Source organism: Chenopodium quinoa, unplaced genomic scaffold (genome assembly GCF_001683475.1).
Source record: "Chenopodium quinoa cultivar QQ74 unplaced genomic scaffold, ASM168347v1, whole genome shotgun sequence".
NCBI lineage: Eukaryota > Viridiplantae > Streptophyta > Magnoliopsida > Caryophyllales > Amaranthaceae > Chenopodium > Chenopodium quinoa.
In genome coordinates, this window is record NW_018744151.1 from 4,076,681 (window position 1) to 4,204,532 (window position 127,852).

Here is a 127,852-nt window from a genome sequence, read left to right on the forward strand (position 1 = left end):
GAAAAAAGCAAAGGGCCTAGAGGATCACCCTGTTGCACTCCCTGACATGACCATAAGGTATGCTCCCCATAAAAAAGCCTGGCTGGAGTAGAGTAACAGAATTCAACCCAACGCGAGAGAGCTGGACAACGGAGACGAACCTCACGCAGCATAGCCGAACGGTCTACCAAATTAAAAGAATTCTTAAAATCCACCAACAACATAGAGAGACCAACATCACCACCACGCGCCTCAACCAAACGATTAACAGCATGAAGAATAGCCTCACCACCCGCCGGCACCCCAACACCAAACTGAAGACCTCCTAGATAGCTTCCTAGATAGCTTCCCAGACGCGGACCAATTAAAGTACCCCCAACCTCTGAAACTAGACGCCTCCAAACTGTACCTACAACAATAGGCCGAATACCACCTCCAGGCTTAACAAGTGGTGTGAGAGGAGCACTAGCAATATACTCTCCCAACTCAGCAGGACATTTCCCGGCGAGAAAAAGATTAACCACCTGCGTAATAGAGTCCACCAACTCATCTGAAATAGCAAGTGCAACACCACTCAAACAATCCATAAGGTGTTGAGCACGCAGGCCGTCTCTACCGCATGACGTACCTCGTGGAAAACCCCTAATCTGATCCAAAACAACAGCAGGAGTAGCAATAAGGTGCTGATCAACTGGAATATCCGGTAAGATAGGAGCCGGAAAGGAAGGGTGCTTAGCTTGCAAATGTGCAAGAGTAGCATCATTGTAAGGGGCAAGACCAGAAGACGAAAGAACCCTAACCGCAGCAGTGTAATGCCCGTCTGAAATCTTTCTCTTACACTGCTTAATATTACGCTCGGACAAATCATGGTCCTCATCAGCGTCCAACAAAGGTGGAGACACATCAGCCAACGTGTCTCGTACAAGTTGCACAGAACCACCAGGCTCACACCAAGAACGAATAGCACCGGTGATACTCTCTTCCTGCCGCAGTCGCCTGACACCCGAAGAACACTCTCGACTACTCCTCGGAGAAAAGGTTTTAAGGAAACATAGAGGCAACACAAGCAATTGAACCCAAAAAGAGATGTCATCAGGCTTGCCAATCACCTTATCTAGGGCCCCTTTGAGAACCCGAGAAAAACCCAAGCGACACTTAGGAGGGATAGATTTTACCGAACGAAACCGCTTAGATAGCAAACTATCTATTAAAGCAACATTAAAAGCAAAATGAGGCTCACTAGGCACCCTAGGAACAGTACCAGATACAGTAGGACCCTGCGGTTTAGGAAAACCATAAAGAACAAACCGAACAACACCATCCCCAGAATCAGGAGGGGCCACGAAGTCATTAGAACCCGTACCATGCCGACACTTTGTACGAAGAGAATGTGTCTTGAAACACTCCCCACAAAGCCAAATGCCCATACGACGAAAAGTTGACTCCGCCTCTAAGAAAATTGCCAAATCAGAAGTAAGTGTATTTCGGGTCAAATCCCGCGCATTCGAACAACAATGGCGGTCACGGGGATGAGTGATCAAAGAAGTTTTAGTGAGCCTATTACCCCTACCATCTTGACACCCATTAAGTCCCACGAACGGGCAATGAAAGAGAACACTAGGAGGCATAACCCCCACCACAACTTGCCACAAGAGAACCGCAATACACCACACGCAAACTGCACAAAAAATGCCCCAAAAACGCAGCAAAGCAGCACCAAAAGAGACCAGAAACTTGCACCCAAAAAGCACCCAAAACAGCACCCAAACTGACCAGAAAAGCACACCAAAAACGAACCAGAAACTGTAGCAAATATAGACCAAAACACGCTTGAAAACTGACCTTAAACACGCTAGAAAATGCAGTAGAAACAGACAGAAAACTGCACCCTAGAGCAGCCAAAACTGCACTAGAAACATCCACAAAACACAACCAAAAACACACGCAGAAACAGCCTGAATTTTGCCTCAGAATCGACCAGAATTTAGCCTGAAAACAGCCCACAAAAAGCCCCAAAAACCAGCCTCAAAAATGCCCGGAAACAACCCCGAAAACGCCGCCAAGAAACTGCCAGAAACACGCCCAGAAACTGCCATAAACCAACTAAAAACAGCCCGTAAAACCGCCAGCCAACTGCACCGAAACAACCCCTAATACTGCCTTAAAAATCGTCGACGGAAAACACCTTAAAGCCACTTTAATTCTGCCGGAAAGCCCCCTTGAAAACCACCTTAGAATTGCACCCAAAAGCCGCCCAGAAACAACCAACGAAACTCACTGAAACTTGGCCGGAAAATGCTTGCTAAACGCCTAGAAAATGACGAGCACAAACCCTGACACCTCGCCGGTGATCATGCCGGAAAAAAGACGTGAAAGATCGGAAAATCCTAAACCTACCCAACCCTAATCGCCCCAAGCCGAGAGAAAAATTAAAATATTATTATTATTATTATTATTATTATTATTATTGTTATTTTTGTTGTAATTGTAAATGTAATTGCACCACTACTACTACTTTTCTTCATTTAGCTGCCGCTGTTTTTGTCTTTATGATTTAATTAATTTGACATTTTTAACTAACTATTGTTGCGCGATAACGACATCCATTTGTTTACTAATCACATTAAAGCTTTTTAGTGTTTTATTTTATTCCTCCCTTCTAGAAAACGGCAAATAATTTGAGTTGGTTTTTTTTTTTTTTTTTTTTTTTTTTTGGAGGAGGATTCAAGTTATTTAATTGATTATTCTTTTTGTTTAGATTTGTGTTAGTTTCACTAGCGACAGAATACATGTTGGGCCAGACCAATTTGATGGGCTGAAAATCCATGCACACTTTTTTATATTGGGTTTCAGCAGACTTTTTATCTAAATATGCATGTTTGTATTGTTCAAAATTAGGATTTTCTTTGAATTTAAAGTCAGTGTGTTTCTCAACTACTTGTATATTTTAAGTATAATAAATCAATATCATATTCACTTAATTTAAGATTTGGTCGGTTCAGATCTGCTCACTATTGATTCAAACCATAATCAAATCATGTAAAAAATGTGCTACGTATATACGATTTATATTAAGTATAGATCGAGTAAAAACTACATATCAACTTCTAAAGTACATTTCCTTCGTCGTTTATTATTGAAGAGCTAAAAAAACATGTTGAAAATGTTAGGTTTTCATCTACATTAATTTGGGTCATATTCTAAAGTTGATCATTCTTTTCAGGTTAAGTTGTTAGTAAGGTCAAAATAGAATTGGTCATAAATGGACTATTGTATACTAGTTTCTAGTTTCTTATAGCTAAATAGCTAATGAATCAATTATAGTCATAATTTAAAAGTACATTTACATGCATATTTTCCAAGTCATAATCTAAAAGTACAGTTACAAGTCAATTTTCCAAGTCTAAAATAGTGTTTAATATACTATTGGATATCCTCCACTCTGGTCTAATCTCTTCACCCAACAGACGTCTAAAAAGCTATACACACAAGGTCAAATAATGTTAAAAGATATGGGCGGAGCCATAGGGGGGCTGGTGGAGCTAAGGACCGGGTTCCACAACACAACTAATTCTTTTTTTTTTCTAAAGTAGTCCCCTTATAAAATATTATCGACCAAGTATATAAACTAATTTTGGGTTTTAAGTCTTTCAACCTTCAGCTCTCTTCTACTCCTCCTTTTAAGTACAATATATTTAGCGTTATGTTAAATACGAGGAGGCCCATCAAGCCCGACGGACTCTCGGGGCCATGATAAAGTATATAAATCTTTAGGCTTTAAGACTCATAATTGTAACCATTTATTGTTGTCGAGTACACAAGCTAAGTATCCCATTATAAACAACCACTCATGCATCGATCATGAAGAGCGAGTGACCATACAGCGGCGTGGCCATCATTTCGAAATTCACAAGTCGAGTCATGGGCAATTTCATCTCACCATCTCTCAAAAGTGACAGAACCATATACACATTATTGGATCCATCATCAATTATTCAACTCTATGATAATAATAATCATAAACATGAATCAATCATTCAAATACACAGATATGACATATGTGCAACAAAGATAGATATTGTCTAACCTTAACAATCACACACAACTACAAGTGCACTAAGGCCCTATTCTCTTCAGTTGAAATTCAGTTCAGTTCAGTTCATTTCAGTTCAGTTCAGCTCTTAATTTACGTCTAATGATATTGCTAATGATATAAAGCCAAATTTCATTCTTTTAAGCTCTTATTACAACGACAACAACAACAACAACAACAACAACAACAACAACAACAACAACAACAACAACAACAATAATAATAATAATAATATTAACAATAATAATAATAATAATAATAATAATAATAAATAATAATAATAATAATAATCATCATCAATAAATAATAATAATAATAATCATCAATAAATAATAATAATAATAATAATAATAATAACAATAATAATTGAAATAATAATACTAATAATAATAATCAATAAATAATAATAATAATCATCAATAAATAATAATAACAATAATAATAATAATAATAATAATACTAATAATACTAATAATAATAAATAATTAATAATAATAATAATCAATAATTATTAATAATAATAATAATAATAATAATAATATTAATATGTACATTTGTATATACACATATGTATAGTAATAAATAATCAATAAATAATCAAAGATCACTAATCCGTAGTTAAAAATCACTAATTAATAAGTTCAGTTCAGTTCAATTCAATTCAGTTCAGTTCAGTTCAGCAGAGTTCAGTCAATCGGAACATGCCCTAAATCTATACACAACTATTATTCTAGTCTATCATCTCAATAATAATGCATATAATTTGTGATCAATTTTGATACTAGACCAAATTTTTAAAACACAGAATCAATAAAACAATTTTAATGATTGCAATTATTACTGTCTTTTTTTTTTTTTTAACCTTATCTTATGGCCTTGGTACTACCACATTATAAACATAATTCCAGCATGTTAGCTAAGTTGTATAATGTCACAGCTTTTTGACAAAATTATGATCTTTGAATACTTTATACTTCACTGAACCATCTTCCCCCAATAATAGTACTACCTCCGTTAAATGTTATGTGCAACTTTGGGGTATTATTTATAAGATCTAAAATATTCTAAAGTTGTACATAACATTTAACGGAGGTAGTAAATAAATTAACAATATGTGTTATTGTCCTTAAGACTTAAATTACTCTTTCTTGCATATGATGTAACGCGCAATCTTTTAGAATGTTATCAGGATGAACATCTAAATTAGCCGCAAGATCAAAGCAACAGCTTGAGTCCCGTGCCACAGCTCTTGAATTGTGGTTCGTATCCACTTAATAAAGATAAATTGCATCTTCCATATACCATTACTCATTCTGCTATTGTACTCTCTCCGTCCCTTAATTATATGTCTATTTCTTTTATTTATTACTCATATAATAGAGAGAAATAGACATATAATTAAGGGACGGAGGGAGTACAAGAGTATATACACGGAGTGCACATGACCGCAAGGAGCATGTCATCTATCAAGGGTAGACTCTGAACTTAACTTGATGCTTGGAGGACTAGCTTGGTGTCCTAAGGAGCGAAATTGCAAAAATATGTTATCTGTTGTAATTGTAATTGCAATCTAATTCTGGTGTCACATACTTCAGATCAGACAATTTATACATTATTCATCATATGAATTGAATAATCAGAATCATTTATTGCTTGTCTATTCCATTAGGATTTAGGAATTTGAATTGGGATTGTATATTGAAATCAACTTTGAGCATAAGAATTAATCCAAGAAACAATGGATTGAATTTGAATTTTCAAGTCAACAGCACTTAATATATTTAAGTTACAAAATTGAGAAGAGAATGAGACGTTGGTCATCATGATTAAATTATACTTCCTCCGTCGGAGTAATATTGCAACAATTGGAATTTGACACTATTCATCAAGCTTGTTTGATCGCATATTATGATGTATACGTAAAGTAAAATATATTCATGTGAAATCTGTTAAATTCGTCTCGTAATATATTTTCACAATATCAACTTTTTATAATTTTACTCTTATTTAATTATAGATATTTAGCATATAAAATATGTTTTAAAATGCGTAATTTCATCTTTATTGCAATATTTGTGGAGCAGAGAAAGTCGAAGTACTTGACTTCTATAAAAACATGTTTTAGAGTGAAACAATAATGTAGACGTACTGGGTGCGGCCCAAAATCTATAGGCCCAATATCTTGATGGAGTGTTTCAATAAATCAATCAAGCAAGGTTCCTATCTGCTCATGATTTCTCCTGAATTATTTACGTGTAAGCTCCTTGAGAATTATAAATAATTCTTGAATAAATTTTAATATGATATTGGAGAAGAAACTACAATTGACATGGCTCCTAAATACTCTAGAATATTATTGCCACAGAATAAGTGAATGAAGTTTTAGAATTATCTAGCTGTTTCTTTCAAACCATCATCTTCAACTATAAATATTGATCATGAGAATTCAGCTAATATAAATAAGAAGCGATATTCATACACAAGTCTTCCTATTAACCCTCTTTGTATTTTATCCATTTAAAAAAAACATTTTATTCATTGTTAATATTATTATTACCTTTATTTTGTAATAATCGCAACAATTTGACTCTTACACTATTTATATGATAATGCTAAACGACAAATGGTGAGGTGGCAGATAAGAGAACGAGAAAGAATAAAAAAATCACAATATTATATATTAGAAAATCATGAATTCCTATCCACTCTAAATAGAAGATTTTTGAAATGTAAAAAATATTAACAAATGTTACTTCCTAATTGTTAACTATGTCTAAAAATTCTTTTATATCAATATTCTTGTCAAAACTTTCTAATAGGGTTATACTAAATCTTGATCATTTAATCTTGAAAAAAAAATTAAAGAAATATATATGAAAAATAAAGTATAAATAGTTAAATTAAAAGTGTTTATTAAAATCACTTTTAGAACAATCTCAAAATTGTGTATCAAAAGATTTTGAGTATAGGTATGAAAAAGAAAATATTTCACAATGCTCATAAAAATATCTAATTAAAAATCAAGTAATATTAATGCTGTGTTCACTATTTCTTTTAGTATAATCTTACAAATATATTACATAACATTTAATTTAACTAATGTTCATTGGGTCTAAAAAGCATTATACATAAAAGAAAATACAAATGACGTAATACATTTTGTCATTTTGTTGATTTGTTTGTTTATATAATGACCTAATACTAATGTTCATTGGGTTTAACTAATGTTCATTGGGTTTAAAGTCTAGTATTACTCATTAATTAATTAATTTCTTTATTTATTTTTTGTACTTTTTCACAAAATTAATATTATACAAATAATATGTAAATCATGCATCATACAAACATTATACTAGGTTATTATGAAATAAAATAAGTATTACGTTTAAAAAATAAATAAAAAAAATGAGCATATATTGAAATAATCAAAATGAATAACTTTTAATTGGATGGTTCAATTTCTAAATTGAACTTTGTCAAAAAAAAAAAAAAAAAAAAAAAAAAAATCTAAATTGAATGAATGAATGAATGTATGTGTTGATTTTGTCAATCAAGCTTTATAAGAGCTAATGTAAATGACATATTTTTCTAGTGGATGTAGGATCGATAGTATATTTAAAGGGATTTAACTATTTAAGGAGACGCTAATGTGTTAGTCGGATAATTTTTTTGTTTTTGTGTTTGTACACGTTTGGTTTGGGTAATTTTACCCGTGCCACGTGGGCCAATCATATAGTGACACATGTCATATCCTGATTGGTTTAAATTGGACCAACCTCCATTTGACACATGTCACTCCCAAAATCTGTGAGAAAAAAGCGGCCCTCAAGGCCCCAAATCCCGAGAAAAACCGTAATTCGATGTATCTCGGTAGGATTAGGTCAGAACGACCTAATCAGGGGCACATTTCCCGACGACCCTATAAATAGGGAGATTTCCCCTATTTTGGGGGCACCTACATTTTATTACAGCATACCCTACATTCTCTTACATCAGAGAAACACCTGATCTCGGAATCCGAGAAGATCTCACCTAAATTTCTGCACCTTTTTCCTTCTCTCATTCAAGTACTAACTTGATCATCGGAGGCGGAGCTCAAACCACCCGGAATCTCCGTTGTTTTGCAGGTACAGGCCGCGAGAATTCACCAGTCTTCGAGATGTAACTCTATCGAGAGACCAAAAACACCCAAAACAACGTTAATGTTATTTTTTTATTCTGTTGTTCAATGTCATGTTTTACTTTGCTTTAATTACTTTATATTCTAGTATTATTATGCTAAAAGAGGTTGTAGAGCCTTTTAAAAAAATAAAAATAGAAACAAAAATATCAATCATTATTATCACTTTATCAGGGTTAATTATACCCCTTAATTGTATCATAAAGGAAATCTAATTAATATATATGGGGAGTTTTTTTCCTAAGATCTTAGAGAGCTATGTAAGATTTTAATTTTTTAAAAAATTATTTAGAGCTAGAGTGCCATGTAGGATTAGTACATTTAAAGTGTTACATATAGAATTATGCATGCCACGTAGGATTATTATTTTAAAGCACCACATAAGATTAAAATTTATTATAAAAATAAAATATTACCACGTATCTTTTAAAATTGAAAATTTTATCAAAGAGAAAAGAAATAAGAAATTGTATTTTGTATATATACAAAAATGCTATTAAACTTAAAAAATAAAATGCATGTTTAGTTGATTTTTTTTTTAAAAAAATGCATAAGATAAAAAAAATGAGAAGTGATTGTAGTAAAATTTTTTTTACAAAAAATACTTATAAAAAATATGAAATCATGCTCAATTATATATATATATGCGACATTTGGCGTTCTAACTTTTTGCCAAGTGTCGCGCCACGTTGGATAGATTTAAATAATATTCATAAGATAAAAGAATCGTAAAAATTTCGCGCCACCTTAGATAGATTTATATAGACTTTATAAGATAAAAACGTTAGTTAAAAATTCCATTTTCAATCAAATTAGGATAGAATTTTACAATAAGATTGTTGTTTAGAGTTTTTTTTTTTTGATGAAATACCAAATAATAAACTTATAATTAGGCCACAAGACAACATCATTTAGCGTTTTAACTTTTCGCCAAGTGTCGTACCACGTTGGATAAATATAGATAGACTTTGTAGCAAAAAAAGTTAATTTAGAATTATATTTTCAATCAAATTGAATTATAAAATAATTTTATCTTAAAAGTCCATAGACAATCCGGACATCGCACGGGGCACAAAACTAGTATATATATAAATCAGTTTTGAATTGGATAAAAAAATTAAGAAAAAATTACTGAAACTAAAAATATATCCTTTCTCTTTTTTAATTTCCAGCAAAAAAAAAATGTTCAATATTTATCATTTATTCAGTTAAAAAATTAAGTTCTACATTAATAAAATTTATCATATGATCATAACTAATAAAATTTATCACCACCTTAAATCTAATATTTTTTTCAATCCTATACAAACTCATCTAATGTTCCACACAAATATATTTTAAAATTTGAACACCATGAAATTCTTAAATGTGATGAGCAATGATCATTATTAAGAAGTCACTCATAACTCATAAGTATTAATTTTGCAATTCAAGGGGGCGGGTTTAATTACACAACTTATCAACTAGCACGATCAACAATTGACAAAAAAGGATGATGAAAACTTGGAAGATTTAAAATTTATTTGTATATGTGTGAACCTTAGTTGTACTCGTATAAGATTAAAAAATAGTAATATTATGTATTAATATTTTGTTATTTTGATTAAATAATATTAAATATTAAGTTTAACTATGAATAATCGCACGGGTTTAAATCTAGTTAGCATAATATCAAAATAAAACAAGTATAGGATAATCAATGTGGAAGAATTTCTCTAAAAAAAATGCATAGAAAACCTTGAACGAGAAAAAAATGTTTCACTATTACTATAATAATGAAGAGTTTATTTGTTTTTGAAGGATTTATGTCTTTCGTCAATTGCAATTACTAGATATATAACATATCATATTATGGAGATAATTATTCGTTCTTTTGGGCCGTCACTATCTGTTGCTAGACATAATCAATGATTTTTGGGCTAGTCAAATAGTCCAAAGCCCAATAGAATGGATCCTATAAGGTCACACAAAGGGTGCTTGATTGAACAAAAGAAAGAAGCCCATTATTGAGCCTCATGGAGTGGCCGACCATATGGGTTGTAAACAGAGAGTATTGTGGGCTTGGTTTGGACTTTAATTATACATATGATGTATAAATAGAGGTTTTGCCTAGGGTTTGACATAACACACTTGAGCAGTCAATTGAGAATAGACTTGCAAGCAACCAAACCCTAGCTTCACGCAATCTCTCTCCTTACTCCCTTCCTCACATCCGTACAACCGTACAACCTCCTTGTGTAAGGTGGTGCACGATGGTGGTTTGGTGGTGTTCGTGGTCGGTTTTCTCCTCCCTTCTATGTATATTGTGGTTCGAAGTGTTCGTGCCCAAGTGCCCAACTGCCTAGCAGTAGTGGAGGTTCAATCCTATCCTGTGGACTAAGTAGAGGAGCAACGTTTGGCGCTCTATTATCTCCCTAATTGTTAGTCAATCGCTTGTGGAAATTACGCGTCAAAGGTATGTATTATGTACTTCTTTATGTGTTATGCTTGTAGATCTTGTTTAGGTGCAAACGAATATGATTCGTGAAATTTCGCATTAAAGTAACTAAAACCCTATAGTTTTTGGAAGGAAATTTACACATAGCACAAAGGTGTAACAAAAAGAGCTTTATCAACATCATCATAAATTAATATGAGTATAAAGTATTTAAACTATTAGCGAAAATAACCTTATGGCGTGTTCGGAAAAATATAGCTGTGAAAGTAGCTGTGAGCTGTGTAGGTAACTTTTAGCTGTCAACAAGTTGTTAGCTGTGAATATAGATGATATAATTTAAGTATGAGTGTTCGGTAAAGTAGCGATTGATTAGCTGTTACATATAAAAATCAATATTTTATTTTAAAACTATAGATTACATTTTCAAAGGCTACCTCTAATTTCAAAAGCTAATATTTCTAACTTTTCATAAAAGCCATCTCCACCACTAAAAGATACCCAAACCACTACTTTGCCAAACACTTACATTTTTTTTTTATTAAGTAGTGGTTTGGCCAAGACAAATTCAACATAAGAGAAGAAGCACATAATAATAGTTATACATAAGACCAACCACTAAAAGCCATCTCCACCACTAAAAGATACCCAAACCACTACTTTGCCAAACACTTACATTTTTTTTTATTAAGTAGTGGTTTGACCAAGACAAATTCAACATAAGAGAAGAAGCACATAATAATAGTTATACATAAGACCAACCCCTAAATTAATATATCTATCAGTGTATAGTTTTTTTTTTGTTTTTTTTTTGTTTTTTTTGTTTTGTTTTTGTTTTTGTTTTTTTTTTTTTTTTACCATATTTATCTATTACTTGTGGCAGTTAAATCAATGTAACATTTGCATAAAGTTGATATCAAGGTATGTTCTATTCTCCTAATTTTCACTTATTTGACCTAATCAAAACTTATTTAGTTATAATTTGAACTTGAGTATCTCTTATCAGAACTTATTTTTTTTTAAATTGAATTTATTAGAACTTTTTTTCTTAAATTGAACTAAACTGAACTTATTAGACTTGAAATAAGTGAAAATAAGGTGAACAGAATAGGTCTGATACAACAAAGCTAGGACAAGAATATGTTTTACTTCCTTTGTTTTTTAAGTTGACTCCTTTCTATTATCACATTTGCCAACGCACATTTTTAACGATTAATATCTCTAATTATCAACATTGTAAAATTATAAAAAGTGAATATTAATATAATAAGCATTGAAACGATTCAAACAAGATCCCACATGAATATGTTTTATCGTATTCATAAACCACAAAATTAAAGCAAGTCAAAGCGTGTTTTGTGAATAGTGTAAAAGTCAAATGGTGTCAACTAAAAAAAAACTGAGGAAGTACGATATAACAGTATGAAATCAGAGGATTGGATTGTGAAAGAACTAGCAAAGAGCAATTCTCATTTAAGGTTGGCAATGATGTTTGGAGTTAATGAGGCTCAAGAATATATTTTTATACTCTATCACTCCTTCTCACATGAGAGCCCTTTGGGCTTGAAATGTGGATGCAACATGAGCCTTTCGCATACCTTGCGTGAAATATTCCACTTGAAAGCGGAGGGGGGGGGGATGAGATTTGATGCATGATAGGGTAAAGTCGTATCCCCTAATCAAAAGTAATTACCTAAGTCCTCTAACTAATGTAGATAGGGAAGTAGGGTCGAACTCCACAGGGAAACAAGTCTTTCTACTCCTAATTAATTATTATAATCTAAATTATCTAAGTAACCAATATTATTGTGAATAAATTCTATACTACGAAGAATAAGGTCGAAAGAAATAAAGAAGGGGAAAATCAAATATTAAAAGATCTAGGGCATAGGTTCACTAATAAACAATATTCCAGGGCAAATCATAATAAGCAATCATCAAGCATTGATTAATCAGATTATAAAGGGCTTTCGCTACGTATTATAATCACAGAGTTAATTTACCGGTATTAAATCTCATCTGTCGAATCTCGACTTAACCATTTATAAATTAGTCCGCCTATTGAAACTAAGCCTGAACACCAATTCTCATTTGTCGAATCTCAAATTAATATTGCTAAACTCATACAATTAAATCTAGCCAAACCTAATTGCATAGCATTAAATCAATCAATAGGAAATTAACCAAGCATTGATAATTAACAATCACAAAATTACCCCTTCATATCATTTATTAAATCCCCATAAACCCTAGAAATAAAACTACTCAAGCATCATCATAACTAAACTAATCAAATAAATAAAGCAAAGCATAATCAAAGAAGTAAGTAAAATAGCTGAAATTAAAAGAGATTAAATTGTTACCAAAAGAAATCTGGATTAATGAAAATAATTAAGAACAAAAGTTGAGAGAGAATTTTAGAGAGAGAAATATCCTAAGTAGAGAGAGAAAGTCTAAAAAAGAAGGTAATCCAAAATTACGTACATAATTCGTACTTAAACATTCCTCAAAACAAAAATTAAAACTAATCTAATCAGCTCTGAGAAAAACACGCGCCCGATCAGGCAAAGGGCCGCCCGATCGGGCCCGCCTTTTTGCCTTGCCCGCTGCTGGTGTGCCGCGCCCGATCGAGCTTACGCTCACCCGATCGGGCGCGCCTCTTCCTTAAGAGTTCTTATGCGCGCAACCGCCTGATCGGGCGTATGCTTGCCCGATCGGGCCCGGTCTTCTTCTTCGAGGCTTGGATTTTTATTGGGCTCAATTCCTCGGCCCAATCTAAGTTTCCTCATCGGGTCTTGATTAATCGATCCAATAGCCCCGGTATCTCATACCGAGCCCTTAATCATCAGCTCTCACTGATCCTGGGCTTCAAGAGTGGTCGTGTCCTTCTAGCTTCCGTAGTTGATCCATGAAAACCCGGGAAAATGCTCCAAGAGTGCAATTTCCTGTAAAATACAACTAAAACTGCGAAAACACTAGAAAACACAAATTAGTAATAAAAGTGGCTCTAAAGAGCCAAAAACACTACTAATTATGACCATGGGACGGGGGTAAAACACTATATAAATTGGACATATCAATGCACCCGTGACCTTTATGTCACGCTGCCTAGCTCTGATACCATGATGCAGGACCAATTCAACCAAAAGTTTAATCTAATGATTGAGGCTTAAGAATATGTTTTTATACTCTATCACTAACCTTGGGATATTTAGATTCCTCATTTGTAAACATATCTTGCTCACAAGGATTTCTGAATCTCTCCATGATTTTCGATTCCTTTGTACCTCTCGCTCTATTAGTGCAGAATGGTACAATATGTAATAATTTATTCTAGTATTTTAAATACATAAGAATATACATACTAGAAAAATTGTTTTTTTTTTTTACAGCAGTAGAAAAGGGAAATTAACCCCTAGGATTTTTAAAGCTTACAGTAATACAATGAAAATAAGGCAGCAGTTCATTAATTTTTCCTTTTATCATCCTATCTCCTTGAATGCTGTTGTAATCAGGTTGCATCCATTTTAGGATATTTCGATCAGTAGACTTAATTTGCAGATGCCACAGTTTCAGCCTGATAGCTCCTTGCAGGCCATCTAAAACAGTTTGGAGAATGTCAGCCTCTCTATTCTGCCTGGCCTGCTGTAACTCCCCTTGCTCAAGAGTAGACCCAGCCTGTTTCACAACCCAACGCCATTTAAATTCTCTTCCTTTGCTCCTGGTGTGAAAGATCCCTAAGGTTGCAGTGTTGCAGACTCCATTCCCTGTCACTAATTCTAAGTTCCTAAGGTGGTGTTTGTCCAGCCTTGTATCAGTCCCCTTTTTCCTTTCAAAACCAGGTGGTTCGGATTACCTATCATCAGAGCTTTGCATCATCTTCCTTTCTGTATCTTCCATCTTCTTGTGTGTGTTGCTCACTCTTCGTTCCATGCTTAAGATAGCAGATCCTGGGCTTGGCATTAAATTCTTAAAAAATTTATTATTCCTTGCTTCCCAGATGCAATCAAGACCTGCTAAGAAAAGTTGATAACTCTCCCCTAAGTCTCTACCCTTATCACTTAGAATTCTCATCCAGTTAAAGATCCATTCTGCTAGTGGAATGTTGTTTTGATTGCTCACATTAATCCCCAATCTGCAACCCTTCCAAACATGACTAGCAAAGTTGCAGTCTCTAAATAAATGATCTAAAGTTTCCAGTTCACATCTGCTAGGATCCTCATGTATACAGCACAAACTACAATGATGATGCACCCCCAATCCTCTTTTCTTCCTTTCACTGCCCACTAAGAGCGCTCCTTTCAAGATTTTCCATATAAAAATCTTTTGTTTGGGATACCATCCTTTCTCCAAAACTGTTTCTAGTTAATGTTGTGCTTCACGTTTATTCCTAGCTTCTTGTCCTGCCTCTGATTGTCCTCAAGGAGAGTTTTATATCCACTTCTAACAGAGTATATTCCACCTCTGTCTTCCGTCCAAACAATCAGATCATCATAGCCTGCATCCATAGCTTTTATTGTGGATATTTTTTGAACTGATTCATCACTGAACCACTCCTTACAGGCATCCAGATTCCAGTCCCCATTTTCCTTCCTTAGATTGGCAACACAATCATTATTTGAGCAGCCTTGATACCTCCAAATTGGGGGAGCACCATAGACCCAGGGATGGTGAATCTTAGCATAGCGACCATCACCTATGGACCAAGCACATCCTTTCTTCAGCATCTGCAGACCCCGTTTGATACCATTCCAACCCCACGAGCCCAAACTTTTCCTACACCATGAGTCTTCAAAAAGAGAATGCCTGTCAATGCCATATTTGGCACTGTAAACTCTGCTGATAAGAGATTCTTTATCATGGATGATACGCCAACCTTGTTTAGCAAGGAGGGCTTGGTTGAAGAAACGAGCATCCAGAATGCCTAGACCCCCTTTCTCCCTTGTCTGAGTAAGATGAGACCAATTTTTCCAATACACACCCTTACCATTTTTGTTGCCCAGCCACCAAAACCTTGCTACAATACTATTAATCTTTTTTAAAATTGTGGCAGGATACTTGAAGGCCGAGAGAACATAGGTTCCTAATTTAAATTCGAGAGCACTGACTTAATCAAAGTTAATCTGCCAGCATGAGAAAGGAACAACGAGTTCCATGCATTCAGTCTCTCTTTCACCTTGTCCACTAAATTGCAGAAAATTTGCTGTTTTGAGGCCCCAAATTCCGAAGGTATTCCCAAGTATATACCAAAACTGTTACCTCTAGTAATACCAAGTATCTCACTGTGCTTCTTTATTTCCTCTTCATTCGAGTTTGGGCAGCCAAAAAAACCGACTTATCCTTGTTTATCACCTGGCTTGAGGCCTTACATTAGATGTCTAGCACTTTCTTCAGGTTTAAAACATTATTTTCCTCTCCTTGGAGGAAAAAAGCCGAGTCATCCGCGAAAAAGAGGTGAGTAATCTTAGGAGCTCCTCGTGCAATATTAATTCCGGCAATGTTACCTCTTGCTTCTTCTTCTCGAATTAGCCCTCAGAGACATTCCATGCATAAAATTGATTAGTATATACATACTAGAAAAATTGAAGGTGTTTCTATGATTGTAAAATGAGTGGAGTATATACTCCATATTTGAGTATGTCGATCCTATTGTTATATTATAATTAAGTTAGTATATTCAGCCATACATGACTTGAATGCTAACTTACGAAAGAAAAAAAAAAAACAAGCTAAAGAAATATTTGTTACTAAAAAACAGCTTGATAATCGGGTCAAGTCACGTATGCCCCAATTAATACGCAAATTAAAGGTCCCCTCAATTAAAAACGACAAAATAAATGATAATGCAAGGCTACTATGCAGCTATGCTACTAATATCATTTACTTAAAGCTTTCATCACTTTCCAATTTGTCAAATATTACAAAAAAAAAAAAAAAAAAAAAAAAAAAAAAAAAAAAAAAAAAGAAAGGAAAGAAAAAACCTAGAAATAAATAAACAAAGAAAGGGGGAAGAAAGTCAAACGCGGGCGTCAAAAACGTGAAAAAACTTCTTAACCACCAAATTGATATTTTTGACCAATCATAATCATATCCCTACATTATTCTATCCGTGATACTAATACCTCACATGCAAACTACCTCAAGTCGTCAACTTTACCTTCATCAATTTAGGTTATGTTATCTTTCCCTCAAATTACGTATTTTAATCTTAATTTATTGGATCCTATATATTTGGAGTATTATACTTGTATACTACCTTCGGTCCGAATTACTCGCAACTTTGGGGTATTATTTGTGAGATATAAAATATTTCAAAGTTGCAAGTAATTCGGACTGAAGGTAGTATATTTTTATCATTCGTTTTAGCCCTTTAACTTAAAAATAGTTGTAAGTTGTACATCATGTCAAACTCATATGTCTTAGAATTCGGTGTTGCTCATGGGCCTACCCTTTAGCTATGTTTAGTGAAATTATTACAAATATGGGTGAAGATAGATTAATAATAAAATTTTAAAATGGTAAGGAGCAAGATTCTAGCCATATCTTAACATTATTGTGTTTTGATCTTGAATTAGGAATGCACTTGAGAATATGAGCAAAAGTTAATTATGAGAATAGAAGATCCTTGCCCTCAAACAAATAAACAGTCTCAGTTACAAGATTCGAACTCAGACCACAAACATTAGAAAATTATCAAATAAATTAGTTTTGCAACAAGAGAGGTATCTACAAATTATAAGATGAGGAGAGAATATAGTCAAATAAAGACATAATATACTCATAATATTAGTGAAAGTTAAGCGAAAACATGTAATTAAAAAAAAAAAAAATTGTTACAATATTTGTGAACCATGTTAATTATTGTAATATTAGAAAAAACAAAAGAAGTACTCTTTTTGTATCAACAATTCTACATGAGATTGTTTGATACGTAGAAGATGTATTTGATATTGCTCTATCCAGTAAGCCTACTTTCTTCTATCCCACAAGCCTCCAAATTAAACAAACAAAAAATTAATTTCCACAACATTTTGAGTTAAATAACGACAACGTTATAATCAAGAGATTCTAGACATTCTTTGCCCTTTTTAACAAGTTAACGTGTATAAAAAAATCCGCGTGAATATTGCTATTGAGTTTAGAATTTCGCAGCCAAACAATTGGCTAGCTAATGGTATTACATTATCGTGTGATAATTCTATATTCATACTTATGTTCATACTTATTATCTGTTCTTTAATAATTGTAATAATTTGATTTTCAATGCTATTTATAGTAATGTTTATATGTATAAATAATTGTTGACTTCAAAAGTTAAATAGTGCATTAGAATGAGTGAAACTACAATTATTGCAATTATTTAACGACAGAACTAAGAAGTAGTTGTATCAATGAGTCATGCATGGCTTTTAGTACTTCAACATGTTCGTCAAGTTGCAATAAACCAAGGCATCTCATCAAGAATTAAGATAGAAGATAAGGTCTACAAGTTGCCATCAACCAAGGCATCCCAAAATTTAAGATAGCTACAAGACTATTAATTACGAGTTTGGGTTGATGCACCCATCATTAAGAGAGAAAGCGCTCCCAAGAAATCATATGGCAATGAAGAATTGAAGGGTAACTAACCCCTTAGCCTTTTCTTCAAAAAAAAAAAAAAAAAAAAAAAAAACCTTAGCCTTTTAAAGTGTTTAATTATCTCATCTTTTATCTAAAGCAGACATTTATGTGGAGCTATACCCAGTTAATTTCCCAGATAAACAAATTTGTTTATCTGGGAGTATAATTGTCTTTTCAAGTACTAATTGAGGGATACATGTATAATTTTCTTACCAAATAGTAAAAGCAAGTTGCAAACCGTAATTGGACAGCTCACCAAAAGTACTGAATATTAACCATATTTTTTCAATATATTTACAAAAATGCCACTAGATTAACAAAATTTCATTTATCTGGCTGATAAACTTGTATTTGCCCATTTATATGTGTTATTTGGAAAGACCTTCAACAAAAATAATAATCTACTGTTGGTAAACTCTATCAAAGGAATTAGAATATGTACCCCGTGGAAAACATTATCACAGACTAATTATTCTTCAAAAGTTCAAGCATTGAGAAATCTACCATTTCTACATATAGAGGAGAAAATTGAGTAGCATATTGGATAAAAAATGTAAGACATCTTGGTAATTAATCCATGTATAGCCTGCAACTTCTCTCAATCCTTCACAATGGTAAAGTTTGGTATACCCCTCGAGAGGATGACCTAATAATTTTAATCTTATTTTACACTTCACTTTGACCATCGTTTTCTAACTATGCAAAATAAAAACATAGTTAAGTTGGCTCTCGTTAAATTTGTATTTATATTTTATTATTTTTAATCTAAAAACTAAGGGTCTGTTCTCATTGACTGAACCCAGCTGAACTGAACTGAATTAAGCTGGACTGAACTGAACTGAACTGAACTGAAATGAATATTTTATAAGAGAAAGAAATTAGGAGCTGAAGTGAAATGAACTGAGCTGAGCTGAACTGAACTGAACTGAGCTGAACTGAACTGAACTGAACTGAATTTCAACGTAAGAGAACAAACCCTAATAAAGCTTAGTTAAGCTATCTTAAGGCCAAATGGGCATATCTTATAAGGTTATACGTAGTATATGGGTAGAACCGTTGACAATAAAATTTTGTCAATTGTGAGATGTCAAGGTGATAATATCCCTTTGTTAAGTTAATCCCTTTTGAAATCTTGAGAGATTCTAATGTTAATGAAATCTTGTATTTAAATCCAAATCGGATTTGAATATCTAAATCTTGAAAATAAATTACAAATTATACTTTCTTCATCCTATCTTATTTTATATCATTTCTGATTTAACAATACATCTTTTCAATCCTTATAAATTTTTACCAATGAATAATCTTGCACTATACTAATTGAACTTGAACATAACCCACTATAAGGGCACGTAATATAAATTCAGGACAAAAATAAACCACGCTCTGAACAATTCTAACGTAGAGATTACGTTGTAGTACTAAAATGGACAAAAAAAAAAAAAAAAAAAAAGAAAAGAAATGTGTAATTATTAAAAAAAAAAACAATAAATATAAATGATTACCAATTCAAATGATTGACCCATGCATATAAAAGTAGTGTACACTCCACTATTCAATCAAACAAAACAGAATTTCAAACCTTAATCAAAGTTTACAGTCAAAACAGAGGAACCTGCATTGAACCTACAATTCCACCCAAAACACGCATCACCCTGACTATTCAACACTCACCCTTTTCTTTCTTTCTCTCTCTTCTCACAGTGTTTTTGTTTACTTTAATAATCACTCGAATTTACACCTTTCTAACAACCCTTTTATAGTTCCAAAACAGAGTTTTTATTAGTGTTTTTGGTTATAGAGAAAATAAAAACATGGGTAGTATGAGAAATATGGACCCTCAATCGATAGCCGAGATGGCGGTTCGAGTAATCGGGTACGGGTATGATCTTACTACGGATCTCCGATTAACTTCTTGTAAAGCTGGACCTTCAGATTCAAGATTGATTGAAATTGATCATAGTTTGACTAGAGATTTGGTTTTGCCTGGTGGAATTGTTGTGCCTAATGTTCCGTCTTCTATCAAGTCTGATAAGGGCGAGCGTACTCGATTTCGGTCCGATGTCTTGTCTTTTAATCAGGTAATAACACTTTTTTTTTTTTTCGTTTTTTTTGACGGAATTTGATTCAGATATAAAAGTATAATACGCTAAAGTTAGTTGATATCTATACAAAGTAGTTAGTTATTTGAGTTATGTTTTTATATTGTATGAAAATTGATTTTAGTACACCCTTAGTTAATTTTGACACACTTTTAGTTAATTTTTATGCTCTTTTCACATAAAGTGTGTTAAAATTAATTTTGGTGTGCCAAAATCATTTCCATTATTCTACGAGAGTATTAATTTGATCAAAATTTGTTTAGAGATCAGAGAAGTAAGTTTTGAAATTTGTGTTTGGTTGAGGAGTTCCTAGGTATCCTAAAGGCCACGTCAGCGTTCTCTAGACCAATAAAAGTGATTGTATTTTGATGGCCAACTTGGCCTACTTGGGACATAAGTCACATAATTAAGGATAGAAAAATATGGTGTAACATGTTATATTGTTGGGTCAAAAAAAAAACATGTTATCGTTTTCGATACATTTGTGGACCTAAGAATTTCGTACAATTGTTGTTGGTATTTTTGTTTATATAGAACTTCATGCTCAATAAGACCAATAAAATGGAAGTATGATAAAAATTCTAGACACTTATTCATATATTGCCACTAATTAAATATACTCGCCCCTAATTTAATAAAATAAACATTTTTTTTACGAGAACTAAGGAGACTAGGAGAATTAGTATTTTGTGTCATTAACCCTATAAAGAAATACGCCAGACTCCATAGTATTCTGTGTCGAAGTACTTGTATATATACTTCTTCCGTTTTTTTAGTTGACACATTTCTTTACTCACGTTTGTCAATGCACAAATTCAACCATCAATATCTTTAATTGTCGATAAGCAAAAATTATAAAAAGTATTGTGTCATTAACCCAATAAAGAAATACGCCGTACTCCATAGTATTATGTGTCGAAATATTTGTATATATACTTCTTTCGTTTTTTTTTAGTTGACACATTTCTTTACTCACGTTTGTCAATGCACAAATTCAACCATCAATAGCTTTAATTGTCGATAAGCAAAAATTATAAAAAGTATTTTGTGTCATTAACCCAATAAAGAAATACGCCGTACTCCATAGTATTATGTGTCGAAGTACTTGTATATATACTTCCTCCGTTTCTTTTTAGTTGACACATTTTTTTACTCACGTTTGTCAATGCACAAATTCAACCATCAATAGCTTTAATTGTCGATAAGCAAAAATTATAAAAAGTTGATATTTTGAAAATATACATTGTGACGAACCTAACAACATCTCACATGACTATATTTTTCATTACATATAAAGCACAAAGGATAGTGTGTGAATACTGCAAAAGTCAAAACGTGTCAACTAATGAAAAACGGTGGTATTATATATTTTCCTATATCTTATACTCTAATGTCTCTAATCACCTTTTTTTTTTTTCAACTTTGGACATAAGGTCTTGACTGTTAGGCATGTTTAACATACTAAGATAACAATCTATGTACTGATGCAAATTGAAAATTAATTCGAAAGTCACTCCTTTGACCAACTAGTTATGTGTATCTACTGTGTGAATGATGCAGTCTTACACTATATTTTGAATTTTTATTAGTCTTGGTCGGTTAGAAAATAAGGACTTGTTCTGATACGATTATTTTTAGTTCAGTTCGGTTCTATTCAGCTCTAATAAGTTCAGTTCAGTTCAGTTCAGTTTTATTCGGCTCTAATAAATTCAGTTGAGTTCACCTCTAATAAGTTTAGTTCACATCAGCTGAGTTCAATCAATCAGAACAGGGCCTAAGGCTGTGTATATAATGTCTGTCCTGAAGAATCCGCGACACAGGGTGGTTGTTAGTTTCATGTATATGTCAATGTATTGCAACATGATACCAAGTATCATGGTATCAAAAGCACGTCTATATAGATGTAAATTGGTGTATAAACTTAAACAAGACGGAACAATAAGAGATAAGCAATTGTGATTATAATCTAACATTACCACAGTAAATTATGTGCAACACTGGTTTACATTGTTCTACAGAGAATTCTATGCCAACTATACTTTTATGATTTAGTTCAATCATGAAATGCCTATCTTCCTTGACAGGCGGCCTGAAGGCAAAGCATTAACCAGCTCCCTGCCAAGACCATGAGAAACAGGGAATTTCCCGTTAATTTATATGGGAAGCTACCCTTTACACGAGGAGTGAGCTCAGGAAGAAAATGCACCTGTAAAATTATTCCCTAATTCTCTGCCTTATTATGTATCGCAGATGTCAGAACGCTTCAACCAAGACCATTCGTTATCTGGTAAAATTCCTTCAGGCCATTTCAATGTTATGTTCAGCTTCAAAGGCTGCTGGCAGAAGGATGCAGGTGTAACGAAAACCCTTGCTTACGATGGTTGTTTCATCACTCTCTACACTATTGAGCTTGGAAAGTCTCTTATTACACTTTCGGAGGATATTAAACGTGAAGTGCCTTTGTCATGGGACCCTGCTGCTCTTGCTGCGTAAGGATCTACTTTTTACATTGTTCTCATTTTATGTTGCATGATTGCTTAATGATAAGCATTCATCTGTTGAAATTTTGTTCTGAAGGGTTAATGAACATAAAATGTAGTGGAACGAGTTTATTTTTCTACTACCTCTGTTACAAATTATGTGCAACTTTTGAATTTTTTATACCTCACAAATAATACCCAAAAGTTGCACATGATATGAAACGGAGGTTGTATTATATTTGAAGTATCTTCTACGGGTTAACCCTGTAGTAAGAGGCTCTTGTTGATGCATGCTACAACAGAAATCTCCACGAGCAGAATGTTATTGCTGAATATAGTTTGATGTTGGGATTAGTTTATGTCTTACCAATCTAGTAACTTGTATTTCAGGTTCATTGAAAAATATGGTACTCATATCGTTGTCGGGGTAAAGATGGGAGGTAAAGATGTAATACACATCAAGCAGCTAAAGAGCTCACCTCTTGAACCAGCTGAGGTGCAGAATGTACTCAAGAAGCTTGCTGATGAAAGATTTTCTGAAGATTTACAGACCCCTAAAGCACATGGAAAGCCGAAGGTACATTGTGTCTTACTGCCTATAAATTTGTTCTTCTTATAAACTTATAATTTCAATTACATAACTTCCTGAATGTTGCTTCAAATGTTTCCACCGTGCATTCGGTTTGCATGTAATTTGACTGGCACAAATCTTACATTGTTGCGGAAAATGACTGCTAATTGGATCCCTGTAAGATAATGCCCTTATCACAGAAGAAAAAGGTCATTTTCTGCTATACAATCACCTCAGACTTCTGCAGAGAAACACACAGCTATATGTCGAGGTTTTAAGCTGAGGGAGGGTTCAAGGGGATGGCTTGCCACAGACTGGATTACACTGTTCCTCGGCTTTTATCCTTAGGAATCCTTGGCTTACAAGGTTCTGCAAGCCGGCATCCTCAAAGCTGAGTAAACTGCTCTGGAAGAAAGCCGTATAAGACATGCTAATCAGCAACCAAAAAGCAGTCTTATGGCCTGATAATGATTGAAAGTCTTTCTTCTAAGCATTTAGTACTAGATCACATGATTTGTTCCTGAGGTCAGAGTCTTGTATCATTCCTCTTGAGGTTCACTGCTTTGAATGCTTGCAACGACTTATAAGTACTTGATCAACCTATGCTTGGATGGATGCTAATTCGGATAATGGTTTTGGGGTACCCTATATCATAGCTAGGGTGTTCTTACTGTTATATCAGTACCTGAAAATAATAAGTTAGGACTCAAGTACTTTAACTTTGTGCTCGGAGTGTAAGAATGACTGTAGGTCAAACCTCTATAAGTTATGACTTCTGTCCTTGAAGTTGTTTTATAGCTCACAGGCTTGAAGGAGCCATTCTAGTTTGAGACTGAGTTACAAATTTCGATAGTCTTTCGAGCTTAAGTTTGAAAATTGGAGGTTTCTTGATCATAAATTAATAAAATCCTCAGATTTATTTCAGTAGAAGCATCAGGCAGACTATCTAGGGTTCACTCAGGACAAAAGACTTTTTGCTAACTGCTAGAGTGTTCTTATGTTTCCTTGCTTAAATCTACACTTTATACAAAGTGTTCAGGTTATCAGACAAGTACCTTAAAATTTCCAGCCTTTAAAGATTTTGCTGGTCTCTTGCTGCATATTTATCGAGTTGTACTATTATATTTCTTTTCTTGGGTTAAATTACCAAAAGAAAGTGCTTGTAGATCACTAACATATCCAATTGTTCGATTATTTTTTATGAAGCTTCTAGGGAAAGAGTTGCAGTCTTAACTCTTCTTGGCTTCCTTTTGTTCTTGTAGGATAAAATGCGGACTAACTGGCAGCTCCAAGCATCTTTGGCTCAATCATTTCGGCCTTCTGTTACTTCACATTCAAAGAATGAGGTGAGACTTATGTGATCCTTTTTTATGTTAGTGAATGTAAATCATATTAAGTAAATAGTGTCACAAGATTAGACATAAACCAGTATTGTCATATATCTGCAGGATCTTCTGAGTATTGCAGTTCGTAGGGGAGGTGTTGATATCGGAAATCACAAACAGTGGGTTTCAACTATAGCCGAGTCACCAAATGTCATATCCATGTCGTTTGTGCCTATAACATCACTGCTATCTGGAGTCCAGGGCTGTGGTTTTCTCAGTCATGCTGTAAATCTGTATCTCAGATGTGAGTGTTCTTGCCACCTTTTCTTTTAATTTTAAGGTTGAAGCGAAACAGCCTACCAAATCTATTGATCAAACTCACCCGGATTTTTAGACCTAAATACCTGGTGGAATTTTATAAGTAACTAGCTTACACAAACATAATAGTGATATCTGAATAATTCGGAAGGATCTCTGTTTCGAATTTTCACATACCTTATTATGTTGAAGATCGAAAAATGGACACATTTTAAAAAGTTTGATCATCTTACTTTAATTAAAGCTGCCTACCCTTATCAGATTGGCATTTCATGTCTCATTTGTATCAACACTAAAAGTAAGTTATGTGCTTATATATGTGCAGATAAGCCACCTATTGATGACCTTGCTGAATTTCTTGAGTACCAGTTGCCTCGGCAGTGGGCTCCTGCATATGGTGATCTTCCATTAAGCCTAAGACGAAAGAAAGATGCATCTCCATCATTGCCATATGCATTAATGGGTCCTAAGCTTTATGTCAATGTTGTGCCAGTGGACACTGGAAATAGACCTGTTACTGGAATACGGCTTTTCCTGGAAGGTAAAAAGAGTGACCGTCTTGCAATCCATCTCCAGCATCTTTCAGCTCTTCCAAAGATCATCCAACTTTCTGATGATCACACCAGCCAACATAGTGATCAACATCTAGAAAAAGACTACATAGAACCTATCAAGTGGAGCATGTTTTCCCATGTTTACACTGCCCCAGTTGAGCATAATCATTTATCTACTGATGATACTGCCCCAATTGTAACAAAGGCATGGTTTGAGGTCAAACCTGTTGGCATGAAAAAGGTTCTGTTTTTGAGGCTTGGATTTTCCATGGTGGCCTCTGCAAAAATTCGCAGATCAGAATGGGATGAATCAACCACCTTATCTCGGAAATCAGGGATGTTCTCAAAGATCAGTGGACGATTTAGTGGAGGATTAACCCCACAACCAGAACCCCAGAAGCCGGATATAAACTCAGGCCTCTATCCTGGTGGCCCTCCTGCTCCTGCTTCAACACCAAAGCTTTCAAGTATTGTTGATTCCAAGGAAATGGTTAGAGGCCCAGAAGATCATCCTGGATATTGGGTGGTCACCGGAGCAAAGCTGTGTATGCAGGGTAGGAAGATCAGCATGAAAGCTAAGTTTTCATTGTTGACCATGATTACAGATTCAGAGGATTCAATGTCTATGTAAATTATGTCTTACATTAGTCAGAGATTTTTTTTATTTTATTTTTTGTAAGTAAATACTGTAGATTCATATACTGGTAGTTGTTTTTCATTAGGTTCCTGAAATTTTTTGTGGCTAACTGTCCTTCAGGAGCAGGTTGCCTATTCTTTTTCCCTTTTTTTTTTTTTTTTTTTTTTTTTTAAATATTTGTGTGTTTGTGGTGGGAGGATACTGCCCAACACCTCTGTATTATACCAGGTTATCAAGGTGCAGACTACATTATGTTTTGTAAATATATGTTTCCATTCAATGTACCAGTAAACTTCTGTAGTTCTATAAGCAATCCAGACACATGTAATGTACTTGCATTTCTGTCTTACTGTCTTTCCAACTAAAGAATATATTTGTACTCTCAAGATGTGCAGAATATGCTATAGTCTATGTTATTCAGACTCGACAGGTATTATGCAAATGGCAAACCCTGCTACAATGTTAAAAAAAAGTCATGCTTATGGTCTGATTTTCAAGTTTCCAATTGCCCAAATTTATGGAGCATCAAGTACCTGACACATATACTAGAGGTAATATATTAGCACATTAGATGCATAAAACTAAGAAAAAGAAGCAAGAAATGGTTAGATCACAGTTTAAAGATTCTTTTGCTACCATTCCCAATAAGCTGATCCTTCCTTGGAACAAAGTGGAGAAACATTTTGAAGCATTTCATCTCTATATCTGTAGATATACAGCAAAACACAACTCTGTATAACATTCAAACAGAGAACTAAAACATTTGTAAGTGAAGGAAAATGTTTTGTTCTTCATTTATGTGATTCCTGTAATCTTCTGCAATTCAATATTACCAGTAATCTCCACAGGAACATGAACCATCTTTAAAATGATGGTACCTGTTTGTATCTCTGACAATAATCTCTCTAGAGACTATCTTACAGATGAACTTGAAAGCTGTATGGCAATCCAAGCAAATCCGAAGATTCTTCTTGATCCTAATGGGAGCACCTGGTGGGGTTGCTATAAGTGCAAAAGCAACAGCGAGTTTTTCACTATGATGAAGCAGCAGCAACTCCTTTTCGCTTTGTTCAACATCATGGAGATCAGTCTCCAGCATAGGTACATACCCTTCCTTCATCATGAGATCTTTAATCTCATTCAACTTTGCATATATTTCCACACTTCTGGGGTGGCTATTATCTCCTACAATAAACGTGTGAATCTTATCTTTCACCTCAACCCAACTCATTCCAGGCTCCTTCTTAACCTTAGTTTCTTTCATCATTTTCCTCATTTCTGAAACATTCTGCCACATTCCAGCTGATGCATACAGGTTGGCCAGCAGAATGTGCGTACCAGATTTATCTGGCTCAAGGGCAAAAAGCTTCTCCGCTGCACGTTGCCCTAGCTCCACGTTCTTGTGAATTTTTGCAGCACCAAGAAGTGCTCCCCATACTGCTCCATTTGCTTCATATGGCATTTTGTTCACGAGCTCTAATGCTTCATCTAATTTCCCAGCTCGACCAAGGATATCAATCATGCAAGCATAATGTTCTTGAGTAGGCTTTATGCCATATAATCTTTCCATTGATTGGAAGTATTCTTTGGTTTCTTCAACCATACCTGTGTGACTGCATGCACATAGGACACTGACTAAAGTAACATGGTTTGGGCAAACACCATCCTCAACCATCTGATCAAATAATCGTAGTGCTTCTTTTCCATGCCCATGTTGAGCAAGTCCTCCGATTATAGCAGACCATGACACTATTCCTTTCTCACTTAGCCTTGAGAAGGAAAGGGTTGCATCATCTATACATCCACATTTAGCATACATGTTAACAAGGGAATTCCCGGCAAAGGTGTCAGACATGTACCCAAGTTTTAATACATGAACATGCATTTGTTTTCCTTGTTCGTAGGCAGATAAATTAGCACATGCATTTAAGAGAGCACTGCAAGCAAAAGGATCTGGCAATACACCTATAGCTTGCATTTCCTTATAAATCTTCAGCGCTTCTTCACCTAGTCCAAACTGAGAATAAGCCGTAATCATGGAAGTAAAAGATGCCAAATCTCCTATTTTAGATTCATGAAATTTCTTTGCCGCATCTTTTATGTTGCCAAGCTTCCCATATGAGTCAACAAGGCTATTCACAACATAATTATCAGATTGAAGACCTGATTTAATGGAAATTGCATGAACCTGCTGACAAACATCAACTTCCTGCAAGCTAGTTATGCATTTGAGGACTGCTGATAATGTAGTCTTATTAAAACCTACTCCCTCTTTATACATCTCAATGAAAATTGTTAAAGCTTCTTTATCATCTCCCTTTGATGAGTAACCTGAGATCATAGCATTCCATGCAATCAAGTCTTTCTCTGATATTGATTTAAAAACAGTCTTTGCCTCGTCCATTGAACCACATTTGGAATACATATCAAGCAGACCAACACCAGTAAACAAATCTGCATTTGTATCCATCTTAATCAAAGTGGAATGAAGCTGTCTACCCAAGTCAATCAGTTCTAATCCTGCACAAGCTTTTAGGGCACTCGATAATGTGAATAAATTTGGATACACACCCAAACTATTCATCAGACCAAACAATTCCAAAGCCAACTCATGTTCTTCGCGAAGCACAGAACCGGCAATAATGGCATTCCAAGTAACAATATCTGGCTCCTTAACATTATCAAATACAAGAAGGGCACCTTTAATATCTCCGACTTTAGCATACATATCAACAAGTGCATTTGCTGAGAACTGATCAGCTTCATGTCCAAACTTTATTAAGTACCCATGAATTTTTCTTCCCAAAGTAACATCCCCTTTTCCTGCACAGGCATTCAGCATACTCGAGAGACTAAATTCATTTGGTCTCATATTAGTCGAAACCATTTCATTGAACAAACAAATCGCCTCTTCGAAAAAATACCCTTGCACATAACAAGAAAACAAAGCATTCCATGAAACAACACTCCTTTCGGAAATTTCATCAAATAACCTCCTCGAATCCTCAAACTCTCTGCATTTTGCATAAACAACCACCAAGGTATTCGCAACAAAAACATCAAAACCAAACCCTGCAACCAATGCCAACTTATGAATTTGCTTCCCATACCTCAAATCCTCCCTAATTCCACAAGCCTTAAGCGCACTCGAAAAAGCGAATTCATTACAAATTATACCCAAAGAGTGCATTTCCTGAAAAGCCAAAAGGGCTTCCTTGGGCATCCCATTTTGGACATACCCAGATATAATAGCTGACCAAGAAACCAAGTCTGGTTCAGGACTTTCGTCGAGCAGTTTGCGGGCATACCCGAATACTCGACATTTTGAGTATAAATTAATCAAATGGTTCCGAAGTTTCACATCGATCAACAACCCAGTTTTAGTTAATTGAGCATGAACTTGTAATCCAGGACCAAGCGACTTGGTTTGGCAACAATATGATAAATGCTCAGAAAAGGGTACAAAGGTAGGAGAAATAAAACCCTTTTCAGATAAATTATTGAAATAATCAGATTGATGATTTTCGCTAAATCTGGGTAATATGTGGCAGTTTTTTGGAGAAAATATTGAATTTGGGGAGAGAAAAAGAGGGAAATTTTTGAATGGCAGGTAAAATCGTTGGTTAAGGGTTGCATGGAGGGAAAATAAACGACGAATGTTCATGATCCATTAGTTGACTCGAACAAAAACTAACGCAATTAAGTAATTCCAAATCAATATGAAACTCTCAATGTTGCAACCTATAATGTGGTATTCAATACTACATACTACCTCTGGTTTACATTGTTCGCAACAAAGGAAATGTAGTGTTTGAGATCCATGCCCGACACTTAGGTAACAACTAACAAGTGAGTGGATGATCGCTAGCTTAAATGCTAAACAAATTTTATTAATTCTATGACAAAACACGTATTCGGCGACCTCGTGATCCTCGTTGCATATCTTGGAGTAACTACGTGTTTTTCATCGTAAGATGATGAGAGTGAGGTAAAATAACGTAGTTTAGTTGCTTAAAGAAAATGTGAAATTCAGTACATGAGATAAAACAGTATCTATATTCTGTTGTGGCTCTCTCGACACTATAGTTTTTTACTTTTTTTTTAACAATATGAAACATAAATGAAAAGCCAATGCATATATGATTCACTATAAGTACTGGAAAGAGTAATTAGGTTCTAATTTTAAGGATCCTGTTACAAAATCTTAACTTCTTTTGATCACTTTGGAATAATTAAAGTCATCTAGACTTATGTCAAGAAAGAATAGTACTACTTAAAAGATTTTCTCTCTCTCTAGAAATTTTCTCTATACTCTCTTTAGAAGTGTAGCCATCGAGGGTTACCCTAGCATCTTGGTGCTTAGGGTCTCGGGAGCTTGCTTCTCTTAGGGAGTTAGAGTTGCTCTCTCCATGCAAATAAGCATTAGACTTAGTTCTTTTCTTTCCTGTTCGGATTCTGTCTATCTCGTCGCGTCTGGTTAGTTTTTTAGGTTAGGCTCATGGCTCATTCATCTGACATGGAGGTAAGTTCAAGTCAGGAGGACGACCTTGTTCATCGTCCAATTGTCAAGTTAGATAATCAATCTAGAGCATCCCTTACAGATGAATGATGAAGTAATGGGAGTGGTAGAGGAGGAGGATGAACTAGTTGTTGGGGAGTGTTCTGAGAACACTACTACAACTAATCCAACAACCCCTATAGTGAAACATGGAGTGTCATTTAGGGAGGCAGTCATGAAATCATCACAATGGTTTAATGAGGCTAGGAAAATAATGGTAAATTCTAATGAATGGGAAGAGGAGGATGAAGATGTCTCTACTCATGTTCATGCGATTAAATTTCCCAAAGAGAAGATCAGAGAGCTTCGAAAACCTTGGAGTTTGACTCTAATAGGAAAGTGCTTAGGTTTAAAAGTTAGAACGGAGTTCATTACATCAAGGGTAAACCGTATGTGGAACCCCAAAAGGGGGTTGGAGGTAATAGAGATGGAAAGTGGAGTCTTTCTTTCCTATGGAGCCGAAGGTGCTTATAACTAGCATTCATGCTCCTTCCTCTCTTCAGGAGAAGAGAAAGCTATGGGAGAATTTAAAAGAGGATATTCCTCCTTCTTTGACTCCTAGACTTGTGATGGGAGATATGAATGAGGTTTTATCTCAAAATGAGAAGATGGGTGGCCGTCCAGTTGCAAACTCTCAAGGTGCCCACTTCTCCGAATGGGTGGATGCTGCAGGGTTAATTGACCTGGGCTCTAATGGGCCTAAATTTACGTGGGATAATGGTCGTGAAGGGATAGACTTAATCAGAGAACGGTTGGATAGAGCCTTGTCTAATGCCGAATGGTTGAGGGCTTACCCGAATACTCAGGTATATCACCTTCCAAAAACTTATTCTGATCACTGTCCTGTGTTAGTAGCAACTAATTCTTTAATTACTACTCGATGTAAATAATCATGGTTAAATTGCTCTGAATTTGGAGATTTTTTTGTTGCCTCCTGGGGAAGGGGTAATAATATTTTTGATAAATCTAGAGATTGTTTTGTTAGAGAAGTTAAAATTTGGAATAAGCGTGTTTTCAATAAATCCATCCTTGATAAAAATAGGTTGTTTGCTCGTATAAATGGGATCCAAAATGCTCTTTGTAATGGTTATAACCCCTATTTAATCATACTAGAAAGGGAGTTACTGCAGCAATTAAATGATGTGCTTAAAATAGAAAGGATTAATATGGCTCAAAAGGCAGGCATTAATTGCCAGAATTAAAAATAGTAGGGGTAAAATTTTGTGTCTTAAGGATAGTAATGGGAACTGGATTAATGATCAGTCGGTTCTAAAAGATATGTGCGTCAATCATTTTTAATTTTTTTTTTTTACCACTGTCCAAATGAGTCTGCCTAGGATTGTTTCTTTCAGTCCTAATTCCCAGATTTCTAGTGAGGACCTTTCCTTCCTGAGCAATGGGGTTAGTGTTTTGGAAATCAGGAATGCCCTTTTCTCAATGGCTCCTATAAAATGCCCTGGCCCTGACGGCATCCAACATATTTTCTTTCAAGAACATTGGAATGTGGTTAGTGAGTCCATCATTAGCCTTGTTTTCAAATGTTTTTTGGAAGGAGAGATTCCTCATTCTATAAATAAATCTTATATCTCTCTGATTCCTAAATCTGAAAATCCGGCCTCAATGAATGATTTTAGACCAATAGGTCTTTGCAACACTATCTATAAACACATTAATAAAATCATTGCTAATAGAGTTAAGCCCATGTTAGGTAACCTCATTAATCCGATCCAATCAAGTTTTATTGAAGGGAGATCAATTGATGAAAATATTCTTGTGGTAAAGGAAATAGCTCACCTTTTTAAAAGATCTAGTAAAAAACATCTAATGGCTTTTAAAATTGACATTTCAAAAGCTTACGATACTTTGGAGTGGGGCTTTATAAGAGAAACCTTGCTAGGTTTTAATTTCCCTGATTCCCTTGTCAAGTTAATTTTGAGTTGTATTACCACTCCTAGTATTTCCATTCTATGGAATGGGGAAATTACTGAGGAATTTACTCCTTCAAGAGGAATAAGACAAGGGAATCCCCTATCTTCCTACATCTTTGTCCTGTGCTTAGAAAGGTTATCACTAATGATTGAGCATAAGTTTAGTCTTGGCCTTTGGTCTCCAATCAAAATTGATAAGGATATTAATATTTCTCACCTTTTCTATGCGGATGATGTTTTTCTCTTTGCTAAGGCTTCGGTGGACAATGTAGAGGTCATTAAGGAAACTCTTGCTGAGTTTGGTGATAAATCGGGCCTCTATATTAGTCCAACAAAGTCCAAAGTGATCTTTCCTCCTAAAATGAGCTTGGCTCTCAAGTCAGTCATCTTGGAGGTTTCCAATATAAAAGGAGCCCCTTCTTTTGGTAAGTACTTCCGGTAGACATACTCTTATCAACTTGGTTATAAATTCCTTTGATAGATCTCACTACCTTCCTAGGACTAGTTGGGAGAAGGTATGTCTACCTAAGGGCATGGGGGGTTTAGGAATTAGGAAGCTTAAAAATTGGAACCTCGCTTTTATGGCCAAACTTGGGTGGCGTATTATTCATGAGCCGGATAAGCTTTGGGTTCGTATCCTTAAGGCTAGATACTTTAAAAATTCTTCATTTCTTAATAGTATTCCAAGCTACAAGGACTCTCCTCTTTGGAGAGATATTCTCTAAGGGAAGGATCTCCTCCTTAGAGGCATCTCCTATAGAATAGGTAATGGGGAGGATATTTGTCTTTGGTATCACCATTGGGTGGGGGAAAGGCCTATATATCTCCTTATTGATACCCCAATTCTGGACTCCATTGCTCATTGGAGGGTTAGTGACATTATTTCTGGTGGTAATTGGAATTTAGAGAGAGTTAGACATATTATTCCAAGTAGTTTGTGTGCCCTTATTGAATCAATTCCCCTTCCTCAAGTTGCTGCCATGAAAGATACTCTTTGTTGGAAAGGTGAGAAAAGTGGTCATTTCACTATAAAGAGTGCTTATAATCTCTGCTCAAAATTTTCTCCTCACCCCTCCTTTCCTTCCATTAGATGGAAGAAGATCTGGAATCTCCCCTTACCTTATAAATATAAATGCTAATATGGAATATTGGTCATCAATTTCTGCCAGTTGGTACTGCCCTTGCTAAAAAAATGCCATTTTTAAATCCGTTGTGTGCTAGGTGCAATCTAGAAAATGTGAATCACTTACACTTATTTAGAGATTGTATTAACTCAAGAGTTTTGTGGTCTCAGATTATGCAATGGATATAGGGTTTAATTATCGCACCTTCTTTAACATTGAGTGGGAGGGTTGGATAAACTATAACCTTAATCAAAACACTAGCTGGAAAACTATGTTTGGAGTTGCTCTTTGGCATATTTGGAAAGCAAGGAATACTGCGGTTTTTCAGCTAGCTATGACTCACCCCATCACTATGTTTAATAGATATATGGTGGATTTGGTTGCTACTATTAAAACCTTTCAGGGCCAGGGGAAGACTGCCAATATTCAGCAGGAGAAAGCAAGGTGGGCAAGGCCATTGGGACAGACTGTCAAGGTTAACACTGATGGTGCCTGACGTAGTGACAACAGAGTTGCTGCTGGTGGGGTGGTTAGAGATTCAGATGGCAGGTGGATCTTTGGAAAATCCTGGAAGACTAAGGCCAGGACTCCAGCAGAAGCTGATCTCCTTGCTATGAGGGGAGGGATGCAGATGGTGATTGATGCAGGCTTTCATTACACGGTGCTAGAAACGGATGCTAAGTCCCTAAAGGCAACAATTGAGGATGTAGGAAAACATGGGACTCATGAACTTGCTGTTAACCTTAATGATATGCAAGAGCTGCTCAATAAAGGTTGTGATTTTCAGTTCAGCTATGTAAAGAGAGATGCTAATGAGGTGGCTCATTACTTGGCAAGGATGGCTATGGAGATGGATGATCTTATGATTATTCATGGTGATCCTCCCCACTGTGCAAAGGAGGTTTATGAGATTGATCTTCAAAATGATGCGGCATAAGTTATTGTTAGGATGGTATGCTCAGCTGGATTTATATTTTGGTACTTCTGTGTTGGCAGAAGGTGTTTTGCCTTTTCTATGTAGTATTACTTGTTTTGCTTGTACCCTTCTTTTGCACTTTCAGGGCAAGCTTTATTGGTCTCTCCTGGCTGTTGCTAGATGTTTTTGCATGGAACAATTTGTAGCTTGGTTACCTAATTAATTATAGTTTCGTTTTCCCCCCTAAAAAACATCTAGACTTATGTCTCTTGGATTTTGTAATTTTTTTTATTTTTTTTAAATGACTTGCTTTTTGTGTTTCAATTTATTAATATTAACATTGGAACAAGAAAAACAAAACCTTAATCTGAACCAAAACTTAAAAACTACTCCCTCAGTCCATTTATTTTTGCCCCATTGCTATTTTTGGAGTCAAATTTGAAAACTTTGACCAATAAATTACCATTAATCTATAAAAGAAAATATAGTCATGCGTAGTCTTATTAGATTCGTCTCATTGTAAATTTTATTAATATCATATCTTTATAATTTTTACGTATATGAAAATAAAGATATAGACATTTTAATATGCATGTTGGAGACTGTGCTCAATCAAATGGGGCAAAAAAATAGGACTAGAGAGAGTACAAAATACTTGTATGAATTTAGTCAAGTACAAAATAATTGGTGAGTGATTAGTCGATTTCACCCATGCCAAGTCATTTTATATCAAACTGAGCCAAAGCTCAATACATTACACTGTAAGTTAAAAATATTGATTTTTTTCCTTTTCCATCATATACCACTGAGTTTTAACGTAATTCAGCATATTCCAAAAATAAATAAATAAATTCAAATTCACCATATAACATTCAATTTAACAATAATGTCACAACATGTCATTAATGACTAGTAGACGTTAAAACCGTTAGTCATTATTAAGGCTAATAAGGTCACGTGACAATATATAGTTTTTGGTTCCCTTTTAAATTATTTAATTTAATTATCAAAAATTATAAAAAAAAAAAAAAAAAACAGCCACTCACGACAACCCAACCAACCACCACCCTATCCTAACACAGCCCGCCGGCGCGAAATTCGATCCACCAGCCACCACCACTATCCCACCACATTAAAATCCTCTCGCTCCCTCCCTTGAAAAACCTCGCTCCTCAATCACCGACGCCCAAACCCATTCCCCGTGCCTGCAAACCTAAGTCACCCCTCCCTCTTCCAATTCGACCCCTTTCCCCCCTTCTGAACCAACACCCCAAAACCCTAAAACTCCAAAATCAAATCCTAAGGTTTCGATTTTGAGTTTTGGGTTGGTTGTTTGCAGCTAAATTGGGCGGCGACCAGTGAGGGAGGGGGATCTGGCCGTCGGCGTTGGGTTCGGCATGGTGGGTTTTGGCTTAGGTGGAAGGGCTGCAAGGGGGAGGCGTTTTTGGCTGGGAGGAGGGAGCATTTAGGTTGGGTATGGTGGTTCAAGGGAGGGATGCGGGCATCGATGCAAGGCTGGGTAAGGGCGGCGTCGGTGCGGTGGTGGTTCAAGACTAGGAGCGGGTGGCAAAGGGTTGGGCTGGGTGGCGGTTGTGGGGGCGCAGAGATGGCTGGTAGTTGGTGGTGGTTTTATTTATTTTTTTCCTTATTTTTGCAAAAGTTTTTTATTTAATTAATTAGTTTAAATAAGAGCCAATTAGAGGATACCACCTAACATATTTAGGGTTAGTTCTCATTGACTGAATTGAGCTGAATATTTTATAAGAGAAGGAAATTGAGAGCTGAACTAAACAGAACTGAATTTCAACGTATGAGAACAAAAACTCTTAATGACTAACGGAGTTAAGAAAAAGGACATGTTGGGGCATTTTTGTTAAATTGAATGGTATACGGAGAGTTACGTTAAAACTTAGTTGATATATGATAAAAAAATTAAAAATTGGTTTTGTTTGTTTATGTAACATATATATACGATGGAGATGAATAATATATCAAAATTATGTACTATTCCCTCGATTTATTTTCAAATGACATACTTAGGTCAAATTAAAGTGTGTAATGCAAAAAAGGGACAGAGTATGAAGTAGGATGAGTTTTAACTAAGAAAATTGATGAAGTGAAGGTGAAAGGTGAAACAAAGGATAATAAATTAATAATTTTTTGGAAGGGTCAAAAGATTAGGAAAGAGAATGTTCAAAAATAATATGAGGGCGGAGATTAAACGATGAAAAATTAGGGGAAGAAAAGAGACATGATAACTTTCTATTACGTAGTAAATATATTAAAATGCGTTTCAAATCAATAAGTTCATACATTATTTGACACTGTTCCGAAAAAAGTGATTTATATAAAAGTTAAAAATTTTAATCTCAAGTTAAAATATTATAAGCTTAACTGGAGCCAAGAAATGCCCGACTTAAAAACTAGTGATTACTTTAAAAAAAAAAAGAAATATAATTATACTAGACATATTGACACATGGCATATACAATCTATTATTATTCTATATATAATTAGTAATATTATTTTTGAAAAAAAAAACATGAATACAGAAAATTATTATTTAATTACTCGTTTTGCATTGCTGTGATTTCTGTTTTTAAGGGTTTTTTATTTTCAAAAATTACATGATATATGTCATATAATTAATAAAAAAATTAGTCAAATTTATTAAAATCATGATAATTTAAAAAATCGACAATAGAAAAGTGAAAATATTTTTTTTCTTGTTTTTTTTTTGAAATAAAATTGATTCATAAATAAGTCATACGACATCTACAAAGAGATTTAGATCTAACAAATACATAATAATTGAATCAAATAAAAACATTATGTAAGCATAGCTACGATCGTTGTTGTAAATCGTACATTCTTCATACCCTCTTTCATATCGCTGTGATTTACAGCCTTCTTCGGCGAGGGGGTATATCGATCTGTTGTAGCCGTGCAGAAAATTTTCGTCTGATTCGTTCGATTGTTGTCGAAATATTAATCTATTTTTCAATTCCGCACAAAATTTTACCCATGAAACAACTCTATAACAATCCATGAAATAAAAAAGCAAATCCTCCCTCAAAAGAGAGAAGAAAAACCCGGTCTTTCGAAGGAGCCAAATCCTCCTAAAGAGGAAGAAAAACCCTGTCTTTCGAGGGAGAAATATTCCTCTTAAAAGAGGAAGAATTATTATAAACCTAAAGCAAGAGAAAAAGCACAAAAGAAACAACGATTGGGGCTTTCCACCGGTAAATCCGATGAAAGCCCCTTCAAAATTCAACAATGGAGGCTAGGGTTTTAGAGAGAGAACAGAGGAAAAAGAGGCTAGGGTTTTTTTTTCACTACGTTTTTTTTCTTGTTTCCCATGTTTGGTTTTTTGTTTTTTTTAAAAAAAAAAAAATACTAAAAACAAAAACGATACCATTGGCCCTATATTTTTCGTTTGGCTTTAATATTCTATATTCTTATTAAAAGAAAAATTAGGCCGAATGTTAAATTGTTTTTTATTTTATATTTTTTGACACAGATTATTAGTTTATTGCAATAGGTTAATTAATTGTCAACTATTATAAAATTAGCTTCTAATTATTGGTTTATAAAATATGCCATGGGCCCTCCCATGTTTGTATAAAATGCAAAGACGTATTGGACCATAATTAATTAGGATTAGGTTGAAATTGTCAGCACCAACTCATTCATGGCATATGATACTTTATACCAATATCTTTAAATTGCAAAATTGCCCAAATAGCCACACCACACATCTCATTTGACTAGTTCACATCATTACATCAACACAACACCACAAAATTAGTAAATTGATTCATAATTTAACACCAACTTTTTGTGTGTTTAGGTTGATGTTTTTAGGAAAATTTTATGAACATATTTAAGTGGTCCTTAAAGGTATGCCATTTAGAAACTCTATAAAGGAGAAAATTCAAGGAGTATAAGTAAATAACACTCTAACTTACTAATGTAATTACTTCCCACTTAAACAACATAACCAACAAGCTACAAGCTACAACTCAATCTTCTTCAAGTACCATGTTGTATGTGCGTGCTTCATTGCCTTCATATACAAGAGGCATTGGTTGTTCGAGTATGAAAATTTTAATTTGTTAGATGTATTCTAAATGGTGTCACTTATACAACAGATTTAGTCACCCTAAATTACATATAGACTATTTGTTAGATGTATTCTACATGGTGTTACTTATACAACAGACTTAGTCACCCTAAATCACATATACACTAAACGTCAAGTATTCATGAAATTTGGGTGACCAAGCAGCATATCACTTTGTATATGGCTATAGTCTATACACATAGTAAAGTACATACCTTTTGTACCAACCACCAAAAACGATGGCTGAACGGAGTTTCGAAATGAAATGCCAACAATCAATAAATAAATAAATAAATAAATAAATAACAGTGAATAACCATTAACCAACCATGAAACAAAATTGAAAGATGAGAACATAGAGGATTAAGCAACTAGTTCGTTAGAATGATAACTCGATGTATGATGGAATTGTGCATCAAAATACGTACCAAGCGCTAAAATATACATAAAGGATGAAATCGTTAGAATGACATTTATTATTATACCAAATGTTTTTTTTTTTTTTTTTTCAAATGGCTTATAATAAATACGGAGTAGTTTTTATTAATTAGTCCTACAAAATAAGAATATTATTGTTATTAATCCAATAAACAGGGATACAAAATGATTATCTACAAAACTAAGTTTATCTTCTGATCAGTGATCACCACCTCTCATCTGTAATCTGTTGAATTCACCATCCAACAAATCCAAGGAAACTGCAATATGTAAATAATGGAGTAAATAAATACATCAAACCCAATTATATTATATGATGAATTTATTTTAAGGAAAAAAAAAAGGGAAGAAGAAAAAACCTGAGAGAACGAAGAGCAACATGAGAAGAGAGGACATGGAAGAGAACATGAGCACCATGAAAGAACATGACCATACCAGTGCATCCTAACACAAACAATTCTACCACCATTTTCAATTTTTAATTTTACTGAATTTTCTTCTTCGATTCCTCACTATTTTATAGATAGAGAAAGGTTAATGGAGAAGTAGTGAGACAGTAGATGAGTTTGCCAGTTTGGCGATGACAGATGCTTGACTTATTTTTAATACTTCTGCTTTTTATGTAATCGTTTAGGGGACCCTTGGGGCATCGGCTATTAACTTTTGAGATCTACTCAGCTTAATTTCAATTCAATTTAGTTTAATTCAATTTAGCTCCAATTATTTTAATTCAGTTCAATTTAGTTTAGCTTCAATCGGAGCAGGCCCTAGTGGCCTAAATTGCCTTATTCAAACCATTACTTAGTAAAACAATATTATTCTCTCTGTTTATAAATAAGTTGAGTCAAATTTGCACATTTGTCGAAACAACTTTGACCATCAATATTTTTAATGAGAGATCAGTAAAAAAATTTACTCGTGAAAATTTTTATTTAGGGTATATTCACATTTACTAAACTGAGTTGAACTAAACTAAACTGAATAAAGCTGAAATGAATATTTTATGAGAGAAAGAAATTAGGAGCTGAACTAGAGTCGTCAAAAGTTGACACGACAATGCAACCTGACACGAAATAAATGGGTTTGGGTCAAGAATTCTCGATTTGTTTAACTAATTAGGCCGACACTAACGCGGCACAAAATTAAACGAGTTAGGTTAGGGTCAAAATTTTTAACCCAAAACTAACACGCCCAACCCTATTATATAAATGGGTTGAACGACAATCTGTTAACTCAAACTCAACACGCTTAACTAGTTTATTATGCATGTAGTACAAGAAATTATTTTTTTTTTTCTCTAAACTTTTAGTTTTGTGAAAAACATTGGTGTTGTTCATAAATATTTAACGGAGGTTTGGATCCTCTAGAGTTAAACTCTATAGAGTTCAATAAATCTAGACCCTCCACAAAAGATCAATGGCTAATATTCATCTTGCATGCATTTCAAAATAAAAAATAAAAGTTCAATAAAAAATAATTTAAAACTCTCACTCTCACAACTCTACAACTCTATAATTTTCAAACTCTAGAGGATCTCAACTCATTTAACGGTTTCCTTAAGCTATGCCCCCCAAGTTCTGCGGTTTCTAAGCTATACCCATGCATTTTCAAAGTTATAAAATGTGCCCTCCATCTCACGATATTCTATCAACAATACCCTTTGACAGCCATATTCGTTCACGAAAGTTAAGTTATTTTATCAATAATATGGTGTCGTGGCGTTATTAATTTGGCACGTGTCCCATTCTAATTGGTTTAACACTTCAAAAAAAAAATTTAAAAAAAAATATAATAATAAAAAAAGAATTTGTTAATGTCAAAGGTTATTGTTAATAAAAATTAGTGAGGTTGAGGGCACAGATTAAACGTTTAAAAAGGCATGATTACAGCTTAGAAACCCAAAAAGTTTGGGGCATAACTTTAGAAAAATTCCATATTTAAATTTTTGGCAGTGAAATTTGGCGAAAAAATGAAAAAATTTAACTAGTAGTGGAAGTGGAGCAACAAGCACACGTTAACCAACTCAACCATAGATGTAATTTAGTTTCATGGATAGGAAATTAATTAATAATCCATGCTTTACAGTAGTTAACAGTTTGTGATGTTGAAGGTTGGGACAATTCTTATGTATGTTTTTGTTGTTATAACCACTAGTTATAAACTTTTGTAATTGCTAAAACTAAGGGTCTGTTAACATTTACTGAACCAAGCTGAGCTGAGCTGAACTAAATAGAGCTGAAATGAATATTTTATGAAAGAAGCAAATTAGGAGCTGAACTGAACTGAATTGAACTGAAATTAAACTGAAATGAACTGAAATTAAACTGAAATGAACAGGCCCTAACTTTAAACTCGTGTCGTTAATGGTGTATTTCTTTTTAATTATTAGTTGAATATTAATTAGTTTATCATATAGTCTTATGTGGGTAAAGGGTTACCTGGGTAACCCGTTAAATAAACGGATTAGGTTTGGGTCAAGGATTTTAAGCCGTTTAATAAACGGGTTAAGTTTGGGTCAAGGGATTTTCAACCCATTTAACATTGACACGAACATGAATCCGACACGACACGACCTGTTTGACAACCTTAAGCTGAACTGGACTGAATTGAACTGATTGGAGCTGAACTGAACTTAACTTAACTGAAATTAAGCTAAGTGAACAAGGCCTTATAAAAGTAGACATTATGACAAATAATCCAACAACATATTATATGATCATATTTATATATAGGAAAATGCTATATACATAGCGCTTAGGGCTACATATAAACATTAAATTTACACTTGAAAATAGTTGAAAGTTCAAAAATCATAAAGATATAAACACTAATTACACTGATTTATGCGTATTTTTGTCATGAATTCCTAATTTTATACAATTTTCAAGAGTGTTTTTAATGTTTAAATATAGCCCTTAGGAATACAAATAGCATTACCCTTATATATAATATATCGGTAAAAAAATTAAGTCAATGATGACATATGAATAGTGAAAAATCTCAACTCTACCTTATAAAAATGGAGGGAGCAATACGTATTTGGTAATGTAGTGGCTGGAGTAGCTTTTTAAATAAGTTAATATCATTAGCTTTTGTGATAAAAACTAGGTAACTATTGGAATTTTTCTTTTATTCTGTATATTTTTAGAATTTCACGACTAATAGCTACTAAACACACTATCCAACAAATCCAAAGAAACTGCAATGTGTAAATAATGGAATTAATAAATAATAGTACCTCGATCTCATCTGTTGTATTACTTTCTCCATTTTTTTATTAGATGCATCACTTTAGTAATTGCAGAATCTTAGATAATTTTTGGAATATATAAAGAGAAATAGAAAGAAAAATAAAGAGGACTCATGTGATAGGAGAGAGATAAAGAGAATTTATTAACTACTTGTAAAAAGGAAAGTAATATATCTAAATTGAAAATTCCATTTAGAAAAAGTGATGCATCTAATAAAAAACGGAGGAAGTGTAATTTTACTAGAAAATTTGAAAATAATCATCTTTAAAAAATCACTAAATAATCACCTCTACATAACGATTTTTGTTTTATAGCATGCAAAAGGAGGCATTTTTATTACTTTTTTTTTTGTTTTTTTTGGAAAAATTGCTGGGAATAATCCCACCTTTGGGGCATCCGCGAAAAATAATCCAACCTTTGGGGTATATTTAAATAATCCTACCTTTATATTACATCCGCTAAAAATGGTCTCAAATGACTTGTAATCGGTTAAATAGGTAATTTTTTTATTTAATTAAGCCTAATCTACACATGTCACAACATTATTGGTCAAAAAAAAAATTTACTTTTATTTTTTAAAAAGAAATAATTATTACTAATTAATCTTAATTAACTTATTTAAAACTAGCCCTCAAAAAAAAAAAAAAAAACACACTTATTTAAAACTAACTTTTTAAAAACTAATTAAAAATTTAAAACAACCACCACCACCTGCCCCAACCCCAGCCACCTCTGCGCCCCACCACTAACCCAGATCGGGCCTCCGTCGTTGACCCGCAGCTCCTCACGCCTATCGCCGCCCCCCTACCCTATTCCGTCACCTCATCTTACAGAAATCAAGGCTGGAAAAAGAGGGGGGTCAAAATCGAGGCATGGGAAGGGTGGTGAAGGCCGAAATCCGGTCGAGGAGAAGGGGAAAAGGTTAAAAAAAAGGGCAAAGGAGGGGGAGAAAACTAAAGGGGAAGTGGGAGGTCGGAATTGGGACGGGGAAGGGTTTCAAATTGAAGGTGTTTGGTGGTTCAAGGGGACGGGGAGGGGTTGGGGTCTTGACGGGAAAGGGGTTTTCAGGGGAGGGGGTCAGTGGTGACGTCGGCACCGGCGCTGGTTGGGGCCTAGGTGGCCGAAACCGTCGGGTAGGGTTTTAGGCTCAGACGCAGCGACAGTGGCTTAGGCAGGTGGCCTGGTGGGTGGTGGGTGATTTTTTTTTTTTTTTCTTTTAAAAAATCTATTTTTAAAAAAATTTATTTTATTTTAATTTATTTTATTTGACCAATCACAAGTTGTCACGTGTCATGTATCTTGTAATAACAGGTTACATGACCGGTTGGGACCGTTTTGAACGGATTGAGTATAAAGGTCGGATTATTTAAAAATATCCTAAAGATGGGATTATTTTTTGCGGATGCTCCAAAGGTGAGATTATTGCCAACAATTTTTCCATTTTCTTAATACAATTCCAAATTTGATTTAGACCCTTAAGTTCCAAAATACCCTTAAAACTTTAATCAAATTTCTCGACTAAAAAAATTTAAAGAGACAAATCAAGACATTTGATTTCTTACTTAGCAAGCAAAACGGGGGATTTCGTTGCAATAATTTACAAGGATGAAAAACGATTTGGGACGAGTGCGAATACCCTTCCCTATAGCCTAGGTACCCACACCCACCATTCACGACAGGTACAAACCTAAAATCCAGGCCATATCCTTTTGAAATTTGTATCGCTTTTACATGAATATCATGACTATGATATTATCTTAAATATTAAACACCAAAGATAGCCCAAGTAAAATATGTTAATAGCAATGTTGCACCTATTTCTAGATGCACTACGTCTATACTTTTGAACATTTAGTAAAAAAAATAAACATTTTATAAAAAAAATAATATAAACACGTCACAAAAACTGAATATAAACATGCAATTTTTATGTTCATATTTTATAAAGAAATATTCATTTTGTATACAATAAATGTTCAGTTTATATTATAAAACTATTGAATTAGTACGAGTCAGACAAACTTTTTTTGAAATTTGTCTGACTCGTAATAATTCAAAATTTGCGATTGTTCGGATTTTTTATTAAATGTTCAAAATTTGTTATTGTTCATAATTTTTTTATTACATATTCAAAAGTATTTGTGTGGTGCATTGCAATTGTTCAGATTTTTTTTATTAAATGTTCAAAATTTGCAATGTTCAGATTTTTAACTAAATGTTCAAAATTCACGATTGTTTAGATTTTTTTACTAAATGTTCAAAAGTATAGGCATGATGCATTGCGATTGTTCAAAATTTTTGACTACATGTTCAAAATTTGCGATGTTAAGATGTTTTTACTACATGTTCAAAATTTGCAATTGTTCAGATTTTTTTACTAAATATTCAAAAGTATAGGCAGGTTAAAGGTGGGCACGGGCGGCCCGGCGGCCCACCTGTGGGTCGTGGCCGTGAACAAAAAAACCAGTTTTTGCACGGGCACGGCACGCGGCACGACGAGCGGCACGGTAGCCGGCACGCCAGCACGGCCCGACACGAGGCCCATATTTACTCACCATTATACACTATTGTACAATTTTTGTAATATCGAACTTCGTATTCCGTATAATAAATGAAGTTATTCACCAAATATTGTACGATTTTTAATTATCATTAATTATTTGTATTATCGATTTATCGTACTGGCTCCCGACATATAATAAAATAAGTTATTCTTCAATTTTTTGTGTTTTCGAATTATCGCACTCGTAAATTTTTTTTTTTTTAACTATATGCATTGTTGTTTTTTTGCAAAATTAGTAAAATTGTTTATTTGTTTATATAAACTTAAACATAATTAGATAAATAATTTATATAACCTTAATTAAAATAAAGTTGTTCTAAACAAAATATATTAACATTAACATAAACATAAATTAATCACATTATTTATATAAAATTAAGTTGTACTAAAAAATATATATCATTTTTTTATTTACATTTATTATTTTAAAAAAATAAAATAAATAAATAATAAAAAAAATTAAAGTGGCACCATGATTAACTTCTTTTCAAAACTTGGAAAAGATGAACAAGTCACATTATGAGCTAAGCTTCAGTTCCCGCCCGTGGTAGTGACCCGGGTTCGAGGCTCATATCCCCCCTCCCCTGTGGGTAATGGGATTTGTTAAACATCGCCCACAAATTACTACATAAAGCCCGCATTTTATAATTTTTTGACAAATTTGCCCTTTTTATAATTTTAACCGAAAACAAATTTTTCGCACTAAAAAAATGTGGATCACCGAAGAGACGTCGTTGGCGGTGATATGCACCGGAGAGTCGCCATCGTCGCCGGAAAACGAGGTTAGTAACGTATCGTAAGGACGAAATGGTGGCTGGCGCCTAGCCGAGAAGGCCATGCCGTGGTTGTGGCGCCTAGCCAGGACGCCGCCACCGTGGCATAGACGCCTGGTGGGGAAGCCTCACCCATGGGAGTGGCGCGTGGCCAGGACGCCGGAGCCACGGCCGGGGCGCCTGGCCAGGACGCTGCCACCATGGCGGCGACGTCCTAGCCAGGCGCCTCCACCGTGGCTCCGGCGTCCTGGCCAGGCGCCACGGGGCTGCTTTAAAATTTTTTTTTTTTTTAATTTAATTTCTCTTTTTTTTTTCTTTTTTTTTTGTTTTGAATTTTTTTTTTGTTTGTTTGTTTGTTTTTGTTTTTTTTTTTGATTTGTTTTTTATAATTATAAAAACTTAAAAAAAGAAGAACATCAAAAATTTTTTTAAGTAAAAAAACAAATTCAAAAAAAAAAAACAAAAACAATAAACAAGAACATAAAATTAAAAAAAAAAAAAGAGGAACATAAAATTTTTTAAAAAAAAAGCAACAAAAAAAATAAAAAAAAATCAGAAAAATAAAATTTAAAATTTAAAACCAAAAAAAAAAAATTATTTTCGAAAATAAAATTTCAAATTTAAAACCAAAAAAAAATTAAAAAAAAAATATATAACGAGGCGCCTAGGCCAGACGCCGTGACGGTGGCGGCGGCGCCTAGCCCAGACGCCACTACCACGGCGGCGGCGCATTGGCCAGACGCTGGTGCCGTGGTGGTGGCGTCTGGGCTAGGCGCCGCCGCCACCGTCACGGCGTCTGGGCTAGGCGCCTCCGCCGTGGTGGTGGCGTCTGGCCTTGGCGCCGCCACCGCCTCCGAACTTTTTTTTTTTATTTTTTAAAAACAAAATTAATAAAAATACCTTCTCGCCGGAAAACCGCTGTCCACCCGCCGCCGGTGCCGCCACTTCCTTGCCGGGCCGCCTCGACATCGCTCGGAAAGTTTTTTAGAGAGAGAAAGTGGAAGTAGAGAATAGAGAGAAGAAATTGTGTTTTTTACTTTGAGGGCAAAAGTGTCATTTCACTCTAATTTTGTGGGCTTTATGTGGAGATTTGCGGGCGATGTTTAGCAATTCACGTGGGTAATACCCCCTTGATATTCCTGTGATAGGAAATTAAGGTGGAGCCCACCCCTTACCCCTAAAATAAAGAAGAAAAGATATGAGTTATAAAAAGTTTCCTAAATACAAAGTTAGCCACATAGCAGCCCCCACCAATGAATTGAGTAGTTTGTAAAACATAGAAAGTTGGAAACATGTTCGGTGCCGCCAAACAAACAATAACCGCACCGAACCGTCCTTATCCCTCACCACTCACCCTCACAGCCATCAATAATTATATACGCCCGCCAACATTACTAACCAATTTTTTTTCCAATAATGTTTGTTATTCTTCCAAGTCTTCAATAATGGCAAAAATGACTCTTTTTATATTCTTATCTAAAGTACTCCAACTATTAAGTACTAATGTTTTTTTTAATGCAAATTAAGAACTTATGTAATGGACTACTAGAAATATCAACCTAAATTATCGGGACACAATATGTTAATGAATGTAAACCGTATTTAAATAATAAGTAAAAATTAGGTACAACTTCTCTAAATTCTATTACTCGTAGGTCGTAGTATATATTGTTTTAGCTTTTCTCAATTATTAACACACTATGATTACGATGTTTTAAGTAATGTGTTAGTTATAACTTACAAATTAGACTTTTTTTTTTTTTTTTTGAATATTCTGAAACATCTATCAACTTCCTATAATGTGAAGGTAACTACACTTTTACAAGCTTGTTTATAATGTCAAGTCAAGTTCATGTCTATAGAAGTCTAAAGAAATACATGAAGTACTAAGGAGCCTGTTCACTTCAGCTTAATTTCACTTCAGTTTAGCTCCTAATTTCCTTCTCCCATAAAATATTCATTTCAACTCTATTCAATTTAGTTTAGTTTAGTTCAGCTCCAATCAAACCAGTATATGTGAACAGACTCCTGTTCTCTTCAGCTTAATTTCAGTTCAGTTCAGTTCCTATTTTCCTTCTCTCATAAACAATTTAGTTTAGCTCAACTCTGCAGCTAATGTAGCCAACTAAACCTTTTATTGCAAAGAGTACCAAAATCTTTTTATTCCATAAAGAGTCTGACCATGCCACATTTGAGACTTAATAAGATACACATGGTTCTAAACACAACTATGTCAGTTCTACTAGGATTTAGTCATCGCATTATTAATTCAAATTACACTATCAAGATGGAAATGCTTCAGCATGTATGATTTACACTGTTATGCTTTGATAAGCACTATAACAAAGTCTGATTTGATAAGATTACAACAATTTAAAGTTACATTTCTGTTATGAACGGATGAAAGAACAAGTCAATTAGCAATTGTTATACAAGCGAAGGTGCAAAACCTATGATCCCTTCTTTTTCCCAAGGAAGCAAAAGAAAACGCAAACAAGCAGGCACAGCCTCCAATTTTGCACGGGGAAGGCTGTTACACCTTTCAACATTTACAAGTACATGTCAATCTTCCTCCGTGCTAATACCCACAAACTAGCAGCAGGAATAAAAGCAAATTGCAAACGGAGAAACTAAAGCCATGAAAGCCTTGTTTCTTTAAAATGTACCTGAGATTTATTTTTTCTTTTTTTCTGAAGGGATGTTTTGATGTAAGCACTAGCTCGGTTAAGCAACTGCATAGAATCTCATCACGTGAGGATTCTAGAAGCCAGCAACAGCAGAAATATTACAATTAATCCCTCCAATATACACTCATTGAGCTACTCGAAATCTCAGTTACCTTTATTTTGATAACCAGGCACTCCACTAATCGCCCAGGAGGGTGCAGAGAATAAGATCTTGTACAAAGCCAGCTCTACCAGCTGCCTGATGTATCCTCTTCTCTTTTTCTTCAGAACTTAATGAAGAATCAAAACTGCAATAATATACAAAGAGAGAGGGATATTAGCTATAGAACTGAGCAATTAAATTTTACAAATTAGGTTCCTCAAATAATAACCTTGCATCATTACTATTCCATAACATCTGACACGTGCTATGTACGAGTACATATCCAAAATCCAACTGTCAACCCAGCCAAGGTGTGGGAACAAAAACATTCATGAAGCATGTTTATGTGTAAAAATCTTTTCGCATGCTTTATACATTACAATTTACAAATACCCACAAGCAATTTAGATCGACTTGCTTTGTTTCCTCATAAAATGTCAATTGTTCTTTCCTCATATTTTCAAGTGTTTTGTTGAGTCCATAGATAAGCTATTCTCTGTGCATGTGAGGCTAGGCCAATGTTGTATTAAAATTCAACATCAAAGAAGAGTTTAGGAGAGAGGTACTATGTTGTATTAATCAGGAATTTCTGCCACTTGTTTTACTGAACTGTTCAATTTTTTTGAATTATTGAAGTCAATTTAAACATTGAATCGATTAACGATAGACTTTTACACATACAGAAAACTGCCACAATAACAGATCTATACAAGGAGTTTGATGTTGGATATAAAGACAAATTGGATACAAAAATGAATGGCAATGAATCTAGTAGTTGATTGTTTAGGCTCATGATAGCGTCGGAGTCTAAAATTTTACTTCTGGTCAATATTCTAGTGTCTATGCATGATGCCAAACACAAGGTCTTCTTTATATCCAATAACAATTTCAAAATGAACATCAATTTGAAAGATGTTCTAATTTTGACTGGTTTGTTAATAAAAGAACAGCAAAATTTGAGGAAAATTCCAAGTACCTTGGTTTCCAATAACGATCTGTTGAGGTATTTTTCGAAGTTGTATCCTCAATGCTGGATGCCACGGACTTAGTAAGTTCATCAACTTCTGATCCAGGGAAGTTTAAGATAAGTGATGAAAGGAATGGATCATTTGCAGCATTAGAGGCATTTGTACTACTTGATCGAAATCCACCTCCTCCTAGAAGCACTTGTAGGTGAGCTTCACGAAGGTCTCGGCCAAGCAGGGACAGTGCTTGGCTATTTGGAATTGCAACTTTACGCAATCTACGACGTCTTTGGATCTTAAATAAATGTGCATGCTGCAACGTGATATGACTTAGCATATCTCGTGTAACTTTAACAGAGCATATTGGGCAAACCTGAAGAATTGGCAAACAAACACACAAATTTCTCGTTAAAATAAATATATATATGCGTTGTTGGAACAAAGTAATTTATCTTAGAACACCTTCAATATAAATTAGGGGCATGCAAGTTTACTGTAAACAATTAAGTTGCAAAACAAGCATTGAGACCAAGAACAAGATGTACTGATGTAGCAAATGGCCCTCGATTGGTCACATGCAAGTGGACAAGAAATGGGAAGAAGTCATCAAAGGATATTGCAGCATAACGCCCAAACTAGCTAAAGAGCATCCCTAATGCTAAGCTACAAGGTATTATAGCTTGGCTCAACGCATCAATTTTTTAAAGCTACAATACTTTCTAGCTAAAAAGTACATAGTATTCCAATATTTAGTTATATGAGCCTATAACACACTATAGCGAGCCAACAACAGCAACAAAAAAGCCTTAGTCCCAAACTGATTTGGGCTCGGCTAACATGAATAAATCATAATGAAACCGTTTGTAAATAAAATAGCTTTTATTATCCACGTCACATTATAAGAGGAGCTTGCTTATCATTTCTTCAATCAAGCTTGTCGCTTGATTAAATGTTTTCTATAACTCAACAAAATTGTTACATAATTATATTCATCTAAAGCAGGCCCATCCCAAATACTAGGAGCCTATTTGAACAATTACGGATATACAAATAAACACCACAAATAACCTATTAGGCCACTCCACCAAATAACAATTGGTAATTTCATCAAAATGTTTGAGTTTCAGCAAGTAAGATTGAGCTCCCTGAACTTATTCACTCCAAATCCTCAAGTAGTGCCACTTATATCAATTTGTTTGGCCCGCCAACAGCACATTTTCACGGAACATTCATCAACCAATATTGACTAAAAGAATACCATTGAAAGTCTTGTAGAACAACCTTCACAGACTAAACCTTAGTAACCCAAGTGGGCTATTCCAAATATTACACATTAGACTTAGGAATGAGGTATGAGATTAGAATGAGCAGAACCCATACCTAATGTTTGTTTAAGAAAAAATCTTATTTCTAAACCCATATCTCAAACCTACGAGGTATGGAGTTTAGAAACTCAAGGGAGGAGGTGGGTGTACCACACCTCTAGGTAACAAATAAAAAGGAAAAATTCATTCCCGACAACAACCTAACACAATTAAGAAATAAGTTCCAATCCCATACCATTTTAGTTTCAAACCTGATTGCAATTTGCAAATCCATACCACTTTGTGACCAAACTCCCCGTAAAAAGGCAATGTTGTGTAGGCTTGGTTTGATGTTTTGAACCAATTATCTATAACATACCCTTCATCAAAGAAAACCTATCCATACCTTCACAGTAGTCAACTCATATCCTAATCAAAACAGTTTATATGTCCTCAACATCTCACTAGGAAGATTTTCAATCAACAAGGAATCTAGGATACATTCCTTTACAGCTCAAAGGGAAATTCTACAAGACTACCGCAAGACCAATGTTGCTCTATGGTACAAAATATTGGATTTCTAAGAAGGAGCACATTAAAAAGATGGAGGTTAAGGAAATGCACATGTTAAGATGAATGTGTAGGTGTTGCAAGAAAGTGGGTGTTGCAAGCATTGCATACTAAGGGAAAATCACCTCCCTGGTTGAGGCATGTAAGACGAACACCCAAGGGTGTACCAATACGAAGAGTAGAAGAGTAGGATCATGGAGGGGTTAAACGAGGGAGAGGGAGACTGAAAATGACTTAGTTAGAACTTAGAAGGAGTTAGAAAGGATAAGAGGCTTGTGGAATTGCATGAGAATAAGACATTTGATCGTAACGGATAGAGGGAAAGATTTTTGTGGATGACTATACGGAATAATCACTTTTAGTACATGCAGTCAATCTCACTTATGCAATTAAGGCTTTGATTGATTGATACATAGGAATCCAAGATACAAAATTCAGTCTGTTACTATCACAAAAATTGCAACTACAATCAATGTTAATTGTATTGCACAAACTATTGCACTTTGGAAGGTACCAAACTTTAACATAGAGGTTAGCTTCCTCAATTGCTTTCCACATTATTATCCCCCTTATCACAGATTAATCAGTGTTTAACCCAACTCATACTCCTTCTGCTTTCATGGCTCGACCTATTCCTCAACCCACAAATCATCAAGCCTATAATGTAGGAAAGGGGCATTGACCATTTGACCTCCAACATATTCTATAGATCATCACTTTAATTCCATCATAAACATTTGATGAACTGTTCTATCAATCCACATCCATAGGTGGGTGCACATATATTCTAACTTCCACCATCATAAAACTTTCTAAACATTAATTATAAACTATTTATCACCACCACCAATATTAAAAATTGAAACAATAACATAATCAAAATATATCTCATATGTATCATAAAAACCAAATAAACCCATCAAAAAATGCAAAATACAATAAAATAAAATAAACAAAAATGCAGAAATTTATAACAAAATGTCAAAAGTTTCCAACTTTTCATCTTTACCATTATATAAACATAAAAAAAAAACAAATCTAAAATCCCATTTTACCAAAACCTCATAAAACTTAACATTACAAAGGTGAAGAGAGAGAAAACATACGGTAGCTCGAGACTCGCAAGAGTGTTCATCATCCAAATGTGTACAAAGAGAACCAATATCAAATTCTTCATAACAATACGGGCATGGAATATCGGGTCGAATTTCATCTTCCATCTCAAAATCATCCATATTCAACCGATCTAAAACATACCCATTTCATCAAATCATTAATCAACAAAAACCCAGAAACCATCAACCAAATTAACAACAACAAATACATTTTTTCAGATCTAAAACACAGGAAACAACAAAAACTAATTAAAAAAAAAAAAGAAACAAACAAACAAACCAAGATGAGAAGAGTTATGATGAAGTTGGTGATTATGGTGGTGTTGCATATTAAACTGCCGCTTTGCAGCGGCTAAACGGGTGGTCCAAAACTCAGAATCCATTGATGAAAAGCTTTGATTTTGAAGAGAGAGAAAGAGAGAGTCAATGGAAGGCAGAAAAAATGTCAGAGAAAAAACCGAACTTTTTTTATAGAAAGAAAAGATGATTAATTATGGGGAAGATGTATGTAATAAATGATAAAAAAATGTTGGTTAATTAATAAAAATAGTGAGATTAGTAAACGGCAAAATTGACAAAATGAGTGGTGGGTGGTGGGAGCGTGTTAGAATGCGAGAGGGAGGCTTAGATTCGGGGTGATGTGTTTTTCAAGCTGTGCGTGTGTTTTGCGTTTATATGTTGTGCCATTGTGGTCCTACGTTCTTTTTTTTTCTTTTTTTTTTTTTTTTGAGAATTTGAGGATTTCTAATTTTGTTTTTACGTTTTATTACTCCCTCCCTTCCAATAATAGTCTCATATGGAATCAATAACAAAAATATTTGGAATTCATCATTAAAGTAAAAAAAAAATTCATAAATAGTTTTGATTTTTTTTTAAGAAATTGTAAACCATAATTGCATAATTCAAGAGACTTAGAGTCATGTCATAAATTCACAATCAATTAACTTAACCAATCGGAATTTAATCTATAATTTTATACTAAAGGCGAAACAGGAATAACACATGTCATTTCATAATTAAAAATTTTCCATCCAAAAGGTTTTTTTTTTAACTTTTTATTTTTTTGTCAAAGCTTCATAGAAAAGTTTTTAATACAAAATACAATAATATTATACATTTCCTATTTGATAAGTATATTCCATTTGTACACAATCAAAGATATTTATTTTTTATACAATATTATGCAATATTATTCGACTGCAGCTGTGAATAGGGGGAGAGGTGTTGAAAATCCTCGAACTCTATTCCAGACTTTGGGAATTTCTGAGTGGGTCTTTCCACCGCTGGAGCCGGTTCAGTTTAATGAAGAGTCGAGTGCAATAGGAGTTTATCCAGTGGGCTTTGATCCAGATCTTCACCGACAGCTTATAGCACAGATAAGCATGAGTCCGGAGCAACCAATTGAGCCAACGACTAAGCAGCAGCAGAACACCGTGCAACCTCAATTGAATATCGAAGACAACGATGAGGAGGTAAATTCTATGTCTTATGCTGATTTTTCAAATAATAATCAGCTGAATTTTGTGGAAGCAGAACGGGCATTCTTGCGAGCTATGACTGTATACAGGGCAACGTCAAGGAGGATTTATCCGACAGCTACAAGATCGCTATACCTCCCTGATTCGCCAAACACCTTTCCCACAAATTTGGTGCATCTGCCAATGACGAAGTACGATCCACCAAACTCACCAATGTCACCAATTCGTTCAATTGATGTGTCGAATGTGCTTATGGAAGATGAGAGGAGGAGTTCTCCAAAAAGGCCACGTACAATTGATAGAGCTCCATCGCAGTCGTGTGACAATGATTCGGTGCGAGAGGCATCATATGATTTGGGATGGTTGGAACGGAAGCGCTTGAAATCTCTTAATCGATGGGCTGATAAGGGAGGATTTAATGTTTGGCAAAGAGATAAGAATGGCAATTTTGAGTTCAAATCTAAGGCCATTAGTGATGTTGACTTGGCGAGGCAGTGGGGGTGCGCATCAAACCCCCACTCTCTGGTATTTTGGGGAAGAAGAGACAACAGTCTTCATCCTCAAGTCACTTTAGTCCAATTAAGAAGCAACGGAGTGAGGAGGTTACCTCTAGCTTCCATGCATTTGATAGTGATATAGAGGTGGAGATGGGTGGAGAAGACAAGGATGATGCTGAAAATTCTGATGAGTTTGTTGGTGAGGTGGCTGCACCGAAACAACCCCCTAGTGATCATTGAGAGTTATCACTTGGAATTGTAAGGGCTTAAACGACACACTTTCCCCTACACATCCTTATTTAGTGTGGTTGTTAGCTACTAAGTTGCCTACTTTTATGTTTATTTCCGAAACTAAAATGTTGTTTAGTGATGTTAGTAGTTTAGTAATAAAGTTTACTCCAAGTTTTTCTTATGGAGTAGACTCGGAGGGGACAAAGGGGGGCTTAGCCTTGTTTAGTTGGTATTTGGGGAATGTCTTTTGTGTTGCTTCTTCCTCAAATTTCATCTTTTGTAATGTTGTGGACATTAATGGAAGTAGTCGGCATATTTTGTTTTTGTACGGAGCGTCGAAAGTCGAAGATAGACCGAATGTTTGGGAGGAAATTTCGAGACTTATTTCTAATACTCCGAATGTATTGGTTATGGGAGATATAAACCAATTAGAGTATTATAGTGATAAATTAGGGGGGGGCATCTTTGATAAAGGGTTTGGATGCGTTTTTGGATTGGAGATTCCAAACTAATCTTTTAGAGGTTCCTTTTACGGGGCCTCGTTACACTTGGACAAACAAAAGATTAGGAGCGGAGTTGATCATGGAGCGTTTGGATAGGGCTTATTCTTCTTCACAATGGTTTAATGATTTTCCGGATGGGAAAATTATTCATGAACCTATTACGGTTTCGGATCATGCAACAATTATTTATGACTTGGATACTAAGTTAACTAAGTCGAATAGACCATACCAAATTGAGACATGGTGTTTGGTTTTCCCGGAGATTAAGGCTTTTATTGGTGAAGCATGGGACATTCAGTGTTCGGGGTCAGTAATGTACAAGTTTCAACAAAGGTCGAAATGGTTGCGGGAAAAAAATCAAAAAATGGTGTTTGGATAATAAAAAAGTGTGGGGAATAAATTGGAGGAAGTACTCTACTGAGCTCCTAGACCAAGGAGATGATATCACTACTTTGGCGTAGGGTAATAGCTATGTCACAACGATTAATGGGACTATCAGTCAGAGTAGCTTAGAATTTAAGTATTGGCAACCACGCATGAAGGATAGGTGGATTAAGGAGGGTGATATTTCTTCGAGAATGATGTATGGTAGAGTGAAGCAAAGAAAACAACGGCGGGAGATTGTCACTTTGAGGACAGTGAGGAAGTTTGGGTGCAAGGACAGGAAAACTTGGAAATTCTGATAAGGGACACTTTGAGGGAAGTTTATAATCCACCGATGGAGTCGAAGGATATTGTCGAAGAAAAGGTTGATTTGGTACTGCGGGAACTGGAGCTTCCTTCTATAGCACCTGAGGATGCATCTTCTTTAATTCGTCCGTTTTCGTATCAAGAAATACGAAAAGCAATGTTCTCTATTCACAATTTAAAGGCGCCAAGACCGGATGGCTATATAGCAGAATTTTTCCATCAGCACTGGGAGGAGGTAGGCCACTCAGTTGTACAGTCGGTACAAGCTTTTTTCAATACGGGGTATCTTTTAAAAGAATTTAATGCTTCACTTCTTGTTATGATTCCAAAGGTGGAGTGCCCAGAATTGGCATCACAATTTCAACCGATTAGCTTATGCAACACTATCTATAAATGCATAGCTAAATGCATGGTTAACAGAATGAAATCGCTCTTGCCTTGCCTAATTTCGGAACGTCAACATGCTTTTATGCCAGGAAGATATATTGAGGATAATGTGATGCTGAGTCATGAGTTGTTGCATCTGGTTAATACAAGCAATGGGAAGTTAACTAAAGCAGTGATTAAATTGGATATGTCTAAGGCTTATGACCGGGTGAATTGGACTTTTCTATTACGGGTTCTTAAGGCGTATGGCTTTCCTGAAATTCGGATACAATGGGTTCAGAATGCATCTCCACTGTCTCATACAAGACACTCATTAATGGTCAAGTTTCGGAGATGTTTAAATCGGAGTGTGGTTTGAGGCAGGGGGATCCCCTATCTCCGTATCTTTTCTTATTCTGCATGGATGTTCTATCTCGAATGTTTTCAATGGCAGAAGATATCAACATGATTAAAGGGCTTTGGGTAACACGACGGTCGCCTTCTATTTCACATTTGTTTTTTGCAGATGATGCAATGGTGTTTTTTCATGCGAACACAGACTCCTGCACAAATGTGGTGAATATTCTTGAGAGATTTGGGGACATTTCGGGGCAACAATTGAATTTAAATAAATCTTTTGTTAAATTTAGCAAACTAGAAAAGGTAGAAGAAGTGGAGGATCTCAAGGCGATTTTGAGTGTTGGCCAAGTCCAAGTTTTGGATAGACACTTGGGTGCGCCAATTGACTTCACAGCAAGGAAGATGAATGCCTTTAAGTACTTTGTGGACAAGGTAGCGGCTCAAATTCTTTCTTGGGCGGCTCTCAACTTGTCACAATCGGTTAAACTAATCTTGATAAACACTGTTTTGATTAGTATTCCTTCACATGTGATGAAATGCTTCAAGTTGCCAGCCTCGATTACGAATAGGACTGACTCTTTAATTGCTAGATTTTGGTGGGGATCGAGAGGAGACAAGGGAATGCAATGGGTTAAAAGGGATATTATTCAAAGACCAAAGGGCATGGGTGGCCTAGGTATAAGATCGATGGTGTATCTAAACGATACTCTTTTGTTTAAGCAGGTGACACGTATGCATTGTAACCCTCAGTTGTTAGTGGCTCATTGTATTGATCCAATTCATGAATGCCCTCTTTGTATGGGGGAGCCGAGTACTTGTTTTCGTGGTAATACTTCTTGGGGTAGACGGGGTTTATTCAATGTGGCGAATAAAGTGGTCAAAGGTTATCATTGGAAGATAGGTAATGGTGAAGGTTGGAAATATGGGATGGTTACAAGGATTAACACCGGTCTTTAAATCAAATCAGTTGCTACGGGGGATTAGGTCAGGAAGGGTGAAGGACTTGATCTCTCCAGATACGAGAACTTGGAATACGACAATCATAAGGGAAAGGTTTGAGTGGAGTATCGCACAGGAAATTTTGGAAATGGAGCTGCCTTCGAATGAGGAGAAGGATGTGCTTTATTGGGGGGGGTATCCCTCTGGCAACTACACTGTTAAAACGGGATATGCTTTCCTAATGAGTACTTTTTCTTTGCAATAGGATGCTATAGCTGACAATGTATTTTGCAGGATAATTTGGAAGCTTAATATTCCACCGAAATGGAGCTTGTTTTTGTGGAAGCTAGTGATGAATGGGATGGCAGTCAAGTCGAACCTAGTCAAAAGAGGAATAGAAATTGAGGACTATTGCGATTCTTGTGGTACGACAGAGGAAGACCTACAACATCTTTTTAGGATGTGTTCTTTTGCGAGGTATGCTTGGAAGAATTGTTCCCTGAATATCTTGTCTGAAAATGACGAATCTACTCCGTTTGGACAATGGATTCAGAATTATATCATGCTTTATCATAGCGAGGATGGAAAGAAGAGTGAACGAATAGGAATGTTCATAGGCGTTCTTTGGAGTCTTTGGCTGACTAGAAATGGGAGGGTATTCAGTAATCAGGGTGGTTATCTTGCGGACCTGTTCAGGAACTATAATACAGCGATGCATAATTTCTCAGTTTGGAAAACGAAGGAGGAAGGGGAGGATGTAAGGAAAAAGGATAACAATAACAACGGCGCGCCCCCGGGTTTTCAAAGAATAAACATTGGGTCCGAAAAGGAAGAAATAACATACCCACAGATGCTAGATTGGAAGTGACTATAATGGCTGATGGCTCTTGGCAAAAGCGGACTAGAATAGCGGGATCAGGATGGGCATACTCGAAAGACCAGACAGCCTTTATGGAAGGGGGAGGACATTATGGCAAAGCATACTCTTCTCTACAAACGGAAGTTATGGCATGTGTACATGCTCTAAAGTGGGCGGAGGCGAAAGGGTACCAAAGGATTCTTTTATACACTGACTCATTGGCACTGGTCAATCTAGTCCAACAACCGAAGAGGAGGGAAATGCGGATGATGTGGACGGTCCAAGATCTTTTAGATGTGGGACGAAGGTTTAGAACTTGCATCATATGGAAAGTTGAGAAGGATCAGGTTGCTAAGGCACATAACATAGCGAATAGTTGTAGAGTCAACTTACATAGCTATATTGTTTAGTTTTTTTGGAGATTTGTCGTTGTCAAAAAAATAAAATATTATGCAATAATATTTTGTTATCTATAACTTTGTAATGTAATTCATAGATAGTTATTTTTATTAGTCATGTATATATTATTCTCTGATGAAACAAATCATTGTTTCCCCTTATGCTAGGAGGACACGTCTCTCTTTTTCTATGTTGGAACTTGGAAATGTGGGCTATCAAGGATTCAAGGATACCAACAATTCATTTGAGGATCCAACCCTCCACCTCGTATACCAACAATAACCATTTCACCGTCTTAGCCAATTATCAAATATATATGTTATTAAAATGTAAAAAAAATTATATAAGTGCAAACCACAAGGTTTAATTAAATAGAATATACTAAACAAAAAACTTAATTTTAGTTTGACCATGACAACTACAATTTTAAAAAGACTTAAAAAAAATTATCGATTGCACGTCTACAATAGTAGCCCCGCTTCTTCTCTTTCTTTCACTATTCTCACCTAGGTCCCCGGCTTTGGTTGCTTGGCCGGGGTAGAAGTCTCCACCTCCAGAATATCTAGAACCGGTTGGGATTGCGGATAGTTTGAACGGTGGAAAGCAGCCTAGGAAAGATTTCTCCAGCGATTTCCAAGTTCTCCTTCTTTATTATAAGTCAAAGCCCTAGAGCACGGAACTCTAAATCCCTACCTTTTCACTTTGCTCCTCTCAGGGATACCGATCCTCATACTGCTCCGGCATGGAAGTGGAACGAGCGGGCGAAATTACGTGAGAGAAAGAACCGAACCCCTTGGTGGAGTCCAGTCCCCCGGAGGTACCCAAAACAAAGCGCGAGCTACTCACTAGTTGTTTTAAGTAAAAATTGCAGAAAGTTTGAATATATATTTTAAAAAATAATAGTTAAAGTTGCTTGATTTGAGATAAAATAAAATAAAAATAGATTATGGACCAAATAATTTTTTATATTTAAATATAGTTTTAAATTAATACTCCGTAACGAAAAGTAAAAAATCGTGTATGACACGAGATCTAACCTAGTTTAACTAAAAGTAAGGTAATTTTTTCATTTTGTGTTTAAATATAAACCCGAAGCATTGTTCAAGTCACAAACTAGTTTTTACTTAAAAAAAAAAAATCACATGTAGTACGAGTATTTGATTATGATTAGTTAATGGCTACCATGGCTTCAAAAAAAAAAAAAGTTAATGGCTACCATTCACCTTCTAGAATTGAAGTACAACATTGATTTCTGCATCAGATAAGATCCAATTCTAACTTGTGGGTCAATAAAGACCCAATTTCACAGAAATGGAGTAATTTACACAACTACATTCTCTTGAGTCTTAACCTCACAATGTGCAAACGTGATTGTCCTCAATAAAATTAGGTGACTTAATAAATATCAAAATTCAGACCTACTAGGAAACATAAATTAAATGTGGCCAATTAGTCCTTTTTTGGATGCACTTATCCGCTCAAAGTCTTCGCAGGATACACGTATCCATATCGCCTATTATTCCAATTTTCAAATACAAATAGCATAATATAACTATTATTTAACTAATTAAGATCTCCTCCCTTTACCTTATTTTTCCCTTTACCTTATTTTTGCTACACTGAAATTACTAAAGTAAAATTATTTTTATTAAATTAAAATTATCATATTTTTACTAAACTAAAATTATTGAACTTGTTTTTACTAAATTGAAATTATTTTTGCTAAATCCAAATTATTTTACTCAGGTAAACATGGCCTAACAGCCCTAACTCCCCCTATTTTCTAAAAAGAAATTTTATAAACTTCACTAGGATTGACATTGATTATTATGTTGTGATTGTTGAAATATGTTGTATTTTACGGAGTAGGTTTTAGTCTGATTTAAACCCGCAAAACACCATGCTCATATCAGATTGAGATAATGGTCTGAACCATAAGAAACTAATCTGTTTGCGGTGTTGAAAAGCGTTATTTTAAGGCTATATTCCAATCCAAACCCACCAAACACCTTGATCAAACCAGATTTCTGATAATTTACGCCCCCAGCGGCCAACCCCCCTTCCCGGCTTCCCCTCCAAGTGTTTATTAGATGGTGAAACCCACATATAAGCAAACATAATCACATAAGTTTGTTATTTAGGACCGCCAATCCAAAGGTCTTAGGGCCTGTTCTGATTGACTGAACTGAGTTAAACTGAACTTATTAGAGCTGGACTGAACTGAACTTATTAGAGCTGAGCTGAAATAAACTGAACTTAACTTATTAGAGCTGAGCTGAACTAAATTAAACTTAACTTATTAGAGCTGAGCTGAACTAAAAATAATCGTATCAGAACAGGCCCTTAGTCCAAGTTCTGGACTATTTTTTGGTTCAGTTGCCAAGTACACATTTCTAGGTTCTGAACTCATGAACACTCTTCATTCTTCACTAGTTCACTGATACCCTCTCAGTTACCACAGTTTAAGCCAATGGCATAATTTACATAACAATGGACTAGTTTAAGCCAACGGCATAAATTCTACTCTAGAGTCTAGACATATGCAATTTTCTAGACCAGGTCAAAGATCATTTTAGAGCACATTCACACATGATCAAAGTTAGCCTGCATTTTCATTTCTTGAATCCTGGACAGCCAGAAAAATTAATACTGTCTAATGTCCTAGTGTACAATAAAATGTGGAACATAATAGACCTCAGACCCCAGTCTGAAACACTCATTAACATAATTGAATCAAATCAGAAGCAAGGAATTATATTGTACAATAATTTTATTCGGTTGGACACAAAATGTTCTTAGATAAGTAACAAAGCAGACGGAGTTAACCTGCTCAGAAGTTAAATAGCTTCAGCAACCTTTATATTTCATGAAATGGAATGCCTCTAGTAGCTGGTATACAAAGTCCAAATCACAATCCAAAGAAATTACGGCCAATTCACCACCATGCCAACACAAAAATCATCCATCTACAATGAAAGAAAAAATATACTCACTTACATGGTCCAAAAAGTAAAAGGACTACGATATGGAAGTCATTTAACAATTATATTGTTACACCAGCATTCAGATTGACAAGATTAACATCCAGAACAAGCCAAGGGAGGTGTGATCAGGGCCCTAAACAGAGGAAAGCCCAAGTCAAATTTCAAGGGAATAGGATATATTCTAATAATTTCAGACAAATAAAGGCAAAAAATGACAATGAACATTTTAGTTCTTACAGTAGAGTTTTAGATTCTAATCCTAGAATGAACTTAAGATTTACGATAAAATCCAGCAAAAGCTATTTAGCAGCCATGCATGAAATACATAGTCCATGTGAGGCTTGCATGCCTTCAAAACCTCAAAACACAGAAGCTAGCTAAGAGGAATTATACCTCTTGTGGTCTCCATTTCCTTTTGCACCAAACTTTTCCATATACTATGTCCAAGTATTTTCTTTTTCAGAATCAATACTACCCTCCACTATACTGCAGTAGATTTACAAAGCAAACTCTTTCCTTAATGCAACAGATAGCAGCAATCTGTGGGAAGGGAAGCATTATTCTACCTCCTGTGTTTGAGCCTTTGAGGTCATCTCACATCTGTTAGATCATGTCATTTCCCTAATGCTTCATCTAAAACTGAAGAATCCTACATTAACCTTGATGACTGTATCAAATGACATCCTGTCTTTCTATTCTCTTGACCTAGAACCCACTAATACACAGCCATAAATCTAAGCTACAAACCAGAAAATTTTACCATTAATGAAACTATGCAAACTTCCCCTGATTAATTATTTAATTATATTCTCAAAGATAAGCATTTGTACATAGGATACAGAGTTCCTTAGTTTTGCCCATGCATTCCCATTCCAGCCTAATTTAAAAAACAAGCTTAATTGCACTGCCCTATCCAAGTACCAGGAAACAGATAGTTTTTCTTTGGATGAGCCAGAAAAAAAAAAACAAAAGCAATATGTACAGACGACAAATCAGATAATTCAGCCCAACACACATCTACATCTAGTAGCTCAGTCAAAACAAAATCAAAACTATAATTCAGCTCAACACACATCTTATTTAATAGCTCAGATTCATTACTAGGTTGATCCGTTGATGTAAATACCAGAAGAAAATAATATGGGTAGAATAACTTGTAATGAACAAATTCCGTGTGTTGATCATCATCCCAATCACCAAGGCCTTAACAAGACATATAACCTCAAAGCAATAGCAGTTACTTCTCAGTTGTCACCACTCTCACCTCAAACTCCAAATCAGTGACAGTATCTATCAACCACATCTATGGGTGAACCAAAAGAAGTCACATATGTGTTCACAGAGGGAAATAAGGATACATTGATGTGCAAGATCCTAAATTCCTAATCAAATGAAATATTCTGCATGACAAAAACTTTTTCACCACATTGTGTTCAAGTATATCATCTCTGCCTTTTACGATAATTCTGCTAATTTTCATTTCTAAGGGAACTAGCTGGGGAAAAAAAAAAGAGTTGCAACACAGAAATCACAACAGCAACAATGAATATTAATGAAACAGTAAGAAATAGCACAATAACCAAAGGACAATGAACCAAACAAGGGGGTATAATAGAGATTCTAAAGAGTCTGAGATACAAATTCCAAAATTTATGATTGAATCGAGAATCATCTAGTTTGTAGTTTAGCATGAAAACAAAGATGAAATAGCTCTGGCTTCTCCGAATGTCCTTGAAAACCTTTAGCATATCACCAATGCACAAAGCCCATGTACATTATAATTTGCACGACCATCTGATATTCATCATACATCATCATTGCAATCTGAATGCATATGACGTATTAGTATGACTCTTATATCATATTGCAATAAAGATTAACAATCAACAAGCTCGAGCTTTCATATGTTTGCGATCAGCAGGGTGATGATGATCTGCTAAAAACTACCTAAAGACACAAGATCTATAATGTTGGAAACACAAATTTTGGTTACATTCTAGTAAAAAATAATATATGATGATTTTGCCAAGCTCAAATTGTCACTTATTCTTGAATTTTAATGTGTTATACAAAGAAATGTAGTCAGCTAGCAAAGAGATTATTCTTCATGCAAGTAATGTTAATGACCTATTTTCTAGATTTAAGGTACAAAACTCCAAATTGAAGGAATCAGGTATATCCATGGTCAAGCTAAAGGTGATTGAAACACTTATAAAACCTGACCTACACCTTTACATAACACAATTCCAAAAAAAAAAAAATGATAATTGCCATTTGAGATGAAATTGTATACATTAGTCATTCATTTTCTTGATCTGTAACAATGTTTTACACTCCACTACTTAAGCAGCACAAAACTCACAATATTCAACCCCACGAGTCTTCCCATCTGTGCTAGCTTGCTCTTCATCTAGTCTGGTCTTTCCCTACAAGAGCAAAGAGGGTATGGTTCCTTTAGAGAAAGATGGTAGAGTTAAGGTGACCTACATAAGTATAATTTTTAATAATAAAAAACATACACTAAAGTATGAACACATGAATCGAATCAAACAAGACCTTAGTTTTAAAAGGTGCAAGGCGAAGGCGCGCACCTTTTGTATGCAAGGTGCATGTATTTATATATTTATTTCAAATTATTTTTTACTTTGATAGTACTTAATACCAATTAAAACGATTCATAATAAATTAAATAATGATATATTTAAAGCTAAGGTAGTCTGAATTTGAAAAAATGTCCATCATTCTTTAATTTATGACTTAAATCTTAGTTATTTTCCTTGAGGCGCAAAGGCGCGCCTTACCAAAGGCACTTTGAGGCCCACGAGTCGCGCGCCTTCCGTAGGTGACTGGAGCCTCGCCTAGCTAAGAACAAGACCTAGTTGATATGGCAAACTAACTCCTATCACTATAAGTGAAACATTGGTGATCAAAATTAACTGTCAGTCATATGAAAGATTTGGATCTCAGCATCACATCAAAAAACTCAGAGTCCAACGCTCCATCATTTTGACTAGAACCCAGTAATCCAATAGCTAACCCAATCTAGCCAACTACTTGATCATCGTATCTCCAAACCCTTATCCATCATCAGCCTATTAGCAATACCAGCATTACATTGAATGCTGCAATTTTGTTCTACCTTTTGGTTTACTTATAATTCAGAAACATTTCCACACATCTTGATGATCGAGATCACTAATAAATTACTCTAGTTCACGAACCCAAAATTAAGGCTTGGTTACTAGCTCCTCAGCATGTCTATCACATCATTTGGGCATTTCCCCAACACTTCAGCTAAGATTTGACCCCCCAATAACACATATACAAGTATTATGCACATACATTCAGAAACCAAACACAGCAATATCAACTAATCAAAGGGGAACCCCAAATCCAATAAAACTCATCCAAAAATGTTGTCATACAAATTACCCGAAATTCAAATAAAGAATGAAATAAGAGGAGAAAGAAATCATACCCTCAGGAGTCCAACCAGCGCTTCGGGGCGCAGCAGAAAGCATGGAGTTGAGCAGCGCAGAGGCAGTAGCAGTGTGATACGGCATCAACGATTCAACACAGCAGCTCAATTCAACAGGAGACCTTAAAAATCAACAACCCCAGATTACAAAAACAATTAATCAATCAAATTAATGCAGTAAATCTTTCTGGGTATGCTAAAAAAATCAAATTTGACAAGATTAAATGAGTGAATTGTTACCTGAAAATGCGAGGGGCAGAGAGAGTCTTTTGCTTTGGGAGGTTGAATGAGGAGGGAGAAAATGGGTTGGATTTTGGTTTTGCAGCGGCGGAGAAACGTGGGGCGGCGGATCGTGCGGCGGTAGATGAGCGGAGGATTGACCTTGCCGCTGCGAAAGAAGCCATTGTTGAAGGAAGATTGAGGGTTGTACTGAGGTTTTTGGTTGATTTTCAACATCCGCTTGGTGTTTTGGGTGAAAAGCTCGTTTTGTGTGGGCTTTTGGGGTGATTGTGTTATAGTAAGAGTGTAGTTGCACTTCTTCCAAATTCCAACCCGACCCAACATATTAGGGTCATCACTTGTGTTTTATCGACTGATTTAAATTAAATTGAAATGATTTTAAAATGGTATATTTGACAAATAAATCATTGAATAAACAAGACCTCTATGCTTAATTTGAAATACCATTATGAGTTCATGATATAGTATCATCATGAGTTTATGATATAGCTCGGTGGGATTCTAGTAGTAACGCTGAACGAGTCCGTATTGGTTCTTTCCCACAAAATATCACTATTTTAGTGGAGATTGATTTATTATAATAATAAAGCCTATGCTAGAATGCTACTTTTTTTCAAAAAAAAAAATAATAAATAAAAATAAAAAATAAACCCACTAAATGCAGACCATTTTTGTTGTCAATCCGGATAAACAGATGCTTATTTTATTTGCATAAATTCTTAACTTCTATAATTATGCTAATGAATTTATTAGACTTTTATGTGTGCAAACTCAATTCAACATTTGAACTAACGTGCATTTTAGGTTACAATATGGTGACTATTTGTCCCAATTCAAATTGAATTTGATCCCTCACTTTTAGCCCAAAGTCCAAACCATAATATTGGCATGATCAAGCCCAAATTCTCCCCCATTTTGCCATTTGATCCAAAAGGCTCTAATTAGTAAATATTCATTTTCATAATACTACGTAGTTTGATTGTAGTATTATTTGATATAGCCAGTTAGTTCATTTTTCAAAAGGTGTATCATTACTCATTAGGTTTTTCATTGTCTTTAATAAACTAATTTGACTATATATATATCGTTAATTACACATTGGTAAAAAAAAAAAAAAAATGGTTGAAAGTTTATTTGAATATACGTAGTACAGTTTTAAATTATGAAATCAAAGCTCAACTTAAGAGTACATATGTATTCCTCAAAAAAAAAAAAAAAAAAAAAAAAAAAAAAAAAAAAAACAAACATATGTAAATATGCCTTTTGTTAATCTCTGCATACAAAAGTATAAAAATAAATCGATCTCAAATCACTGCTACATGTTAAAATTTTAGTTACATTAATTTGTATAATATGAAGGAAAAGAATCATGTATTTCTTTTGTTTGCATATACATTGTACACTTAATCCAAGCATGTAAACAATGGTAGTATGTTTATCAAATTTCATCTATAAAAACGAAAGAAAATGTATGTGTTTATGTGTTCTCCTACTAAAAAGTTAGTTCATCGCTTTGAACCGTCTTTATTCTTGTTCACCTTAGCATATAAACATAGAGGGATGCAAATCCCATCGCACATTTCTATATCTAATTCATCTCCATGCTCTGAACAACTTCTGTTAGACAATCTATGTGTTGTTTCGGATCGATCCACGGCTGTATTCCTTGACGAGTATAACTCTGATCTACTGTTGCGTGGTCTAATTCCGATTATACGGCCTAAGGACTTGCTGTTGTCTTGGAAGAATGATGCTGTTGACTGCTTTGCATTGGTTGAATTGATTGCATATATATTAGTGAAAATGATCCAAGATTAAAGAAGTATGTAGAAGATTGAACATGAAAGTCTAATAATAATAAGTTTAAATACTTTGACATTGAAATTTGGTTTGTAAGCTACCACAATTGGCACAATATATAACATAGTTGTCCACTATTTCATGCATTATAATAAACCTCTTAATTAAATAATTAGAGATTAATAACTTTGGTGTTGTACTTTCTCATTGAGTATTTGTCTAAACAAAGAATTAATCCATATATTTTCACTTTATTAGTCATAAGATTCATAACCATTATTGAAACTTCTTGGTGTTTCTAAAGGATATACACAAGTCAGTGGTAACAGTACGTAATTGTGCCACACTGCCACTACGTGATACGGAATACTAGCTAATTTAGTTGAATTTTTGAGAATCAAATATCATTGATGTTACTAATTGATGTCCTTCATGACTCTTTATGTTTATGTAGTACTTTTTTCTTTAAAAAAATGTGCCACTTTATTTTACATATCCTTAAGCATGAAGAAATTTAACTTGATCCAAACGTATATGAAAAATATGCAAAATAAAGCATAAAAATTGAAAATATTGTGTAACGTTTTTAAATTTCATACAAAATATTTTGCAAACCCCTTTTTTTTTTTTTTTTTTTTTGGGTATGGTAGCTAGTGACAAAACTAGAACTTTAAAATCTGAAGTTGATTCATTCACTAGTATCACTACTCATATCATTGAAACACTACAAACTTAGATCTACATTATGTATAAAATAATACTCGTATTAGATATTCAGATTTTAGTAAAAGATATATAAAAATTAACATTTTTTGGTATATAATTTTTTTTTAAAATTTTTTCATAGTCCACCCTCTTCCTAATCCATGAAACCAATAAGTAAAAGAAAGAAATACCTCAGTATCAAGATTGGAAGAAGAGAAGGAAGAAAAACTGCTTGAAGGAAAACAAAAGGATGATCTTGCACGATCTGATGTTGAAGAAACTGGCAAACCCTCCACAAGTCTTAGTCTCATGTACATGCTCCCTAGCCCTAATGGCCACCCTATTCCCCTTTCCCTATTCTGCACCCAAAAATACAAATAATTAAAGTTAATAATACTATACCCATTTAAAAAAATACGAGTAAAAAGTTTATGACCATAAAATTAGCAGATGGAAATAATAAATTTTATGAAATCATTTTAGTACGTACACCAGTATGTGTACGTACTATAAGATTTATGAAAAGAAATGCTTAGAAGATCGATGAAATAAATGAATAGGTTTTGTTTTTGTTATTAAAAAAAAAAAAAAAAAAAAAAAAAAAAAAAAAAAAAAAAAATAATAATAATAATAATAATAATAATAATAATAATAATAATAATAATAATAATAATAATAATAATAATAATAATAATAATAATAATAATAATAAGAAAGCTTGGGATAGAAGAGGTACCTCCATAGAAGAGAAGAAATAAAAAGACCTTAAAAAGAGGGAAGATGGAGCATATTTATATAAAAGTATTATGGTAGTTGGTCAATTAAAATAATAAACTTGCCCTTCAAACATGGTATATTAATTTGGAATAATAGGGTGGTGGAAATAATTAAATTGGGTATGTAAAATAAAGCATCTTCCTTAAGTAGAAGTTGAGAGGAGTTATCAAAAATGTCCCCACATCAAGGAAACAAAGTGGTTCACCCTTACTAATCATCTACTAACTTAACTAATGACATGTTAGTTCAACGGTTTAATGTTGTAGTGACTAACCTTTCAAAGCTAGCTCAACCTCATGATTTGATGTCCAAAAAGTTGGTTTATGAAAAGTAAATAATATATTAAAGTACTATAATAATGCTTGTTATGTGTTTTGAAAATGACTAATTTGGTACATAATCAATTTTTTTTAATGATACTATCTCTATTTTAGTGGTTGATTTTTGTTTATAAAAAGAGTTGATAGAATATGGCGGTAAGACCGCAAGATAGTGTGAAATCATTTTAGTTGGCTCAACAAGTGAGGCAAGGGGGGGGGGGGGAACTCAAAAAAGCCTTCTAATTAATAAATTCTCCATCTCATCTGTCCCACGCACTAGATTGTCCTATTTAACCATTTTTTGTGAGTTTAATGGGTTGATAAGACAATTTTAGTGAGATGGGAGTTGATCAACAGAAAGCATTAAAGTATAAGTAGAATTTTAAGCATGATGTGAAGGGAAAGCAGAAAAACCATAAAGACTTGGGTCATTGTATTTGATATTATTAAGATAAGAGTGTGTTTTCTAGATCTACTTAATGATGAGCCATATGTATAAGTATTTTTTGTGTCTTTTCATCTCGATGAATCGTATTTGGGATTGATGTGATTTAATTTCGTAAAATTGATCAGTATATACGACATCCAAAAACTTTTCCCAACTAAACTTGATGACATTCAAATAAGTTAAGTAAGCAAAGGACCTCCTTGCCTAGCTTATCATATTGCCCTCTTCCAACAAGTAGTAGATAGTGAGGCCATGAATATCTAGCAATAGGCAAGATCACCTTATCAAACTTGCTAGCATTGCATCATATACACAATTGGCAAGATCACCCTACCTGTTATGTTTTTATCTCTTCTTTTTCAATTTAGCAAATTATCTCATTTTTCTTAATCAAAGTTCAATATATAGTAATGAAAGATTGATTTAGTTACGGATTTAGATCACCACTTTAATGCTCATTAGTACTGTTTAAGCCATTCGATTACATATTTTTTTTTATTCTCATTCCTTAAGACTTTAGATTTGTGCACAAAACCTATTTTATGAGCTAGGTAAAACCCCATTATCTTGTGTTATTTTTGCAAGGAGCCAAGGATAATTGAAGAATCATTCTCCCAAAAAAAAAAAAAAAAAACTGTGGTACCTCGAGATTGTAAGAGAGAAAATTGGAAACAAGAATAAGAGTACAGTACGGGCAATCCACGAAACTTGCACTTATCTTGGTAGTTGCACGTGTGGCATGCAAATGCGGAAGAATCTATATCACTTTAAGTTAATTAACCAATAAATTCTTTACATTACATCGACCTAATTTAAAAATACAACATTAAAAATGGAAATTATTAGATCTGTTCAAACTAACAAAAAAATGGAGATTATAAATGAGTAGATCACAGTAACACACGTTCACACCCATGCCATGCATTCAGATTTAAGATCTATTGTTATGTGCCGACATTATTGTACGTGGTTCGTTTGTGTAGTGTACCACTCTGAAATCCACAAGTTTTATTGGTTGGTCTTATTATATTTTTAGATTTGAATAGGAGTTAGGGGATGAGGAATTGAATATATATGATTATATAAGGTTAAATCTTGCAATCGAGTATGAAGATCGATCGATAGAGAACGTTTTACTCACTTAGATATTCTGCCCGTATCATAATAGTGTGCCAGATTTTTATAACTTTTAAGTGCGATAAAAATATACGTACTACACGTACATTTTTTCGGGGAAAAAAAATTGAATTGAAGGAGGACACTTTCACAACTTAATATTATGTATATATATTATTTCAAAGGTGATTATGGATAATTAACGATCATTCTGTTACAACAAAAAAGAGGCTTAATAAAAATTCATCAGCAAACATAAATGTAGCCACTCACACGCCTTCATCATTTTCTCTCTAAAGTTTTCTATGTCAAAAGTTGTCTAGCTTCTTCAAAATTTGGGAATCTTGCAAATATATTTTTCTAAAAACACTAGTGGAAAAAATCTCATTCGTAACAGCCTATTTGTAACGGGCAAAGCTTTGCCCGTTACGATTAAGATATTCGTAACAGACAAAATAGTGTCCGTTACGAATACTTATTTATTCGTAACGGGCAAAATAATGTCCGTTACGAATACTTATTTATTCGTAACGGGCAAAATAGTGTCCGTTACGAATATAATGTATTCGTAAGAAGCACTATTTTGCCCGTTACGAATAAATAAGTATTCGTAACAAACAATATTTTTCCCGTTACGAATACTATATTACACGTAGATGCCCAAACTTGGCCCAAATAATGAGAGGAGCCCAATACTTGCTTTTTAGTAATTAGTATACACTACACCCTAGTGTAGGTACCATAACCTACACCCCCTACAAAACGCAGCGTTTGCGTTTTTCCCCTACCCCCACAAACTACAGTAACTACCCCCACTCACTCCCACTAACCACAGTAAATTAGAAATAACTTCCCCTACCCCACATATATATTATTAAAAAAAAAAAAACTATCCATTTCAAATTATTCTCTCTCTAAAAACCATCTTCTTCATTTCTCTAGAATTTCTCTCTCATCAACACCGTCGAATCGGAACGAAATTCTCTTCAAATTATTGCAAAATTGCTTCAAAACACTTCATAATTGCTTCAAATGTCTGATATTCGAGATGAAATTAAACAATCACAAAAAAAAGAGTAAGTAATTTCGTTAGTTTTGTTCATTTTTTGAGATTGTAGTGCAATTTTATGTGTGAAACCTTAATTTTGTTCATTTTGTTGCGATTGTAGTGCGATTTTGCAAAAAACCACTACAGAGAAGAACATGAAAGAAGAAACTGCAAAATCGGAGCAAAATGTATCTAAAGAGTAAGTAATTTTGTTCATTTTTTTTCGATGACAATTATAGTGCGATTTTATGTGTGAAACCTAATTTTTGTTCAATTTTTTGCAATTGTAGTATGATTTTGGAGAAGAATACTTCAGAGACGAGTAATTTGTTGAAAATTTCTGAAGAAATGTATGAACTCTAACTTTTGTAAAACCTAATTTGTTCATATTCTTGCGATGAAAATTATAGAGCGAATTTATTTGTAAAACCTAATTTTTGTTAAAAATTTTTGCGATTGTAGTAATTGTTCTAAGATTTTACTGAAAATAACTAAAACATTAACAATTTATTAAATAAAACAGAGACGATGATGATGATGTACCTCTTCAGTCAAGAGTAGACAAATTGAAAAAAAACCGCCAAAATGATCCAATTGTAGATCCGGAACTTTTAAAAGATATTGACAAGTCAATTGGTACGGATTTAACAATGTCTCCACTACCAAGGTAATTAGTCATTTACAGAATATATTATGTTCATGTCTAATATGCTAGTTGTATTTGATAAAATTGGTTTTATCTTTGTTTAATATGTTATTTGTATATGATCATATTTGATACTCATAATGTTCATTTATAGATATAGTTATGATCATATATTTATATTTGTTCATATGAGTATTTATTGAGATTTAAAAACAAAAGTACATTTCATTGAAACATCATTGTATATGATCATATTTGATACTCATAATGTTCATTTATAGATATAATTATGATCATATATGTATATTTGTTCATTTGAGTATTCATTGAGATTTAAATAACAAATATACATTTCATTAAATCATCATGCACATATATAAATATGATAATAATCATTTCAGTGATATGCATTCAAACTAATGTCATGTAATTAATTTATAATGTAGTGATGTGCCATTTAGAGTGATACACTTGCTTCAATTTAGAGATGGGAAATCTGAACCATTAACTCTAAAGAAGGTTATAGAACAAAATGAATATGGTAATAGTTATGAAAGATACACTTTAAACAAGTAAGTTTATATGTATAAAATAATTGTTTTTACATTCAATTATTGTACATTGTATATATATACCAAACTTATTAGGTAATTCTTAAAATTTTAGTGAAAAAAAAAAGGTTCGAGTGAAATTTGTTATGTCAAAATCAAGACCACCAGAGACAAATCAAACAATAAGGTATAAAAGCTTTATACAAAATAACTAATTATCTTCTTCATTGTATAAATTAGTTCATACTTTAATATCATATTATATAAAATAATTCTGTTTTTTTTAAGTGAACAAAGTGAGAACATTCCTGCTACTAATGCAACAACTAAGAGTGTGTCTGCTACACATAACACAACTGACAAAGAGAGTAGGGATGAAAGGTATACTAATGATCAATTTTATATAAATAAATGTTCATTTTTATAACAGTATATTTTATGTACAATTTATGTGCATTTTTTATTTAAAGTATTTCTTAATATTGATTTCAGCAAGCAAGAAGAAGTTCAACCAAAAGTGCAAAGCAATCCAGTAAAGAATAGTCTTGGCCAAAAGTAAGAAAACTTAAATGTTCAATTTAGATAGACTATATGTTCATTTGAAAATCAGTACAAAAAAGTTTGCTCATGACCAATAGTAATATAAGTTATATGTTCATTTTTTTATTTACTAATCAAAATTGTAAATTCAAACATATTTTTAATGAAATATCAGAAAACCCAAAGATGATTCAAGAATAACAACATTAAAGGACAAGATGCAAGAAATACATTTAAACATAGAGAGAAACCCAAAGTATGTTTAAATTTAAATAATTGAATTAATTTAATCAATTAATGAATATATTTCAAAGTTAATATCATACATTTACAGAAAGTACAAAGAATCGACAATCAGAATTATGAGAAATCTCAAAAGAATGGAAAAGGCAAGCAAGGAAATCAGGAAAGGTAAATGATCATATTTATTGAATATTTTTGTTTAATAGTCATAAATATCAATTTTAACAATACTATTACTTTTGAAGGTGAAGCAAAAAAGAAAGAAAAAGGGCCAATAGAAGAGAAAACTGTGGAAAAAGGTAAAAATTTTAAAATGTACATTTTTATTACAAAAAATGTTCATATTGGAAAAGCATAATATTAAATATTCAATAAGGTTAAAAAAATTAAATTTTAACTAAATAAATTTTAATAGAAGGACAAGAAGGAAAAAAAAGGGACTGAAAAAGAGAAAAGCCCTAAAGACAAAACTGTGGAAGATGTCTTTCCAAAGACAACAAATGTAGAAGGTAAAAATTTATAAATGTACATTTTTATTACATAAAATGTTCATATTGGATCTACATAATATTGAATGTTCAATAAGATTAAAAAAAATATATAAATATTAACTAATTAAATTTTCATAGAAGGACAAGAGGGAAAAAAAGAGCCTGAAAAGGAGAAAATCCCTAAAGAGAAAACAGTGGAAGATGAGTCTACAAAGACAACAGATCCGAAAGGTAAATAGTGGAAAATGTACATATTCATTACCTGAAATGTTCATTTATATTGTATATAGTAAACATTTGTCATCCAATTTAATAAATGTTTATTTAATCTTTTATATTTGATCATTTCATATGCAGCACAAATTGCACCTGATTTTGTTCAAATTGAGGATGAAACTTATCTTCTAGATCAAGATGATGATAAAGTTTCCACAAAACTTAGTGAGGAGACAGCTCCATCATCACAAAAAAGTGATCAGTCAACCAAAATGAAAACAAGATACAAAATGGTTGCAAGGAAAAACAAAAACAAAAGCCTTGTTGTTGTGCCAAGTGGTAGAATTACAAGGAGCCAAGGTAATCATAATACTTTTCTGTTACACAATAAATATTACACTTTCAAATATACTAACATAAATTTTTTTTAAAAACAATAGATGTTCTGTTAGATGAATCTGAAAAGGGAAGCCTGAAGAAGGATGTTGAACCTGCTAAAGAAACCGCAAAAATAGGACAGAAGAGAAGAATGTCTACAAGGAATTTTCCTATTCAAAAGGAAGCTGATGCACCACCTCCAGCACCTACTCCAATAAAAAAAAATGGCAGGTGCTCCTGCTGAATATCCTCCAGACCAAGGCAAAAAGGGTAAATGTTCAATCTTAATGTATAGAATGATCATTTATGATGGTATATCATTAATGTTCAATTTCAATATATAGGTGGGAAAAAGAAAACTCTAGAAGAAGTGAAGAAAACTTCTAAGGTTGCTGGCAAAAGAAAAGCAGGTATATAATGATATATTATAAATGTTCAATTTCTATATATAGAATGATCATTTGAGAAAACAATTTTGTTCATTTTATCATTTGCTTACTGTACATTTTCAATACTTAAACAAAATTATATATATTTAATTTTCAGATGTCAGTCCTGCCAAGAGAAATGCTGGAAAGAGAAAAAAAAATACAAGAAGTACCATCAGATGAACCCTCTCAAGATCCTACTGATGAAAGTTCTACTGACAGTGATGATGATAGTGAAGAGTCAGTTTATAGAGCAGAAGAAGAGCCTGTCAGTGAGGATGATTATGAGGTGGAGGAAGAGGAGGAAGAGGATGAAGTAAAGCCAAGGAAGAAACAGGCAAAGAAAGGGAATTCAGTGAAGGCAAAGGTTGAAAAGGAGGAGCAAAAGATGGTACTGTATGATGAAGGAAAGATTGAAGGTAGGAGAAAAAAGAAAATGAAAACTGAAATGGTTCAAGCAATAGAAACTGATGAAGTTGAGGAAATTCAGGAAGATGAATTTGAGGAAGAGAAATCTTCAAAGAGAGGAGGACATGTGAAGTTCATTGCATGGATAAAAAAGATGACACCTACCCAAAAACAACAAGTTGTTGATATAGGGTTAGGATCACTTCTTGACATTAGTTTACCTCAACTTGATCAAAAGTTCTGTAACTGGTTATTGGGAAGTTTTGAAGAAAATAGCCAGTGTTTTGAACTACCAAAGAATGAAAAAATAGAAATTGAGGTAGAGGATGTTAGGGTAGTTTATGGCTTGCCTACAGGAGAAATTCCAATTGTTGAGCCAAATTCTGATAAAATTAGTGAGGAGTATGCAGAATTTCTGAAGAAATGGAGAAAATCATGGTCAGGAAAAACTCCATCAGTGAGTCAGGTATGATCAGTTTTAAATGTTCATTTTAAATACATTAAATGATCAAAAGTATAAATGTTTTGTTCATTTTGTTTGCAGATTGTGAATGGATACATAAATGATAAATTCACCAACAACAGACCACCAAGTGAACATTTCATTACTAACTTTTTAGCAGTGGCTGTGAACTGCTTGATGAAATGTGTATCAAACAATCAATGCCATTTCAAATTTCTTTATTCTATGATGGACAAAGAAAACATAAAAAATTTGAACTGGTGTCAGTTTGTATATGACTCACTTATCAAATGTCATGTTGATTGGAGAAAGCAGCAAGGCAAGGGGTTCTACAAAGGCCCTCTTCAATTTCTGATGGTATATTCTTAGATACAAAATGTTCATTTAAATTTAAATAAATGCACTTTTTTTTATTGTTTATGTTCTGTTCCATGTTTTCTTTTTTCTTGTAGTTGTTCTATTTTGATAGAGTTCAGAGGTTAGACAAAAGGCCTCCAAGAAAAATTCCTATCATATCTGCATGGAATAGAGACATGGTTCTTGAGAGGTTGAAGATTGAATTAGAATTGGGATTTGGGAGAGGGAAAATTCTACCAAGGATTGCTGCAGAAGTTGAAGAAAGTCCTAAGGTTATAAAATGATCACTTTTGTTAACATAAATGTTCATTTGTATAATCTGAAATGTTCAACTGCATAATTTTTAATATTCATTCATATAGGTTTTTATGGATGATTTTGTTTCCCTGGTAAAAACAACTTGTTCAAACCTGTCAAAGCTTTCTTCAAAATTGGTGAAGGCAAAGGATATCTTCCCTGGAAATGACTTGGTGAAAAAAGTTGATGAAGTTTTAGGAAAGGTGGTAGCTAGGGAACCATCAATTCTAAGCCAAGATGAAGAATTCTTTGGCAGTGAGGATTTCCTAAATGCACTTGCACAAGCTGAGAAGAATCTGATGCAAGGGTCTGAAAAGCAAACAACTGAGAAGCAAATGACTGGGAAGAAATTAACCAAAAAGGGAAAGGAAAAAGAACAAGAATATGACATCAGAAAAGCTTTCAGCTTGGGGTTGACTCCACCTTCTCCAGCCATTGGTAAATTCTAACTAAAAGAGACTATATATCCTAATTTTTATATGAAAAATTCTAAATTTGTGGTCTAAATTGTCCTAAACAGAAACAGGGCCCACCTTTTCAACACTTGGTGATATAATTGAACAACCAATAATTTCAACAAATGGTAATATGTTCATATATTTAATAATAATGTACATAAACTTAAGTAGAAATGTTCATTTCTAATTATTATGTGTAAATACTATTAACTTAGTGTATCTCCAAAATGATGATTTATAATACAGCTGAAGAAAAGGATGTGGGTAAAACTTCAGCAGCTTCAGAACAAAGAATTGAAGAATTTTCTAGAACTGGTATAATGTTCAATTAAAAAGTGTAAAATGTTCATTTACAAACAAGAAATATTCATTATTAATTGTATTTTTTTGTTAGACGCAGCAACTGGTTCAAAATTTGATGCTGACACTAGGTCAGATAATGAAGGATTGCCTAGAACAGGTATAATGTTCAATTATAAATACTCAAATGTTCATTTACAAAGAAATTATATTATATCTAATTAAATTTTTTCTTAGATGCAGGATCTGGTTCAGTGGTTGATGCTGACCCTAGGTCAGATGGTGGTGAAAAAAGTGATGATCCAAAAAACACAGTTGAAGGTGGAAAACAAAACAAGGAAGATGTTTTTGAAAAAACAAAAAATGATGAAAAAGTGGAGGGGTAAAATCCTGAAGACATGTCTTACTATTAGGGTTATGTAATGGTGTAGGATAAAATATCTAGATGGAACAATTTAACTTATGTTACTATCGTGTTGTAACTTGAAACTGGTGTTTCTCAAACTATTGTATGTGTGAACATTATTTTGTTGAATATGTAATATGAATGTGTGGTTTATGTTAAATCAATAGGTTTATGTTAAATCAATATCTTTCATTTTATGAATTGAAAATGATTCAGGGTGTTACATAAGAAGCTTTTATTTTATTAATATGTACTGACATTGTTTCACTTTTCAGTGAAAACAAGAAGATTGTTGCTTCATCCTCAAAAGTCACAAAAAGGTACATTATTTATATTAAGTAAATGTTCAAAAATAATAATGAACATTTTCATATACCTAAATGTACATTTGTGTTATGTAATATGACCAGGAATGATGATAAGAAAAAGTCAATTGCAGAAAAGAAGAAAAAAACTGAAAAGGAAAAGGTTGAAAGGTATAATTTCAAATTTATTTATATACACTCAAATGTTCATTTATGTTCCTCATAATTTTCTTAATTTAACAATATTTTATATTGAACAACAAGACCAAAACGCGAAAAGAAAACAATTCCTCCTGCTTTCCGATCTCCTTACTTGGTCAAGTACAAGGATCTGTTTAAAGATGAGAAAGCCATGAACCAAATTGCAGTAGACTTTGCTCTTGGTGGAAAAGATGAAAGGTAATTACTTACACTAATTAAACTTAAGGTTTAATATCTTTTATAAAAATATGTTCACATTCATATTATTAAATGTTCATAATGCAGTGCACTCTTATACTATGATGGCTTGAATCTCATCAATAGAAATGAAATGAAAACTCTTGGAGATGATGTTGAAGTGACAAATTGTGTCATAGATGGATGGGCAAGGTTTCTTAATCATAAAAAGCCGAGAAACAAGATTTATTTCTCAACAGTGCTTCATGTTAGTCTTTCTTCTTTTTTTATATTATTGATTCTATTTTCCTATGATAAATAATTGCTAAAAATTCATTTAACTTCTATATGTTTGTTTGTATTTCAACAGCACATTATGTGCACAAATAGAGTTTGTCAAGAAGGATCATCAATGAAGACAAGAATTAATGCCTTCATAGAAAGAATTGACAATGAACTGAAGTTGAATAAAATTGACAGCATTGTTGGATATAAACAGGTATTAATTCTTGTTTAATACAAATGTTCAATTACATTCAATATATTGTCCAATAACATTATATAATTTGTTCAGGTCTTCTTCCCAGTATCAACTTCTCAACATTTTTTTCTGTTGTGCGTCAATCATATAGAAGACAAAATTCATATAATTGACAATAGAAAACTACCAAAAAAGGTATCAGTCAAAGCAAAATATGAAGAACAACCAAAAATGATGGTGAGATAATATGTTCATTTATAGTTGACTACATGATCAATTATTTTTATTTATTGTTCATGTCTTCATCACAATACAAACTTCTAAACAATTTTTACTCTTTTTTCTATCAGTTAAAAGGATTGGCAGAGTACATGAAACACCTTGGATATCAAGATGCAAAAAGAATTGAAGACTACACAGTTGTTTTGGAAAAGATGAAATGGCGTAGCAACAATGACTATACAAACTGTGGAGTTTACATTATGAAGCATATGGAAACCTTCACTGCTGATCCTAATGAGAGTTGGATTTGTGATTTAAAACCAAACAATGTAAGAGTTATAAATGATCAATTATTTAAGATATAATATTCATTTATGAAACAGTAAAGATTGTTTAATTAAAATTTGACAATTCATTTTGTTCAACAGGTGGAACAAATTAGAAATCTAAGGCTCCAATACACAGCAGAACTGATGTTATTTGAAGAAAACACTGAATCAAGAGCAAATAGAAGGAAAGCTAGAAAATTTGCAACTTTGTAGTTTCAAATGTTCATTTACAACTATGTATATGTTCATTTCTTATATATGACTATTTTTTTTTTTTTAGAAGTAGACTTATGGATTTTATTTTAATATTATTGTAATTGATATTTCATTTTAATCTTTGAATGAAAGTTTTTTATATAATAGATCGAAAATTCAAAATTACAAAATAGTAATTAAATCAACATTACAAAAAAGTCTAATGTTTATAAAGTTCTGGAATACTAATTATTTATCTTTATTAGCCAAACGTTTAGCTACACTTGTATCAAAAAAGGCTAACAACCTATCATATTTAGAAGAAATCTTTTTAGAACCTAATTGAACATTTCTTGATTGAAGAATTGGAACACGAGCACCTTGATCATTTCTTTGAACTGTGGGAGGAGTAACTTGAACATTCTGAACAGGAAATCCTTGATCATTTATTTGAACCGTAGGAGAAATAACTTGAACATTTGTTGATTGAACATTCCTGGAGTTGGATATGATCATTTCTGGATTGGTGTTTGAACAATTCTGAGTTTGATTTTGAACATTCCTGGGAACAGTAGGTTGAATAACAACAGGAGATTTTGTTGACGCACTAGTATGAATTGGAACTCTTGGATTAATTTGAGAGTAAGTTTTAACACCAGAAGCACCTTTATTTGCAACAAAATTAGAACAAGGTTGAACAGCAGAAACACCTTCAAGATTTAAATCCTTTGCCTTTAAAAAAAATTAAATTGATCATTAATAAACCAGTATATGATCAGTTACAAACACTTATACAAACAAATATGGAAAAAAAAAAAACCTTAGCAATAGATGAAATATCAACATCAATAGATATGATAGATGAAAGAGAGCTTTCACCAGTAGCCTACAAAAAAACCAAAATAAAATATAAAAAATAAAAAATTAAATAAAAAAAAATTATAATATAGATCATAAATGTTCATATACCTGATCAAAATCATTGGAAATACTATGATTTGATTCCTTAGAACTAGAAGGAATTTCTTCTACAACAGCTGATTTTAAGCCGACCTATATTTTTAAATTATAAAAATCAATATTAATAAAATATAAATAAAATGTTTTTTTTGGCACATTTGAATTTACCTGAGCCCGTTTATTGCTCAAAACAATCAATTCAATGGGATCACTAATAGAATTAGCATAAGTAACAGCACAACCGTTCTCATCAAGTTCCTATTTAAAAAGAAAAAACATAAATGATCATTTACGAAAACTGAAATGATCAATTTGAAAATATGAAATGATCATATACCTGTACAACTGCTTGCCCTATACCCCTTTTGTAAGGAGTGTACAGAGACTTTTTCCTCTTGAAATTACCCTTTGCCTTGTTACACTGCTTCTCCAAGGTACTCTTAGGCCTTACATTCCTCTCACCTTTAGGCCTAGCTTTTGGAGGATTCTTGATCTCAAGATCAACAATTTCAACCTCTTTAACAGGTTCACTAAAGTCAATTACACCTGATACACTCTCAACCTTTTCTTTTAACAGATTGAAATAACACTCAACCTCTGCCCTTGCATTCAAAGAATTCTGACAACTTGTTATCAACTTAACAAACTTTCTGATTGTTTGTGACCTCCAAACACTAGTAGCCACAACATTTGTCCTCAAAATAGGTTCTTCAATACCATGACTACACATGGCAGCCTTTGTCCATCGTTTCATTATATACTCTTGTGGAATATTACGCACACAATGCAAATGATATACTCGAAGAGAATGAGAACAAAGTAAACCAGTCTCACTAAAGTACATGCATGTGCAACAAATTGCATGTGTTTCCTTATTAAAAACAACTTCATGCTTAATTATATCCTTCCCAGGCCTCCAAAGAAGATATGAATATTCTGGAAAACGCAAACCATTATTAACATGATCATAAGCTGTCCCCCTAATGAACTCCTCTTCAAAAAGAACATAAGCTTGAATAGTGTACAATGATCTTGCATGAACTAATATACCAATATTAGCAAAAGCTAGGTGCCTATTACCCCTCAGAGTATTGTAATCTCTTGCACCTTCCTTACTTCTCCACTCAGAAATGACATCAAGAAAAACATGATAAAAATCACATAAACCTTGAGTCTTATTAAGACGTTGTGAAACTGACTTATTAGTAGTTTCACTACGTTGAGAAGACAATATACCACCAGACCAATACTTCTTAGAATAAGCAGGACACCACATTTCCTTTATTTTATACAAATCACATAACCAATCATCATTTTCACATTTGTATTTATCACACATCCTGTATAACAGAAATGATCATATATTAATTTAAAAATGAACAAAATATAAATTAAAATATGTACATTTGTGTAAAGAATAATGATCATAAACAATATGGACACTAATAATATTATGATAACATACATAACAAAGTAAATTGTATGATCATATGTAAAACACTACATGTTCATATATATATCACATAATAATCAAATATATCACATAATAAAAATAAAAAATAAATACAAAAAACAATAATTTACCTTTTCCAGAAATATTCAAATTCAGCAGGAGTTTCACAATACTTCAAAAGATATCCAAACAAATCTGTAAAGCCTTCCAAAGCTCTCAATGCTCCAATGTGTTTCTTAGAATTTTGTTCAAGATGCCATACACATAAACGATGATGAACAGTTGAAGGAAAAATGTTTCTTATACCCGCTGCAATCGCTTGTGCTTGATCAGTCATAATTGTAATGGGACTTTTCCTCCCCATTGAGTGCAAAAATGTATCAAACAACCAATCAAAAGACTCGGTGCGCTCATTAAGAATAAAACCCATACCAAACATGACATTGTTACCATGATGGTTCATCCCAACAAATGGAGCACATATCATTCCATATTTATTAGTTCTATAAGTTGTATCAAAAACCAACAAATCTCCAAAGTAATGATAATCTCTCATCATCCTACCATCACGCCAAAAAAAACTAACTAAAGCACCACTATCATCTTGTTCAAAATCATAATAAAAATCTGTCTCATCCACATGTCTCTTGGCAAAATATTTAATCAATTGGTTACCATCACATCCTTCAATTTGGGCAGCTTTTTCAGATGACAATGCATTATAAGCATCAGAAGCAGTAAAACAAAGATTAGGAGATCCCCCAACCTCCTTCTTTAGAACCCTCAAAGAATCAGTAACTTTGACTCCACTCAATTTCATTGTTGAAATGAAAAGAAGCTGCTCTTTATTCACATCTCTTTGAGACCTTATCAAATGCCTTTTTTCAGGAGGAATCATAGCATGATTATGAACCATTTCATGTCTTGTACATGTATAGACCCCTAAATGATCAATATGAAACTGCACAAAAGCTAAACAACCAGTTCGATGATCCAACTTCTCATAAATCCTTTTATTCTTACACTTATTATCTTTGAATCCCTCATTACAACAAACAAATCTTTTCATCAAAAAAGAATCATCTCTTCTTCTCTTACTCTTCCCAATTCGAATTCCAAAACCTTTCCTAAAAGCATATTCATTATACGCTTCGAAAGCTTCATCTTCAGATTTAAATTCTTTATCCTTTAATTCAGACTGTTCTGCTTCTAAATACATAATATCATCATTTTTTTCCACTGCACAATATACAATTATAAATGATCATAAAGAGTTTCATGAATGAACAATAACAAATAAGTAAAATGTTCAATATCAAAACAGCACATGATCAATTGCAAAAAGAATTTCAGCACATAATATTTTGAACAATATTTTCATTATTTACCACTACACATAATATCGATATAAAAATGTAAAAATAAATGATCAAAAATGACTTTAAGACTGAACATAAACACATTAGTAACAATGAATAAGAAAACATAAACGATTAATTGAAAGTATAATCTACAAAATATACGACAAAAACACACAATTCTAAAACACAGAGAAAACAACAAATGAAACAACAAATGAAGCAACAAAATGTTCATACAAAGTACAACAATCCAAAAACGTTCATCATAATGTAATCAAAGTAGTAAATTCAAAAATCGAAAGTGAATAATAATACATCAATTAAGTTCAAATTAACAGAGCATTATAACAGAACAAATTAGGGATAATTAAAAATTGAAAAATTATGATCACAATTACTCACATTGTTGCACAAACGAATCAACGAAACGAAGTCCAGAAGGAAACACACGCTCGCAATCGCGATCAAAATCAACGCAATCTCCAGATGCAGAATTCGCCATTGATGATCGGTAACAATTAACGAATTCGTTCAAAAAATCAAATGAAGAAGATGAATTAGCGAGAGAAAAATGTAGATCTAAAATGGAGGTTGGTTGATCAATTGAAGAGAGAGAAAAAATAGGGTTTAAAATCATATATATACATAAATTGAATAATAAGAATCAAAGGAAAAAGGAAAAAAGAGGAAGAAAAGAAAAAAAGAAAAAAAGGAAAAAAAAAAAAAAAAAAAGGAAAGAATCGCAAATACCAGCTACAAAACGACGTAGCATAGGGGGGGTGTAGGGAACACACCCTACACTAGGGTGTAGGGTAAAATTTTCAGCTTTTTAGGGTTTCACCTCTCTTTCTCATCAGTCCCTCACTCCCTCTCTCTCTCTCTCATCAATCGCCCACTCCCTCTCTCTCTCTCTCCTCTCCTCCCCGTCATTCACCTCTCCTCTCCTTCCTTCCCATCTCCAATACTTGAGTAGCGATTGTGTTCATCTTGAGACGAGCAACTTGACCGGCGGCTTCATGCACGAGCTCCCAAGCGGCGTCGTTTTGGGCGGAGGTGTAACCGGCGGTGACGGAACTCTTGCTCGAAAACCCACTCCGGTTCGACCAGGGTCCGAACCCGGTAGCGTCGATTGTGGCGACGTTGAGAACACCCAAGTCCGTAGGCTTCTTCATCTTTAGATCTAAGTCGTTAGTTGAACGAACTGATGCTAGGTAAGATTTTTCTCTTTGTAATCATCGAATATTAAGTTGGAAGATTTATCAGTTTGAATGTGGTAAACGATGATTGTCTGAGTTGATTCAACTTTATTTTTTGAAATTTATGTTGTTTTTAATTGATTTAAGTTTCTGGGTACTGGATTTTTGGGATATTTTGTGCTGAATTTTTGCAATTTAGGGTTTGATTTTAATTTAATGGTGAAGAAGTTAACAATTTTCCCCAATTTGATTTTGAACAGAAGGAAAGAAAGCGAAATTGACATGGAAGAATCTCGAGAAAGGTATTGATTTGATTTAATTGAATTTGATTTGGCTTTTGAACATCTATCGGGGATCATCCCTAATTTCTAGTATGTTTGATTGAATTTGGCTTTTGAACCTTGGAATTTGTTAATTTTAGGGTTTTTTGAATAATAATATGAGTCAAATGTTTAAATTATATTGCGTTATATTTGTTTATTATAGTGTATTAGTAGTGCATAATCGACCAATAAATTGCTATATCGCCTTATGAAATTGGTTAAATTGCCTTGTGAAATTGGTTAAATTATACTGCGTTATATTTGTCTCCTACTTGTTGTTGTCCAAGCCTGCTAAGGGTGACTTAACTTGTATCTCAAACAAATAAATTTATGTCGCCTAATAAAGACGTTCGGCTGACTTAATTAGTTGTTTTTTGCTTGCAGACAAGCTTGTGGTCTCCACTTCCTGCTCACTTCTTCACACTACTGTTGATCTTGTTAACGAGACTTAAAGCTTGATGATGAAATCAAGTCATGGCTTGCATTTGCTACACAGAAAGTTGTTGAAGTTAACGCTTTGGCCAAGGCATTGTCTGGTCAGAAGGATGAGGTAAACCCCAATGCTACTACATTTTGCTTGCCATAAGTTTTTCTTATTTCTTTTTTTATTATTATTATTAACACTTACTTTTTATATAGTTTTGTGACAATTCCTTTGGTTGTGAATATCATATTTGATCCTCAGAAACTGGGATTATAATAAAACTCTGTTCAAATAGATTGTTTTGATTGTGGCTCAATTTCTCATATATTTATTTGTGTTATTCTGTATTCAGGCACGAGACTTGCTACCAAATTGCTTTGGCCATCAAGGATGAGGTTGAGGATCTTGAGAAGGCTGGTATCAATGTTATCCAAATTGACGAGGTTGCTTTGAGAGAAGGTTTGCCACTCAGGAAGTCTGAGCACGTTAGCTACTTGAAGTGGGCCGTCCACTCCTTCCGTATCACCAATGTTGGAGTCCAAGACCCAGGTAACTTTTGCTACATTGTGACTCGTGTTGCTGAATTTTGTACCAGGAAGTTCTTGTGCTATAAAAATGAATTTCAATGCTCATCTCTGTATTTTTGCTTTAATGATTGAATTTATTTCTTGTACAGTTAATTTCCCACTTATATTTCAACTAATTGAGCTCAAAATGTAAGATATTGTAGCAATTTGAGTAACCCCATTATGTATGGTTGTGAATATATGAATGAGAGTGGATGAAAAAAGAAGCATTTTGCTGTTTTCTGGCTTTTTGGATTTTGAAATTGAAATGTACAGGCTTAATCTCGTTCCATCTTATAAAATAGATGGGCCATGACGCTGAGACGGGGAGGTGGGGATTAGTAGCTAGGCATACTCCACCCCTTTCTTAGTTCTTGTGCTATAAAAATGAATTTCAATGCTACTTGAGAAATTATCAGTTAACAAACCCGGACTGGAAAAACCAAATTAGTTTTCGGGTTCCCATCCTATGTTTTTTACAGTTAGCTAGTAAAATTCTTCTGATTTTAGCTCACTATATGTGTTCATATTATGGTCTTCCTGTCAAAAATATTACTGTCGTGTGTCTAACAAAAACAGAATTATGTTGCAGATTTTCCCATTGCCCAGGAATTTACACTAATGAGCAAGTCGAAGCAAGGAAGAAAGTGGCTAATGTTGTTCATGCAAAGGGTGCATTCATCTTCTGTCAGTTGGTCGAGCCTCGCATACAAATTAACTATTCACTCTATATAGTTATAAATTTTCATGTTGTATTAAGGACTATTATTTATATAGTAGCTTTTGACTCATGTTAGGGAGTTGTAAAGTTGTATCTTTGATTTTATAATTAATTAAATTTTACATTTATTATTATTGAATATTGATAATAGTAATTAAAATTTGGCATCATAAAAGGTTATCAGGTTAGCAGTGTAGCAGGTATCACCTGCTGCATTTTTTTTTTAATTTGGGTTCAATTGTATTTGTAACGGACAGTTTGACTGCCCGTTACAAATAACGGGTTATTCGTAACGGGCAGTCAAACTGCCTGTTACGAATAACATAACCTGTCCATAACGGCAGCATACGTAACGCCCGCTGCCCATTACGGATAGGCTATTTTTGCCCATTACGGATAACTATTTTTTCACTAGTGAAAACTATTCATGTTATTATCATACGGTTCAATAAATTACAATGTGTAAATGCAGTTAACTAGTACCCCTTTTTAGAGATCGGATTAGTTTAGTATAGTGTGTTTAGTTTAGTGTAGGATTGGTGAAATATCGTCAATTAGGTCAATTGATTATTCAAATTCAATTTCTTGAATCAGATGACAATATGCTTGTGAAGATCATATTCTACAACGCAATGCAGAGTGCATCTTGACGCATAGCTCCTATGTGTTTTGGAAACACAGAAGAGAGTGAAATAGTCAATTGATATTTATAAATATATTTTTTTATTGTTATAGTGGTATTTTTTGTATACTATTATACATTTATATTATACTACTAGATTATAGATTGTCTTAGTAGTACTATTATATCTCATAGTGGTACGTATAATATTTAATTTAAAAGGAAAATTTGTCACAAAGGACCTTTTATGTCCACTATTTTGTGAGAAAGGACCTTTTAAAAAAAAGGTGGCAACAAGGGACCAAAAATGAGTTTTTATTTGTGAAGAGGGACCATTGCCCAGAAAGCAGGATTTGACCCGCCAACTCCGGTGTTGACCACCTTATCCCCACCCCTTTCATGGCAGCAATCCCTTCCTCTACCCCGAAAACCCTTCTCTTTCAAGGTAGCCTAGCGTCCTAGCCTTTCCCACAACCCTCCACCCCCTCTCCCCTGCCGCTGTCGGTGCCGACCCAGGCGCCCAAGCCTCTCCATGTCGGTGACCCTCCGATCCCCACCGTCTTTCCCTCTCTTTAATTTTCTCCTCTCATTTCTCTGCTTTTGCGCGAAGATCGATCTTCGTTTCTACAAATTTTGCACAATTTTACATCCAATTTGCTTTCAAAACTTCTGAACCCATTCAATTGAACCCAATTTCTTCAAAAACTCATCCAATTCCATACCCTTCATTAACTCATTCAGAAATTTGATTCCATCCCTCTCGTTTTTCAATTCTCTAAATCCCTAAATTCTAGGATTAGGGTGGAGGAAATCGCATGAATTTTTATAGTAATCAGGGTGGAGGAAAGGGAGTGGGGGTAGGGAAAGGGGAGGAGCAGGCTGTCGTGAAATGGGTGGTGGGTGTGAGGTCAGTGCTAGCAGTGGAGAGGTAGAGGGAGTGGTTAGGGCTGGTGAGTTTGTTGTGAAAGGGGAGCGGGAAGATGGAGGCGGTGCGGGTGGGGGTGGTCAGGTGGAGGAAAGAGGAGGCTGTCGTGAAAGGGGTGGGGCTAAGGTGAATTTCGGGCATAGGTCCCTCCTCACACAAAAAAAAATCCATATTTGGTCCCTCCTTGCCACCTTTTTTTTAAAAGGTCCTTTGTAACAAATTTTCCAACTTAAAATTTACATACTTATTTGTACCATTAAAAAATATTTATACCACTAGAGCGTTTAATGGTCTATTTACTGATTTGATAGTACTTTATATTCATGTTAATATTTACAACTTAGTCATTCTATTTATTTCAAAATAAATAAGTGTTACGTGTCAATACTTCTCCCACAATGCAGGATATTCATATGAATCCTTGTTTGACGAAGGATCAGAATACTCGACCTTCATTTGATTCAGATCAATATGTTATGTATTTGTTGAATACGGAGTATGATTTATTTTGTATATAGTGTATATATGTATATGACTTTGTATCAAATTGACTTTACTCCCTGTTAATAAAAGTACGTTTATCAATTGTTAACAATTTAGTTTTGTAACTTAAAAGAGTTAAAACCATACCAACAAAAAATTTCTTAACCAATCAGGGCAATCCGCACTATCTTAAGCAAATCAAATAATCAATTAGATCTCCTTTCATTCCATTTCACAAAATAATAAAAAATTGAATAGATTCAGTTGCATGTGGTACGTGTCGGACCAAAATGAACAAAGAGAGTTCATATTTAATGCACTCATTAAGGATTATTAATGACTGTTTAATGCATCACCTTATTTCTTGCGGCACGTAAATGTGACCTACCTGTACAAATTACCTCTTCAATCAGTTCTTAGGAAAAAAATAATAAAAAAAGTAGGGTCTAATTGATAAATTATGACCCTTATTAGCTATCATGATCAATAATTCACTTGAATTGGACTAATTAATGAGTCATTTGATAGCATTAGCTTTATTTAAAGACATCCGATAAAATTACCAATGTAATTTATCAAGTCAATTGATCATAATAATTACCGATGTTGGTGATATTTAAATATGAGATCAAGTCTTGTTCATTCTCTCTTTATACCTTAAACAAATTTCATTATAGTTAATAAGCTCTGGCCATCGTATTTTATAAAAATCAACTAAAACTTAACTCACTTAGTAATGATCTTAACTCAAATCCTGGAGGTTTGAATTTTGCCAAATTAGAGATCGAGACTGGGGCTCGAATTTTGCCAAGTAAAGGTGTTGAGAATTCCTTTTCATTTCAATTTTGTTTTTGCAGATACTAGACCAAAGAGACCTTTATGTGTAGTTAAGATCCCCTCCTTACCATTACAGAATTACATTATCAATGTTTTTTTTTTTTTTTTTTTTTATAATTATTATTGTTTTTTGTATTCACATCATCAGGAAAAAAAAGGTAGTTTTTAATTTTTATACACTTAAATTCACTGTTATAAATATAATAAATAAAATAAAATAAACAAAAGAAAGAAAGAGCCTCAAGTATGTCATCCGTACGAAATTAGAACTTTTTAAGTTGATATCTACAAAAGTAGCTTGCACCAGCTTACCTTGTGGACTAGTGGTAAGAGAATGAAACCTCTGAAGTCTAGGCCCAGGGTTCAAGCATTGGTACCATCTCTCTTTCTCTCTTCTCTCTAAAAAGCAGTGGTGTAAAACCATAGAAGAGGTATTCTAAAATACCTCCCTTTTTCCAATTATATTTTTCTACAAATTTAAATTTACTGATGGTAAAAAGGGGTTGTCATTATGTCATATTGGTTAGATTAGCACATCAAACTCTCAGCAATGGTACTCAAATCCTCAAAGCATGTTTCTGTATCTGACTTAGTCCCGAAAGGGCTGCATATTTCAGTACTCGGGAAGTTCATGAGAATGATAAATTGCTAATAAATATTTAAAAGGATGAAATGAAAGGCATGAGAGCATGTTCATCACTCCCAGAATAAAGGTATAAATTGCTAATATTTGCAGCTGTTATTCGCTCATAAGAGCTTACAGTACAGCAGTGATTATCGCTAACTGCACCAATGATTTACAATATTCCCAGCAAGCTCAGAAAAACTGGAAACAAAAAGCTGTGGCTTAAGATAAATAAAATGAGGTATATTACCCAAGTTGTTTCCTCCTCCAAAAAGTTTGTACCATACAGGCATACATACATGTCATACAATTATATCTGCCTCGGGATATATCCCCATTCCTACAATTTCAGCTAAGAACATAGGGCAAGGGGATAAATTTCTGGGCTTGTACTTGCAACATGAGATCAATCAAAGAGGGGGAAGTCGAGCAAAAACACCATCAACACAAGAATAACTTTCCTAGTTTTTATCATTTCAGCTATCTTCTACTGTTTGCTGTGCTGGGAGCCTTACCTTTATTTAGATTAGCAAGTTCCTCAACAAGCTTCCTTTCATCATCGCTAAGACGCTTTGGAATTTCAACTTGCACTCTAACCAACTGATCTCCTCTAATGTTGGGTTTGTTCAACATTGGCACGCCTTTCTTAGACATCACCAAAGTTGTCCCAGGTTGTGTGCCAGGCGGTATTTTTAAATCTACTGTCCCGTCCACAGTTGGGACCTTCAGCGTTGTCCCAAGGATGGCATCGATGTATGAAACCTTGCAGGAGTAGAGAATATTTGTATCGTCCCGTTTCAACACAGGATCAGGGATGACATCAATAGAAACAAAGAGGTCTCCAGGAGGCCCACCTCTCTTTCCAGCATTACCCTCTCCACGAACTCTCAATCGGCTGCCTGCATCAACACCAGCAGGAACCTTCAGGCTGATGCGCTTAGATTTTCTTACCCGTCCATCACCATTGCAGGTATTACAAGGAGTTGAAATTTCCCCAGTCCCACTACAGGCCGAGCAAGTGGACACTTGTTGAAACACCCCAAGGGGAGTACGTGCTGCAGATATGACCTGCCCTTGGCCGCCACATGTGCTACATTTGGTTGGCGTGGTACCAGGTTTGGCACCTGATCCATCGCAAGTACCACAGGTCTCCAGACGACTTACGTCAATATCCTTCTCAATGCCAAAGATGGCTTCTTTGAAATTCAGCACCAGATTGTAAACCTGGTCTTCACCTTCAGTGGTCCGGTTTCTATTGCCTCTTCCTCCCATTCCCCCCATTCCTCCCATTCCACCAAGGTCAAATAAAGACTCGAATAGGTCGAAGGGGTTGGTGAAATCCTGTTGGAAATTGTAAATTCTTCAGAACAACTACAGCCACAAAACATCAATGAAATGTTAAGAAATATCACTTACCCCCGGACCACCACTTGCAGCTCCTTTAAGGCCAGCCTCCCCATATCTGTCATATATAGACCGCTTCTCATCATCTGACAAGACCTACACATTTAGTTAATTGTCAGCTTATTATCTGAAGTGGGAGATTGTATCAATCAAAGTGGCTCAAAGACGAGCATCATAATTGAGCTCCCATCTTCCAGCCGTGAGGTTGATTGTATAACTCTCAGCCTCACGGGTGGGTATTATATGGCAGTTTCCTTCTAGGTAAATGATGGGATACCCTTCATAGGGACTGCCTTTTGAGATCAGTAAATCTCTTAATATAAAAGTTGCTATTAGAAAATTTGCAACTAGATAACATGTCAAATGAAGGGTAATGCAACAGTTGTCATACATACCTCATAAGCATTGCTGATATCTTTGAATTTCTGCTCTGCTCCAGGGTCCCTACATAAAGCAAAAAAAGAAAATCAAACTTGTTCACAACTCAAAGGCACACAACTACACAAGAAAGGAAAACCTGAAATAACTGTTCAAGTAAACTATTTTTTTGAGACCAATCAGTTTATTAAGATCAACAAACAGTTGAACATGCCAATGGCATGAACCACAATTCAGGGTATGATTAACATCCTTGGTAAGAGAAGGAAATATTTATGAAAATCAGTATTCAACTTCTGGAAGAGTCTATAACTTCCATACATAGAGAGAGGATAAAAAATCAGTAGCAAGTAACATCAGCATTCTCAGAGCTTAAAAAAAGGAACAGAAAATCAGTGAGGTATGTCAGCAATCAGCACCAACATGATTAAGTTGAGATTTAGTCATGTAAATTGGGACATGCATCAGCAGAAGGTATAGCAAAGGGTGCCACTCCTGAGTCTCAACAAGGCAGAGGTCACAAAGTCATTAGGTGTTGGATAACCACACAACATTATTTATGCTTCTCGCAGATGATCCCAAATCGTTTAGAAAGACAATAAAGGATGCTTGAAAGTTCAAACTAGTATCAATCCCAGTACCATTCCTCAGTTGTGTTGAGTTGGCCTTATTGAGACATCAGTGTCCCATCACAGGTCTTGCATAGCACCTTCAAACCCACAAGGTACTGCACTACTTGATTAAAGCCCAAATGCCAAAAGCATTCAGTCAATCTGACTTTTATTCTTAAATTAGCAGTCAATCAGCTTCAATGTGCTAACTACCTGATAAGTGGGCTTTAAGACGACTTTTACATCACTTTATACCCTTAATTTGGCCTCTTTTTCATGAGTTTGTGCCCCATATAATGTATTTTTATGTGAATTCCTCAGTTAGGTTATTTTGTAAGCCCTTGCCCTATTTGTATGAGTTGGGACAATTTATACCCCTGATTCTCTACCTATCTTGCATGCCTCCTTATGCATATTTAGTAAATCGTTATTATACGATGTCCCATAAAAACATCGCATCGTGGAACTAGAATGAAGACCCAAGCTCGGAGCCATTGAAGAAAAAGTGAAGTGGAATCAATCAGGGTGAGATGCCTGCTCCAGACTGCATAATAAGGGGGCCATGGAAACACCTTGTAGCAGACGCCCTAGCCTAACCTTGATCTTTATCAAGAAAACCCATTGCCATATGATATTGGGATTAAATGCACCTTTTTAATTTGTTTCTCCTTGATCAATTCAGTGGATGCATACTGCTTCGTTACCTAATTTATACCTTCATCTTTTGTTTTTTTCTAGTGTTTGTATCATATTGTTAAGCATTCTTCAATTCTTTAGAATTGTTTTCTTATACTACGTATTAGTTTGGTAGTTATAACTCACCCTCAAAAAAAAAAAAAAAATATATATATATATGTATATATATAATAATAATAATAATAATAATAATAATAGTAATAATAATAATAATAAAAACCTTGCAGTCAAAAGTCTCAAAACCATATGGCAATAGGAGAAGCCATTAAAGGTCCTAATCATGTGCATGGCCCTATATCATGTTAAATATGGGCTTAGGCCACACCCATCATCAAAAAGAGAGAGAAACAAACTTCACAAGACCATAAGAGGTTTTTTTCCCTCCGTCCCTAAATTACATTCCTCTTTCTCTCTATTATGTGAGGAATAAATGCTAGAAAGAAGAATGTAATTTAGGGACGGAGGGAGTACTCTAAAATCATATGGCAATAGGGGGAGTACCGCTTTAGCCTTATAAAGTGTCAACTCTCCCTTCATTTATCAATGTGGGACAACCAGATGTGATGTTTAAGTAGGCTGTGCTTCATCAAGTTAGGTTTAGATTTGGTAGCAAGTAGATGACAATTTAGTGATCACTAATTCTTAAGGCACTTAAGGATGCTTCAAGTCCTTATTCGTACTATCTCGCGATTTCAGCGAGTACAAACTTCATTTGCACTGAATTGGCTGTCTGCTAGACATCACTATCCTATCAAATATCTAGTGTAAAGCCTTCAAGCTTACCTGGTCCCTACTAACCTTGATGAATAGCCAAATGGTGGGAAAATAATTCAGAAAAAAACAAGGTGGCAATTACTTCAACATACTTCATCCACTTTGTTTGTCTAATAGGCAGTAATCCTCGCTGGCGTTATATCTAAGCCTATTCCCTGCCTCGTATTAACATTCTATTGTAGCTGCCACTTTCGATTTTTTACTTTCTTTTAAAAAGGTTCTCTAATCAAAAGTTACAGACTGGTTAAAATCCAGAAGGAACAACATGGACCAATTTAAAGATCAGTTTGTTTATGCCTACAACAAAGGTGTGGGCTGCTATCAAATCACATTTCCTCAACAAAACTTTGGAAGACTGGCCAAAGTAAATTAATGAAAGCCTTTGGTATTCAAACAGAACAGGCAGGAAGTTACAACAAATTTCACCTATTCTTAAAGGCACTAAACAACTAAGTGCTCATGAGGGAACTCTGAAGTTGCAAGGCATGAATTACTATCAGCAAGGATACCTCTTGTGAAATAGTAAAGACAAACCCAATTTACTTCCACCAAAATCATTCAAACAACTTTGACGGGCACAGGCTAATATCTATCTCTCAATTACCCTTAATGATGCAGTGTGAAATGTGATGATTCTAAAATTTAAGCTGACAATCACAGATTAACATTCAAAGCACAAAAGTAAAAGAATAAAAAATTAAAAATAAAAAAATAACAGGACACACAGAACTGTAAATAGCAATAGAGTTACAGAGAAATCTAAATACTAAATAACTACTCAAACATAAGAATATTATATCACTTGCAATCATAGTGAGATGGAGAGCATGTGTAGGAAAAAAATATGGGAAGAATAAACTCACTTGTTAACATCAGGATGGCAACTCCTTGCAAGCTTGCGATAAGCTGAACACAAAACAAAATTAGTTCCTTATAGGGAAATAATTGTAACCCTTGAAGGAAAATTTAAATAAATAAGCATGGGGTATGAACATTATAACAGATCAGGATCACAAAACAAAACTTGGATAATAAAGCCTTTCAGTACAGTTTTATCTCCCAGAAATAACCCATCAAAAAACATTAAATTATTGAAATGAAAAACACAAAAGGATACATGACTTGTTCAGATAAGGATCAATAGCAACGACTTTATTCATGAGAACTGAAAAGCTGATACTCCATTTTGACTACTTGCAACAGCCAAAAAAAAAAAACATATAACATAGCTCTTTGGCATTCTACCCTTCACTTAATCTTTCATCTACTCACAATAATGTTTTGCTTTTAAATTTTGAGGGCTTCCTCCAAATTTCACACCAATGCCATCTATGATAGACAATTACTTCCAATGAAAAGACAGCCTCAATGCCTCCAACTCATTTTATCCAACAAAGCTCACTAACAGACCAACAAAGCTCATTTAATAGATTTTATAAGAATGTATTTGACAACAAGTCAACAACCTAAAAATCCAGGGGTTACATAAACTCTTTGTTTCACCTTATCTACATAATTAGAAGGCTTGTCCCTTTCGTATTGCAGAATTTCCACAAAAGGCGAACTAACGGGGATCCAGAGCTAAACTTGGGTTACTTAAACTATTTGTTTCACCTCACCTATATAGTTAGAAGGCTTGTCCCTTTGGTATGGCAGAATTTCCACACAATCGAAGTAACGGAGATCCAGTGCTAAACTGGGTATCATAAACTATTTGTTTCACCTCACCGACATAGTTAGAAGGCTTGTCCCTTTGTTATGGCAGAAATTCCAAAAAAGGCGAATTAACAAAGCTCATCAAGAAAATTGGTCTTAAGCCCACAACCGTCATTTTTCCAAAGTATTAAATCCGATACCAAAGAAATATCCAAAAGACTCTGCATCCAAGACCTACAACTTTCCTAACAAGATCAACCTGTTTACAACCTATCATATTTTGCAAAGATTGTATGCATTCATCTACTTCTACAACTCTTAAAATGTGGAAAATCTGTTAACTGGTTTGCTGGATAGTTGGTTAACATTGTAGAGGTCCCATCCCCTACCATATTCAGTCTTCCAAGCTAGGGGTAATAAAGATGTTGCTCCTACTATCTTCTCACAAAATATGTCCCTTGTACTTCTCAGTCGTGAAGTAGGTCAGCCCTATTTAAGGGTGTGCAAAACCGGGTTCAATCAACCTAGTGAAATTTATTGTCAAATTCGCTTTTGGTTTTCCAAATCTTTTGTACAAACCTAGTCCACATATCCTAATGCACGCCCAAATATGAAGATATAACCTTTTGTGAAACTAGACCTAAGCTAAATCCTATCAACTTTTCCTTTACTCTCATAAAAAATAATCCCATTAGCTAGCTTCAACAACCGAAGAACATGTTGAATATCGACGGAAAACATACACTCCTTCACATTGCATTTTGCAAAGAAGAATTTAAAGGAATCCCTTCAATCCTCAATAATAATGGTCATTAGGATCCCATCAGTCAACATAGATCCTATAGACAAATGAGAAATAAGATGAAAAAGGAAGAGGCAACATTGTTTGTTTGTACATTTGTGTAATACTCATACAAAAACTCAACAGCTTCACTCTGTGACGTCATTGTCAAAAATCGCATACTTATACATAAACCAATATCCAATTGTAGATTATGAAGCTATAAAGACCATGGCAAGAAGTAGAACTAAGTCACTCAAAAAGGAATTAATCAAAAAATTTCCTAAAAAATGTCTTCTTTTTTCACAAAAGATGAGCCAAATAGAGAAATATGGGAAGAAGTTTGTGTCTAAAGGTGTAGGAGTTTTTAGAGGGAAATGTTAAGATGATTTGGTGACAAAGCAAGAGTGGATCCTTTTCTGTGATCTCCTTAACAATGTTCTGTGTGGTCTTTTTTACAATTGATATTTGAAGAAGAAAGCTTTTCTTAAAGCTTGTTTTGCCTGACCATCATCATTGTGTGTTATAGACTGATTTTCTGGTTTGTATATTATATGAATAATAAGATGAAAGCTTGGAACTTTGATTGATAATGGCAGAATTTGATACAAAAGTGATAGATTAATAGGTTGAGGCTATTATTCTCCAGATAACTTTTAATTATCACTCTCCTAGTAACTTGAGGTTACTACTCTCAACATATTTTCTCACAATTCACATAATGTCCTACTGCATATACTATCCCCTATTTATACTAAGGCCAAGCAATACTAACCTAAAAGTACTAGACTTCCCAAATTGCCCTTCCTAATGTTAGTCTATTACATTGTGAAGATCCTTACTGTAGATGTTTATAAGAGATGGAATGTGTACCTTGCAAGCTGCTGTAGCGTGTACCAGCCTCTTGCTTTGGCACCAATTATTAGTCTCATATGAGAACCGCTGAGTATTTTGAGAACAATTGATTTGCTGAAGTGTGGAAGATGGTTGTGTTGGCAATATGATGGTGTGCTAAAAAAGAAAGAACCATTGAATTTTTGAGAGTATAATGTTTGAAGTTCTGTTGGCATTATGGTGTTGCGTTTAAAAAGAAAGAAACAATGAATTTAAAAGGTAATACAGAGTTGAAGTCAAGTTTCTGCCTCTTAGCAACACTTTATGTTATTTGATATTGTAGATTATTTGCTTCAAAATAGCTCAACGGCATAAGGTATTCAAAATTCCTTTTGTAATGAAATGACATATATGACACCCCGTTGGTGTAGAACTGTAGATACTTTGTGTCTCAATTCCTTCAATTGCCTTGATATCAGGTTTCAAAAAAAATGCCTTATATCAATTATAATCTCAATATTTCTCATGAAATTTAAAAAACAGTCCCTATCCATTCATATAAATTCTAGTGCACATTCTAAATTAGCATAAATTCATAAAACCAAAATTAGTCTCTCCTATTAGGCTTATCATACTCGTAAGAATGAATCTACAATCTACATGAACAAGAATTTCTGATATGATACCCCTTTGGTGTAGGTACTCTGTATGTCAATCCTTCAATTGCCTTATTATCAATTTAAATCTCAATAGTCATGAAATTTGCAAAACAGCCGCCATCCATTCATATAAAATTATATTGCATATTCTAAATTAAAGTTGAACCAAATTAGTCTCTCCTATGTAAGCTTATTTTTAAAAATGAATCTGCATTTACTAGAATTTCACATCCCAATAATTGTTAATTGCAAGGGTATAATATGACTGCAGCACAGCTCATGGTCAAGAGAATAAATTTTGATGAATAAAAAATCTTCTTACGTTGTTATGAGCATCATAGTAAATTAAGAATCTTTTTAATTAAAAACATCATTGATGATATAGTCATGAAGCAAAACAGTAACTCACCACTTTTTATTTCTGATTTGCTGGCATTTCGTGAGACTCCTAGGATTGAGTAGTAGTCCTGTATATACAGGTGTATGAGTACACACATATTCATAAAAATAAAATGAACAGAAACATAATAGCAAAGAAGACATGAAATACAGAATTTGGAATGAGATACTCACAGACTCGGCCCTAACAATGAAACGGAAACCCCTTTTATGGCATGGACTTCGAGCTGAATTCACGTTAAATGATAAATGCACCGGTTCAGGGGAAAAAATACTGGAACTCAGGGATTGAATCGCTCTTGTCTTGCTAGGTCCACTGCAAAGACAACAATAAGGCAGCCAAGATATCACTTTCAAGTACAAAATTATAGGATCAGGTCATATAATTTTTAATAGGAAATTGAGAATAACACAAACATGTAAAGGTGCATTGTGCATCCCTAATGCGAAGTAACTTTGGTATCATACATAACCAACCAAATAAATCTAATTATGGCTCCCAAGTCCCAACTATCCAAACTGGTCGCCAACGAACACACTCTCCCTCCATTCACCACTTACTACATTACTACATTCGCCCGCTCCTATAAATTGAGTTTCTTCATATAAATCTTAACTCCCTCCAATCAACTTTGTTTCAAACCACCACCACCACCACCAAAGTACTTACCCGGTTACCTCTCCCCCTAAAAAAAAGAAATGAACTTTTTACTTCTACCAATAGTTTTTTTCTCCAGCGTAGGCCTCCTTATCCTTTTTCTTTTATTCTATCAAACACACACGTCGACCTCCACATCCTTCTCCTTTTGTCTATCAACACATTGGAGCACTCATTCTAAGGATTTTTTTTTTAATGATGATGGAAAAAAAAGGTTCCAGGCCCATCAAAATTAATTTGGCAATATTTTCATACATGTAAATCCTTCAAATCATTAAAGATAATCTATGTTACTTAGACTCGGGTATCTAATACGTGTCCAAATGTCCACTTAAAATTTTCCATGATTATGGCTCAAAATGAAGTGTTGAAATATCCTGTCAGCTAGACGACCAATTCAACCAAAAGCTTAAGCAGATAATTGAGGCCGGGAATATGTTTTATACTCTATCAGTATCCATGTCCAAGCATCGAATGTCCGACACCGGTACTTGAAACGTGTAACTAATTCATCTACCAAGTATGTATTCAATTTCGCTACATAATATGAAACTTTAAATGCCTAGCTTCGTAAGCCAACAGATAAATTAGAAAACATATACAAATAATACAAACTCACATTAAAACAGTAGCATATCAACATCATAATTCATAAGATTGTAATGAAGCGAAATAGAATCATAACAATTGCATCTTTTAATTAGAAAACAATTACAACATCCTATTAAAACAGTATCATATCAACCAGGGTGGTTCTGAGCATGTGCAGGGTGGTCGACCGCATAGGGCCTAAGTGAAACTACTATAAAAGGGCCCGACTTTTTAATTTAGTAACATACTTTTCCTTAAAAAATTAATTTTAGCGCCCGCCTCTGATATCAACATACAACAAGATTATAATGAAGCGAAATAAGAAATTAAGAATATTAAAGTGGTTACCAAGCGAATTTAGTTTCGAGTGAATTTCCAGACATAAGTACGGGACGAACGCCCCATTGAGCGGCCCATGAAGGTGAAATGGCCATGAAAGTTGCCGGAAAATGGAGGTCCGATGACAGAACCACGCCGGGCAACGACGTCGTTTGGCGGGTGCCGGAGGAGAGAGAAAGAGAGTGAGTGGTTTTCCGATGAGGAGAGAGAAAGTGTAAAGCGTGAGGTTTATATTTGGTTGAAGAATGAGTCCACTAGAGGTTTTCTTTTTTATTTTTTTGTGTTTTTTTTGGGTTTCAAGGAAAAAACAATGAAAATGAGAGTGTGTTTGTGTATGAAACACCGGAAGAAGTAGAGCAATTGGTACAAATTTGGGTTAAGGTTCTACATGCTTCTAAAATGGGTGATTCGAGAAGTTTCATGGTGTTTTTATTTGGGTAATATGGTACTAGTGAATTAGTGATAATGTCATCACTTGTCATTTGCTTCAATTTGATTTTGTTAAAAGCCATAAAAGGAATAAAAAAAAATACTTAGAGTCAATTCTGATTTATTGAAAAGAAGTGAGCCGAGCTGGATTGAACTTAACTGAATAGAACTGCAATGAATATTTTATGAGAGAAGAAAATTAGGAATTGAACTAAACTAAACTGAAGTGAATTAAGCTGTAGAGAACAGGTCTTTAGCTTGTATGTGCAACTCTCATTGTTTTGCAATTTGAATTTGTAATTCTTGATGTTATGCTTTATTATAAAGTAGTGTTTTCATATGAATTATATTACCTTATACTTCCTTTTCACCAAAATATATTACCTTATACTTCCTTCGTTTTTTTTAGTTGACACCGTTTAACTTTTACACTGTTCACATACTACACTTTGACTCGTCTTTGTGATTAATAGATACGATAAAATATACGGAGTAGTCATGTGAGATCTTATTTGAATCGTTTATATGTATATATTATTAATATCCACTTTTTATAAATTTATAATGTTGGTAATTGAAGTTATTAGAAGAAGCCCCAAAATAAGCGATAAAAACATGCATTGGCAAGTATGATAATAGAAAGGTGTCAAGTAAAAAAAAAAACAGAGGAAGTATTACCTTGACCTTGTTTGTTGAAGACCTGTTAGCTTATTTTGCCCAATTAAATGTTCAGTTTGACCTTTTAAAAAAGCTAATTTGGGTGTTTGGTAAATATATAGATAATTAAAAGAGCTTTTTGGGTTAAAAAAGCTCTTTTAGAAAAACCTCATTATAAGAGCTTTTAAAATTAGTTTATTGAACAGTTAGCTTTTTGCTCTTAAATACACTAAAATAGCTAACAATTAACAGTTATTTACCAAACACTTTTACACAATCAACTAAGTATAACCAGCTAGTAAAATCAGCTAAAATAACCAGCTAGTCAAATTAGCTAATACAATCAACTATATCAAACAGCTACCAGCTAATTACCAAACAGGGTCATTATATAATAAACCTTAACTTTCTAATTACAAATTATATAAACTTTATCAACTCTTATTTTCACTAAAATTGCAACACTATCACTTATAAACCATTCATATATATACTTTTCTTTACTTTGACTAACTTTTATGATCACGATTAAGAAAAAATATTTGGGTTGACTAGATCCCCTTAAATTATACTTTGCATAATATCAAATTAATATATTTTTACTAAGAAAAATTTGCCAAAAATAACACCACCTTTGGACGGTCTTTCAATAATAGCACCACCTTTTGATTATTGAAGAATAACACCACCTTTAACATGTATTTGCCAAAAATGAAACAAAACCGGTTGGTAACCTGTTGTACAGGTTACCCGTGACACGTGTCACAATGTCATTGGTCAATTTTTTTTATTTAATTTTTTTAAACCTAAGTAATTAAAAAAACAAAGTTAAAATTGAAAAAATAAACCCACCACCTATCCCCCCGCCAGCCTCCAACCCCCACCCCTTACCACCCTCGCCACCGATCGACCTCCCCAACCTTCCCCGTTCCCTAACGACACCCCTCCACCCATTCCCCCGCCCTTAAACAACCCACCACCACATTCCCGTCGCCGTTTCTGGCGCCCCCCCCCCCCCCCTTCTCTTTTCCATTACCATTTTTGGCCTCTTCCCCTTCCCTTATCCATTTCTGATGTCCCCTTCCCTTCCCCATTTTCGATGCCCTTACCCATCCCTTCTCCATTTTCGATATCCCCTCCCTTTCCCTTCTTAATTTCCGGACACTACCACCTATCTCCTTCCCCGAAACCATAACCAGTCAAAAATGTTGGTTGTGTAAAGGGGAAGGGCTCAAAATTGGGGACAATGAAGGGAGGGGGGATTGAATCTGCTACGGAGAGGAAAGGTGGGGGCTGAAATCGGGAACGGGGAAGGGAGGAGCCCGAAATCAAGGTGGTGGTTCTCGGTGAAAGGGGTTTTTTAATTTTTTTGGTTTCAGGTGGATGGTCTTGGTGGGGGTGGTGGATGCCGGTGAAAGGGGTTGGGCCGAGGACCTGGAAAGTGGGAAGGGGGGTTTAATTAATTAATTTATTTTTTTTTTAATTATTTTTATAATTTTTTCAAAATTAAAAATATAAATAAATAAATTAATCAATCAAACTAGAACACGTGTCCCAACTGTAAAACAAGTTACCGGTTTTTTGGTTTCATTTTTTGTAAATACATGCGAAAGGTGGTGTTATTTTGGAATAATCAAAAGGTGGTGCTATTATTGGAAGACCAGCCAAAGGTGGTATTATTTTTGGCAAATTTTCTTTTACTTATAGATATTTAAACATATTAGTGATTGAAATAATATGTTGATGAATGTAAAATGAGAAGAGTTGCAATATTAGTGAAATGGAGGAAGTATAATCTTATTGGACCTTATTTTCACTATACCTTATTGAAACTACTAAACCCTAATATTATCTTAGCCGAATTATCAAGTCTTAATTTATTTGAACTTTTGGAGTGTGAAATAATTAGATTTTAAATAAGTACTTCGTAAGAATAAGGTGAGAAACTCGTCAAAAAAAAAATATATAGAGAACGAGAAATGAATTTGACACACCAATTATTGATTTTGGAACAACCATTTTGAGAACACAATTTTTTATGTGAAACGCTAAACATCGCCCGCAATTTACCATATAAAGCCCACAAATATGTTATGATTTGACCATTATGCCCTTTTGCTAAAATTGAGATAATCTCGGTGTAAAAAATGTGGAGCCGTACTGGCTCGCCGGGGGAGACCGGATGGCAGGCCGGAGATGCGGGGGACGCCGGAGGTACGTCGTCGTCGACGGAAAACGAGGTAAGTGACCGCTAAAATTCACGGTTTACCGTCGTAGTGGCTCCGGCGCCTAGGGTGGACGCCCAAACCGTAGCCTGGACGTCCAAGCCGGACGCCAGAACCACCAGAGTGGCGTCCAGGCTAGACGCCCAGACCACCAGAGTGGCGTCCAGCCCAGACGCCCAGACCACCAGACTGGCGTCCTGGGCAGACGCCACTCCACTGGGTGAGGCGGCCCTGCCAGGCGCCAGTCCAGTGGGTGTGGCAGCCCTGGCAGACGCCACCTTTAATAATTAATTTTTATTTTTTCCTTTTTGATTTTGTTGTTGTTTTTTATTTAATTTTTTTGTGAAAATAAAAAATCGAAAATGATTTTTTAAAAAAATTCGAAATGGGTTTTTTGTAAATTAAATTTGAAAATTCGAAATAGGTTTTTTTAAAATTAAATTTGAAAATTCGAAATGGTATATTTTTAAATTTAGTTTGAAAATTCGAATTGGGTTTTTATAAAAATTAAGTTTGATTATATATAATTATGTTTTTTTTGTGTTAATTATGTGGAAATATAGAAATTAAATGTATTATCCGTTAAATGTATTTATTGTAATATATAATTGATGCAGGAATATGGTGGAGACGGAAATGATTACAGTGAGATATTTGGACATGATGGTCCATTCGAAGAAGCTCAACAGGCGATTGATTGGGCAAAACAGGTTGCAATTGCAGCTGGATTTTGCTTGGTAGTAGCAACTCATAAATCTCAACGGGATGGTAGAATGGATCGCATTTTGAGATGTGACCGTTATCGCAAAAGAGAAGAAAGAGATTTTCGTACAGCCACTCGGTTTGACACAAAGCGGAAAGGTTGTGGGTGTGAGTTCAGAGTAAAGGTTCGACAACTACGGAGTCGTGACGGTTGGGAAGTGATAGGTTACTCTAAATGGGGGTATCACAACCATGAGATGATAGTATATGAAGAGGGTCATCGACAACTGAGCGGCTTAAGTCCTGCTGCGAAACTAGTTGTGAAAGAAATGAGTGATGCTCAAGTGAAGTCTGCTAAAATATTAGCATCTGTGTTAGAGAAATTTCCAGAAGACCATCCAAACCGAAGACACATCTACAACGTCAGACAACAACTCAGGTTTGAACGGTCAGAGGGAAGGAACCCTATACAACAGCTGCTACACCAGGCACAATCACGTGGTTACCTGTTCTGGTTTGATTCTGATGAAGATACAGCGGAGGTGACTCATCTTTTCCTTGTGCATCCTGATTTTGCTGATATGATCAAGTCTTGGCCATTTGTGATTTTGATCGACTCAACGTACAAGACAAACAAGTACAAGTTCCCTCTGGTTGAGATGGTTGGGATGGCTCCAACGAACCAGAACTTTCTGATTGGTCATGCAATCATCAGGGATGAGACGGCTCCAAGTTATTATTGGGTTTTGGAGAAGCTGAGAAACTACATCGGGCCTAATGTTCATCCAGCAGCCATCGTCAGCGACTGTGAGGGAGGTCTCTTTGCCCCCATAGCAGAGCTGTTTCCCGAATCGAACCACTTATTGTGCACATGGCACATCAACAACTGCGTGAAAGTGAAAGCCTACAACCTTTTCAAGAAGAATTTGGAAATGGCAGAGAGATTGGTGAATGGTAAGTGGCGGAAGATCCTACAGGCTACCACAGAGGAAGCGTATGAGCGAGCATTGGCTAACTTCAGGGATTCGTACCAGTGGTGTCCGGCACTGGTGGACTATGTGATGCATAAATGGGTCCCTCATAGGGAAAAGTTTGTCAAATATTGGACAAACCAGGTACTTCATTTTGGGAACACTACAACATGTAGAGTTGAGAGCGCTCATAGAGCTACCAAGGACTGGATTGATTCATCGACCACTGCTTTGGATACACTGTTCGCTAGACTGAACAAGTCAATTGAAACTCAGAAGAACGACATCAGGACCTCTCTAGAGGACTCCAGACGACGACATGGTACGATGTATAGCCATTTTATATTTAAGATTCTCCATGGTCGTGTGTCGCACTACTGCTTGGGGTTGATTCTCACTGAGCTGAACAGGGTGAGGGACTTGGCTGACGAAGTGTATACTCGGTGTGGGTGTACTATTTCAGTAACTCATGGATTACCTTGCGCATGCACCATTCATCGCGTTATTACAGAAGAAAGGGCGTCGTTACATGTTGATCAGGTCCATTCATTCTGGAGGACGCTTGTTATTGGTGAGCATGCAGACAATCAAACGGCCGACCGTGAACAGGAAGAGTTGGAGCAGTTCCGTTCGATGTACGACCGAGTGTCCTCCAGCCATCCTTCTATTATTCGTGACGCTACTCATGTGCTTCATGACATGTTCCACCCGTCTAACTTAGATTATGAGGAACCCGAAGGAGTTGACCGTCCTCGAGGTCGACAACGGCGGAACAGGAGTGCGTTTGAGTATATCCGTGGTCTTGGTCGTGGTCGTTCTCGTGGTCGGACATCGTCATCTAGTCGTAGTCAATCTTCATCGTCTGTGAATATGCCCCTGAGAACTGGTACGTTTTGGTTGTTTTTATTGCACATAGTTTTAAAGTGTTACTCCTGTCTTCTTAACTGTCTATAATTAATTATTTGGTGAATAGGAAGAAACGATGTTGATCAGTTTCCGTACAAGGAAAGGATACCTGCGATCATCATGTCGTACTTGGAAGGGTGGAATGATGTAATCGGAGATGGTAACTGCGGATTCCGGGTCGTGGCTGATGTTTTTCAAATGGGCGAAGACAACTACGGTTTGGTGCGTGAGTTGATGTACAGCGAAATTGCCTCTAACCGAAATGTTTATCGTCATGTGTACCAGGATGACTTGGATGGCGCTCTCCAGCGTATCCGGTGGGGAGGTGGACCTTGCGGCGAAAATCATTATTTTGACGCGCCCCTAGATCTGTTTGCCGTTGCAAACATTTACAAATGCGCAGTCATGCATTTCGGCCTGGGAGTGCATAGTCAAGCTTATTATCCTTGTACCACGGTTCTCCCTTGGCGGTCGCGTGAGACTGTCACCACACCGGTCAGAGAGCTAGCTATTGCGTTTCTTGGGTCGTCATACAGACATTTCACCCGACTAGACATGTCAACCGATTTTCCGGTGCCACCGATTATACCTTGGTGGTACAACATTCGCACAGCGAGCGTAGAGGGTTGGGATGCGCTATATAATGACCGGATCCACGAATGGAACACCCTAGCTGCATTTTAGTTTTTCTTGTTTACATTCTTTATTTGTAATCTTATTTGTACGTTGCTCTTTTAATGAGAACATTAATATTTTATATTGTATTGCTTACTGCATTCTATATGTTGCATGGGTAAGTTGCGCGGATCCACGAACGGTTATATCAAAATTTAAAAACAGCACTGATAATATGTTTAAGTTGGAAGCTAAAAGAACAATCTAAAATGTTACAATTTTACAACATAATGTCCAACATAATGCTCTATAAATAAAATACAATAACCATCAGTAATCCCTCCTCGACGACGACTCCCACTGCGCAAGGGTCTGTTCCAGACTATCAACAACAGCTCTCCCTGTTGCACTCATGCTGTCCTTCTCAAGAGAGAGTTTCTGAACGTCTTGCATTATCTTTCCCATCCACTGCATACAACAAAAAACAGAAGATGAAATACAATAACAACAAATAAAACTTAATTAAAAGACAACGATAAATATAATAAAAGACATACCGCTTCCGTGGCAGTAGGCGGTGGCACATAATCATCATCGCTGTGGTCGAGATCAGCGATCAACCTCGGGTGCGAATACCGGTTGAACAATTCCATGTAGTAATGGTCACACATGGGAGTAACCCCAGAGGGCGGCCGCTGCAACTCCGCTGTCCATAATCGAGCCACCATCGGAAACTGGTCCCACGTCCCGGTCATGATATCCGGCCATTCCACGACGTACTCCCTCGACGATGCAGGTCGGACCGCCTTCATCGGGCACGCCGGGGGAGGAGGGACAACTTGGACAAATCCAAGCTGGCGAAGACAACGCTGGGGCATGTACGCCTCGACGATGTCACGATACTGAATGAGTCCCGTGTACAGGGTCCTGGGTACCCTAACACTAGGGTTCGGGCCGAAAGGCATCCAGTTCACCTGTACAATTACAACATATAAAATATAATAACATGAATATAATATGTGCAAATAATAAAATGTAGACTCTATAAATAAACGTTACCTCTAAGGGGGACAGCCTGTCCAGCAATAACCGTATCGATCGGAGGCGGTCAACGGACTTCTTCTCCGAGCGCGGACTCCACGCACAAGCACGCGGCATCCCCTCATCAATAGGAACTGGGTCACGATGTGGTCGCAATGCAGGAAAGTATTCGTATATCCAAGTCTGCAATAGAGTCAGACACCCAGTGATACCTGCCGCGTCAGCCCGACTCGCAAATCCTAGTTGGCGATACAAATACGCCAACGTAGCCGATCCCCAGGAAAACTGGCCTACACTGTCGGGGTCACACGCCTCTACGATGTCGCGTGGCCTGAGCTTGTTTCCGCCGCTCTTATCCGGAAACAAGGTACATCCGAGGAGTAGAAAAACATAAGCACTCAGCTGTGCGTCGGGCGTCCTACGTGCACTCGGGTACAAACACCGCTGCAACACGGATGCGATCTTCACACCTCCGTGTTCCCAAACACCTAGCGCCTCGGTGTACAGTGCAGCCCTGTCCACCGCCAACAACTCCGCCAGCGAATCTGCCTGACCCGCATCAGCCACAGCACAAAGTCGTTTACCCTCAACACGAATCCCCAGAATGGCCTCGACGTCATGTAACATGATCGTCATCTCACCGAACGGAAGGTGAAAAGAGTTTGTATCCGGCTGCCATCGCTCAATGAAAGCCGTGATCAGCGTACTGTCAATCTTATCGTGCATGGTGGTAGGAACGTGCTTCACCCCAGTGCCCTCCAGTCGCTCGAACATCTCGCTCTCCGCCGGCCAGGCCTCAGCCCATGTACGCAAAAAACTACAAGTCTTTTCCCGGGTATGACATTTCAACAACCCCGTAACTGAAGGCCTCTCCTGGTCCTCCCAAATACGGGCAGCTATGTGTCCTAGAAAGCTAGGAATCACACTCCCGTCAACAGGCCCACCGGGCACCTCACTCCTAACAACCCAAGAATCATTACCCGCCCTTGACCGTTTCCTGCTTGCCCCAGATACAGTGGACGCAGATGATGTGCCAGATCTACTAACAAACCTACCACCCCTACCCTTACGCACCTCCACCATATGCGTCTCGTACATGTCATCAACCCTCTGACTGAATGGACCGTAATCATCATACGGTCCACTGCCATCGTCCACATCCTCATCCTCATCTGCGCCCTCCTCCTGCTCCTCCTCCTGGTCACCCTCCTCAGCATCATCATCATCATCGTCATCGTCATCCTCATCCCGACGGTGGATCCGTTCTCTACGAACTGAGGCCGAAATACCACGGGATCTGACATGTCTATGCCCCGACCTCTCCACTGAATAACTTCTACTAAGAAGCTCTATATTCTTCCCCCCACCATGACGACCCTACACAAAATTTTAAAATATATAAACATACAAAAATTTATACGATAAATAATCATCATCGCAAATCAAATACACTAAAAACATACAAATAATTGTAAACAAAATATAAACGTAGAAAAAATACAACGAAATTGAAAAAATTTATAAAAATAAACAACAAAATATAAAAACAATTCAAAATTATATTACAAAAAAAAAAAAAAAAAAATTAAAAACAATTTTTTAAAAAATTAAAAAAAAAATAAAAAAAAATAAAAATGGGGGGGGGGCGCCTTGGCTGGACGTCCAGCCGGCGGTGGTGGCGCCAGATGCAGACGCCGCCACCAGTTGGCTGGCGCCTGGGCTGGACGCCACAGCCACGGCTGCGGCGCCTAGACTAAACGCCACAACCGTGGCGGTGGCGTCCAGCCCAGGCGCCAGCCAACTGGTGGCGGCGTCTGCATCTGGCGCCACCACCGCCGGCTGGGCGTCCAGCCAGGGCGCCCCACCGCGTTCACGGCGGTTTTCCCCTTTTTTTTTTTTTTTTTTTAAACAAAATATACCTTTCCTCCTTGGGACATCCTTCCCTCCGCCGCCGCCGCCACTTCCTTGCCTTGCCGCCTCGACATTGCCGTTATTTTGATTTTTTTTTTTTTAGAGAGGTTGAAAGCAGATGAGCAATGAGAGTGTGAGTGATGAGAGTGTGAGTGTTTTTTTTTAAGGTCAAGGGCAATTTTGGGAAACCAAGTGAATTTTGTGGGCTTTATGTAGTAATTTGTGGGCGATGTTTAACAAATCCCTTTTTTAATACTATCTCACAAGAGGGTATGCTAAAATCAATATTTGGCTTGTCAAAATCAGTTTTCGAGGAGGATCAATGTTTAATGTGCATGGTAGCCCACCTTATGGCTAATTGGGATACTCGTGGTTGCTCGGAGTTTGTGTGTATAAGTCCGTATCCACAAAGTCTTGTAATTTAATTAAATTTAATTTATCATAACATGTCTACCTAACATTTCCTATAAAAAAAGGGTTCAATGTGGCAATATTAGTTCATCAAAATTAAATGGTTGAAAAAGCTTAACGCTTAGTTCTCTCTCTCTCAAAAAAAAAAAAAAAAAAAAAAAAAAAAAAAAAAAAAAAAAAAAAAAAAAAAAAAGCTTAACGCTTAGTTGACCCAAATGCATGGCATGATAGTAACAAAGTAACAAGAAATTTTACAATTTCAATACTTCGTATTAACAACCATAAGCCCAAAAACAAAGTCCAAAGGTTAACAGACCTAACACATAAGTACATAAGACATGGGCTTGTTTTAAAGTCTTAAATTAGATCAGCTGAAGAATACATATATGTACAGGCAGAACTCTTAGTTTTGATTCTGTTAACTAAGCAAATGAAAAAAGAACTTGAACACCTAAATATTCTCAATGCTTATCTACTTGTCTAAACTTGCATTTAGTAATGTTCATACATTATATACTACTATCTTGTACTTCGTATTATGTAGCAACGTAATTGAATGTTTCATATAACAACTTTGATCATGGCACAACTAAAACTTTCGCGTGGAAGAAATTTGAAGGAGGGGTGGGAGAGATTCGAACCCGTGATCTCTATGTCACGTTGGCTTTGATACCATGTTAAAGGACAAACTTAACCAAAAACATAAGCTAATGGTTGAAACCCAGAAATATGTTTTATAATATATCATCCTTAAAGCTTATTAATGGTTGTTTTAATCTAAAAACTTCGATTTTCGTTGCTGCGTGCCTTGCTCGTGTCCCCGGCAACTCTACTTTAAGAGCATTCAACACTTGAGGCTGAATGCCAATTCTGTTAGTTTGAGTTTTAAGCCCATGTGTAGAGGAGGTGCAGTCAGTCCGCCATACATTATTTCATTGCTCATATATTTGATTCATTATTATAATTAAATTGAAAATGATTTTTTCACTGTTTGAAATAAATTTCAAATTTTTAATGATTGAAATATTGATTTTTACTAATTGTTTTAGCTTTTGTTTGTTTGATACAAATGTTGTTTGTATTACACATAAACATCTAACAATCAGCATTGATCATGTCAAATATTTAACCAAATAGTTAAATTACTTGACAGCAACCCGTACAAATTACCAATACTATCAATTGATCAAACAAGTCACATGAATCAATCAACAAATACAACCAATAATAGATAAATTGTAAGAGAAGAAAGAAACGAAGAGAATCATAATTATGCATCAAATTGCTTAGACAACAAAATTAATAATAGTGGCAAGGGTCAAGCGACATTAACTAATTATGTAAAGCACAACTCATCTAGTACACGTACTTACTACTCACTAGGGATATGGCACCTTTTATTTTAAAATCATTAACAAACCCTCCCTTTCTTAGGATCCCCCTCCCCCTAATAAAATAATAATTTTAAATAAATTAATTAAATAGAAAAGGAAAAAAAGAAAAAAAAGAAAAAAAAAAAGAAAAGAAAAGTGTAAACTAGGTGACCAATATTAGGATCCTTGTTAGTTAAATTCCTCCAACTCGTCTTACTCATATGCAATGCAACTAAAGAAAAGAATAATTTTGATTGTAAGTCAAAAGGACAGTTTAAAAGTTGGTCCGCCAATCACGGGGATTAAAGATAATCCCCACATTGACCATTGTTGTAGGGAATTTGCTATGTTCCTTAAATCACAATGAACTTAATTAGAGATGATAATTTAATCGGATTTTTTTAACTTTGGAGCATGTGGACCGTATTGACGTTTTGTTGTTTTCTGTTTTAAATAGACTTATAGAGAAATACTCTACAGTAGATTTAGGCGAAATTTGTTTTCAACTCAGATATATTTATATGAATAATGCTATATATAACCCTTAGAGTTATAAATAGGCATTAAATATATTTACATGAGTAATGCTATATACAACCCTTAGAGTTATGTATTTTGTTCATTTTAGTACAGAATAATTATTATTTATTTTATATTTAGTAAAAACTAACCTTGAATACACCGTATCATTCGGATATATATAAAAAAATTCAAAGCCCCACAACAATACGTCAATACTCAATACCCAATACTTTAAAACAGTCCAATTTGGCCTACAAACATGTTACGGAGGTAACGGAGTACATCTGTACATGATTTTGCCCATTGCATAAATAGTGGGGGACAACTAGTGCAAGGTTCATTAGTGAGTAATTTTGACATTGCTGCTGAAAACACAATATTATCTTTAGTCAAGTATTGCATGTTATATGTTTTTTATGCCCTAACTTGTACAATATTTTTAGGTTTAACAAAATATATACGTGTTGATTATTGACATAGTTTTTTTAGAAAATTATATTTTTCTTAAGCAATTTAAAATAACCTAGAACTAATTAAAGATCACAATCCTTATAATATGCAAGATCGAATCTCTAATTATCACACTTTTCTAAACATAAAAGATTTCATATAAATTTCTAAACACTTAGGGTCTGTTCTCATACGTTGAAATTCAGTTCAGTTCAGTTCAGCTCCTAATTTCCTTCTCTTATAAAATAGTCAGTTCAGTTCAGTCAATGAGAATAGACCCTTATACTGTGCATGCACAAAATAAAAACATCCATTTATAATTTTCCCAATGTGAATAAGATATTTTGTATCAGCTTTAAAGATTATTTTCATGATTCATGAACACGTAAAGAAGATTCATAATAATTTGTAACCAAAAAATAAGATGATTTATTATTTTAAGCTTCCAACAATTATAAGATGAAATAATACAGTATGCCTTTTTAATTTGGCAATTGAAGATGTGATTTGGTTCGTTGCAATATCAAAGCAATCAATTTCTACTATTGCTTTCGCCTTAATCACACAACTACCATTAAAATTACTTTCTTAGAGTATAACATAATAATATTACCAAATGGGTTCATAATTCCTACTACTCAATGCCCTCATAAATTCAATAAGTACTTCACCTAATTGTCATACATGGATGAGTAACTCAACATCATACTATACATTCGTGATAATTATAAAAGGTAAAGATACACATATATGTCTAATACTTATTAGATATAGAGTCGAAAAATCAACATTAAACAAATTCATTATGGTACAGACTAGCTTATTTAGTACATAGTAGTCAAGTAGTCATTACTTTTTTATATGCCACAAACTTTCATGACTTTTTTTCCCTATTTTTTTTTTTCTAAAGTAAGATTATCTTGACTATGGTTAAGTACATAAAAAGAAGAGAAACAACATATTTTGAACAAAAATATACATTTATTAAAATATTTAAACCATACAACTTAACTTTCACTTTCACACTCAACTTTGTTTCAGCATGAAATAAACTATCATCCACAACCCACAAAACATGGAAAAACTTAAATAATAAACACCAACATAACTTTCATAATCTTACAATAAACACCATAATTATATTTAAAAAAAAGTATCATATCACCTATGCTTAATTAACCCCAAATAACATACATAACATCCATGTAAAGAAGATTAAATCATAGTTATCATAATAATATAATATAATCTAATCTAATTAAGGTTGATCAAAATCAAACTCCTCTTGCTTGCCATTTCCATTGAAGAACCTGTTGTTGTTGTTGTTGTTGTTGTTGTACTTGTTGTTGTTGTAAACATCTTCGTAATAATTACTCTCTTTGTTTCCATTATTATACTTATTCTCAACATTATCAACATCATAGTAATATTTTTCAACATTATTATTATTATTATTATTATTTTCAGCATTAAGATCATAGAAATACTTCCCATTTTCAACGAACCTTGTATCACTCATTCCTTGTTTCTCCACCGCACCATTATTGTACCTAAATGATGCACCATAGTCCTTACCGTTGTTGTAACTCAATCCTTTCGACTCCGGCTCGTAATTCTTCTCATGTTGATACTCATTGTTGTTGTTCATGAATTCATTGTTGTTGTTGTTGTTTTCATAGAACTTACCTTCATCGTTAAAATTGTTATATGATATTGGAGTCTTTTCGGCGTAGGTAGTACCGGATAAACCCTTCAACTCGGGTGTGTAATTCTTCTCATAATTATTTTCATTATTGTTGTTCTTGTAGTAGTTGTTGAAATTCTCGTACTTTTGGTTGTTGTTTTCATCCATGTTGTACAAGGTATTTGGGGTGGTGGTGGTGGTAGAAGGGGCATCTAGGCCGGTTTCGAGCCCGTATAGGCCGTAACCGGTTTCGGTGGTTTGAGGGAGGAAAACGGGTTGTTCATCCTTCTTTTCTAGCTTGTTTAATGGTACAAAATCATCTACTTTGTTGTTGGTGAAGTAGTTGTTGTTAGTGTTTGGGTTGATGGTTGTGGTGGGGGTGGCATCGTCGCGGTTTCGAGTAACCTTGCTAAAGAATTGGCTATCTCTAGCATAGGTTTGGATTGAGCAAACTAAGATTGTAAGAAGAAAAAAGAGGCACACAAATTTTGGTGAGGAAGCCATGAGTGAAAGAGGCTCAAAATTGAGAAGAATGAAGTAGGGTTTAGTGGCTTAATAAGACTTTGATGGTCTAAATGCCCTTTATATAGAGCCTTAGCTAACACTTTTTCTTTTCTTTTTTTTTTTGGGTTGTCTTTTTCTTTTTGTAAATTTTCTTATTAATTAATTTGATTTTTTTTTCTTTTTCCTTAAAATTTGGTTGGGTAAGATCTGTCTTCAATATAATTTGTCCATTTGGGAAGACAAAAATGGGTCATGATTGCGAGCATGCTTAATGGCCGGGGAATTTTTCTCCATTTCATACAAGATTAATGGATTTTTTTTAACAATTTTATTAAAGTAGATAATTTTATTAGTGTTTATATATACTTAAATATTAAGTGTTATATATAATATATAATTAAGTGGATTTATAGTTTAACTATGACTGACTGACTGATGATGAGTAATAATTTTGTTTTAATGGCTTACGTTGAGACTGAGATGGTGATGGTGAATTGGGGATAAAGTTCTAACTTCTATTTGAATGAAAGAATTATGGCTTTGGTTAGTATGGCTATTGTGGTAGATTTTCTTAATGCTTTTTTGTGGTTATTTTACTCAAATTTCGATCAAATAAGTCAAGTGAATAAGCCAATATCAGACAATCAAGAATTACACTAGTAACACTACACGTCATATAAGGTATAATTCATGAACATAACACAATTAAAAGATTTCTTTTGATTAATTTCCTATAAATATTAATTTTCTAAGGATATTACATTGGTACGGTGGATATCTTTGGAATTTGTCAAATATATAGGAATTCACTAAAAAATTAAATAATCCTCTCTAACAGTGCTAAGCTATTCATGAATTATCTCTGCTTAATTTAACAATCAACGATTGATTGTGAGATTTTGCTTTGGTTTTCCCCGTAAATAATTTGATATAGTATTGTACATGATCATTAGAGTTACTCTTTGATGACTTAACTATTGAGAGAAATAAAATATTTAATAATTTTGGGTATGAAATAGTCATGTGACTCATGCGCTTATTCCTGCAAAGCCCATCACTTGGTTTGGTTTTCATAATTACTTTGAGTAGTTAAACTACTTTTGTACTAATTAAATTACTAATCTTTTTTAAGTTTTACCCTGGCCTGACAACGCTAGCTAATTAGCTACAGGAAAAGTTAAACCAAACTCATCCCTCCCACCTCCTATTGTATCTACATGCCCTAAGTAAAATTAAAATATAAGCAATTTTCTTTGTATATTTGGCTAAATTATTTTCCATAAATGATGCACAGAATAAATGTATATATTCAATTTAAGAATACTACGTATCTTTTAATACAATCTAAACTATTCATTAATCATTATTCAATATTGGTGCAATGGTTCATAAACAAAGTAATTTACTCCGCTTGTCAAAAAAAAGTAATTTACTCCGTACTAAATTTCCTCGTTGGTAGAATCTTTCAAGAATTTTTTGACGAACAATTATATATATATATATATATATGTATATATATATAAAATAAAAAATAAAAAAAGCAAGAAAGTTTTTAAAATTATAATAGACTATAATTTTCCCTATTTCATTGTTTTTTAAAAAAATGTTATTGTGACTCTATTTCAATTATATTCCGTAGTTCATTTTATTTCAGTTCAATTTAACTCCAATTAGTTCATTTCAACTCCAATCAGTTTAGTTCAGTAAATGGGGATTTATTATTACGTTATGAACATTGAGCATTGTGTAAATCAAGTTTAGTGTATGTCCTTTCTTGATTAGTATTAAATAGTAAGATAAGCTATACACACAAGTTAAACCAACATAAGAAATGGTTTTGTCCTTTTTTGGGGAGAAGAGAATATAAGTAGTATGTATATACTAAATATACTATATAGGTCAATGTATAAAGGAATTGTTCTATGCCAATACGGAAATCATTGTTTGTGCTACGTATTTAATTTTTACTTCTAAGGTTAAAAATTACTTGCAAGCTAAGGATTAATACATACTTTCACAATCATAGCTACATTTGCAAATCATATTCATTGTGAAAATTTATGGTCCATAACATGGATAATCCAGTAAATAGTGGTGACTTTTTAAATTTCACGTGTTTTAATTTGATTCTAAAATTAAGTACGTGTGTAGGTTTTTTCTAAAGTTGAAATCATATATACTTTATCTATATCGTTATTCCTATGTAGTAATTTGACTTAAATTTTTTTTTAAAATAAATAAATAAATAAACCATTTGAACAAGATTTGGTAGACACATAGAGTATATATAATTCTAGTACCAAAATTCTTTGTAAAATAAGTTCCTTAAGGCGTAAAGTGTGGATTGATTAACACATCATGACAAAATTGATACGAGTATATTGACTGATAAGGAAAATTTGTCAATTACTACCGCAAGTTAATACTACTTTGTAAATTACTACCGCAAATTAAAAAAGTTGTGAATTACTACCGCAAAAAATTTTAAGATGTTGCGATAACTACCAAACCCCCATTAAACCCAACTATGACGTCATTATATCACTTTAACCCATGGTTAAAACCCTTAACCATGACGTCATTATATCCCTAATCCATTTTCTTTTTTTTTTTTTTGGGGGGGGGGCTGGTTAAAGCCCTTAACCATGGTCAAACACGGGTTAAAGGGATATAATGACGTCATAGTTGGGTTTAATGGAGGTTCGGTAGTAATCGCAACATCTTAAAAAATTCTGCGGTAGTAATTCACAAATTTTTTAATTTGCGGTAGTAATTTACAAAGTGGTATTAACTTGCGGTAGTAATTGGCAAATTATCCTACTGGTAATTATAATAGTATGAAACTACATCATTAATTTCAACATTTTCTGACCTCTTTTTGTTTTGTTCTTGAGGAAAAAACAGAGAAGTGAGCAGGTACAAATCGGACTACCAATTACCAAATAAATAAGGCGTTGAAAATTGAGTACACATAAAGCATGGTGTTATGGAATTAGGCATACTCCACGTACCAACATTTTTCCAATGAATGCTAAGAATAGTGGATCAGTGCGCCAATTCGTCAATAGGTCTCGATCATATGTTATCTCCATAAAAGTCACTACTTATAAGTTATAATGGTCCATTAATTACCGGACTGTGAGGTCATTAACAATCCATTAACTACACAGTAATATTATACTTTTGTATGTGGATCAATCCGGGGTACATACTATTTTTTATTTCACGGATTAATTAATTTTTTGATATACAAAGAGGTGTAAACGGTAAAAGATATAGTCAAAATATAATTATAATTAGGGATTTGATAGTACTTAATAGTACTATGCAGCTAATCAACTAAGATAGTTGACATACGAAGTACAGTAATGGAGTTATTTTTAGAATAGTAGTGATTTTTTCCTAGCTACTCTAGAAGAGTCAACTTAAAAATTTTCAACATGACCTAAATATTAATTGGCCATTGAATAATGAATGTAGTAGGATTGTAGACTGTAGAAGTGGTCCATTATAATGTTCATAAGCTAGTTTAATGAACTGTAATTGCTTTTATATAGATGTGGTCGGTATTTAAGAAAAAATTGAAAGCCATTGGATAGTGATTCTAGATTTCTTGGCCCTTCTAGCACCAATTTCTTAATAAGAGTTTCATAATTAATTTGGCAAGGAGCCTAATTACTTTTTTTTTTTTAAAGCATGATAATGTCCATAACATGAACCACAACAATTCTATCTCAAATAATCACATATAATTAGAGGTGACAATAAAAGATTAAGTAGTGTAATGAGTAGGTGTACAAAATATCAACACTAATAAATTCTTTCGGAGTACTTAGCTTAGCACGTACCGTAAGTCCTTAACATGGGATTCAGACATATTGGAGTGTCACAATATAGTGTCATGACTTTGTACATACCAGGTTTTAGTTCATCAACCCTCACCCATGCAATATTTCAAAACCTAATATTTCAACAGCTTTTAACTAACCAACAAATAATGAATGCATGGAATTGAAGTAAATTAAACAATACGATTGACTTTAGTCATTGTCAAAACAATACTAAAACATTACAAGTACTATGTTTAGTAATTAGTAGTATAGAAAATTAATTTATGATTACTAATTAATTTAATTTGTACAATGTAAAAAAGTCTTTCAATTCCTTTTTGAAATATTTCTCTGCTTGAATGCAGGAGTGATTTATATTTAATTCGGTGGACAAAATATGTGTGATTGATGACCCAAATTATAGAGGGTTACTAACTTTTACTAACTCTATGCACAACCACCTCTTATTTTTCATGTCTTGGGTTGCGTGCGAAGTTCTTGCGTGATGAACGGAGGGTATGATTGCCTTAATTTGTTGCTTAACATTCAAAGAAGAGTAATACAAAGTGAAATTACAGTACTTTTTCGTACTTTTCCTTAAGGGAGCCCCTGATAAAAAGTGATGTTGATTCAACCTATCTTATACAACATTCGCTAAAGTTAGGGATTAAGGGCATGTTCTCTTGGACTTAGGACATGTTCTAATAAACTGAAATCAGCTGAACGGAACTGAATATTTTATAAGAGAAGGAAATTAGGAGTTGAACTGAACTGAACTGAAAATAAACGTATGAGAACAGACTCTTAATTTCAACTCAGTTCAGTTTAGTTCAGTTCAATAACTCAGAACAGACCCTAATTTCATGTAGAATTTGAAAGGCTTTTGTTCTAGTTGCTTGTGTTTTACTTTTTTTTGAAAGGAGATTGAATTGAGGTTGGGGGTGTTCAAGAATATCTATTCAGAATCTCCGATATCTAAGTCAATGCTTGAGAGAGAATAAAAGTGTTTTTTTTATTAGTTGACACTTATTCCTCTTTAGGAAGTTTATTTTTAGTTGACAATTTTTTTTTTTGGTAAGTTTTTATATTTTGTATTTATTAGTCTACCTCATTTGTTTTATCATTCCCTCTCCTCTCCCCTAAATTAAACGTGTCAATTAAATAAAAAAGGAAGAAGTAAATAAGATTATATAATATTATTAAGATACAAAGTACACATTTACGATTATAAAGAGTAATATCAAAGAGTGAGGAGTAGCTCAAGTGGTTAGAGCTCTCCTCCCGATTCTAGGTGATTTGAGGATCAGTTCTCATCACCTATACTTGCGTCTCTCTAAACACCAAAAAAAAAAAAAAAATAGAGTAATATCAAAGGTATTCTCACAATATTAACATATACTACCTCCGTTTCTTTTTAGTTGACATGTATTCTTTTTTAGGAAGTTTTTTTTTAATTGACACGTTTTCCTTTGGGGTAAATTTTTTACCTTGTATTTACAGGCTACCCCACTTGCTTTTTCATTCTCTCTCACTCTCTCTCCTCTCCTTAATATATGTGCCTAAATTTAACGTGTCAACTAAATAGAAACGGATGAAGTATGTCACAATGGCCAAGATACCAAGAGATGCATGATATCTCTATCTCTTAATATCTTTACTAAATCAGACATAATTGTAATGTACAAGATATCTCTTAAGATTTAAAAAATCGTTCCTAATCCTAGTACTCTAGTAGTTTGGTTAAGTTGGCTGCATATTCGGTTCAATTGTTTAGGGATTTTGTACATCCCTATAAATAACTAATGAGGTATAATGGGCTAAGAGGAAAATGAGTTGGGTTGTTTAGTGAAGAAAAAAGAGTGGAGACTATTGGGCTTGGGTCGTTTGGTGTGTGTTTATAACTTATAATAAGAAAACTATACAAATATACAATGGCCCAACATTCATGTAATTATAAAGAGGTGACCTATAACAAGAAGGAAAGAAATAAAAGCTAGGATTTTCACTTCTTCATTGATCGTATAGGGTTGAGCAAAACTACCCGAAAATCCGTTCTGAAAATTAGGGTACCCGATCCGATAACCATAACGGTTCGGGTATCTGTTCCGATAAATTGTTATCGGGTATGATTATGGGTATCATTTTAAAATTAACGGTTACCCGATCCGATCCGATAAGCATTCTTTTTGTTTTTTTCCCTACTTAAATCTATTAACATAATCTAAAATTTTACTTTACTTCATAATCACTTTATAATATCAATGATTAGTAACATTATTAATAATATGGTCAAGATCATATGGTATTTTTTTAATTAGTTATAAATTATATCATAATAACTACATAATTAAGTTTAATTATCATTATTGGATATCTTATTGGGGACCCGATAACCGATCCGAAAATTCGGGTACCCAAAATCCAGGTACCCGAACTTATTGGTTCCGATTATGGGTATCACTTTTAGTGATTTTGGTTATCGGGTACCCGAACTGTTAGCACTAACGGTACGGGTACCCGTCCCATGCTCACCCCTAGATCGTAATAGTCTTGTAGACAGCAAAAATCACTCCAACGGAGTAGTAAATTTTAGGAAATTTTAGATTTTAGCACCTCACAAAAACGCAACAATTGATTTTAACACCCCCATAAAAAAAATGGATTTTAACACCAAATAAATTTCCAAAAATTTGGTATTACCACCACTTAACTGATTCCCTTTAGGAATCCGTTAAGTGGGCCCATAAGCCACGTGTTGTGTTATTATTGGCCAAAAAAAAGAAAATAAATAAATAAATAAAAGAACAACCTAAAACTACCCATTTCAAAATTAAGTACTCCCTCCGTCCCTTAATACAATGCCTCTTTCTCTTTATTATGTGAGGAATAATTGCTTAAAAGAGGCATTGTATTTAGGGACGGAAGGAGTACTTCACAATAATATCTTTGAAATCATTAACTATAATAATTTGTTTGGCATCTTATAAAAAAAAAATTAAATAAATAAATAAATATATATATATATATATATATATATATCTTTGAAATATTATATGACTTGTTATTCTTAGTTGATTTATATATTTAATAAATCGTTGATTACTATTTCGATAAGTTATGATATGACATTCAGCGTAGCAATTCTGGGCACTATCCAGGCCATATACTAGTAATAATATATTTTTAAATAAATGATCTAAATCAAGTATATATGTGTGTCATGTGTATCCTTCTCTTCTAGAAATTATAAATTATACTAATGCTTATATCAAGATTCCAATTTTAAGACAATCACAAAATTCACCATATGAATAAAAAAAGTCATACCATTTTTTGTTATGTAATATTTGTATTTATTTATTATTTTAATGTTATTAAGTTAGATAGTTTTTTTTTTTTTTTTTTTTTTTTTTTTTTTTTTTTTATAATTTTTTTTTAGAAAGAGCTATAAGCTATTTTAGCATTTGATAAGATAGATGATTTAAGGAGTTAGTCAAATCATTTAATGTAATCGGTCATATAGCTAATCAAACAGTTAAAATAACTTATACCAACTAAGGGCCTATTCTCATTGACTGAACTCAGCTGAACTGAACTGAATTGAGCTGAGCTGAGCCGAAATGAACTGATAATAAACGTATGAGAACATGCCCTAAGTACTTGCCAAGTACCAAATAGGAGCCTGAACACCCGCATATTTTAATTTGTAGTTTGGATCCTAACATCGTTAACCTACTTTTAAAAAAATTGAGTTCAATGCAATGTGATTGTACAATATTAATTAGGAATTTGTTCAAATAAATCCAACAAATTTTTTTACTATTAATTTTTTTTAATAATCCTATTTGGAGCTATTAAGAGATTTGATTTGACATAGTCGTTGCAAATAATATGAAACGAAGGTAGTATATATGGTACGAAGTAGTATAAAAGTGCATAAAGCTCCTTCCCATTTGAAATGTTTGTCTCACTTATAAACATTAGATATATCCTTCTCATTTTAAGGTAGTATAATCTAGCATTCAACATTTTTTTTTTCTAATAGAATATAGTTGAGATCCAATGAGAAGGACCTTAAAATGAGAAGGATGAGAAGGAACAAATGTACATATATTTTACACTAAATGTGCATTTTTTGGGCTTTTTGTCAAAAACTACCTAATAAAACCAATATTTTGCGAGAAACTACCTATTAAAAAAATGTTGTAATAAACTACCTAATAAAGGTAAAATGATGTAAAAAACTACCTAAGAAAAGGTAAAATGTTGTAAAATACTATCTATACCGAATTTTCACCGTTGATTGACCTCAAAACACTCTAAAACCACCGTTTTCATTCCCAAAACTAACACAACTTGCTTGAAATCGTCTCCACCACATCTAAAGCACCTTCCAACCCCAAAGCCACCACCTCTAACCCTAAAAACCACCATCCCGAAGCACTAATCTACCCTCACCAACTCAAAATATCCTCCAACCACCCCGAAAATAACATTACCACCTTGAAAACCAACCCTAACGGTGGTTTTGGGGGTGTTCTAAGGTGGATCAACATCCTAAAATTAAGTTAACGGTGGAATTTTGGTCAAAGGTAGTATATTACAACATTTTATCTTTTATTAGGTAGTTTATTACAACATTTTTTTTATCAGGTAGTTTCTCACAAAATTTAGGCTTTATTAGGTAGTTTCTCACAAAATGTCCTTTTTTATATTGAATGTGCATAATTGTGTTTCAACCTAATAAAAAAATTTAATTTCCTGAAAAAACGAAAAATATGCACATTTGTTCAAAAAATATGCACATCAAATTTGAGCCAAATATTTTTTTGCACATTTAGTACAAATTATGCACAAAAAATCCTTCTCATTCTTCTTGTTTGACCCTAAATCTATATATTTTTAATATAGTTAAAACTATATACTTCGTATATTTTAATTATATTGATTGAAATTATGTAAAAAGTAAATGAAATAAACAGAAAATAAATACTTCAAAAGACGTTGAAGTGACATTTTATTATATCTCTATTTTTATTTCTTAAATACGGAGTATTACAAATATATTTTTAATATCATGTACCTAGAACTATTATTATTATTATTATTATTATTATTATTATTATTATTATTATTATTATTATTATTATTATTATTATTATTATTAGGAGTATAACAAATATGTTTTTTTTTTTTTTTTTTTTTTTGATAAAAGAGTATAACAATATGTTACGGAGTACATTATATAATTGTGCAAATTTCTAAATAAGACAATATTAATAAAAGAAGACAATATTAATAAAACTTGCAATGTGCAAGTTGTCAACAACTCAACATTATCAACGCAACCAAGAGAGTTTCTCCACCACATACACAAAAACAAAGAAGGAAAAAAAAAAAGTTTCATCAACCAACATTATCAAACACCTTCAAGGATCATCGAGAGGAATTGGACCCCAAAAGAGGACCCAAACCAACAAGACATTAGGAACCAAAATTGGAATCAAAGGATTAACTTCACTCACTAGCTTCTTTCTAAACAATCTTTTCCTGAAATACAATCTTTTACTTTCATCATCCCATTTAGCTTCTTCAACTCCTTTGCCCAAAATCAGAGGTGGGGGTTGACTGTAAGGGCACTTTGACCTCCAAGAAATAGGAGGTGCCCTTAATCTTTTAAGGAAGAGAGAGAAACTCCATTTTAAGTTGAATGTTGGGTTGTTTTGGTATTTGGGGCAGAGTAAAGGTGGGAAATCCCAGTTTAGATAACAGGGGATTTGGTTAGCAATGAAATATTGAGAGTGGAGTGATGGGTTTGTAGTTGGGTTTGTTAAGATGTGTGTTAGGGCTGTGAATTTTTGCTCCCATGTTGTATCCTCCATTTTTGTTGCTTTGGGAGAAAGCTAGAAATGAAAGTATTGAGTGAGAGGATTGGTTTGAATTTTTTGTTCCATACGTCCACTCTTGTATTCATTAGTCCAGTGTAAGATGGTTTTGGGTTATGCCTCGTGCCCACCATGTATGTCTTATGGTTGGATGTATGCCGTGCTACACATTGTGTCATGTCAAAGTACGCTATTTCGACTCTATTTTGTATCCGGGTTGGACACTCGACACTCACACGAGGACATAAATTCCTTACTTTACACTTCAATGCTTATTTAGATGCTTCAATCATCTTTAACCACAAAACCATAGAAAATATAGAAATAAAAGGAACGAAAAGAAGTATGTGCTATAAATAGGCTTTAAATAACATTTTAACAAGATTAACAATCAAGTTCGCTTAAAATGTGTGTAAAGTATTTTTACGACATAATACTTGCAATTCGAGTAGAACTATCTAAAATTAGGAATATGTTCCATTTATGTCGTTCCCTCTCACTAGTGTCCACATTTAAATTAGGACAATGTCCTTGTGTCTGAAAGTTCTTACCCTTACTTAACAGATACTTATTTTTACTTGATTGAATTGAATAAGCTTATTTTTACTTATTTTTACATGTGTCTTCTATTCTTCTAATAAGCTTGATATTGAGCTAGTGTTTACTAAACTTGCACGCTTATTAATACTTCATATTTTGAACTAAAACATGGATAGATCACCGAAGGACCAAGTAAAATTTCATTAATTAGATTTCTTCAATAGCTCAGGAGGGTTGAAGAAACTGTAAGAAGAATGATACCTGAAACAAGAAGAAAAGTGAAAAGGCAAGCCTAACAGACTGACATAATCCATATTTTTCTTTGTTTGCAGCTTTCTTATATAATAAGCTTTGCAAAAGGCTTCCTCCTAGTAATGTTACTTGTGTTCCATGTGCTGAGACAGACTGAATTCAACCGCCGCAATATGATAATCACGAGAACATGTTTTGCAAAACACTGTACAATCTGTAATAGTCTGCACATTAACATTGTTACACTGAAATTTCGCGTATAGCAGTAATGATATATTTAGCCTACAACCTATAATCCTGAATTACGTATTATCAACGCCAAAATTGTCGTTTCTTCTAGGGTTCTTCTGTATGTGCATTGTTCTTAGTTATCTTCAGTGTGGCAACAATCATCTCAAAGCAAACAAGAGGTAGAAAACAGCTAGAGCAGAAACCTGAATTAAATCCAACTTAAGATCAGCTTCCAGCTTAATTATGACTACGAGAGAGTATTCAACAAACAAGAAGATCCACATTAGACTTACCAGAAAAGGCACCAACGACAACACGCTCATGGCAAGTGTAAGCAGGAAAACAGCCACAGAAGATGCCTACGATAAGCAAACTCGAAATTTGCTTCAGCTCAATCACGACAAAGAATTGTAAAAATCCAGGCTCATCATAAACTTACCAGAGAAAAAAAAACTGATAACAACCATCTCAGAAAAAGAATGGTAGGAAATACAACTACAACAGACACCTGGAATAAGCCAACTCAAAAATATCAGTTCAATTATGAGACAACTTGTTTATTAAGGGTCCATAGTTAAGTAAGTTAACTTACCAGATAGAACACCAACTCTTCACTGGCAAAAACAGCAGTAAAATCATTTATCTCCATCTTTTGTCTGAGAAAACCTTGCAACTATAAGCATATCTATTAGCAACAAGCACACAACGAAATAATAGTATACAAAAGCTCAATGTCAAAGAAAGCAGTAGGAAAGCATGCTCAGTTCAGGTGCACGTCAAACTAAGGCTATAAGCGCACCTGGCTACTGTCTACAACTGCCAAATAAACAAGTAAGAGAAAAAGCATAGTGATTTTTTCTCCATTAAAGAATAATAAGCTGAATCTGATTTTTTGGTCAAATCTCATCAACATCGATTTTACTAATTTATTACCATTATACATAATATGTGACAGAAGCACAGAACTAGCCTCAAATCAGAAACCAGAATTCATTAGTATCCTAAACCCAACAAGAAAGCCTGAAATCTATCAGAGTTCAGTTATTCAATCTAATGTCAAACACAGCATGCTTTTCATGCATAATTTTAATTTTGGACATAAATCACATTAGCTCCAGCTCATATTGCCTTATTATGAGATGTAAGCTTCAACCCAGATCAAGTTACATACTTTGATGTATAGCTCAATAAAAACCAATCTAGTAATTCTTTGATCATGGCTTGCCAAATGATAGGCTATAAAGCTTTAGTGATTTAGCAGACTATAACATACTTCGTAAGTGATAAGCCTCTAATCCGACATTGATATTTAAGAGACTATTGAACTTAAAAGTCCTAGTAAGTCCATGTGGTGAGTTCACCTACCACTGAAACTGAATAGATGAGATTAGTCTCACTTGTAATGAAAAACTGTTAAAATAGCTTCTGCCAGACTAGGGTAAATAAAATAGCAGAGCAGAGGGTTCAAATTACTGTAGTCAGAGAAAATCAAGGGAGCTATGTTGATATGTACTAGAAAAGTGATTGGAGCTATGTCACACCTTTTTCTAGTTTACTTGTTTTGCATTTCATTCTCTGTACTTCGAAAATCGAAATAGATGACCAAAAAATTAAGAAATAAAGTAGGAACTAGGACGACATCTGAGGTCATGAGGTGGGAACTGGGGAGTAAAAGATTGGGAAAATACTCCCACATCCAATAAGAATCAAATCCTCATTTCAAGATGAAAGTTGGATGCTAGATTGTAAGATACTACTTCCAACACCAGGCCACATGGTTTAGGTCCTAAAGAAAAAATAAATCTAGTAATTTTCACATAAATAAATTGTGCTTAATAGGGGTACTATGTTTTAGGTAATCCATGTCCCTTTGGCTTGATATGAATAAATTTTCTGAAAATGCTAAATATGAATCATTATCAGCAGGCAGGTACCTACGGTGAAGAAATTGCTAGCCAAAAATCCTAATCACCACTTGAGTTTTGTAACTAAGGGCTTGCCTTGCATTATCTTTCTAGGGAAAATATACAAGAGATGTTTGTTAATGGTAGCAAGGAAAAGCTATGTAAGTTGAGTCATAACAAGTTCACAAACAAGTAGTCTATCTCTACGGTTTGATTGATAACAAAGTAGAAGAGAAAGGGAGGGGGGGAGGGAAAAAGAAGGAAGGGGAAGGAATGGAAGGGGAGGGAGAAGGTAAGGTCACATTTTCCCTCCAAATCTTTCCAGCATTGGAAGGATTTGTTTTATGAAAGATGAAGGGAAATGGATCCTTCCTTTCCCTCCTACCAAAAGGTATCCAAAGAAGGGGGGATGAATCCCTTCTATTCCCTTCTCTTCCTTTCCCTCCAATTCTC

General features: G+C 34.4%; 12 protein-coding genes and 1 long non-coding RNA gene across 28 annotated transcripts; 4 read left to right on the forward strand and 9 right to left on the reverse strand.

Moving 5' to 3' along the window:
- Positions 1-19,827: 19,827 nt before the first annotated feature.
- LOC110693660 (MACPF domain-containing protein NSL1-like) lies at positions 19,828-26,577 on the forward strand. Of its 2 annotated transcripts, none has more exons than XM_021870809.1 (6): positions 19,828-20,387; positions 22,659-22,897; positions 23,279-23,465; positions 24,722-24,805; positions 24,908-25,088; positions 25,428-26,577. In XM_021870809.1, exons 1-6 carry the CDS (start codon positions 20,121-20,123, stop codon positions 26,285-26,287), a joined length of 1,818 nt encoding a protein of 605 aa, XP_021726501.1. In that variant the 5' UTR covers positions 19,828-20,120; the 3' UTR covers positions 26,288-26,577. The 2 variants fall into 2 exon arrangements, with proteins under 2 accessions (XP_021726501.1, XP_021726502.1); XM_021870810.1 differs by having other exon boundaries at positions 20,277-20,387; positions 22,493-22,897.
- A 142-nt stretch (positions 26,578-26,719) lies between these two features.
- Positions 26,720-30,237, reverse strand: LOC110693659 (pentatricopeptide repeat-containing protein At5g04780-like). Its single transcript, XM_021870808.1, has one exon. The coding sequence runs from the start codon at positions 29,955-29,957 to the stop codon at positions 27,123-27,125; it is 2,835 nt and encodes a 944-aa protein (XP_021726500.1). The 5' UTR covers positions 29,958-30,237; the 3' UTR covers positions 26,720-27,122.
- A 9,266-nt stretch (positions 30,238-39,503) lies between these two features.
- LOC110693661 lies at positions 39,504-39,984 on the reverse strand. The gene is made up of 2 exons (XR_002505644.1): positions 39,740-39,984; positions 39,504-39,640 (listed from the first exon to the last, which is right to left on the reverse strand). It is a non-coding gene; the product is annotated as an uncharacterized LOC110693661 (long non-coding RNA).
- Positions 39,985-48,186: 8,202 nt separating this feature from the next.
- On the reverse strand, positions 48,187-53,257 carry LOC110693662 (protein DEHYDRATION-INDUCED 19 homolog 4-like). Of its 6 annotated transcripts, none has more exons than XR_002505647.1 (6): positions 53,031-53,257; positions 52,742-52,881; positions 49,773-50,134; positions 48,807-48,941; positions 48,634-48,699; positions 48,187-48,506 (listed from the first exon to the last, which is right to left on the reverse strand). XR_002505647.1 is itself a non-coding variant. In XM_021870813.1 (5 exons), the coding sequence occupies exons 1-4, from the start codon at positions 53,131-53,133 to the stop codon at positions 48,833-48,835; spliced, it is 714 nt and encodes a 237-aa protein (XP_021726505.1). In that variant the 5' UTR covers positions 53,134-53,257; the 3' UTR covers positions 48,187-48,699; positions 48,807-48,832. The 6 variants fall into 6 exon arrangements, 3 of the variants coding, with proteins under 3 accessions (XP_021726505.1, XP_021726503.1, XP_021726504.1); XR_002505646.1 differs by having other exon boundaries at positions 48,201-48,506; positions 48,634-48,727; XR_002505645.1 differs by having other exon boundaries at positions 48,634-48,941.
- Positions 53,258-56,962: 3,705 nt separating this feature from the next.
- LOC110693417 lies at positions 56,963-58,682 on the forward strand. Its single transcript, XM_021870537.1, has 3 exons — positions 56,963-57,776; positions 57,865-57,992; positions 58,080-58,682. The coding sequence occupies exons 1-3, from the start codon at positions 56,963-56,965 to the stop codon at positions 58,680-58,682; spliced, it is 1,545 nt and encodes a 514-aa protein (XP_021726229.1).
- Positions 58,683-61,662: 2,980 nt separating this feature from the next.
- Positions 61,663-66,038, reverse strand: LOC110693665 (protein NUCLEAR FUSION DEFECTIVE 6, chloroplastic/mitochondrial-like). 6 transcript variants are annotated; one of them, XM_021870817.1, is made up of 4 exons: positions 65,775-66,036; positions 65,535-65,656; positions 64,419-64,482; positions 61,663-62,038 (listed from the first exon to the last, which is right to left on the reverse strand). In XM_021870817.1, exons 1-3 carry the CDS (start codon positions 65,936-65,938, stop codon positions 64,463-64,465), a joined length of 306 nt encoding a protein of 101 aa, XP_021726509.1. In that variant the 5' UTR covers positions 65,939-66,036; the 3' UTR covers positions 61,663-62,038; positions 64,419-64,462. The 6 variants fall into 6 exon arrangements, with proteins under 6 accessions (XP_021726509.1, XP_021726512.1, XP_021726513.1 ...); XM_021870818.1 differs by lacking the exon at positions 61,663-62,038 and adding an exon at positions 62,046-62,189; XM_021870816.1 differs by lacking the exon at positions 61,663-62,038 and adding an exon at positions 63,583-63,880.
- A 1,079-nt stretch (positions 66,039-67,117) lies between these two features.
- Positions 67,118-69,171, reverse strand: LOC110693664. Its single transcript, XM_021870814.1, has 3 exons — positions 69,016-69,171; positions 68,471-68,638; positions 67,118-67,534 (listed from the first exon to the last, which is right to left on the reverse strand). Exons 1-3 carry the CDS (start codon positions 69,019-69,021, stop codon positions 67,280-67,282), a joined length of 429 nt encoding a protein of 142 aa, XP_021726506.1. The 5' UTR covers positions 69,022-69,171; the 3' UTR covers positions 67,118-67,279.
- A 9,345-nt stretch (positions 69,172-78,516) lies between these two features.
- Positions 78,517-80,162, forward strand: LOC110693666. The gene is made up of 6 exons (XM_021870822.1): positions 78,517-78,874; positions 78,962-79,121; positions 79,224-79,352; positions 79,428-79,571; positions 79,685-79,885; positions 79,985-80,162. Exons 1-6 carry the CDS (start codon positions 78,828-78,830, stop codon positions 80,096-80,098), a joined length of 795 nt encoding a protein of 264 aa, XP_021726514.1. The 5' UTR covers positions 78,517-78,827; the 3' UTR covers positions 80,099-80,162.
- Positions 80,163-80,306: 144 nt separating this feature from the next.
- On the reverse strand, positions 80,307-84,682 carry LOC110693667 (protein FAR1-RELATED SEQUENCE 5-like). Of its 2 annotated transcripts, XM_021870823.1 has the most exons (7): positions 84,257-84,682; positions 82,625-83,732; positions 81,378-82,380; positions 81,209-81,298; positions 81,050-81,133; positions 80,901-80,966; positions 80,307-80,812 (listed from the first exon to the last, which is right to left on the reverse strand). In XM_021870823.1, the coding sequence occupies exons 1-7, from the start codon at positions 84,489-84,491 to the stop codon at positions 80,330-80,332; spliced, it is 3,069 nt and encodes a 1,022-aa protein (XP_021726515.1). In that variant the 5' UTR covers positions 84,492-84,682; the 3' UTR covers positions 80,307-80,329. The 2 variants fall into 2 exon arrangements, with proteins under 2 accessions (XP_021726515.1, XP_021726516.1); XM_021870824.1 differs by lacking the exon at positions 81,209-81,298.
- Positions 84,683-84,709: 27 nt separating this feature from the next.
- On the forward strand, positions 84,710-87,223 carry LOC110693668 (5-methyltetrahydropteroyltriglutamate--homocysteine methyltransferase-like). 3 transcript variants are annotated; one of them, XM_021870826.1, is made up of 5 exons: positions 84,710-85,127; positions 85,311-85,352; positions 85,758-85,923; positions 86,150-86,346; positions 86,956-87,223. In XM_021870826.1, exons 3-5 carry the CDS (start codon positions 85,832-85,834, stop codon positions 87,096-87,098), a joined length of 432 nt encoding a protein of 143 aa, XP_021726518.1. In that variant the 5' UTR covers positions 84,710-85,127; positions 85,311-85,352; positions 85,758-85,831; the 3' UTR covers positions 87,099-87,223. The 3 variants fall into 3 exon arrangements, with proteins under 3 accessions (XP_021726518.1, XP_021726517.1, XP_021726519.1); XM_021870825.1 differs by having other exon boundaries at positions 84,710-85,065; XM_021870827.1 differs by lacking the exons at positions 84,710-85,127; positions 85,311-85,352 and adding an exon at positions 85,647-85,670.
- Positions 87,224-90,609: 3,386 nt separating this feature from the next.
- On the reverse strand, positions 90,610-100,859 carry LOC110693669 (chaperone protein dnaJ A7A, chloroplastic-like). 2 transcript variants are annotated; one of them, XM_021870828.1, is made up of 7 exons: positions 100,366-100,859; positions 98,943-99,084; positions 98,779-98,836; positions 95,303-95,345; positions 92,376-92,424; positions 91,993-92,076; positions 90,610-91,917 (listed from the first exon to the last, which is right to left on the reverse strand). In XM_021870828.1, the coding sequence occupies exons 1-7, from the start codon at positions 100,449-100,451 to the stop codon at positions 91,057-91,059; spliced, it is 1,323 nt and encodes a 440-aa protein (XP_021726520.1). In that variant the 5' UTR covers positions 100,452-100,859; the 3' UTR covers positions 90,610-91,056. The 2 variants fall into 2 exon arrangements, with proteins under 2 accessions (XP_021726520.1, XP_021726521.1); XM_021870829.1 differs by lacking the exon at positions 100,366-100,859 and adding an exon at positions 99,186-99,529.
- A 12,968-nt stretch (positions 100,860-113,827) lies between these two features.
- LOC110693721 (protein E6-like) lies at positions 113,828-114,757 on the reverse strand. Its single transcript, XM_021870895.1, has 2 exons — positions 114,256-114,757; positions 113,828-114,162 (listed from the first exon to the last, which is right to left on the reverse strand). The coding sequence occupies exons 1-2, from the start codon at positions 114,755-114,757 to the stop codon at positions 113,828-113,830; spliced, it is 837 nt and encodes a 278-aa protein (XP_021726587.1).
- Positions 114,758-123,800: 9,043 nt separating this feature from the next.
- On the reverse strand, positions 123,801-124,849 carry LOC110693771. Its single transcript, XM_021870939.1, has one exon. The coding sequence runs from the start codon at positions 124,467-124,469 to the stop codon at positions 124,017-124,019; it is 453 nt and encodes a 150-aa protein (XP_021726631.1). The 5' UTR covers positions 124,470-124,849; the 3' UTR covers positions 123,801-124,016.
- Positions 124,850-127,852: the final 3,003 nt, after the last annotated feature.

Bases quoted from the DNA above. Each gene is read 5' to 3' on its own strand.
- LOC110693771 (XM_021870939.1), bottom strand. From the start codon at position 124,469: ATGGAGGATACAACATGGGAGCAAAAATTCACAGCCCTAACACACATC.
- LOC110693669 (XM_021870828.1), bottom strand. From the start codon at position 100,451: ATGGCCATTTCACCTTCATGGGCCGCTCAATGGGGCGTTCGTCCCGTA. The intron at 95,346-98,778 runs GTGAGTTACTGT...TTTTGTGTTCAG, and splicing joins CAAATCAGAAATAAAAAGTG to CTTATCGCAAGCTTGCAAGG. The intron at 92,425-95,302 runs GTGAGTTTATTC...TGCTTTATGTAG, and splicing joins TGCCATCCTGATGTTAACAA to GGACCCTGGAGCAGAGCAGA.
- LOC110693666 (XM_021870822.1), top strand. From the start codon at position 78,828: ATGAACCAAATTGCAGTAGACTTTGCTCTTGGTGGAAAAGATGAAAG. The intron at 79,572-79,684 runs GTGAGATAATAT...TTTTTCTATCAG, and splicing joins AAGAACAACCAAAAATGATG to TTAAAAGGATTGGCAGAGTA. The intron at 79,886-79,984 runs GTAAGAGTTATA...TTTGTTCAACAG, and splicing joins GTGATTTAAAACCAAACAAT to GTGGAACAAATTAGAAATCT.
- LOC110693659 (XM_021870808.1), bottom strand. From the start codon at position 29,957: ATGAACATTCGTCGTTTATTTTCCCTCCATGCAACCCTTAACCAACGA.
- LOC110693417 (XM_021870537.1), top strand. From the start codon at position 56,963: ATGGCAGAAGATATCAACATGATTAAAGGGCTTTGGGTAACACGACGG. The intron at 57,777-57,864 runs GTAATGGTGAAG...GGATTAGGTCAG, and splicing joins AGGTTATCATTGGAAGATAG to GAAGGGTGAAGGACTTGATC. The intron at 57,993-58,079 runs GTGCTTTATTGG...TCTTTGCAATAG, and splicing joins CTTCGAATGAGGAGAAGGAT to GATGCTATAGCTGACAATGT.
- LOC110693660 (XM_021870809.1), top strand. From the start codon at position 20,121: ATGGGTAGTATGAGAAATATGGACCCTCAATCGATAGCCGAGATGGCG. The intron at 22,898-23,278 runs GTAAGGATCTAC...CTTGTATTTCAG, and splicing joins GACCCTGCTGCTCTTGCTGC to GTTCATTGAAAAATATGGTA. The intron at 25,089-25,427 runs GTGAGTGTTCTT...ATATATGTGCAG, and splicing joins TGTAAATCTGTATCTCAGAT to ATAAGCCACCTATTGATGAC.
- LOC110693721 (XM_021870895.1), bottom strand. From the start codon at position 114,757: ATGGCTTCCTCACCAAAATTTGTGTGCCTCTTTTTTCTTCTTACAATC. The intron at 114,163-114,255 runs GTAAGTTCTATG...CGGAGTCGAAAG, and splicing joins TAACAATTTTAACGATGAAG to GATTGAGTTACAACAACGGT.
- LOC110693668 (XM_021870826.1), top strand. From the start codon at position 85,832: ATGATGAAATCAAGTCATGGCTTGCATTTGCTACACAGAAAGTTGTTG. The intron at 85,924-86,149 runs GTAAACCCCAAT...TTCTGTATTCAG, and splicing joins TGTCTGGTCAGAAGGATGAG to GCACGAGACTTGCTACCAAA. The intron at 86,347-86,955 runs GTAACTTTTGCT...ATTATGTTGCAG, and splicing joins TGTTGGAGTCCAAGACCCAG to ATTTTCCCATTGCCCAGGAA.
- LOC110693664 (XM_021870814.1), bottom strand. The intron at 67,535-68,470 runs GTATTTCTTTCT...AATGCAAAGCAG, and splicing joins CTTCCAATCTTGATACTGAG to TCAACAGCATCATTCTTCCA.
- LOC110693667 (XM_021870823.1), bottom strand. From the start codon at position 84,491: ATGATTTTAAACCCTATTTTTTCTCTCTCTTCAATTGATCAACCAACC. The intron at 82,381-82,624 runs GTAAATTATTGT...TCTGTTATACAG, and splicing joins TTTGAATATTTCTGGAAAAG to GATGTGTGATAAATACAAAT. The intron at 81,134-81,208 runs GTAAATTCAAAT...TTAAAAATATAG, and splicing joins TGAGCAATAAACGGGCTCAG to GTCGGCTTAAAATCAGCTGT.
- LOC110693665 (XM_021870817.1), bottom strand. From the start codon at position 65,938: ATGGCTTCTTTCGCAGCGGCAAGGTCAATCCTCCGCTCATCTACCGCC. The intron at 65,657-65,774 runs GTAACAATTCAC...TTGATTTTTAAG, and splicing joins TCTGCCCCTCGCATTTTCAG to GTCTCCTGTTGAATTGAGCT. The intron at 64,483-65,534 runs GTATGATTTCTT...TTGCTCTTGTAG, and splicing joins CGCTGGTTGGACTCCTGAGG to GGAAAGACCAGACTAGATGA.
- LOC110693662 (XM_021870813.1), bottom strand. From the start codon at position 53,133: ATGGATTCTGAGTTTTGGACCACCCGTTTAGCCGCTGCAAAGCGGCAG. The intron at 52,882-53,030 runs GTTTGTTTGTTT...GGTATGTTTTAG, and splicing joins TCATAACTCTTCTCATCTTG to ATCGGTTGAATATGGATGAT. The intron at 48,942-49,772 runs GTACTTGGAATT...ATATTATTGCAG, and splicing joins GATCGTTATTGGAAACCAAG to TTTTGATTCTTCATTAAGTT.